Source organism: Pinus tabuliformis, chromosome 8 (assembly GCF_031772625.1).
Source record: "Pinus tabuliformis cultivar Carrire ecotype Pingquan chromosome 8, CPIR1, whole genome shotgun sequence".
NCBI classification, from domain to species: domain Eukaryota; kingdom Viridiplantae; phylum Streptophyta; class Pinopsida; order Pinales; family Pinaceae; genus Pinus; species Pinus tabuliformis.
Genome location: NC_142294.1, coordinates 1,771,596,951 through 1,771,741,129, shown reverse-complemented (window position 1 = coordinate 1,771,741,129; position 144,179 = coordinate 1,771,596,951).

Genomic DNA, 144,179 nt, shown 5'->3' with positions numbered 1-144,179 from the left:
CCAAAAGTTATTTAAAAAAATTAAATTAAATTATGACAGTGCGATATGTAACGATAAAATCACTGCATGTTGCACCAGTGCTTTATATAAAACATGGCACACCGGTAAAGAAAAGTAGTTTTTAAAAGAAATGGACAAGGCTGATAGAGTTTGGATTCCATTCAACAACTGGTCCACATGCTTTACAGGTGAAATGCCTTATACATAGTAATACACAAACCTATTAAATCTAGAAATACTAAAATGAAAATCCCTAATTGTAAAATGGTAGAGGGAGTTAAACCCTAAGGTGAAATTTTACAGTAACATAAGCAAGAAGAAGCAGGTGTTTAAGGTAAGTATTGAATTTTTATTTATTTATTATTTATTATTTTATTATATTTTTTTTGAATTTTAATTAAATCTAAATAGGAACATAGATTCTAAAAAAAATTATTAGTAAAATCAATACTAAAATTTCTATTATGCAAGGTTTTGAGTGAATCACCATACCTTTCAACTTATGATTGTATGAATAGTTGATCTGTTGTTCCAAAGTATTGTACTACTCCTCAGTGCTTCGATTATGTCTCTCTTGTAAATATCTCTTTTAAGTAAATCTAATAGAAATTGTAAAAAAAATTATTAGTAAAATCAACAGCAAAAATTAAACTTTTTACCATGCAGGGTTTTGAGTGAATCACCGTACCTTTCCACTTTTGATCTTATGAATAGTTCTATTGTTCCAAAGTATTATGTGGCTCCACAGTTCTCCCATTATGCATCTATTGCAAATATCTCTCTTGAAATTTTCCGAAAAATAACGAAATAGTGAATAAATTCTTACTATTTAAATGACTTTATAAAATTTCATTTCAAAAAATCAATTACCCATTATGCATCTATTGCAAATATCTCTCTTGAAATTTTCCGAAAAATAACGAAATAGTGAATAAATTCTTACTATTTAAATGACTTTATAAAATTTCATTTCAAAAAATCAATTACCGCTCATTTTTCAATTTGAAAAAAAACACGCGTTTTTTTTTCTCACTTTTTTCTGAACGTTGGCGGGTTTCATAGTAAAATGCACTAATGTGTTTATGAGTAATGCACACTACTTAAGAGAACTTATCGGTATGCTAATTATTACCGATATGATATAATTCTTTTTTTTTTTCTTTTTTTTTCGAAATCATGGAAACAAGCGTGGTTATTATTTTAATGTACCAATGTGATTATTAGTAAAACACATTGGTGCAATTAGTTTTAGAAGAGAACTAATATGATAAAATTTCTTTTTATTTTCAAAATCATGGAAACTGGTGTGTTTATTATGTTAACACATCGGTGGCATTATGATTTAAATGGATCGATGGGTTTAATTTTACAAGAACACTGATATGTTTTATAGGTTATATAAAATTTTATTTTTACATAAAATGGCATATTCATCTCAAATTATCCTTTATGATACATCTACATGAATTATAGTAGTTCATAGTATACATTTTCTGCTTTAAGTTGTCCAATTCTTGAAAAATAGTTTGAAAACTATATTTAAATTCAAATTGTGGTTATATAGTTCTTGAAATTAATTTTAGGTATGCACATGAAAATTTATTGTTAGTTTTTCTCAAATGCAGGGAGAAAAACTCATAATATCAAATGGCCAATTCTTCAAATTCCAGCTCATTCCCTATTGCTGAAAGTCCTTTGACGAGTTCTCCCTTTCCATCTCTAGTAAGTTCATATTTTATTTATATTTCGACTATCTAAAATGATTTTTTTTTTTTTTTATCGATGTCAATTTCAATAAAAATGTATCCAAGTTTTGAGGCTCCTGATTTAGAATTGAGTTCATATGCAAAAAATATTTCAACATTTCAAAAATGTCAAAATCTCATATGAGGAGCAACATACTGCAAATAGTTGGTAGATCAAAATGGACAACTGCTTCACCCTTCCAATTGGAACATGTCATCTTCTAGCTGCAATCCCAACGATGGTAATAATTGTTTGTGATAATGTGATTTCAACAAACCAATTCCATTGTGCTTACTAATATCATTGATGTAGTAATTTTCAACATTTTTTGAAATTAGGATTTTAGTGATGATGAGCGACACACCTACCATCTTCCAGAACACCCCACTACAATGTCAGATCGATAAAATGTTGTATTAATAGGAAAAATCAGAGAGGAAGCATGCAAGGAATGGTTGAATCAACCACCTATTCAATTCCCACTATGTCTAGATTCACCAATTAGGAATGATTACAACAATAGCAAGTCTTCATCATAAGTTGGCAATGAAGGCAATCAAATTGAGGTTGGTATGGATGATTACTTATGGGATATGAATACCATGGAGGCAATGCTTTTAGATTCATTCTATAATGATGAGTTAGGGTATGATGCTCATATCACTGATACATTATTCGAAAGCCTAAAATATGCTTCCACCAATCCTCTCTTTGGACTTGGCGACTAGTTAAAGTCTACCTAGTTGGGGACAACAATGTTACTGTACAACTTGAAAGCAAAGTTTGGCATGTCAAATGCATGTTTCTCGGAAATATTGAAGCAATTGACCATGATCAAGTCCCTTATATTTTGGGAAATCTTGTCACACAATAAACATTAAAAATGGTTGATTTCATGAACGATAAATATTGACATTATATATTTATATTGCCCACCAACTACAGATTATTCAAATATAAGGTTCTTCTAAGTGATATTGTCTTGCTTGATAGCTGCGAAGACACAAAGAAGTTGTTGCAAAATGTTGGGTGTTGAGTAGATATCATATCATCCATGTCTGAATGATTGTATTCTATATAGAGGAGAATATGTAGACAAAGAGATATGTTCTAAATGTGGGCATGGAGGATACCATAAATAAAAAAAATGGTAAATCACATGGTCCTCCTCATATGATATTGAGGCACATGCCTATAATCCCAAGGATTCAAAGTCTCTTTCGTTGCAAAGAATTAGCTATGTTGCAGGGATGACATGCCTCACACAGGAGTGAGTCAATAGTTATGTGAATCCCAATAGATTCAATACCCATGAAGCATCTAAAGGATGCATGGCCCAAAAAAATTAAGGATGAAATACAAAGTCTACCACTCAGCATAGCCATGGATGGCACCAACCCATATTCTGTCCAGAAAACAAACTATTTTGTTTGGCCTGTAATAGTGATCAATAAAAATAGCTTCCCATGGTTGTCCATGAAGAATGAACATATTATGTTGGCTATCATAGTCCCTAGTAGAAGACAAGTGAAGAATATGGATGTCTACTTAAAAACATCGGTATATGAATTTAAGGAGTTAGGGGAAGGGATACATGTATACGATGTATCAAGAACCATCGAAACAAAGAGGAGTTTTACATTGTATGACATATGTTCTTACACCATACATGATTATCTAGGATTAGGAGTTTTCTATAGTAAATTACATGTTTATTGATTTGTTTATATACGTAACAATATTGTTCCACAGATTAATTTAATTCGGTTCAATTTTTTTGATGTTCATGATTGCTAATGTGCCCTGTATTATACAATAATTTCACAGGTCTTGTAACAAAAGTGTATCATAGATGTAAATTTTGCGGACCTTCTCTCAAGGCTAGGTTGTCCAACCACCTATGAAAGCTAGTGTATGACTGCTCCAGGGTATTTCTCCTAGAAGAAGACCCTTACAAAAGAGAAACATTCGGTTTCAATGGTAAACCAGAGAGAAACCAAAGGCCTAAAATAATGACACCAACTAAATGGATTAGAGCATATGAGAGAGAGAAGGAGAAGGAGATTACAAAAATGTTTAATTCAAATGGGGAGCCTATGTTTGATGATCCAAGATTCTTTGACAACTATGTTGAGAGATTTCCCATTGGGAGGAAAAGGAAATCTATCTTTTCTGAGATCCCATACTGGGAGAATCTTAAGATTTCCCACTTACTAGATCCCATGCATATATTTAAAAATGTTTCATGTTCTTTATGGAGGCACATATCATCGAATGAAAATGCCACATTAGCTGTTAGAAGAGATCTTATTTATTCAAAAACTAAAAATTAACATTGGCCAATACAAGGAAGTAGAGGAGAGGCTTGTCCCTCTTGGTATTTCAAAGAAGGTGATGTCCCATGGATTTTAAAGAAAGATGATCTTTCTTGGAAAAGGAAGTTATAATGGGTGTGAGGGTGCCTTCTTTATATGGGTCTTCACTACAACTTTTCTTCACTGTGGAAGACCTTTTTTCAGGGTTGAAATCAAGACCATTTGAACTTTCTAAGACTATGTATGTCAAAAACATGATTTTACTATTTTTTATTACTTTTATGCAATGGGATAAAATATAATTATTTCTTGTATGTGTTTACTTTGCAGTGTCATTATCCTTTTCTCCTATGTGGGTGTGTGAACCATGACTCCCCCCAAGACCTATGACGTGCCATATCTAAATTATCCGCATTTGTACATTGGATCACATCAAAGGAGATTCATATGGCTATCATTCCACAGTGGTGTCAAGAGAGAATTGATATTGTTTATATGTTTGAGAAGGAACTATTGACGAGTTCATGGACTTTTAAGTTCATCTTATAATTCACCTAATAGATGAGGTTGAATTAGTTGGGGTGGTTTCTTGTCATTGGATGTTCTTCTTAGATAGGTACATGAAGAAATTCAAAGTTTTGTTCGACAAAGGGAAAAATATAAGGGGTCTACGAAAGAGGGGTACATATCATATGAGACTTTCTGTTATGCCCCTATACCACTAGTTTAACCCCTTATTGTTATTAGTACAACCCCCTTATTATATTGTTGTACCCATGTAGTCCCCATATTATTATTATTGTGCCCCATAAAAGCCCACTATTGTTATTATTGTGCCCTTACATTATTATTGTTATGTCGGCTCTGATTATATTATGACCCCTTAGACTCCTATATATAGAAAGGAGGCCTTGTCATTTGTATCATCCAAGAATTTTTCATTTGTGTAATGTAGAGGAGGTTTCCCCCTCGAAGAGGCTCATTTCTAAGGTGTTGATATATCTTTTCTATCTTTTTGTGAGCTGCTTTCATAACATTTGGTATTAGAGCTTTGGATTCTGGGTTTCGCTGCTCCAAATAGGTCATCGTGGCATTTTCACTATAAATTTTTTCTGCGATGTTGCAGAAGTGAAAAAAAAACCCATTTGAGATGAAATCGTGCTGAACCTCGAGTCTGAATTTCAAAGCTTTTCGTGCGATATTTGTGGAGATATGATCTGAGGAAGTTGGTCTTTCTGCAAACTCCTGAATTACATTCCAAATAGGTGACCTAGGGAAAATCATCATAACTTTTGTTTTGAGCATTAGATTGAAATTTCGTAAGAATTTATAAAAATAGGATGTGCTGTAGTTTCCTGTGTATATCTTTTAGATCCTGAGGTCAAAAAAGTGAGTCGTGGCACTTCATACAATTTCGCTCTTCTAAAAAGGTCTATAATCAGGTCACCGTGGGATATTTGGCATAACTCTTCCTTGGAGAATCCAATTTGGATCAGACTAGTGGGATTGGAAGGAGGACACAAAGGGCTACTGCAGGTCACGATTTTAGAACTAGAAGATCTGAAATTACAAAGTTATAGTTGTTTTAAGATCGAGCTCCTAAAATCAAGAAAAAGCGAGATGAGAAAGTTTGATGGCAAGGATCTAGTAAATTGGATACTACAAATGGAGAAATATTTTGATCTACATGGTGTACCACTGTTACAAAAGGTATGTAGTGCATCTAATTATTTAGAACTGAATCAATTTTTATGGTATAAAGGGCTTTGTTCTCGTAAAATACTTGTCACGTGGTCAATTTTCATGGAGGAAATGATAGCAAATTATGAGGATACAAAGAGAAACTCCTTCTTTAGCCAATTGATAAATCTCAAACAAAAGGGTTCAATGGAAGAGCACATTGAAGACTTTCAAAAATTGAATAGAAGGGTAAATTATATTCCAAAGAAGCAAAGGATTGATGTCTTCATAGGGACTTTAAAGGATAACATTCAACATGAGGTTCGTTTTTGGGAACCTAATTCATTGGAGGAGGCATTCGAGTTGGCAAGAAAAATTGAAAGCGAAATTATGAAAACAAGGAATCCCACCACTCATGACTATAATTATGGAAGTGTTTCTTCTCCTAGCTTTCCACAACCTACAAGGCTTACACCACAACAATTGGAAGAAAAAAGAGAAAAAGGGTTTTGTTACAATTGTGATAGAAAATGCACTAAAGGTCATAAGTGTGCTGAGAAGAAATTATTTTACATAGAGTATGAAAAGGAGGAAGAAAAGGATCAAGAAACATCAAAAGAAGAGGATATACGCCAGAACCCAACCCCAAAGAAAGAAGAAATGAATCCGAACATATCTTGTAAAGCATTGGAAAGAATTACCACTCAAGCTCTCAAGATAGAATGGCATATCAAGAAGGGAAAGGTTCAAGAAGTAAAATATCACATAGAGAAAGAAGAAATGAATCCAACCATATCTTATAATGCATTGGCTGGAATTACTACTCCTCAAACTATCAAGATAGAAGGACATATCAAGTAGAAAAATGTTCAAGAAGTGAAAGATCACATCGAGCATCAAGAAATGAATCCGACCATATCTTGTAAAGCATTGGAAGAAATTACCACTCCTCAAACTCTCAAGATAGAAGGAAATATCAAAAAGAAAAAGGTTCAAGCAGTGAAAGATCACATCGAGCATCAACAACAAGTTCTCCAACTTTTAAAGGATAATGCCACTTTGGCACAGAATCGAATGAAAAAGAAAGTAGATCAACATCGTAGTGAAAAATGTTTTGATTTAGGTGATTGGGTATTTTTACAGTTACATCTCAAGCAAGCTATTTATGAGAAGGAAATGTTGGCAATACTACATGCACTTAAAAAATGGCGACCTTACCCAATGGGAAGACACTTCAAGGTAAAAATGGATCATGATAGTCTTAAATACTTTTTAAAACAAATATTATCTTTAGAAGAACAAAAAAAAATGGGTCACAAATATGTTGGGTTATGACTTTGACATCATCTATAGAAAAGGGAAGAAAATTTTTGTTGCAGATGCACTCTCAAGAAAGGATGAGGATGTGGAAGCATTATTTTATGCTATTTCTATTATCCAACCAAATTGGATAAACAAAGCAAGGGATGAATGGAAGAAGGACAAAGAAATGTGGCCACTCATTCAAAAGTTGCAGAATATCCCAGTTCCGACAATATTGCCAGAACTTGAAAAGGAAGGAAAAATCATATTAGAACCTGAAGCATTTACAGAAACAAGAACCCGATAGCTACGAAATCGATCAATTTTAGAGTATCTCATCAAGGGGAAGAACTTACCCACCGGATATTCCACATGGGAGGACAAGAATTTTATACAGAGGCATCAAGAACTACTCAAGCGTTGAGGACAACACTTTTTGAAGGAGAGGGGCATGTTAGGCCGCTATACTACTAGTGTAACCCCTTATCGTTATTAGTACAACCCCCTTATTATATTGTTGTATCCATGTAGTCCCCATATTATTATTATTTTGCCCCATAAAAGCCCACTATTGTTATTATTGTGCCCTTACATTATTATTGTTATGTTGGCTCTGATTATATTATGACCCGTTAGACTCCTATATATAGAAAGGAGGCCATGTCATTTGTATCATCCAAGAATTTTTCATTTGTGTAATGTAAAGGCGGTTGCCCCATTGAAGAGGCTTATTTCTAAGGTATTGATCTATCTTTTCTATCTTTTTGTGAGCTGTTTCATGACACTTTCTATTGCCAGTGAGTATAACAAGTAGATCAACAACACACCAGGTGCAGTGATTTAGGACGATGAAAAGGATGAAGACAAAAGAGAAGTGGAGCTTCTCCAAACAAATGGAAGAAGACACATGATAAAGAGTAAGTGACTTATCATTTTTCAAATTTCTACACAGTAACTTTCACACTGGACTTAGTAATGCATCTTTTGCTCTCATATGTACTATATATGTTGGTTTGATCTCATCAACGAATTCAAAAATTGAAGCCATCAACAAATTCATTCTTTACAATTCAGAAGATACACAATCGTGGGCCGCATTATACGAACATAAGAGGAGGAAATGGGACATTGACATAAAATAACTTAGATGGTTGAATGGTAGAAGCATGCCTTATCCCAATCATTTAAAAGAAAATATGCCAATGACATGCCCTGAAAGTTGGGTTATTGATCAAGTCAGAGAGAAATACAGTGCATTTGATCATTACCCGTGTGCTGAGGAGGATGCACTAAACATAGGGATTGGGTGCAACAACCCGATAATAATATCTTTCTGTACATTTTTAACTTCAAAATACCTTTGAATTGTAACATCTATATTTTATATTTTAATTATGTTGAGGTTATTAGGCACATGACTTTGTGATTTTTTCACTTTTTTATAGGTACATTGGTTGCCATATATGTGGGCATATGCACATCATTTTCACATGGAGGATGTCGATGATGGCTGTATGACACAAGACTATGGAGTGGAAGTCAAGTTTGATCAATCTAATTGTGCTAGCCACTACATCAAAACCTAATAAAAGGGATGTTAGGTTACGTTAGAAAGATACAAGAGATCATTGAAGTGGAATTTTGTTCATTGCAATGTGTTATTTTTAGGTGCAAGTGGTAGGACACCTTTTATCATAATAATGTAAAGGAAGATTGTGATAGTGGGATGATATCTATATACTCTAGAAATATGTGGCATTAAGCTAGGGAGCCTTATGTTTACCCCAAACACTACAACGATGTATTGTTTTTAGCCAGATGTGTTGGATAGGGATTGGTGGTTCGTATTAAGAAACAATCCTAGATCAAAATATACTTTTGATAAAAATAGTGTTATCATGCCAAGTGAGGAAGATAATTAGGGTAATGACAATGAAGAGTGATATGCAATTGTGTTATTTCATCATTTATACTATTGTTTTATGTTTTCGTTTTATTGATTTCGCTAATTATATTGTTTTTTAATCATCTTTTTGGAATTTTATATAATTGGTAAGATTCACAAATGTTTTTACACGTTTTTTCCTAGTGGAAACATTTTTACACATGAAACTAAGTATTTCCAATTGTGTAATTTATAATTTAAAAATTAAAGTGTTTCTGATTGTGTAATTATAGTTTAATTATAATTTACAGTATATTTCTTCTATAGGATTTGGATAGACATCCGGATGGATCAAAAGATTGTAATTCGAAGAATGAGTTATCAATTTTGTACTCTTTTGTTGTACGTTTGTCACCGCAAACATATATTTCTAATATAAAACATTTTCTACTCTAGATAATATAAAAGTCCATTTTGAATCCTAAGGGTGAGAACTCCATTAAAAATGCTTATTTATAACTATATTTTTTAAGATACTCGTTATCTCCTTTCTCAAATAACATTGTGAGTATCAATCTAAAATAACTCACAAAGTGATAGAAAATGGAGAAATAAAAGCATATCTATGTTATATATGCGTACTAAAAGTCCTATTATAACGATCATAAAAAATTTTCAATATAGTAAAATAACTTCCCTAATTTTCACTACGCAACACATATCCATAAATATAAAAGTTCAACACATGGTGTACAATATCTATGATAGTAAGGATTCAAGGTGACTGTTGGTTGGTGAAATTGTAAATTCAATTCACAACATTTACTTGTCAAACCAGGGCCTCATAGACTTTGAGGCGTAGCACAATTAATGGCAAAGGTTCTCTACAAATTTTGTAAATCCTATCTCTATCCCAACCATTAAATTAATAAGGTTAAAAAATGCTTTAAATAAAATCCTTGACTTCTATTCTTGGACTATTCACACAATAACACCGGAAACACTTCTAGAAACTGGATCTTCACATAGAAGAATAATAAGAGACTCTTCAAAAATATCTCATATCAAATCAAAATAACTCAATATTTAATGGCATAATCAATTAAATGAAAACTTTGTTCTTGTACTACACAACCATTCGAAATACTCTTTTCTTGTACTAGAAAAAAACTTTGTTCTTTCACTCTCAAAAGAATCTGTTCCTGCACTATGTGAAAAACTAACTATTCTAGTGTGAAATAAAAACTTTGCTCAAATTAAAGATGCATTCTCAGACTCAACACACATTGTCTTGTAACTGGCAATCAAATCTTGACTTAGAATAAAAATTTGCATTAAACAAAAAGAAAATGTCTCACACATGTACACACAAGTTAAAAGAATACCTCACCAATCAGATTCAATCACTTAATGTACCTGTTTATTGGAAACCCTCTCTCAAAATCAATCTATGTTTATGTAATATTATGTTATAAGTTACCCAAAATAAGATTGATAATTAAATTACAGGGAAACTTCGTTCCTGCACTCAAAATCTCAAGGAAACTGAGTTGCTAACCCAAGCTTCACAAATGCTATGACACTGTGTATCATTCGGATCAGAGAACTTTACAAAGGAGAGAGTAAACCCACTCACCGATATGCAATTTCACATAGAGATCCTTATGTTTTTTAACACAATATCATAGTGGACGATCATACACCAAAATAAATATTCGATATGTGCTAATGAAACTTAAACATGCATATCTTGGTTGTGGACATAAGTCTTCAATGAAAAAATGGTCTTTTTTGTAACAACCCAATCTAAATGTCTTAACTTGTTATCCAATAAAAGGAATTGTTACAAAACTAAAATCTAGGGTTCAAACCTTGGTTCATGAAATAACTTTGAAAATGAAGGTTCACTTTTAGATCTGAATCACCACTTCTTCTCATACATGATTTCTGAACATCCCATTCAAGAAATAACTGTTTAAAAAAAATAGAAACAAGCTTAAGATCTAGACTATTCCCATTCCTCAAGGAAAAAAATACACAAGGTCCCTTGCTATTTCACATGCATCCAACACAAGCAATTGAAAAAATTCACAATATCTCACACCAACTTCAACACATAATACGCTACACTGTAAAATGATTTGAGGGAAAACAAGCTGGGTTGGCTGAGCCCTAGCCATACAGCTTGTTTCACTTTGAGAAAGGAAATTAACTTATGCGAGACAAATTAAACATCTACAAAAGAAAAAAATAATTTCATGTACTTAGAATTAAGCTCCTTTTATTGATCAAAAGGTCTATACTCAATACATTAATTGAAATAACAGATTACGCTCCAGAGGAGGTTATGGAAATACAAGGCTTCAAAGTATCGACACCAAAACATGTCCATAGTATCAGAAACCTATCTATTCCCACAACTAGGTATATATTCATTTTGCACAGGCTCTCGGCCATATTAAACTAGTTACAAAAATACATTTGGTTACCAACTAACTCCTAATAATAGAAACCTTGCATACTTCTATTTTAATCTAACCATTTACAGGAGGCTAATGAACAAAACTATGCTGAATACCAGGAGTAGAATCGCGTGGTTCGTTCCTTGAAAACTCACATCAAATCCTTAGTCAAACTATCAAAATCAGCGATATCCCTTCTTTAATGAAGGAACCAAGATAGTGCAAGAATCTCGGTATATAATCTTCCTGTACCACGATACTTCAAATTCGAAATTAGTGACAACCATTGCAACATATCTTTTAGGTAACAGTATGGTAATCTTCTAGTTAACATATTACTCAATTTGACCCTTTTAATATAGATAAGCAACATTTATCCATTATACTCAAAGAAACATAAGAAGGGTTAAAAATATGTGCATGGAGGCTTGTTTGATTTGTAAAATAGAGGTTAAGGAAAGGGCATTTGGGTAACAATTAGAAAAATTATAGGGCCTAACATTCTCCCAACCTAATCTTATTGTGTGTCCCCACACAACTTCTCATTGGCCTCTGCAAAAAACATAAAATTGAAATCCTGCCTCCTCATTTCTGGATTTGAATATTAATTCCCAAGCCTTTGACCTAGATCTTCTTAACTTGTCTTTTGAACCTCCTTGCATGGGTTTTCATGTAGGCCACTTGAATCCTCCATTTCTTAACCTACTCCTTTAATCCAACCACCTCTACAAGAAACTCTTCGTTCCTAGTTGTCAGTGTGGCATTCTGAGTTTTTATGCATCTATTCAACACCTCCAACTCTTGAACCTATTGTTTTAGCTTCTGATTTTCCTCTGTCTTCTTCTCACACAGCACATCAAGAACATAATCCTTAAATTATTTTTCTCTTTTCTCATATTTTTTTTTTTTTTTTTCGTGTTTCTTCATAGTTTCCATTACACATGCAAGAGGAGTAGAATACTCATTCTCTTATTTCTTCTATTCCTAAATTCCTCTGGGGACCACCTTATTCTTTTTAAATTTCCTTATCATAGACACTCGATGAATATCATCCTCATAATCTTCCCCTCGTCGCTCCTGACTGGTAACAAGGGTACCCATCGCTACCGCCCTTGGTAAAAGAGAAAGGTTTTCTTCATTAAGCCTGTGTTTCTTTGTGCAAACTGAAACCCTATCACTAACCATTCCATCATTTCCTTGAGGGATATCTAGTGGAGGATCTCTCAAAGAAGCACCATCTCATTCAGAGTCCCTAATAACTTCTACTTCAGGAAAACTAGAAGGTCCCGATGTCTTCCCAAGAGAAGAAACACGACATCTTTCCAATAACCCTCATTTTATTCTTCGGGGTGGTTATGGCATCACAACTTCAAATGTCATGATTTTCTTTGCTCTATGACTCTTTTCCTCCTATTGTTCTTCTTGCTGAGGCCGAGTAGTTCTGGATTCTTTAACCTTTTTATATTTTCGTCCTTGATGTTATTCCTTTGTCTCAAGTTTAGTACCCTTGAAGTCTTTAGCCTTATCATGATTTTCCCCTTGCTTATTTTTTATATTAATCACCTTCCTGACTCCTCCACTATGATATATTTTGAGGAATTTCTCCCAGGTAGAACCCTAGTTTTTCAATTCCTCACTGACTAAATTTTTTATCAACCCATAATGGCACAACTTGTAGCCTACCTGATTTTCTGAAGTTTTTTGGACACTCTTAGACATCTTGGCTAGGATCTTTAATAAGAAATATGGAAAATTAATTAACTTGTTGGAGTTGAAGTGCATCATGAGACGAATTTGATATAGGTAAGTCATGGAGTACCTACCTTCGCAAGCTAAGAACTTTTGTAAGATAAAAAAAAAAATGTTTCCATTTTTTAATCATTTCACTCTTTATCACCCTTTTCTTCTGTTGGAAAATCAGACAAGAAGTAAATATTTTCTCCATCTTGATAACTACTTTTTATGTTTCTTATTTTTATGATTCTTCACCCTAGAAAAATACAAGACCTTCCCTCCACATCAAGTCAGCCTCCAGTAGATTGACCTCTTCCCAACAACTTTGACTATGTAGTAGCTTGCAGCAGCTAACAACTTCCGACAGTAGTCCAACTTGGAAGACATCAATATCCCGATCCAGAGCACGAAACAGAGAGAGACCACCACCAAAATTTTATTTTTCCTTGACTCCTTGTTGGGCGCGAGATCCCCCAAGGCAAGTTTTGGGGCTTAGAGCCCAAGTTATGACTAAGTCCAATGTAAAGACTCCGCGATTTATGGGTGCAGAGCACGAATATTGTAATTGAGTCATAGGGTTGTCCACCCTTACTTTTGTAATGTAATGTCGGCTTGAAGGATCTACCCATAGTCCACGGACCATGGGATTGTATAAATAGAGTGAGGCTCTAAGTTGTAAAAGGGATCCAATAATGGAATATAATAGAATGGACAGGTGATTTGAATGGAATAGAAGTCTAAGTGTAAAGTCATGTATTTGGGTCATAGAGTAGGAGAAGGCTCTATGGCTAAGTGCGCAGAGGCCTAGTAGTCCATAGCTGAGTGCGCGGATCCCTGCAGTTGAGTGCGCAGGGTGAGTCAAGTTTGTAACTGATTGGAGAATTAATAAAGAGAAGTTTCTTATCATTCTCTGTATCTTTTCCTATTTTTTTCATTAAATTAAACTGGGTATGAATTGCAAGTTTACTGTTTATATGCTGCGCAAACTTATATGAATGTGTTGAATAAGTGAACATAAGATAAGTATCTGTTTATGTGAATTTAAATAAATTGTCTAAGGAAGATAAGTAAGATCCTCGGTATAACTTAGGGAAGTAGCACAGATCATTGCCTTAGCAGCACGAAAGCATTGCAGTCCCTAGTTAGGGCTGTGCGAAGATAATTGTAACCAATCGTGAAGATACCACAGGTCAGGAGAGAGTGCAAAGGGAACAACACGAAGATGAATCGTAGTTGGACTAAAGTTACACCTCAGACATCTCAAGGGTGTAGAAACTTGGTTCCAACATCCCCCCATACTGCTTTGGGTGAGACCTCAGTCCGCGCTCCGCGGGCTGTTTCTGAAAGGTCCAGTAGTACAGGGATTTGCTTTTCTAATTAACTCTAAACCTGGGTGAGGGCCCATCAATCCAACAAATGGTTCTGTTGCCAGATGGTCCCTGAGTTGGCCATCCCATCTAAGGCAACAAAACCATTTGTTGGCTTAATGGGGCTTGACCCGGGTTCGGAGTTAATTAGCCAAACAAATCCCTATACTACTAGCCCTTTCGGCAATAGCCCACGGAGCGCAGACTGAGGTCTCACCCGAAGCATTATGGGGGGATGCTGGAACCAAGTTTTCGAACCCTTGAGATGTCTGAGGTGTCACTTTAGTCCAACTGTGAATCTGCTTCACAGGTTCCTTGCGCTCTGTCCTGACTTGCAGTATCTTTGCGTTTGGTTACAATTATCTTCACGCAACCCTAGCTAGTGACTGTGGTGCTTTCGCGCTACTAATGCAACAATTTATGCTACTTCCCTAAGTTATACCATGGACCTTACTTATATTCCTTATAAGAGTTAGTTAACTTCGCATAAAGAGATACTTATCTTATGTTCACTTATTCAACACATTCATATAAGTTTGCGCAACATATAAACAGTAAACTTGCAATTCATAACCAATTTACTTTAATGCACAAAATAGAAAAGATACACAGAATGATAAGAAAATTCTCTTTATTAATTCTCCAATTGGTTACAGACTCAACTCACCCTGCGCACCCAGCTGCAGGGGTCCGCACACTTAGCTGTGGACTACTAGGCCTCTACGCACATAGCTGTAGAGCCTTCTACTACTCTATGACCCAAAGACATGACTTTACACTTAGACTTCTATTCCATCCAGATCATCTGTAGATTCTATTCTATTACTGGATCTCTTTTACAACTTAGAGCCTCACTCTACTTATACAATCCCATGGTCCGCGGGCCATGGGTAGATCCCTCAAGCTGACATTACATTACAAAAGTAAGTGCAGACAACCCTATGACTCAATTACAATCTTCATGTTCCGCACCCATAAATCGCAGAGTCTTTACATTGGACTTAGTCAAAACTTGGGCTCTACGCCCCAAAACCTGCCTTGGGGGATCCCACGCCCAACAACAGTTGCAATATTTTATTGGTATTTTGAAGTAATAAAAGGATTAATTACAAAATAAGATATTTTGGTAACTTATTAAAGGAAGGATTTGTTTTGTTCATTTATTAAAGGAAGCCTTAAGTAAATAATTTGTAAGTATCGTTGTACTTTATTTTAATTAAGGAAAAAATAATAAAGATGGCACATAGAGCTAGAGGATCTAGAGGAGCCATGGGTGCTGGAATTGGTCGAGGAAGACTAGCTTTCAACCAGGTCTTACTAGAATAAGTGAGACATATTTGAATAAGATTAGATGCATTAAAGACAACATACAAAAGATACGTCGATGTTGGTGATATCAGTGAAGTAGAAGAAATATCAGAAGGAGAAGTTGAAGAAGAAACTCCAAAAGAGAAAATATTCAAGATGATCGCGGGAATAAGTAGCAAAATGAGATTGGACATGCCTATGTATGAAGGAAATTTAAATCTTGAAGAATTGATCAACTAGATTAGTGCCATGGATAAATATTTCGACTATGAAAATGTAGCTGAAGAGAAGAAAGTTAAGTTCGCAATGACCAACTTAGAATAATATGTTGCACTATAGTGGGATAGCGTGCAAGATGAACAGAGAAATAAAAACAAAGGGAATATCACTAGTTGGGATCAGATGGTATCCAAGCTTGAAGGTAACTTTATTCCTTGAGAGTCTCAATTAAATATTTTCCGAGAGATGAAAAATCGCAAGAAGAAATTCATGTCTGTAAAAGAATATACATAAGAACTTTATAGATTAAATATAAGGTGTAGTCATGTGGAAGCAGAAGATGAAAAATTAGCTAGATATATTAATGGCCTAAGATTTGAAATAAAATGTGAATTCGATATTTTGTCTCTAAAAAATGTTGAAGAATCTTACCTGATAGCCCTCAAGATAAAAGAAAAATTGGCAAGGAAATAGAGTCAAAGAGGAAGAGGACGAAGTACAATAAGGAGCAGAGGAAAATCAAGCAGAGGATCATCAAGTAGAGGAAAATCAAGTAAAGGATTTTCTAGTGGAAGATTTTCCATTCAAAAAGAAGAAGGCAACAATTCACATCAGGTAGAATCATCATCAAGAGGATATTTCAGAGGATGACCATATCAAAGAGGTAGAGGTCGATCTTTTGGGGTAAGATGTTATACATGTAAAAAATTTGGCCATAAATCTAATGAATTTCCAGAAAGATCTTCTATTCATGGTAGCAAACACATAGCACAACCTGATACCGAAAGTGTACAATCCTCTACACATGAAAATGCACCTGAAACGGGTGAATATTTAATGATGAAAAGAACTTTATTAAAGTATCCTAAAGAAGTGAAGGAACTATTGTAGTGGCTACAAAACCCTCCAAAATTTTGGCTTGCATCCAAATTTTAGATCCTTCCTTAGTTTTTCCTTTCATGGTTGCAAACACTCGAGCTCACCCCATGAGCCCTTGTGAAGTCTTTTCACCTTTTTTCTTGTTTGACCAGTGGTCGCCTTTCAGCATGTTGATTTATTTGCCATGCTTGTGATATTATTATGGTGACTTTGAAGGTATGTCTTTGTGTGTTTAGGTTTTATTCGATATGTAAGCATCTGTCATACTCACACAAAGTTGTAAACATTGTTGTGCAAGTGTCATCACAGTTGTCCGAAGGCCTACACAAGTGTCATGTTTATCGCTCTCAAATCCAAGACAGTCTCATTGTGTGCATGTTTTGTATTGTTTTCATGGTGGTCTCTGTTGTCTCGTTGTCAAAGTATGTTAAGTGTATGATCACAATGTCCATCTGCAGAAGTTCACTTTGTTTCAACACTTAGACATTTTCCTAAAAATATGCCCGACCGAGCAACCCTCCTCCACGAGACCCTAAATGAACTACACTACGCAGTCTCAGCCCTTAGTGACCCTAATTTACTTCCCGAAACTACACAATTCTTGAGGCTATCCTCCAGGTTAGTTTCACTACACAATACCAGAGGTAAGCAGCTTGTCTGCCTCCTAGAATTACGCAAAAACTACCTCCCTATCCAACTGAACTACTCATTTCTCAAGCACAGTCATCAACCCTCCTCCTTTCCCACTGGAAGCCTAGATTGCTCTAACACCTAGGTCTTCATTATTCCCAAAACTTTCACATACATGCCCAGTTGGTCATCTTTTGCCTTGCTCTGTACTATTCCCAAAAATCGCGCAGAGCTACCTAGTTGACCTTTGCATCTCTTCGCCCTACCTCTAGAAATTACACAGACATGTATAGAAGTTACCCTACAGTCTTTTTCTGCATTGTTCCAAGAAATTGCACAGTCATGTTTAGCAGGTTTCCCTACAGTCCTACTTTGTCTTCTTCCTAGAAATTGTGCAGTAATGACTAGCAGTCCCTCTGCAACCCTTCTCTGTCCTCCATATTGAAACTACGCAGAAATGCCCAGCAGTCCCTCTGCATCCCCCCTCTGTCTTCCCTCAGAGAACTGTGCAGAGTTATCTCCCTTTCGAGTCCCACCTTGCAACTGACACTATTTACTTTCATTGCGTAATCCTGCCTCGTAGTGATCACTACATAGTTTTTCCTGATAGTGCATATTGTCCTCCCAAAATGCCTCATTCTAGCCTGAGTTGCACTCTGCATTGTCTCAATGAGTTTTCCTCCCTCCCTGTCATTAGGAACACGAGAACAATGCATCATGCTAGACTAGGAGGCTTTGTATTTGATGTCATCCCATCATGAGTGAATTGCAGGAACATGTAAACTCATAGATCATAGCAAGATGGAGAACGGGATGAAGAAGGACACATGTTACATTACGCACTCATCAAGCATACTCACCTCGCTTTTTGAAGATACAAGAATAACATTCTCATGTGGTGAACAACAAGAAATAAGGAAAATCTCTAAGATAATGGAAATCGGGCCATCGTACCAGATGGGACTCCTAAACCAAACAGTGTGAGGTCTAGTTAGGACTTCACACAGAGGAGATCCCTTAAATGTTAGAGGGTCCAGCACTGTCAACATTGCTGGCATTAGAAGGAGCGCCGCCAGAATTTTTTGGTTGAATGTCATACCAACACCACTTATCTATCATCTGGTCAAGGAAGTAACATGAACTCCCTCTCCCCTACGCACAACTCTAAAGTTGTTTATTCCTCACCTCCCAAACCCGAACAAGAAATTTCGTATCATCACATCCACATTGTCTATCCCATCACCTATCAGTTTCCCAAAGTTGTTGCAATAATTCTAGGAGTGCACACTCTTCCCTATTTGTAGAGGAACCAAAAGACTACTCCCATAGGAGTGGTAGTCTCATCTATGGAAGAAGAAATCCTCACCACTCTTGAAGAGCTGTCAGAAGCTATTGAAAATGAAGAGGAACCTCTAGTATTCCTAGAAGGAGAAGAAGATAATCTCTTACTCTTGGGCTCAGGTTCTGGTGGAGGAAGTAGAGGGCAAGGTAGTGGAGGAGGTGGTGTGGAGTCCAAGGACTATCTTACCTTGACATCCCTTTTTTCCTATGTTTCTCAACTTTATCCTATACTTATTACCTAAATAATGCAATATACACAATGTTTTGTTAAAGGTAAGAATTTACATGTCTTCTTGTTCATGTTTGTCTTTATACCTGATTGCTTTGTTAAAGTATGCATTCAACTGTAGAATTGGTCTATTTCTGCAGCTAATCCAGATTTATGTAGCTGCCTCCATTGTTCACAAGATTCAAAAGCTCCAGGAAAGCAAAGAAAGATACATATGGATAAGGAATAGTCCCCTCATGGATTCCTTCCTATTCCCTCAAACCAATTCATCAAGAAGGTCACATGATAACATGGTCAACCCCAAAGTCAACCACAAGATTATCACTAGGACAGAATCCGAGTTTCAACAAAATCTTATCGATTTGGTTTTCCAAATAGAAAATCGATTGTTTATTGATATAGTTTAATCGAAATAAAGATATTTAGGCTTGAAATTCTCATACTGTTATGCCGAAGAATTATTATAAAACTATGGCCGCTTTATGTTTTGGGTGCGCGCCGATTTATGTAATTTTTTAGAACAATTTGTTGAGATTCGTTTTGCAAGTAATAGACTTGGTTTTATGTTTGCTATATGCTGCATTGATTGGAGATTGTTGACTGATTCATGGAGGGCCCCTATGACCAGTAACAGGTCTTTAACCGATTGCACTTAGATCTCTTTCATTACTTAAATACTCTGTTTTGTGTGAAGAAATGCAATATGATGAGTTCACCATTGAATTGTTGTATGCATAAGCAATTTCCTTTGCTTTATACCTAGTTTAAATCTACCATTTGATTTGCTTTTTATCTGGTACAGTGTGGTTATTTTCATTTGCTTTCTATTTAGTGTAGCACAACTGTTTTATTTCATAGCATAGCTGTTGTTCAGAATGTATTGTTTGGATGAAATTGAATAAGTAAAAGAGTGAGATCCTTCTCCTTAGCAATTAAATTCAAACATTATTCATTTACAGTTTAATAGAATATATTCTCCTACACATAGTATATTAGATTTGGTTGCAGCATAAAAATTCAAGACAAAGTTCCAAAACAGTCTAACACAAGTAAACCTAGAATCACTTTCATATCATACATAAACTGATTCAATAGAGAATAACTCCTAAGAAATTAGAAGACAACTTTAGGGATTAAGACACTAATATAATTAACGATACCATATCCATACTAATTTTAAGTTTAGAGCCTAACAAGAACATAACGACATAAAAATAACTTCTAGCACATATATTGCACATGTGCTTCATCAGTATACCTGCGTTGGTCGATAATTTATGATTGACAATTTAATGACATTAAATTGGCCAAACAGGCGGAGGCAGAGACAAACCAATAGATTTAGGGGTTAAACTGTTATATTTAGAAGAAGAGGAGGAGGACGAAGAAGAGGACAACATGGTTAACCAAAATCTGGAATAGATGACATAGGGTCCATTGGCACTCTCGGGCGTCTTGCACAAGATTCCAAAGCACACAAAGAAGTTGTTAACAAAGTATGATCCTGACATAGAAGTGAAGGCAGAATATCATCTAAACACGTTCTATCTACATCTGCAAACACTCGAGGTACGTTATGATGATGTTGTACGTATACTGTTTCCATGTACCTTGGATGGCAGATAAGCTATATGGTACCGCAACCTTCCTGTGAATTCCATTCAGAACTAGGGTGCGTTCAAGAGAATTTTCCTTGAAACATTTGCTGAAGACAAAACCCCGACCATATTGCTAAAATATTTGGGTAGTTTCAATATGGAGCGGAAATAAAAAGTTAAAGATTTTAACCAAAGGTTTAACCGTATCTTGAACAAGTTCACAACAGACACCAAGCCTCATGACTCCATCACAGTGGACTACTAGACGTCTACACTGTTGACCAACATTACACAGTTCGTCAAGCGAGCTATGAAACCAACACTTTTGGAAAATTTCCAACAGGCAATTGTTGTGGAGAAAGACCTGCGCACTATTGAAGTCATTGTAGATGATGAATCAGCGAAGGACTCCAAACACATGGGTAGGAGGTCTCAAACTATTGTGAGTAAGGAAAAGGAAAAGGAAGTAAGGTAAATCATAAGCCTTACTCGTCTTGTCAAGTGCTTGACAACCAAATTTTCTGAACTCAAGTAGAGGATGAGCAAAAAAACCGTGAACAATAGGCCTCCGAGGTTTGCGTAGAAGAAGAACTCAACTTTAGGCACTCATAACAGTCACTCGACCAAAAATACGCAGGTCTCTAACCTTATGCTTAGCCTGGATGCAATCATGACAGATCATTATTGCAAGGTCCATGGCAAACGACATTCAGAGAAGACTTTCCCATGATGGAACCAAGGAATGAATGCTCTGGCTGCATAGTTGACCTATCAATTCGTAGTCAGTGATCAAGCTCGGCATGAGGATGAAGATGAAGAAGAATATGTTACATCTGATAAATATCCAAGTGCTGGGCATGTAATCAACATGTATCAATGTGATTGTACTACCCAACAAACGACTAGTGAGAAGGAGACTCTTAGCGACCATCTGGCCCCAAAGATAAACAATCGATATAGTTTGAGGATTCAAGGGGCCCCCACTGTTTTTTAGGTACCGAAAGAAAAAGTAAGACAATATGTGCCTAGAACAGTTGATCCAATGGTCAAATCAAAACATAAAACACAAAGAAATTCCTGTAAGACAACTACAACTAAAAGTACGTCTATGAGGAGCAAATACAAAATCATCCCACTGGATAACATGAACACAATTCTACCCTCGGACATCTGAGTGAGTCTTCTTGCTCTGGATTCTAGCATTGTTGAAGACATGAAAAAGACCCGTGTGAACATCTCTCTTTATGAGTTAACCATGTTCACGAGTCAGTGGGATATTCTTTTGTGCACACAAGGGAAAACCTCCATAGATAGTTTTGCCTCTTCTAGTAAGGGACCAAGCAAAGTCTCCCGACACACTCACATCCATGCTCAACATACTTTACATGGATGAAGCAAACTTTCTTTGCCCACCATTTTTTCTGTCATTTAGAATATTTAACTTCAATGTTCATAACTATTTGGTTGATTCTGGTGCGTCAGTCAATTTCATGTGACTCTCCATTGCTAAGAGGATCAATGCTCAATGGAGTAGCACAACTACACACATCATCCAACTTGATAGAACATGTGTACCTACCATTGGTGAAATTCAGGATGTCATCATCTAGTTATCGTCCAACAGATGAGTTCATCAATGCATTAACATTGTGATTGTGGACATCCTAGAAGCATATGGCTTATTGCTTAGTAGAGACTAGTCCAGCAAGCTGCAAGGATACTTTGCTATGGAATGGTCACACTTATGGCTTCTGCAAAAGGGCATAAACAACTAGATCTGGGTGTTTTTGGAAAGATACATGAAGCATAACATTATTCCCCTAGATGGTCAAAATGAACCGTTGACTTTCTCAGAACTTATGTTCGGGAATTTCTTTCTGGAAAGACAGCTGGGGTGTTATCATCCAAAACCAGCCCCGACCCCACCAAACACACAGTTGGGTCTGCTTCCTTGCCCAATTGGCAAAAATGAAACTTGTACCATAGATTGTAACAGTAACAACAATAGTGACAATAGTATTAGTGCAACAAGTGGTCCTTGTATAGATAATATGTGGACCCTATACCTTGGCGGATCCAAGGCACAGGAGGGCTCTCGAGCTGGTTGTGTTTAGACAGACCCGTTGCAAAGGAAACATTTATTATCAAGCCTCTTGGAGTTCGAGTGCATGAACAACATCGCCAAGTATGAAGAACTTTTTTTGGGCTTACAAAAAGCAATCAACCTCAACGTTGTTTTGCTTAAAGTGGTAGGTGATTCAAAGATCATGGTACGTTAGGTACGTAACACCATACACTATGTTTCACCCCATCTTAAGAGTTACCAACAAGAGGTATCACGACTTATCTCTAACTTCCAAGTTTTCAATATCATTTTTGTACCAAGAATGTGTAATGCAGTTGCAGATGCTCTGGAAAATGCAACTGCAAGGATGACACCGCTTAGGGATAGATTTTTTGTTGAAATTTTGTATAAGCCATACATCCCTAAAAAAATCACTAATTTACATGTTTTTGATGATGATCAACAAATATTGCATTTCACGGCCAATGGTGACATCTTGAAGGATGCAGCGATAGATGAAGATGAGCATGAGAAGGCTCTACAGAGCACAACTGATGACAATAAAGGCAGCCTCATCCACAAGGGTGTGGTATCACTTAAGAAGTTGTATGACCTGCAGAACTACTTTCAAGGGCTCGTGAATGCAAAAACCCATAGTTCCACAATTTTGTGTGAACAAATAAACCTGGGAACTGAAAAAGATACAAAATTTGTGAATCTCAGTACATGTTGCACACCAGAAGAGTGGCATGTCTTTTTCCACCTGTTTAGATAGTATCCTGATGTGTTCGTGTGGACGTACAATGACTTGAAAACATATGACACATGAATAATCCAACACTTTATTCCAATCAAAGAAGGGGCCAAGTCGTTCCATCAGAAGCTAAGAAAATTGCATCCATCGCTTGAGCCCCTCATACAGAAAGAATTGACTATGCTGTTGGATGCTCTGACTATTTACAAGGTTTGTCATTTTGCGTGGGTTTCAAACATAGTCCCTATCAAGAAGAAGTCAGAGGAGATCTGCCTGTGCCTTGATTTCCGAAATCTGAACCATGCCTTGGACAAAGATAACTACCCAGTTCCATCTATGTAGCGCATATTACAGACAATATCTGGAGCAGAGATATTCTCTTTGCTAGACGGTTTCTCAAGATACAATTAAGTTCAGGTAACAAATCCTGACATATTGAAAAAAACATTTTGTACCAAGTGGGGTATGTTTTCTTACCGTAGAATTTCATTTGGGTTGGTAAACACAGGTACTACATTTCAAAGCATAATGGACATCACTTTCCATGGGCTCATCGGACAGAGCATGGTGGTCTACCTCGATGATCTCACATTCTTCTCTAGGCAGTGGTCAGACCACTTGTGCCATCTTAAGAAAAATTTTGAGCGATGTCGAAAGTACAAGATATCCTTGAATCCTAAGAAGAGCGTCTTCGCATTGTCTGAGGGTAACCTCCTTGGGCACATCATTGCTAAGAGTGGGATTAAGGTAGATCCAGGCAGAGTCTGAACCATCACACAAATTTCTCATCCTGTGAACAAGAAAGCTATGCAGTCCTTCCTAGGGAAGATCAACTTCCTCAGAAAGTTCATCTCTGATTATGCGCAGATTGTCAAACCCATTTAAGAGATGACCAAGAAGGACGTAGTGTATAGTTGGGGAAAAAAGGAAAATGAAGTGTTTGTCTGGATTAAGCAAGCTATAGCAAAGGTGCCTGCACTGTATAGCCCAAACTTCAACAAAGATTTCTTGCTCTACATGTTTTCTTCTGACACTTCACTCGCTGTTGTGCTCACTCAGAAAGACAAGTTGAACAATGAATGACCCATCTCTTTCATGAGTGTGAGATTCCAAGGACCTTAACTGAACTATATTGCCATGGAAAAAAAAGCATATGTTATATAGAAGGAAGTTAAACATTTCAAACCCTACCTCTTGAAAAATTAATGCATTGCCTTTGTGCCACACCCAACATTCAGATCACTGCTTGTTCAGTAAGAGCTGGGTGAGAGGTAGGTGAACTAGATGAGTGGACTGTAAGAGTATGATCTTGACATAAAGCCACTTCACACCATAAAGGGCCATAGTATTTGCAGACTAGCAGCTGAAGCAATACATGCGCAAGAGGAAGAAGAAGAAATCACCTACTGGGAGCAAGAAGTTGAAATGTATAATGTTGAGTGACCCCCCCCCCACTTTGCACGGAAACTCTTGGTACAAAGATGTGCACCAATAACTTGAGCATGGCACCATGCCCCATCACTTCTCCATCTAGAAGAAGAGGGCATTTAGACTCAAAGCTCTTTCTTACTAGTTGGTGCATGGAGCACTTTACAGAAAACATCACAACAACGTTTTTCTGAGATGCCTCAATGCATAGGATTTGGAAAGCGTGTTACGTGATCTCCATGACGGACCAATTGGGGGTCACTTCGCAGGAAATACAACAATTCACAAGGTCATGTGGGTCCATTTTCATTGGCCTACATTATTCAAAGATGCACATGCCTATGACCACAAAGTGTTTGGTCTGTCAGAGATGTGCCGACAGAAAACAAAGGTCAACAGCCCCTCTGTAGCCTATTGTAGTGGACGAACCATTCCAATAGTGGGGCTTGAACATCATTGGGGAGATTTTCCCACATTCACCAAAGAATCATTTCTACATCTTAACTGCTACATATTACTTCACATGGTGGACAGAAGAAGTTCCCCTGAAAGAAGTGATTGACTAGGAAGTCATCAGCTTCCTAAGAAAAAACATCATCTCTAGGTTTGGAATTCATGTATCACTTTTTTTTGAAAATGAAACATATTTTTCTTCATTAAATAGTTCTGACTTTGCAATGATAATTGGTATTGTGTTAAAGCATTCAACTAACTACCACCTGAAGGGAAATGGTCTTGTTGAGTGTAAAAACAAAAATCGTATCCGCATCATAAAAAATACCATTTAATCTAAACAGAGAAACTATCATTCTGCTCTGGTGAATGCTTTATGGGATGACCGAGTCACACCCAAACTCTCTCTAATAACCTCCCCCTACTTCCTCGTATACCGGAAAGAAGCCATCCTCCTACTGAATATATACTTGCCTGCTCTTCGGTTGTGCCAAGAATCCCAAGGCAAGCTGTGTCTATTGGTTCAACGTAGCATGGAAACATTACACAAAGCTACAGGAAGAAAGGGTGAAAGCAAAAGAAAAGTTCACACTTCATTGGAACCGTATCAAGAGATGGTTCAACAAGAAGTCTACTAGGAACACCAGCCTCATTGTGGGTGACTTAGTCTTGAAGTGGGATAAACCCCATGAAGATAAAGGAAAACATACAAAGTTTCAGTCCCTGTGGATTGGCCCATTTACTGTTCATGAGAATTTTGGCCAACACACATATCATTTACAATCACTTGACGGGAAGATTGACACTCTCCCTGTTAGTGGCCAAGAATTGAAATGTTATTTTCAATTATCTGGGACCATGCCCCACACCATGTACATACTTATTTCATTATTTTTATGTTATTTTATTTTCTTTTCTACATTTGTTTGTTTTATTCTTTGCTTTGGTTATTTTCTTTCTTTGTTGTTATGTTGTTTGTTTTGTAAATAAGTGTTTTCCTGCAATGCGTTATGGCTTCTGAATGTGCATGTGGCTGAAGTTCAAAGAGTCTTGTGAGACTATAGCACTTAGCCATTCCTGTTTCCATCTTCTTTGTGCTTGATTGTAACTTTTGGCCGATGCAGTCTTGACAAAAAATATGATCCATCTATGAGGAAATTTTTGGTAAAACCACGAACCCATGTCCAGTTTGGGAAACTGCATCCCTATACTCAGTTTTTTTCTTTGTGTGTTCAAGCTTATCTAACTAGTAGAAATGGAGAAGGGGAAATCTAAACTAGCAAACCCGAATCAAAGATATTACATGATTATATAAAGGAAGAACCTCTTTTGCTCTCAATAAGTCACGATTCCTCTTCCGCCCCAAAAATAAATAAGTGCCTATGCACAGTCCTCTTACAAAAAAATAACAAAGGTGAAAGAAGAGAAAGGCTTCGTACACAGAGAGGTGAAGCAAGCAACTCCACCTGGGTACTGTCCAGGCTCACTGGTAGTGGAGCAATGTTTGTGCTTCTAGATAACTTCGTTTGGGTACTGTCTAGGCCTACTGGCAATAGAGAAACACCAAAGATGAAAAACTTGTACTCTGAAAATCTTAAGCTCGTGAGCCAAATTACCCTTCTCGCTTTGAAACACTGTGATCTAGCTGAACTATTTTACTATGTTAAATTGAGTTGGTACAAGGTGAACCATGTCTATCCATGGGGTAAGTGGGGAAGCCGAAGTGATCTGCACAATGAATCAATACTTCCCGAAAGGCCAAGGCCCTGCATTAAAAATGAACCAAAACAGAGAAGCTGGTATTCAACTAGTGTGTCGCCAAGTGTTGTAGTAGCTGCAACACCCTCCAAAATTTTGGTTTGCATCCAAATTTCAGAGCCTTCCTTGGTTTTTCCTTTGATGGTTGCAAACACTCGAGCTCACCCCATGAGCTCTTGTGAAGATTTTTCAACTTTTTTCCTGATTGACCAGCGGTCATCTTTCAACATGTTGATTTCTTTTCCATGCTTATGATCTACTTCTGGTGAGTTTGAAGTTCTGTCTTTGTATGTTTGGGTTATCTTCACTATGTAAACATCCGTCATACTCACACACAAATTTGTAAATGCTATCGTACAAGTGTAGTCACGGTCGTAGGAAGGTCTATCACAAGTGTCGCTCTCAACTCCAAGACAGTCTTACTGAGGGCATGTTTTGTATTGTTGTCATGTTGGTCTCTGTTATCTCGTCATCAAAGTATGTTAAGTGTATGATCACAATGCATGTCTGCACAAGTTCACTTGCTTTTAACACATCCATTTTCCTGAAAATCTACCCAATCGGACAATCCTCTTCCACCAGACCCCAACTAAGCTGCACTACGTAGTCTCAACCCTCAGTGAGTCTGCTTTGCTGCCCAAAACTATAGAGTGTTTGAGGTTTTCCTCTAGGTCAACTACACTGCACAATCCTAGAGGTGAGTAGCCTATTTTCCTCTCAGAATTTCATAGAAATGACCTCCCTGTCCAACTGAACTGCACATTTCTCAAGCATAGTCATCAACTCTCCTCCTTCCCTGCCGGAAGAATGCACTTCTTTGACATCTAGGTCTGCACTATTCCCTAAACTTGTGAAAACATGCTTAGTTGGTAATTTGTTGCCTTTCTCTACACTATTCCCAAAAATTGTGTGGATTTGCCTAGCTAACCATTGTTTCTTTACTCTACCCTGCCTCCAGAAATTGCGTAGACATGTATGGCAGTTTTGTTGTTTCCTGTCCTGCATTGTTCCCACAAATTGCACAGTCATGTTCAGCAAGTCACCCTATAGCCCTACTTTGTCTTCCTCTTGGAAATTGTGGAGTAATGACCAGCAGTCCCTCTAGAACCCTACTATGTCCTCCCTATGGAAACTATGCAAAACTTCCCAACAGTCCCTCTACAGCCCCACTTTATCTTCCCTCATAAAACTATACAGAGGTGTCTCCCTTCCGAGTCCCACCTATTATAGACATATTTGGGCACTGCAACCCCAAACTCATATGTCCATAAACTAAGGACTCCTCAAGTCCCTAAAAGTGTTGCTTCATACCCTAAAGGATCATGGTCAGCTGATTACATCATTTCCCAGAAGTTCCACCTGAAAAAATACTCAGAACTGGCCAAAACTAGACCATACAGGCTGCTCCATGGACAAGGTGCGATGCATACTGATTGCCCAACTGGCCAGGTGTGATGCATACTAAAATGGCCTTCTGTGGGGTGCAATGAGTGAGAATAGACAAATGGCAGAAACATTTTGCAAGGTGGATGATCATTGAATCTTCCAGAAACTTCTCTTGTGACACTTGCCTCTCTGAATTCGCCCAGGGATGAGTAAGAGATCATGAAATCTCCAAGTGGAACCAAGAACTATCAGTGGAATTAAACTAATCAAAAACCCAGAGCTGACTCACACCCTTGCAAGACATCTATATATGGATCACTCATCTGAGAGATCAGGAGGCTGGAATTTTGTATTTTGTAAGGAAGTGTTGTTGGTTTGGTGAGAAGAGACATTGTATTGTTGGGTGATTTGCTTATTCATGAGGTGAAGAGGGCTTCTACAATTGGGAGGATGATGCTGGATCAGACGGCTAGGTTGTAATCCTCTCTTACATTACTATTAATAAAGTTCTTTGAGTTTTCCTCCATATGATCTTGCATTTGTGAATCTTATTGTTTATGAATGCAATTGTATGGTCAATGTGTTTCTGATTCCGCATTGTTTATGATGTTTTATATAGAGATGCTTTGATAGTTTGCTGTTACTTTGCCTCTACAGGTACTCTTTGAAGCGGGACAAGGAGTGGCAAGTTATATCAAGGAAAAGAGAATTCAAGCTAGGATCAAAGCGAAAGATCCAGGTTGGTCCTCTATTCTTCTCTTCCATCTATCATACTTAAAGGAACTCTTGAAAAGCTTTCATTGTTTGCTTCTAAGATAGCTACTTGTCTTAGTGGGACTAGCAGTTCGAATCGACACTATTTTTCCCTGAAACAAAATGGTAACTCCGCTGGGGAACGAATAGTTTGTTTTTTTTGTTTATTGTTTGCTTTATAAACTACAGACGGAGCCTGAAGTTAGCCAGCGAGCCTTCAAAACGCCTTTTCTATGCAATTGTGAAGTAGATAAATGCTGATTCAATCAATCTCCGGGTTGGTTTATGAACTGAACATCTGACTTACAAAGCATCTTAAGTGCCCTTGTGGTAGCTCAGAACCTCATCAGATCCTACCCTTATGCTTCGTGTTTATTGTCCATCATTACTCAGCCTAAATCACTAAACTTAGCTGCAAGTTTTGAGCAAAAACCAAGCTTAGTTTCGCTCCCTGGCCTATCGCATTGTATGTAACTGTGCAACCTAGATGCATCACACCTCCCATGTGTTGTAGGTGAGATGCATCCCTGTTTCCCTGTGTTGCGGGTGCGATGATTGATTAAACTATGTTTTCTTATCTAAAATTTGGTTTTTCTCTCTGTTTTCAGCTTTATTCAGTAGTTTTACTGTTCATGATCAGTACCTTCTTACTGTAACCATCTTCCTTCACATTGTTTCAGCCTCCATTAGTTAGGAATTGTAAATGTTTTTGTGTATTTGTCGATCATTTTCAATCCTCCTTTGTCGAAAGTAGCCTAATCAAATTGTCGTTTTTGATGCAAGTGTCATAGTTGTAATTCTGAATCAAAATAAGAGTGTCGTAAAGTCTTCCTCTTCTAGATAGTTGATTGTAATTTTGTCATTGTACTTGATTTAGAGATTATTAGTATTTCAAGTGTCAAAAACAGTTTTAAATTCGAAATCGAAAGTGTCGTCTTAGTCTTCCTTTCGTTTTGAAAAGAAATTTTTTTAGTACTGTCGCTTTGAAAGAAAATAGTTCAGATCTGTACTTAGCATTCTTTTTGTCATTCACACATTAAGAAAGCGGAAAAACAAATACATACATGTGCATCTACATTTTGACTGCTTGTTTTGATTTAGGAAAGTGCATTTAGTGTGTGCTCTATGCTCTTTACTGAAAGAAAAATCGTTATCTTCTTTCCTTTGTAGCTAGGATTTTGATTGGTAAAAGAACATAAATGACTGTTTATCATTTTAGATTGCATATTTAGGAATTTCACATCTACATCATGCGGTGAACCTTGAAATACAAACTTCTAAGCAATATAAACCATAAAATAAACCTCAATGAACATAAAGACGCTTCGGAATCTAACGCAACATATCTAGAAGTCTATGCTAGAGACATGTTTTGGCGTCATAAAACCTGGTAACTATCGTTTTCATCGTAGGTTGGGTGATTCCTCCTCTTTGATATGACAAGTGCCAGTACGGACTTGTGCTTCCTGTATCGTCGTGTAAATATTGGGAGACCACAATAGGCTATTATCCTTTATCCTTAGGAATCCGTGTCTGCCACCCTATCGATCATAATGCATTGAACATGGCATTCAGGAAGATTGACTACCATACATAAGTCCTTGGTAATTTCTCTATCATATATCACCAAGGTGTATTTTGCTGTTTTACGATCGATTTGGTAAATCCTCTAGCTAGACTTCTAGAGCAGTCACTTTCGTTCCTTTTCGACTCCTTAAAAGAAAAGGTCCATCTGAGCACTTGTCACTTCAGGGTCATTAAAAATCGAAGGCGACTAGAGTCACCTTTAGATTTTTCTCGACTCTTAAAAATTGAAAAAGCAAGTTGTGTCCAAGTGCCTTTAAAATTTATTTTAAACGGAATAACATCCTTGTTCCTATGTTGATCTGAGGTTGAGATAATGGAGTCTACTAGTCAAGGAACCCCCCTTGAAGGGAATCCTAGTCCTTTCTCCTCTTGGGGATATATTGGTTCTCCATATATGGCTACATTGTCCCTTCTAGGAATCACAATCGGCTTGCCAGTATGGCTTTTCTCGACCTATTTTGTTCAAAACACCGCTATTCCTCAACAATCTAATCAACAACCAGATGATACTGAAGTTACCCCTTCGCCTTCTAATTCATTTGTTTCTCCTTCCCCTTCTTCCTCTTCGCTTGGTGAAACTAGTGATACTAAAAACCAAGTAACTGAGAAGAAAAAGAAAGGGAAGGAGAAGAAGAAGAAGCCAGTGAAACAAGGGAACACCAAAGCATTGCCTGGCGGAAATCCACACACTAAAGTTTCCAAACCAAAAACTCCATGCGCAATTTGCAAGCAGAACCATTACCATCGAGATTTCCCTTGCATCTCATGGATCTTAAGATAATAGTCTCCCCGGTTGCACCATTCGGTGTCATCAACCCCTGACAGTCAGGTTGACAGCACACCATCAACTAGTGAAAACGAAGTCAATCGATAGAAAGGAAAAGCTAGAGTTCCATGTAGGTTATGTGAAGGTGATCACACTCTTTACTGTTGTCCTTTTCTGGATGAGGCCAAAAGCATTTTGGATAACTTTCCTGCTTCACCACAGCAACTTCCACCCGGATACAAGAAACTCTTGCCAAGTCCTTCGCTAGTTGAAAACCCGATTGACATAACTCAATTGTTGATCGAATCACCTATCATTAAAGGTGAACCTTCTGAGTCCATATCAGATCAAATTCAACTGGTCAAGATGGCAGTTGACCTAGTCTTGCCTTCAGAAAATCCACCTTCAGATGATATAGTTTCCAAAGAGGATGAGAACGACATCGTTCCAATTCTTTTTGTCAATATAGAGTCTAATGAACTTAGGGGAAATCTGCCCATTCCTTCACCACAGGAAGAGACCTCCCCAGTTCATGAAACTTATACGAACATTTATTCGGTACCTCCTTTGAGTAGTCTGGTTGTTTTCTTTGACTGGAATCAACTAGTGAAACCTTGCCTTCCATCTAATGTACCATTCCGAATCATAGTACAGGTGTACAAAATAATCGTGTCTAGCACAATCATAGATGAAGGGGCTTCGGTGAGTATGAAGGGGCTTGGTTCACCATCGCTTTTGGCAAAAAAACAAAATTTGTCGGGCTTCAACAAAGGAACCAGTCGACTATTAGGGATCCTTCCAAATCTGCCTATAACTTTGAGAAATAAAACTGTTTATATAAACGTGATGGTAGTACAAGGTCCACTAGATTAAAATATACTCCTTGGACGTGATTATATATATAGCATGGAAGCCATTGTCTCCACATTCTTTCGAGTGATGTGTTTTCCACATGAAGGTAGACTGGTGTAACTTATCGACTAGCTTTCATTTCCTGGTTCAAACATAGCTATAAATAAACCATTCATCCCTAAATGGCCTCTTTGCATCAACAATGTCTCTTCCATCTTCATCCCATCCACCTAATTACCGCAAGTAGTTCAGTAAATGTGATGAAGATTAGGGGGCATGCACCCTAGTCTGCTTCGGCAGACGAACCCAGAGGAAAAGAGAGATTTTCTTGAAAGGTTATAATACTTGGACCGAATAACATTCCTGTATAGGTTATGTGATTAGTTTGACGCGATTATTTCCTTTGTATGATTGTGAATGGAAGCTCATAGCATTCGCCTTCGTACGTTATGTGATTGGAAGCTCACAGCAATCACCTTTGTCCATTTCGATGGACATCGCAAAGGAAGATTTTTTGTCGGTCGATAGAAACAATCCTGCCTAACCACAGGAACTTCCATTTGGTAACCTAGAAACTCTCCTTTTACTAAAAGACCTGGGGGCATGCAAGCCTTTGCATGCAAGTGAAAAGCGACCCTTTATTTTCTTAGTTTGTAGGTTATTAACCTTGTAACCTCGTAGCTCGGTCATTTCTAGCTTACATAAAAAGGTCATGAGCACATGTTATAGCAGTGATCAAGCTCATTAAAAAATAAATCTACCAAGAGACATTATCAAAAGACTAGTAAGAGCAATGTTCCCGCAAGGTTCAAGCTCATTAAAAAATCAACCCGCACTGAGCACATGTTGGCACAAGGTTCAAGCTCATTAAAAAATAACCCACCTCTGGTAAATAACCTTTTGTGATCGCTTTGCTATCTTCCCTTTTGAATTTTGGTTGTGTTCCTTCCATCACCTCCACTTCATTCGGCCGACCATACGCTTCCACTTGATTGTTTACCCTTTTGAGGAACATCTGCGACGAGGGATTCTGATTGCCACCCTCTTCACACTGCCATGTTTTTAGAAGTTCCAAATATACCCGGAACCAGCTGCTACCCAAAAACATCACTCGTTCCTAAAAAACGAGCCTCTTTTAAACTCTTTTTAGACTCGTTAAATATAAAAATATCGTTGAGCTATTAGCCTTACCAGTTCGTTAAATTAAGGGGAACGCTATCCCTCTCATATATTTTAATCTTTTTGGACTTGAGGGATTATTAAACAAAAATATCGAGTGCTTGTCTTTGTCGGCTCGTTAAAACTATTGAAAAGTCATCCCTTTCATATTATTTTACACTTTTTATGAATTAAGGGATTACGCTACGAAAAAGGACTATTGGAGTCTCCTTTTCGTTCATTTTCAGACTCTCTAAACAAGAAAAGGACTGAGTTATCTTTATCATTAAACTCGTTAAAACAATAGCGACAAACTTGTCCACCCAGACAAGAATGAGTCTCACTGACACTAGGCTTGCTAAACACAAAGTGAAAAGTTTTCCCGAAGGGAAAATTATAGACCAAGCATATGTTATCCTCCTCAAGCTTGTAAAAAATAAAGAGGTACTGATCAGCAATGACTGGGGAAAAATGGGAAGAAAACTTGAAGAACTCTATTGGTAGCAAGTCGCTCTTGAACATGACACTTTCACTCCATCACCATGGTTAAGTTGGGTGGGTTTCCATTCACTGTCACCATTGGTCCGCTGTGCCATCCATGGGGTTAACGCTACCAGTCCATATCAGTGTCACCAATATGTTCAAGAGAAGTCATTCAGAGAATTCACCATCCAGCAAATGCCTCATCCACTGCATTACATCCACGCTTCATTTTTCATGACTGCCATTCCTGAACCTCATATCATCAGATCGTTTTCACCTCCACAAAAAATCATTTGCTCCGTTTCGCATCGTAGATGTGGGATACATCAAGGCCCTCCTACGACAGGTCACTTCTTGTCGACATCAGCTCATTATCCAAGAAGTTGACTTAGAAACAACCCTTTCAGTACTTTGAAGCTTGCATGCCTCAATGGCAAGTTTCTCACTTCCGGCGACAGGTTTACATCAATGACCTTCGACCGAAAGACTTTGCGTGGTGTTCGACATCAACTCATATATTCACACCACGTGAATTGTACTGTAGTACCTTGAGGGTCATCATCATTATCGGTGATTCCTCTCACATCTGTTAACAGATTACATCACTGGCTAGTAATAAGGCGATGTCTTTCCATGTTCGAATTCAGAACATCTTTTCACATGGATCGACTTGTACATCGAGCGAAGATTGTACGAGTTTTGAAGACCCCGGATCTAGTTTCATCCATCCGGGCTGTGATATATTTAGGAAAATAAACACATCAATTGTACATAGAAGCTGCACAGATAGTCATTTAGCCAAGGAATATGACTCTTCATGCGAAGAATCACAAGTATGCAACAGTAGACGATTGTCTGTCATATGTACATGAAAATGAATTTATAAAGCTGAGAATGGGAATGCCCGCCTCAGCTAGATCATGAAAATAATATGATGATGATGTGATGTATTATATTTTATCTTATATAGGTCACCTTCCAGTTTGAATACCTCAGATCCTCATGAATAAAGCATTTCACCTGACATCATAAGATTTACAACCTCATGCTTTAGGGGGCATGTATTATAGACATATTTGGGCACTGCAACCCCAAACTCATATGTCCATAAACTAAGGACTCCTCAAGTCCCTAAAAGTGTTGCTTCATACCCTATATGATCATGGTCAGTTGATTACATCATTTCCCAGAAGTTCCACCTGAAAAACTACTTAGAACTGGCAAAAACTGGACCATATAGGCTGCTCGATGGACAAGGTGCGATGCATACTGTCTGCCTAACTAGCCAGGTGTGATGCATAGTAAAATGGCCTTTTGTGGGGTGCGATGAGTGAGAATAGACAAATGGTAGAGACAGTTTGCAAGGTGGATGATCATGGAATCTTCTAGAAACTTCTCTTGTGACACTTGCCTCTCTGAATTCGCCTAGGGATGAGTAAGAGATCATGAAATCTCCAAGTGGAACCAATAAATATTAGTGGAATGACACTAATCTAAATCCTAGAGCTGACTCACACCCTTGAAAGACATCTATATATGGATCACTCATCTAAGAGATCTGGAGATTGGAATTTTGTATTTTGTAAGGAAGTGTTGTTGGTTTGGTGAGAAGAGACATTGTATTGTTGGGTGATTTGCATGTTCATGAGGTGAAGAGGGCTTCTACAACTGGGAGGATGATGCTGGATCAGACAGTTGGGTTGTAATCCTCTCTTACATTACTATTAATAAAGTTATTTGATTTTTCCTCCATATGATCTTGTATTTGTGAATCTTATTGTTTATGAATGCAACTATATGGTCAATGTGTTTCTGATTCCGCATTGTTTATGATGTTTTAGATAGAGATGCTTCGACAGTTTGCTGTTATTTTGACTCTATAGGTACTCTTTGAAGTGGGACAAGTAGGAGAGGAGTGGAAAGTTCTATCAAGGAAAAGAGAAATCAAGCTAGGATCAAAGCGAAAGATCCAGGTTGGTCCTCTATTCTTTTCTTCTATCTATCATACTTAAAGGAACTCTTGAAAAGCTTTCATTGTTTGTTTCTAAGATAGCTACCCATTTAGTGGGACTAGCAGTTTGAATCGACACTAGTTTTCCCTGAAACACCACCCTGCAACTAACACTAGTGACTTTCACTGTGAAATATTACCTCCCATTGATCACTACAATTTTTTTCCCAACAGTGCTGGTTGTCCTCCCAGAATGCCTCATTTCAGCCTGAGTTGCGCTCTGCGTTGTCGCAGTGAGTTGTCCTCCCTCCCTATCGTCTGGAACACAAGAACAATGCGTCATGCTAGATTAGGATTTTTTTGAGTTGATGTCATCTCATCATGAGTGAATTGCAGGAATAGGTACACTAGTAGATCATGGTGGGACAACGAACTGGATGAAGAAGGAGCACACATGCTAGAAGACTAGCTTGCATCTAGATGGACGTACCAATCATATCAAACAATAAGAAAAATCAACACATGCATTGAACCATCAAGCAAATCCAATACCATCGAAGACCCCGCAGCACTATGCCATGCAGAGGATAAGATAAAGCACACCAAGAGTACATACATCACTCAGCAGCATAGCCACTTGACATGGACATAACGTTCATCCAGTACATTCCAGCAGTGTCATGTTGATTTGTGTCATGAGTTGTCTCAGCCACATCACCATTATGGGCCATATCCATTGTAACTTAATGTTATGTAAAGTGAATTCCAATAGATGCACACAAGAATTTGAAGAGTCATGTCAGTTGAAAATTCACGAGAATTTGAATAGTCACGAGGGTAGTCCAAGAGTCACAAGGATCAAGCATCACCCTTGGCTATATATACCCCTTCCATTGTATGAGCAAGCACTTTTCACCTTGGCTCCTCCCACATAGTCTTGAGAGTCTTTATTCTATTCTTTCAGGAGCAAAGAGTGGCTCCAATGTCCCACTATTGGGACTAGTGATGTATGGTGTACAAATGTGTCTTGGGACTTTTTCTTAATTCAGAAGCGAGTTTTAGGCCAGCCCATTTTCACGTATGTTTTGTAGATGTTTGTAAGACTACTCTTTAAACATTTGTAATGCATGTTTGCTTAACCTGTACTAAGATAGTTAAACTATTTCGGTTATTTTAGTACTTACATTATTGAAGATTTGTTGTATTTTTTATCCATGTTGTCTCATTCGTTTGAACTACTTCGTAGGACATTAGACAAACCATTCTTGTTTTATTGGTTATAATGACCGTCATCTTCGGGTGGACTACTTTGCTGGACGTTGTACGTGTTTTCCCTTTGCACTTTGGTTTTAATGATTCCCAAATCCATTGTGAACTACTCCGCTGGATGTTGGACAGGCACTTGTTGGTTCACGTGTGTCTCTCCCTGGGTGGTACTACTACCTCTCATCTAGAGGCTCACTTTTAACCTCTCCTTTACAGTAAGAGAACCGGGACACAAGTTATATTACGCACTCACCAGACATACTCACCTTGATTTTGAATATATAGGCATAATATAGGTACACTCACGTAAGTATGTGACTCCTACCGAGCCATCATACCGGATGTGACTCCTACACCAAACAATGTGAGGTCTAGTTGGGACTTCATACCGGGGATATCCCCCGAATGTTGGCGGGTCCAGCACCATCAAAAGGAACCTACACAAAGGAAAACATTGTTCAAAACTACCTTTAAATCAAGAGGAAAATGTTGTAAAGTCATTATTGATAGTGGGAGTATTGATAATCTAGTATCCACAGAAATGGTATAATAGTTGAATTTAAGGAAAACTAAATATCCTACTCCCTATAACATCTCATGGTTGCAAAAGGGACATCAGATATTAGTTAATGAGCAATGTGAAGTGGAATTTCAAATAGGATGCTAGAAGGATAAAGTTCTTCTTGATGTTATGCTTATGGATGTGTGTCATATTTTGCTTGGAAGACCATGGGAATATGATAGGAAAGAAATACACAATGGAAGGAGAAACACCTATACTTTTGGAAAGGATGTAGAAAAACATGTGCTCTTACCGTTGAAGAATGAAAACCCAACAGAAGAAGACCAATCCAAGGTAATGTTACTTAGTGGAAAAGAGTTCCTTCATGAAATCAAGCATGAGGAGATAAATTTTGATTTGATTTGTAAGCCATAAGTAGTCCACAAAAACACAAATTTGAATGATCTTCGAGAAGAAATTAAAAATATGTTGAATGAATTCATTGATATTGTAATGGATTACTTTCTTGATAAGTTTCCTCCCATTAGAACTATCATCCATCATATTGATCTCATTCTAGGTGCCAACCTTCCAAACAAAGAAGCCTACAGAATGACTCCAAAGGAGAATGAAGAGATTAAAAATCAAGTGTAGGAATTGTTGGATAAGGGTCTCATCTGAGAAAGCTTAAGTCTATGTGTTGTTCCAATAGTGTTAACTCCAAAGAATGATGGTGAATGGAGAACGTGTACAGATTCTCGAGCAATCAACAAAATCATAATTAGGTACAGGTTTCCATTACCTCGTATTGATGATCTTATAGATTTTCTAAGTGGTGCTACATATTTTTCTAAAATAGATTTAAAAAGTGGATATCATCATATCAGAATCAGAGAAGGTGACGAATGGAAAACAACATTCAAAACTAATAATGACTTATATGAATGGTTGATAATACCGTTCAGACTTACCAATGCTCCCAGTACCTTGATGAGGTTAGTGATTGAAGTCTTAAAACAATTCATTGGAAAAATTCTTATAGTTTATCTTGATGATATATTAATTTACAATCAATCAAAAGAAGAGCACCTAAGACATCCTAAGATGGTTTTGAAGAAGTTACAATAAGAGAAACTGTTAATCAATTTAGAGAAGTTTAGTTTCAAGAAAACTTAATTATTGTACTTGGGTTTTGTGATTTCAAAGGAAGGCTTAAAGATGGATCAGGAGAAAGTGAAGGTCATAATCAATTGGCAAACCCCAAGAATCATTTCAGAGGTAAGCATTTTTCATGGATTGGAAAGTTTCTACAGAAAACTTACAAAAAAAATCAGTGGTATATGTTCTCAAATTGTAGAAACTATTAAAGAAAGAAATCAACCATTCCATTGTACAGAAGAAACTAATAAAAGCTTCAAATTATTAAATAAAAAGATAACAAAACAATTTATTTTAGCATTTCCAGATTTCAATAAGTCATTCTAGCTTGAGACTGATGCGAGTTGAATTACAATAGGAGTTCTTTCAAGTCAAGAGGGAAAAGGAGTCGCCTACTACAATGAAAAAATCAATGAAGCCAACCAAAAATACTCTTTTTATGGTAAATAATTCTATGTCATCATACAAACTTTAAAAAAATGGAGACATTATCTTATGCCAAAAGAGTTAATCCTCTACACAGATAATCATGCTTTACAATATATCAACAATCAGACAAAATTGAGTCAAAGAGATGTTAAATGGATTGAATTACTACAAAATTTTACATTTATTATCAAGCATAAAAGTGGGCAGTCAAATAAAGTTGCAAATGAGTTAAGCAGGATCAATTTAATTTTGAAAGAATTATAAGTGAATGTCTTAGGATTTGATGAGTTAAAATATATGTATAAAGATGATCCAGATTTCAAAGAAGCTTATGCAGCTTGTGAAAATCCTTTAAGTAGAGATAGAACTCCATGGTTATATTACATGATACATGAGGGACTTATGTTCAAATGAAGACAATTATGCATTCCAAGATGTTCGATAAGAGCAAATCTGTTAAAACAAAAACATAGTGGAGGTTTAGTAGGTCATTTTGGGAAAGATAAAACTCTAGCACAGTTACAAGCATTTTATTATTGACCCCACAAGCAAGAAGATGTAAGAATATTTGTTGAAAGATGTAGGATATGTCCATATGCAAAAGGAAGAAGTCAGAACATTGGACTATATCAAACCTCAGGGATACCAAATCAACCGTGAGACTCTATAAGCATGGATTTTGTACTAGGATTTCTCAAAACACAAAGAGGAAGTGACTCAATATTTGTTGTTGTTGATAGATTCTCAAAAATGGAACACTTTATAACTTGTAAAAAGACAAATGATGCAACTAACATAGAAAACTTGTTCTTAAAAGAAATAGTTAGATTGCATGGATTACCTACAAGTATTGTTTCTGACAGAGACACCAGGTTTGTGGGTCATTTTTGGAGAACTCTATGGAAAATGTTAGGAACCAATCTCAGTTTTAGTTTAGCATGTCATTTCCATACTGATGGTCTAACAGAGGTGGTAAATAGAAGTCTATCTTGAGGAGTTTGGTAAGTGAACATCCCAAACAATGGGATCAGGTACTTGCTCAGGTAGAATTTTCATATAATGACTCACCTAATAGAAGCACAGGATTAAGTCCATTCCAAATTGTTTATGGAATGCATCCAAGAGGAATTTATGAATTAAGGAACATTGGAAAACAAAAATTTAGAAGTGCAGATGGTGAATATTTTGCAGCCAGTATGTAGGAAATACAGGACCGAGTCAAGCAGCAATTACAAGAAAGTAGCAACAAGTATAAACAAAGAGTAGATTCCAAAAGAAGACAATTGGATTTTGATGTTGGAGACTTGGTTATGGCACATCTTCAGAAAGAAAGATTTCCTAAAGGGGAATATAATAAGTTAAAATTGAAAAATATTAGACCATGCAAAATTTTGAGGAAATTTTCCTCGAATGCTTATGAAATAGAACTACCCAAAGGCTTTGGTATTTCACCAATATTTAATGTTTCAGATCTATACCCCTTTAAGGAACCAGTGAATGATCCTATAGATGAAATTTTTAGTGATAAAGTTCAATCGGAGAAACAACTACCTTCAGCACCAACAAAGTAGATTTAATCAATCATTGATAAAAAGGTGGCTAAAAAGACCAGGAATAAAGAGTATTTTCAATACTTGGTTAAATGGAAGAATCAACTAGTTGAAGATGATACTCGGATGAAAGCATCAAAGATTTCAAAATATGGTACCAGAATTGAAGAACTCTAAAGAAAAGCATATGAATGTATTTTTTCTTCCCCGGTAGTATGATGCAGGAGCATCTCATGTTTTGTAATTATGTATTTATTTAATTTAGAGAATCTAGAAAATTCTAGATTTTATGGATATTTCTAGAATTTGTTAGAAATTAGGTAGTTAGGATAGATTCCTAGAATTGAGAGGATTACTCTCAACTTCCTCCAAATTTGAAGGAAGGAGATTATCTTCGAGAAATTCTAGAGATTTCTTCCTCCAAAATAAATAGACATGTGATTCATTTGAATAGCCAAGTTTGGTGAGAAAATAAATTTAATAAATTATATGCTTGTGAGTGATTTTTTCTCATTTGTTCTCTATGTCAAGATCTTATCTATTTGGTAAAGAGTGGAATGACATGACTGCTTCTTGTCCAAAAACAACTTTGAACGACGTTGACCCTGTCACATGCTTATAAGTTATGTGATAAGCCCATAAGAACGCTAGAATTTTATCATACCATTCGTCCTTGTCTATGTTGCGTATTTCCAATAATCCTTTATGCAATGTTTTATTGAAAGATTCAACTGCACCATTTTCCTGGGGATGATATGCGATATTTTTTTCAATGTTTAATCATGAATTTTTCGTAAGTAATTCAGCTGTACTAGAAACAAAGCGTTTCCCTCTGTCGCTAATGAGGATGAGAGGAAAAATAATATGCGAAACTATATTTTCATATATAAATTTAGTTGCAACTTCTTTGGTGCGTGATACTACTGGTTTTTCTTCTTCCCATTTCGTTACATATTCAACTTCAATGATAATGTACTTCACACATGTTTGCTTTTCTCTCTTGGGAAATGGTCTAATAAATTCAATCCCCCATATTTCGAATGGTAAGGATGGAATTATAGAATTCAACAACATTTGATGTTTCGGAAGGGGTCGGCCCATCCTCTGGAATATGTCACATTTTTTAATTTATTGGCGATAATCGAAAAATATAGTTGGCCACCACAATCTTCCTTGCATTATTTTTTAGGAATTCATATCTCCTTGGAAGTCTCTAGATCCTCCTTTGTGGGCTTCGTCAATGATAGCTTCTCTTTCATGTTCTAGAACACACCTCCAGAGTACTTCACCAATTCCTAACTTATAGAGTTGGCCATTTATTAATGTGTATGGTGCTACTTTAATTGCTAAGATATTCTTCTTTTTTTCGTTTATTCCTTCTGGTGGTTTATTAGTGTGGAGAAGTTCTTGTATCTCATAAATTTTGGTGGGGACTACTTCAATTTTGAATAAGTGTGCATTAGGAAGATCATCGTCGATCTTCATTGCCTCTTCCTACGATTCTAGATGTAATAAATCATGAGGGCCGACATTTTGTTTTCCCAGCCAAACGATAATTTTAAATTCAAATTCCTTAAATAGTAGTAGTCATTGAAAAATATGCCCTTGATGCACAAATTTTTTAACAAGGTCTTTCATGGCTTGATGATCCTTGTAGAATATGAAAGGACTTTCCAAAAGGTAGTGCCTAAATTTTTGTAGATCGAATATGATTGCTAATGCTTCTTGTTTTGTCGTTGAGTAATTTCTTTCTTCTTTGTTTAATTTACGAATGGTGTAAGTATTTAGGTGATCTATTAGTCTTCATTGGGTTGCGCTAAGACTATGATGACTGCTACATTCGATGCATTGATGTGAACGTGAAACTACTTAGACCATGCTAGGAATTTAAGGATTGGAGCTTCAACTAATTTCTTCTTTAATAACTGAAATGATTCATTGCATTCATCAGACCAAATAAAGGGGATATCTTTTTTCAAAAGTTCAACAATTGGGAATGTTATGTCGGAGTAGTGTCTAGTAAATCTTCTATAATATCCTGTATGTCCTAGAAAAAATTTAATCTTCTTCTGGTTAACTGGGGGCTTCAAATCTAGGATTACCTTTATTTTTTCCATGTCTACTTTAATTCCATCTTTAGAGACGACGTGACCCAATAGTATTCCAATGGGAGTTGCAAAAATACATTTATTTATGTTAATGGATAATTGTATCTATCGACACCTTTCAATCATTAGCCTTAACCACTAGATATGGTGATTTAGTAGTGTATAGGTTGTCCAGTCATCGAAATAAAAGATATAGGCTTATAAATGTATTCTTGGAATGATTTAACGACAATTATTGAGAATAGACTTGGTGAATTCATTAACCTAGACAACACTACTCTATAGATGAATGAGCCAAATTTTGTAACAAATGTTGTTTTATATTTGTCTTCTTCAGCTATGGGTACTTGGTTGTACCCTAAAAATCCATCCGTAAAGGAATAACATTCATGTCCTGCTACTTCATTGATGATTTCGTTGGCAAAAGGGGTTGGAAATGGGTCAGTAACTATTAGTTTATTTAATCCACAATAATCAACACATATGTGAAGCCTTGTTAGGTCGTGCTTTTCTAGTTGGATGACCATGGGGCTTGCCCATTCTAATGTTTCTATTGGGTATATAATGTCAACAACAAGCATTCCTTCAATTTCTTTTTGTACAATAGGATTATATTTGTGAGCTAATTTATATAGTCTCTTCTTTATTGGATTGGCTGCTAGGATTAGATTAATATTCATTTCTCTCATTTCTTTAACTAATCATTTTAAATATTTGTAATCTCGATAAAATACATCTTGGTATTCTTTGATCAGGTAGAGAAACTCCGATATTTTCTTCTCCAACCAATAATCCCCTAGTTGAGCAATTTTTGGTCGATTGTCATTTCATATATCGACTTATTTTATCTTAATTTATGTGTCCATATAGTTGGGTGCCTTAGATTTGTCGAGTTGTCATTCCCCAACTTTTACTTCCTGGTATGTTAGTGAGAATTGTGGTTTGTCTGTTGTATCTACATATTTGTTTTTGACTTTGTATGCAAAGTGAATTTTCTAGTGGTTGCAAGGATGATTCTTATTCAAGGTAAAACCATGACCAGCAATAGGTGATTCTTCCATTTCTAACCCACTAGCCATCCTGTGTTCTATAGTAGAAGTTATATAATTACAAGTTAAATAATGTTTGGTTGAGTTCTGAAGATCGACTGGCTTTTTTAGTACGAGCTCTTTGATTTTCTGGACTCCATTTTTCAGTTATGTTTCCTTTGGTTGGAACTCGAAGTCTTTAATTAATGTTTCTTTCAATTCCTTCCATTGGAGTGATTGGCCCCTCACTTATTCTAATTTTTACCATTTGTTTGGAAGATCGGCTAGTGTGTTTGGGAACATATGTGGCCAACCAAATTCATCCTTGTATCTAATTCTTTTCCATTAAGACTCACATATTTTGATGTGCTTGATAGGGTCATGTCCAACACTGAATATTGGTATTTTTTCTTGTGCAGACAATTTTTTTCCTCCAAATCGCTCAATAAAATATGAAATTACAATCATCCAAGTCTGAAGTTGAGATTACTATGTATCCCACCAAGTCACTACTTGTCTAGTAAAATTTCATACTAGGCTTTGCATTTGTCCTTGCTCTCCAATTGATTTTGTTATTTGTTCCATGTGGTTAACAGGGGTTTCTCTTTTATTAAAATAAATGTGAGGAATCGAGCTAGATTTTATATCAACAGTAAGTAAAAAAGGTGATTCTCAAAAATTATTTTCTCGCATAATTGGCATGGCCTTGATGGAATAGTAAGGTCAGATTCTGGATGTTGGAATAGCTTGTATCGATAAACACTCCTCTGCCTTCAATTCATAATTTTTTATTTTCCATTCAAATAGTTAAGTATCTAAGTTTTGACCTATTGAGAGAGGAGATCTGGTTAATATTTCATCTGAAGCATTTAGTTCCACATTATCATGCCCATCATGCAATACTTTTTACAATTTCCTAATTTCGGCTTCTTCATCGGTAGACTCTACCTAAGGTTTTCCTTCACAAGGGTCCAAATGAATGATAATTTTTTTGTTGTTGCCTTTTAATTTGATTCGATACTTTTCTAGTGATATAGTTTCCTTCATTTTTCATCCCCAGGGGTGACTGACTAATCTTGGATAAGTAGGAATTCCACCGACTAAGTCAATGACTTGAAATTCGACTATCATCGGGATACCCATTATCGAAGTTTGAACTTGTTGTAATGTGCTTATTGGTTCAATGAACCTTTGGTCAGCCAATTTGAGATAATTGGTTGTTCTATGTAGACTTGGTCATCCCATGTTGATCCATGTGTCCCTTGGTAGGATATTTACTTGAGATATGAAATCAACAACCACTTGTTTAACCAAAAACACATTTATTTTGAGGTCAACTTACAGGTCATGATCATATACTTGGCTACAACGCAAAAGTTGTTTGATATTTTTCCCTCTTTCTCTATTTTCGTTACAATTTTTCAACATATTCAATAGTTAAACAAGTCTGGAAATAGAGTGTTCTTTCTTTAGAATATCGAGAAATTCTTCCAAGATTAAGTCCTTAGATACTCTTTGGTTTTCACTTTCTTTTGTAAAGAAGTCAACTGCCTAGGACATTGTTTGATTTTGTTGTTGTAGGTATTAATACTTTGTTGAATGTTTGATAGGTCAGATCAATTGATTATTATGGTCACTTTTATCCCTTCCATATCATGACTTTGTAACTACATGAAGGTTTTTGAATTTTTGACCGGAGAATCCACAGTGATAGAATTTTTACACCAACGTTTCGAATCCCAAATGGGATCCATCACCAGGGCGAGAGAGAATGGGATACATGAAGGTTTTTAGAGTTCAGATTCTCATGATTTGGAATGGTTTGTAGTGAATTAACAGATCTTTTATTCAAAAAAAAAATGATCTTGACACATTCTTCCAATGAGTGGCTACCTAGATTGTTGGTGTCCAGGTATGAACAATTTATTCACCCCCTTTCCTACATTAACTTATCAATCCGGGTGCGTATTATTTTCTAGGTAACATGCAAAGTATATGCAGGGGCAAGGTTACAATCTGTCATCGACCAAGGGTTCGCGATTATAAAACCAAAGCATTGTTGTAATAGAGATAAAACTAACTGCAGAACTTAAAAAAAGGAATTCACAGTAATCTAAAGAAATTTGTAACAACAACCAAGAAATACACACAACAATGAACAACACACATAACAGGAAAATACACAGCACATGATCAGAAGAGTAGGCCCAGCTCTCTGATCAGGGCTGCATTACTCATAGTGAAATATAGAACAAGAAAAAGGGTTGTACTTTATTAATCTGAGAAATGTTTATACAATATAGATCAAGGTCTGTCTAACCCCTCGTACAGGAATGACCCATCTTTTATACAGTACAAAGGGGAATAATATCTCTCCCTAAAGCCTGGAAACTATATGTCCAAAGATATATATCAGTTCAACATAGCACCCGCACTGAGAGAGAAAGAACAGAAATGATCCAAAACGAGTTGATAACAACTGCAAATTGGTTATGTTGTTTCATCATGGTCGATCAGCTGTTGGGAATCGCAGAACTACTGCGATATGCCATGAAGTCAACATCTGTGCTCCAGAATCTGCAGTCATAACATGTTTTAGTGGTTTGCATAGAAAAACCCTCATGACTCTACTTCATTAATTAAATATTCCAAGAGATGAAGAAAGGGGAATTACCTCAAAGTTTTAGCATAGTAAATATATGTGAATGAATACAAAAAGGATGAGAAGAGGAGTGGAAATGCAGGAAAAATATAGGCCGATTTGGTGCCCAACATAGACCACACATGTTGCAGGAGCATATGGTAGTTTTATCTTTTAAAGGAAATTCGGTTGTGATATGTCCTTATTTCCAACATGTATAGAAATAAAATCTCCCATATCCTCTACCCCGACCATGACCTTTGCTATTCTAGCCACTTTGTCGTCTACCATAACCTCCTTGGCCTCATCCTCTTCCGTTGAATGGAGGTGGTTCTGATAATTAGTTAGTGGCCTAAGTATGATATACAACTTGATAGTTAGGTTTTGTTTTTCCATTCAATGGACATTCCTAAGTGGAATGTGCATCGTCTTCACAAATTGTGCACCATTTCAGTTTTAAAATTATTGGGTTGTACTAGAAACTCTTGGTAGTATGGTTAGACGCAGTTTGGCATATGTCACAGTAGAAATCAGTTTTTATTATTCTAACATCTTGGTCAAAATACTATAAGAACTTACTTGTATCTTTAGTGCGTTCTTCGATGTGGTAGTTTGTGCAACATAATTGTAATAACCCTCGTTAAAATTTCATCTAAAAATATATAAGGCCAGGGCTAAGGGACATGTATTCCTAGCTGAATGGCGGGAAAAACATCCTAGTGGGTGTTAATTTCGGTTATTATGGCTAAAGGAAATTTGCAAAGGAAATGGAAAAGGATTTGGAAAGGAAAGAGGCAATTATCAGAATTTATTTATGAAAATAAGGGAAATTAGGAGAAAATGGTGGTGAAAGGTCACAGGTTGCATGTAAGGAGGAAAATGAAGAAAATAGAATCCTCGTTAATGAAAAGGCTTCTGAGGATCAGTGGAAAATCTTGGTTAGTTCAGTTTTGGAGATCTCTCTCTATTCTCTCTCTCTCTCTCATACTGTTAGGTCCCTATAATACTAGTGATTCCCCCATTACTATTCTTATTATATCCCTTATTGTTATTATTGTGCCCCTATTGTCCCCATATTGTTATTAGTGTGCCCCATAGAAACCAACTATTGTTATTGTTGTGCCCTTATGTTATTATTGTTATGTCAGCTTGATTATATTGTGACCCCTTAGACTCCTATATATAGAAGGGAGGTTTAGTCATTTGTATCATCCAAGAATTGTTCATTTGTGTAACGTAAAGGAGGTTTCCTCCTCAAAGAGGATGAATTATAAGGCGTTGATCTATATTTTCTATCTTTTTGTGAGATGGTTTCCTAACATTTGGTATCAGAGCTTTGGATTCTAGGGATTTGCTGCTCCAAACAGGTCATCGTGGAACTGTCGCTATAAATTTTTTTCTGCTATGTTTCAAAAGCTTAAAAAAAAAAACCCATTTGAGCCGAAATCGTTCTGAAATTCAGGTCCAAATTTCAGAGCTTGTCTCCCTATATTTTCATAGATATGGTTTGCAGAAGTTAGGGTTTTTGTAGACTCCCGAATTACATTCCAAACTGGTGACTTGGGGAAAATCATTGTAACTTTTGTTCTGAGCATCAGATTGAAAGTTCGTAAGAATTTAAATAAAGAGGACGGTCTGTAGTTTCTTTATATCAGTTTCAATTACTAAGGTTGAAACAGTGACACGTGGCACTTCCTACAAGTTCGCTCTACTGAACTAGTCTATAATCAGGCCACCATGGGAGATTTTGCATCTCTTCCTTGGAGAATCCAATCTTGATCAGAATTGTGGGGTTAGAAAGAGGACTCAAAGGGCTACTACAGGACGTGATTTCAGATATTCGAGATCCATAGTTACAGAGATACAACAGATTCAATATCGAGCTCTTACAAAGTGAAAAAAAAGGTGTGTAGTTTTTTTTAAATTTTTCATAAGATTGGTTTGAAAAATTAGTTTGAAGGAATTCAAAGGGAATAATGAAGAATCCAATCTTCCTTGGAGAATCCAATCTTGATTAGAATTGTGGGGTTAGAAAGAGGACTCAAAGGGCTACTGCAGGATGCGATTTCAGATATTCGAGATCCATAGTTACAGAGATACAACAGATTCAATATCGAGCTCTTACAAAGTGAAAAAAAAGGTGTGTAGTTTTTTTAAATTTTGCATAAGATTGGTTTGAAAAATTATTTTGAAGGAATTCAAAGGGAATAATGAAGAATTATTAGCATTAATTGATGCCACGAAGAAAGAAAATGGAAACACCTAGTAAGCAACCTGAAAGCTCTAGCATGACTCGTGAAGAAGAGGAAGAAATGCAACATGATATATCAAAATTACAAGACCAAGTACAACAAATTTCACTCTCACAAAAGGTAACTGAAGCCAAGATGAATGGCGTGGAAGCTAATATGAATGGCATGCAAGTTAAGATGGATGGCATGGAAGCTAAGATGGATGGCATGGAAGCTAATATGAATGGCATGCAAGTTAAGATGGATGGCGTGGAAGCTAAGATGAATGGCATGGATGCTAAGACGGAAGAATTGAAGATAAATTTGAATAAGTTGCTACAAGAAATGGTTACTAATGGTTAAAAGGTAGTAAAGGAAACTCATGATGAGAGCAAAAGAAATGTTAATCATGATTTCATAGACTCTAATGTTGGATTGAAGACCCACCATGTTCCAAAAATTGATATGAGTAAGTTTGATGGCAAGGATCCCAGAACATGGATACTACAAATGAAGCAATTTTTCGATCTCCATAATGTGAAAAACACACAAAAGGTACGTATTGCAACTTTATATTTGGAACCAGATCAGTTTGTATGGCATCGATGGCTTTTCTCTCGTAAATAAATTTTCACTTGGCAATTTTTACACAAGAAATGATAGCACATTATGAGGATACAAAAAGCAACACCTTTTTTACCCAATTGATAAATCTCAAACAAAAGGGTTCGATGATGGAGCACATTGAGGACTTCCCAAAATTGATCATAAGGGTAAAAGATATTCCAGAGGAGCATATGATTGATGTGTTCATAGGGACTTTGAAGGATGATATACAACATGAGGTTTGCCTTTGGGAACCTAATTCATTGGAGAAGGCATTTAGGTTAGCAAGAAAAATGGAAAGAAAAATTATGGCAACCAGGAATCCTACCACTCACAACTATAAAGATGGAAGTGTTGTTACTCCTAAACTTCCAGCCTTCCACAACCTACAAGGTTAACACCACAAAAATTGGAAGAAAAAAGAGTAAAAGGGCTTTGTTACAGTTGTGATATAAAATACACTAAATGTCATAAGTGTGCTGAGAAGAAATTATTCTACATAGATTGTGAAGAGGAGGAAGAAAAGGAACAAGAAATGTCAAAAGAAGAGGATATAGTCCAGGAAAAAACCCTAGATAAAGAAGAAATGAATCCGACCATATCTTGTAATGCATTGGCTGGAATTACCACTCCTCAAACTATCAAGATAGAAGGACATATCAAGAAGAAAAAGGTAATAGTGTTGATTGATTCAGGAAGTACCCATAATTTTATTCATTGTAAGATAGCCAAGGAATTGAATTGCTTCCTATATCCAACACCAGAGTGTCAAGTGACGGTTGCAAGTGGAGGAACCATAAATTGCTCTGGAAAGTGCCATAATATCAAGCTATCCATGGGAGAATATGTATTGAATAGCCCAATGCTTTCCATTCCAATGGACGGTGCTGATGTTGTACAAGGAGTCCAATGGCTACAATCCTTGGGTACAATAGCTTTTAACTTTCAAGAACTTTTCATGAAATTTGTGCAGAAGGAAAGGAAGTTGAATTAATGGGTATTGTAAGGAAAACGGGAAAGATAATTAGCTCTAGCGATATGACAAAGCTTCTAAAGAAGGAACAATGAGGCATGATTGAACAATTATGTTCACTAGAGGTTCCCACATCGAAATCATCTATTTCTCCAGATCTCCAAAAAGTCTTGGACAATCATTCCAAGGCATTTGAAACTCCCAAAGGCCTCCCACCTATTCGTGATCATGATCATGCTATTCATTTGTTTCCAAGAAGTGTTCCTCCAAACATCAGGCCATACAGATACCCCTATTCTCAAAAGAGTGAAATTGAACGTATGGTTGCAGAAATGCTAGAGGCTGGTATAATTCGACCTAGTCAAAGTTCTTTCTCTGCTCCAGTGGTATTGGTGCACAAGAAGGATGGATCATGGCACATGTGTCTGGATTATAGGGAGCTCAACAAGCTCACTATTAAAGATAAATTTCCCATTCCTATCATTGATGAATTATTGGATCAATTGCATGGATCAATTCACTTCACCAAGTTGGATCTTCATTCAGGATATCATCAAATCAGAATGAAGACTGAAGACACTTTGAAAACAACATTTAGAACTCATGAGGGTCATTATGAATTTTTGGTCATGCCTTTTGGCCTTACCAATGCACCTTCTACATTTCAAGGTTTGATGAATTCCATTTTCAAACCCTTCTTTAGAAAAGTTTTGTTAGAGTTTTTGATGATATACTAATCTACAGCAAGTCTTGGAAGGATCATGTTGAACATGTTGACAAGGTGCTCAAACTATTGAAGGAGAAACAATTATATGCAAAAAGCTCCAAATGTTTCTTTGGAGTATAAGAGGTGGAATATCTGGGTCATATCGTATCTCATGAAGGTGTTAAGGTAGACCCTCGCAAAATTAAAGCCATTAAGGAATGGAAAATCCCCACATCCATAAAGCATCTACGAGGATTTCTCGGGTTGACAGGGTATTATCTCAAGTTTGTTAATAATTATGGGAGAATAGCAGCACCTCTAACAACATTATTGAACAAAAGATGCATTTTCATGGATTCTAGAAGCAACAAAGGCCTTCGAATATCTTAAAGGGGCAATGTGCCAAGCACTGATCTTAGCTACGTCGGACTTCACAAAAACCTTTATTGTGGAATGTAATGCTTTAGGAAATGGAATTGGTGTTGTTTTAATGCAAGATGAAATACCCATTGCTTTTGAAAGTCGTCCAATCAAAGGAAAGTATTTACACAGCTACTTACGAGAAGGAAATGTTGGAACTACATGCACTTAAGAAATGGTGACCCTACCTAATGGGAAGACACTTCAAGGTAAAAACAGATCATGATAGGCTTAATTAATTTTTAGAACAAAGATTATCCTCTGAAGAGAAAAAAAAATAGGTCACAAAGATGTTGGGTTATGACTTTGAAATCGTCTACAAAAAAGGGGAGCAAAATGTTGTGGCAGATGCACTCTCAAGAAAGGATGAGGATGTGGAAGCATTGTTGTGCGCCATTTCTATTATCCAACCAGATTGGATAAACGAATAAAGGGATGAATGGAAGAATGACAAAGAAGTGTGGGCACTCATTCAAAATTTACAACAAGATCCTAGTATATCTAATATATTTAGCTAGAAAAATGATTCGTTATAGTACAAAGATCACTTATACCTATATAAGAATTCCCAAATCAAACAAAAGATTCTTATGGAATTTTACACTTCTCCCTTAGGAGGGCACTCAAGATTTTAAAGCTTACTACAGGGTTAAGAAAGAATTTTTTTTGGATGGCCTTAAATCAGATATTCAAAAGTTTATGGCGGAATGTTTGGTTTGCCAACAAAATAAAGTTGAAACAATTAAGACCCTGGGTCTATTACAACCTCTATCCATTCCAAGCCAACATTGGGAGGAGATTTCAATGGATTTTATCATAGGTTTACCCAAGTCTGAAGGAAAGAGTGTCATCATGGTGGTAGTTGATAGACTTACCAAGTATGCACACTTTTGTGCATTATCGCATCCATTTAAAGCTACTACAGTTTCTATTGCATTTATGGAAACAATTCAAAAGCTACATGGAAACCCAAAGATTATTGTAAGCGACAGAGATACCATTTTCACTGAAAATTTTTGGACAAAATTATTTTCTTGTCTCAGTAGTTAGTTAGCTCATAGCTCATCTTATCATCCTCAATCTGATGGGCAAATTGAGATAGTAAACAAATGTTTGGAAGGATATCTTCATTGCTTTGTATCTGATAAACAGACACAATGGGTCAAATGGTTGCCTCTAGTTGAATGGTGGTATAACACTTCCTTCCATACTGTAGCAAAAATGACCCCATTTATGGCACTTTATGGATATCATCCACCATCGATCACATCATATTTAAGAGAAAATTCTAAGGTTAAAGTAGTGGAACATCACATCGAGCATCAAAAACAAGTTCTCCAACTCTTAAAGGATAACCTCACGTTGGCACATAATAGAATCAAACAATAGGAAGATCAACATCACAACAAAAGAAGTTTTGATGTAGGTGACTGGGTATTCCTACAACTAAAACCATATAAACAAATGTCCCTCAAGCAAGCTAAGAAGGATAATAAATTATCACCAAAGTATTATGGTCCGTACAAGGTGTTGCAAAAGATTGGTACTATGGCATACAAATTGGAGCTTTCTGCAGCTTCCTGAGTGCACCCAGTTTTCCATGTTTCATGTTTAAAGAAGGTTATAGGTGACAAGCTCCCAGTTCAAACAACATTGCGGAAACTTGACGATGAAGGAAAAATCATATTGGAATCGGAAGCAGTCACAAAAAAAAGAACTCGACAGCTACGAATCAATCAATTTCGGAGTATCTCATCAAGTGGAAGAACTTATCCGCTAAAGATTCCACATGGGAGGATGAGGATTTTATACAGAAGCACCCAGAACTACTCAAGTGTTGAGGACAACGCTTTTCGGAAGGAGAGGGGCATGTTAGGTCCCTATAATACTAGTGATTCCTCCATTACTATTGTCATTGTATCCCTTATTGTTATTATTGTGCCCCTATTGTCCCCATATTGTTATTAGTGTGCCACATAGAAACCCACTATTGTTATTGTTGTGCCCTTATGTTATTACTGTTATGTCGGCTTGATTATATTGTAACCCCTTAGACTCCTATATATGGGAGGTTTAGTCATTTGTATCATCCAAGAATTGTTCATTTTTGTAATGTAAAGGAGGTTTCCCCCTCGAAGAGGTTGAATTCTAAGGCATTGATCTATCTTTTCTATCTATTTGTGAGCTGGTTTCCTAACACATACTCTTGGAAACTTAGAGTTTTCTTGCAGAAATCTTGGAGGGTGTGCCATACTTAGATTTTTGGAGAAAGAAGGCAAAGGAAGAGTAGGAAAGCACAAGAGGACATTGGGATCAACAACTAAAATGGTTTTTTCTTGCAGGTACCAAGTTTCATGTATGTTTTCCTCACTAGTTTTGGCATGCATGGCACATGCATGTGGTTTCTTGGTTAGGATCTGTCATTGGCATGGAGGATTGCCTGGATTATTAGTGGATTTGTCTAGCCTTGCCATTTCTTGGATAAACATGGTGTTGTGGGTTCATTTATTTATTATTCTGGTTGGTTCTCATTTTTCCTTTATCTTGGGTTGAGTTACTAGTTCCCAGAAGCCCTGGTTAGACAAACACTCTGGAAGCCCTGTAATAGCTTGGGTTGAGTTACTAGTCCTCGAAGCCTTGGTTGGAAAAATTCTCCAGAAGCCCTAGGTGGGAGGAGTTACTAGTCTTGGAAGCCTTGGTTGGAGAAATTATTTGGAATCCTGGAATAAGTTGTGGGTTGAGTTACTAGTCTTGGAAACCTTGGTTGGAACAAACAATATTAAGCCCCGGAAGGCTTGGGTAGAGACTACTCTGATGATGGTTTTGTGATGTGCAAACATGAGGTGGAACCATTGTTTCATGGGTTGATGTGGATGGCCTTTGAAAGCCCTGGATGGTTTTAGATTGATGTGTTCTATGAGATCCCACATTCATGATTGGAATATGGAACGAGGGTGAATGGTTGAAGAGAGATTTGGCTCAGCTATTCTATGGTTGGGCGAAACATGGTAGATAGATCCTGGGTTTGGATTTTGCATCATCAATATGGGGTTATTTCTCCTTGTATTTATATGAGTATTATATTGGGTTATATGTGGATCATATGGCTGTGATTTCCTTAGTATTTATGTTTTTGTTATGTTGGTTATGTATATGTTTTATGACAGTAGTTTTGTATGGCTCTCATCATGCTTTTACTTGTAAATGAATGAACAATGTATTTATAACCTAATCGATGAAATTGCAGCTAATGTGTTGAGGTATCAATGTTTTTTAGCAATTCTCATATGAGTATGAGACCCCTGTGCTAAGATTTATTGTTTACACCTGTAGTTTACATATTTGTGATATGTTTGACGAAATGAATTTCATGGATAGTAGGGTTCCAATCAAGGTCATGTTCAAGTATTTTCATTTTCATCATTGTTTCATTGTTATCTTTTTTTTTTTTTTCTGAAGGTGTCATTCAATTCTAGACAGTGACCTAGGCTCTAGGCCTAAAAAAGTGGCTCAAATCCCGGGGATACTGAAACAACACTGAGAAAAATAGTCCCTGGACATTGGAATTCCTGTCCATGAGAGTGTCTAGATCATCTTGGACATTGTCAGGTCCATAGCATGGGAATGTCCATAGGTCAAGAGGTCTAAAACCTCAATGGGACCCAGGGGTTGGTTACCAGAAGTGTTGGTATGGTTCTTAGGGGTCCTATAGCTAATGTGAAAGGTCTGTATGATGTGTTTCCATTGATTCCATTTCCTTAAGGTCACCTAGGAGGTTGAATCATATCATAGTAGACTCTCATCACATGTTTACCCTAGTTGGATGGTTACTTGGGTAGATGTGGGAGGAGGGTGTTACAGAGTGCTATCAGAGCATGGTTCACCCCTTAGACTAGATGGGCGATGTGTTGGTCATGCGTTCATGTCAATTACATATGTGTTCCTTATGCTTGTTTCATTTGCATGGTGTTGATCATGGTTGTAGTGATATTGCCATCTAAAGGTTGATGGTGTTGTTGTGGGATGTGTCGTCATGAGTGTATGGTTGTATATGCATTTGTTATGCATCTCAGTTTTTATATGTTGTTGTGCATGAATTCATTGTATACCATTAGATCATCATGATGTTGTTGCTAGGTTATGATGCTAATGTGTTGATTGAGATAGAGCAGGAGATGCAGATCATCAAAGTGAAGTTGCAGCATTGGACCTCAAGGCAATAACATGTTGTCACATAGGTTCATATGTTGGGCATACATGTATGTAGGTTAACAGTTGTTACATGCATTATGGTTTGCTGTATGCATTTCATTCTATTGATGTTATGGTTACATACATGATAGATGCTAGTTGATTAGCGTAGTCATAAGCACATGTGTCGAATAGCCATGAATGATAGTACCCTATGGTGCTATGCATTGCTATTGTTGTTTTAGGTTAGATAACTTGATCATTATGTTATATGTTGTTTATGAGCATGATATATAACTTGTTTTTGTCATATGCTAGTAACTTGATGATTAGGGTTATTACATTAAGATCTTGTTTGTAAAATATATCGTACTAATTTGGATTGATCTATACAAATCGTTAGGGTTATGACATTTAGGTATGAGTTAATATGTTTTGATATCATGTCATACTAATCTAGATTGACTATGCATATGTGCTTTCTGTGCATGAATGAAAATGGTTTATGATCTTATGATGTGAATATGTTAGTTAGTTATTGTTATGGATATCATGACCTTATTTCTGTTTGAGCTTATGTGTTGTGAAGTTATATTGTGCTAACTAGATTTATCGTGCAGAAAAGATAGCCTCCCCTAAGATTCATTAAGGTATGAACTTTCTTATGTCATCTACTTTGTGCTTGAATGTTTGATTATGTTGTTTGTTTGGTGTTTAAATGTTCGACTATGTTGTTTATTTGGTGTTTTGAGTATTTGGTGTCTACTATGTCGTCTATCTCTTGTTTGAATGTTTGATTACTTGAATGATATGAGTATGTGTTCAAATGATCTTGTTTTAAGATGATTGTACTGACACATATGTGTTGAGACAGTCTAAATGTACTTGAGTGTAGTAAGTGACAGTTGTAGCATTATGTTTGATGACTATGAGTTGACTATGGATTATGACATGATTGTTAGTCTTTGTAAAGGTTTATTTCAAATTGATAGATATGATTGTCTTGATATTTGGAACATGTGGTTGACATGTGTAAACAGTTGCAGGAGACATGCTTGGTATTAGCGTGACAAGGTAACAATTAATGTGTTGATATAACTAACCATTGGGTGATGAGATGGTACATAGTAAGCCTTGATTGCAACAAGGTAAAAAGGTAAAAGAAAGGATTTGGACAAGAAGTCCTTTGGCTACATTTGGAAACTCTAATTCCAAACGAATGAGTACTTTGCATACAAAAAGTCTTCTTAACCTTAATCTTGTCTAACATTATGTGGATATGTGTTAGATTCATGAACATGTATTTGGCATGTATTAACTAGTCTCTAGTTACATGTGGATCTATCGAGGGAATTGGAATCCATAAGAGATGGCGTGGATGTGTTTAGTTGCAAGCAACATGCCCGGCACAACAGGTAAGGTAATAAATGTATTGTTATGTTTACTTATGCACTGACAGTTATGTGTTGATGGTAGTATGATGCAAGGGATTGAATGGAAAAGAGGCTACCATGAGATCTCGAAGAAGGGTCAAGTTGATATTTCCCTTAGAAGCACTGGGAACCATGGGGATTGAGTCATGGAATCTGTTGTCGGTATTGTGATTTTGGTCTTTTGGTGAATTTTTGTGCTTTCTTGTGCTTTTTTTTTTATGTCCGGTGCAAGGCCTTGCCACTTTGTTTGTGGTGTCGTATTTTTATTGATTTTCGTGGTTTTATTTTTGGTTGTTTCTTGTCTTGCCTTTTGTGTTTTGATAACCTTGGGAATTGGTTGGGGAAGGAGGAAGTTAGTGGAGCTCAGAGAGAGATGAATGAAATCTAGTATGAAATGTAAGACTCAGATGAAGCCAGAGCATGTATAAGGGAAGTTGAAGGAAAAATTATGAGAGCCAGTTGGATTGGTTGGGTCCATTGGTGTAAATGGACAATGGTAGGAAATTCATGGGAAAGGTGATCAAGAAAGGTAAGGTTAATGGATTTGAGGTGTCATATGCCTTGTTTATGCTAGAAATTATTGTTCTTGATGTTGTGCATGTGTTGCACGTATAAAGGAAGTTATCTTAACTTTGATCTTATGATATCTAGTAATTACGTTGTGATAATGATTATGCTTATGTCTATATGTGTGTACATGTAAGTACATATGTATGTCATGTTTGATAGGGTCATAATGGATCATGATTATTTTATGCTAATATTTATATACATATATGCATGTATGTATGTCGTTGACTGACTAGATCATTATTATTTTATGTTGATGTTTATATGTATGTATGTGTATGTATGTATATCATTATCTAACAAGATCATGATTGTTTATGCTAATGTTTATATATATGTATGTATCTATGTATTTATGTCACTCTCCCATAGGGTCATCAGGGATTATTCTTGAGGAGGAATGATTGCTTATGCAAGTGAATGGCATGAAGAGGTTCTTGGTCTTACGAGGAATCCATTAGGAAGAGTAGCCCTGACAAACATATGAGGTCAGTATCATGTGGTTATGACTTCATATAATGTGATTATATTATGTCTATGTTATAGACAGGCTATAATGAGGGATACATCAACAAAATGAAAGGAGTGTGGTCCGCGGGATACTGGGATAAGCATGGATGGAGGAGAGACACTAAAAGCAGGGTTGCTTGGTAGAGGCTGTGTCGTTTTGGATGCGTGGTACTATTGTTGTGCGTATGTTGTATATGTTGTCCATGTTGCATTTGTGATGCTATGCGCATGCGATGTTGTGTATATATAGTGTGTGTACATGTTTTTTTATGCAATGTTATGTACAGGGTGGTACAGATAGTGTTGTGTGAATACTGCGTATGCAATGATGGGTATAGATGGTGCTATGTACATGTTGGATATGTGGTATGGTGTACATATTGTATTGTGCACGCGATGGATATGTCGTGTTGTGTACATGATTATACAAGTGGTGTTATGAGCATGTGGTTTCATGTACATATTGTACATACGGTGTTGTGTGTAGGTGGTGTTGTGTGCATGTCGTGCATATGGTGTTGTGTACATGTTGTACATATGGTACGTGTGTACATGTGGTAATGTGTGCATGTCGTACATGTTGTGTTGCGGGCATGCAGTACTATCTATGTGCATTGTGTAGTTATGGTATTGTGACATGTGTACTCATTGTGTTGTACTCTTTATAGTACATGTATTGTGTTGTGTTGTATGCCATGTATAGGTACATGTATTTTGTGGTCTGGAACATTGGGTATAGATGTATTGTGTTGTGTTTATGCTAGGTGTAGGTACATGTATTGTGTGGCATTGTAAATTGGGTATAGATGTATGTATTATGTTATACATTGGGTGTAGGTGTATATATGTGTTGTTTTGTACCTTAGTTTTAGGTGTATGTATCTGTTGTATTGTATCATGGGTGTAGGTGTATGTGTGGTATGTCAGGTGTAGGTGCATGTATTACATGGTGTTGTATGTCATGTGTGGTTGTATATGTGTGATGCACACTATGTGTATGTGCACATGGTTGAGGAGAAGGAACTGGGTGTTGGTCGGGTATGACAACTGATTCGGTGTGCGTACAGAATAAGGAAATAAGTAGAAGATAAGGATTGATTAAAGCATAAGTGTCAATGTTTTATTTCAGTTTTACTATGCATGTGATTTATGATGCTAGTCTATGATTATTACATGTGATCTATGATTCTGGTTTATGATGGTTACATGTGATTTATGGTTTTGATCTATGATGGTTGTGTTTTGAGCTAACTTGATGTGATATGTTTATACATGATGATTCGGTTAAAGATGATAGTTTGACTTTTTGTGATAGGAAGTAAACAAGATTGCAAGTGTACCTTATTGACGAGCTACCCATGAGGTATGATGTGAATTTATTTCAATTTATTTTAAATATAATGGAAATTATGTGCTCGGTACATGAAAGTATGAAATGACTGGTTGGGTGGCTGAAACTGACTGCAAGAATTGGAAATGCTAGCAAAAGGAATAGGAATAGGCAACAATATGCTGGTAAAGCATTCAAGAGAAGGAACATTGTGGGACATTGGTACCCAATAGTGTCAATTGATTTCCATGAGCATGCTATGACCCGTATGATGGTTTGAAGCATGGATATGCATTTCTTTTTGTATCTTCTGATGCAAGGAATCCTTGTAAAGGGATGTACTGCCTGGAATGGGGGTGCCAGCGGAACTTGGAAGGTGTGTGACTGCATGGGAGGGGGTGACCAGATTCCCGAGGGACTATGTAGCAGAGAAGGGAAGGTCGGGGATATATTTGTTTTGGTCATTAGCATTTCCAGATGGAATCAAATTCACATTGGGAGTGTGCCCTGGAACAATGGGTCGGTAACTATTCATTGAGAGGATAACTGGTGCAGGATTATAGTGTTGGACAATGGATGCGTTCTTTATTGTGACAATGGATTTGGGACTTCCTGAGAAAGAGGTGATTCCTGGTATTACTTTGAGGGTGGAGGTGTGAGCCTTTATATTCCCTTGTTGCAGATGCAGACATCATATCCTTTTATTTGTTGGTTGAGAAAATGTGCATATGTGTATATGTGTGTATTATTATAAATACTATATCAAGTTAGATTTATAAAGCTCCATGAACAATATGATTATTTGTTGGGTGAAGAAAATATGTATGTGTGTATATGTGGTTATTATTGTAAATACCATAACAAGTTGTGTTATAAAGCTCTAGTAAACAATATGTTTGTCATGTTTTAGCAAATGGTCATTGTAAATACTGCAATGAGTTATGTTACAAAGCTCCATGGGCAGTATGTTTTGATTTCAATGGTCTTGCTGGTTATAGGTGTCATTGAACAACGAGAATGGTGTTCCCGCAAGGAGGAGGGGTCTATAACAGCCCTGGTTAAAAATTCATGTAAAACTATATAAGGCCACGATCATGGGACACGTATTCCAAGCTAAATGGCAGGCAAAACATCCTAGTGGGTGTTGATTTCAGTTATTATGGCTAAAGGAAATTGGCAAAGGCAATGGCAAAGGCTTTGGAAAGGTAAGAGGCAATTATTGGCATTTATTTATGAAAATAATGGAACTTAGGAGAAAAGGGAGGTGAAAGGTCACAAGTTGCATGTGAGGAGGAAAATGAAGGAAAATAATGGAAAATGAAGAATAAAGAGGCATAAAAAGGCTTTTGAGGATCAGTGGGCAAGCTTATTTAGTGTAAGCTTGGTCAGTTCAGTTTTGGAGCTCTCTCTCTCATACTCTTGGACACTTAGAGTTTTCTTGGAGGAAGAGTAGGAAAGCGCAAGAGGACATCGGGATCAATAGCTACAATGGCTTTTTCTGGCAGGTACCGAGTTGCATGTATGTTTTCCTCACTAGTTTCGGCATGCATGGCACATACATGTGGTTCTTGGTTATGATTTGTCATTGGCATGGAGGATTGCATGGATTGACAATGGATTTGTCTAGCCTTGCCATTTCCTGGAAAACCATGGTGTTGTGGGTTCATTTCTTTATTTCTCTGGTTGGTTCTCATGTTTCCTTTAGCTTGGGTTGAGTTAGTATTTCCTGGAAGCCCTGGTTGGACAAACTCTCTAGAAGCCCTATAACAACTTGGGTTGAGTTACTAGCCCTAGAATCCTTGGTTGGAAAAATGCTCCGGAAGCCCTAGGTGGGAGGATTTAGTAGTCCTAGAAGCCATGGTTGGACGAACTCTCTGGAATCCCGTAATAAGGTATAGGTTGAGTTACTAGTCCAAGAAGCCTTGGTTTGAACAAACACTCCGGAGCCCCGAAAGGTTTGGGTAGAGACCAATCTGATGATGGTTTTGTGATGTCCTACCTTGAGGTGGAATCACTCTTTGATGGGTTGATGTGGATGGCCATTAGAAGCCTTCGATGGTTTTGGATTGATGTGTTCTATGAGATACCACATTCATGCTTGGAATATGGCACGAGGATGAATGAATGAAGAGGGATTTGGCTCAGCCATTCTACAGGCGGGTGGAACGTGGTAGTCCCATCCTTGATTTGGATCTTGCATCATCAATATGAAGTTATTTCTTCTTGTATTTCTATGAGTATTATACTGGTTTATATGTGGATTATATGGTTTTGATTTCCTTAGTATTTATGTTGCTATTTATTTGGTTATGTATATGTTTTATGACAGTAGTTTTGTATGGCTCTCATCATGTTTTTACTTGTAAATGAATGAACAATGTATCTATGACCTGATAGATGAAATTGGAGTTAATGTGGTTTGGCATCAATGCTTCTTAGAGATTCTTAGATGAGTATGAGATCCCTATTCTTAGATCTATTGTTTACACCCGTATTTTACATATTGGTGATATGTTTGTCGAAATGCATGTCTTGGCTTGTAGGGGTCAAGTCAAGGTATTTTTCAAGTATTTGTATTTTCATCATTGTTTCATTGTTATCTTTCTATTCTGAAGGTGTCATTCAATTCGAGGAAGTAACCTCGGCTCTGGGCCTGAGAAAGTGGCTCAAATCACGGGGACACTGGCACAACACTGAGAAAAATAGTCCTTGGATGTTAGCATGCCTTGTCATGATAGCTTCCAAATCCTTATGGACATTGTCTGGCCCATAGCATGGGAGATTATAGAGGTCAAGAGGTCTAAAACCTCAGTCGGACCCAGGGGTTGGTTACTAGAAGTTTTGGGATGGTTCTTAGGGGTCCTGTAGTTGATGTGGAAGGTCTGTATGATGTGTTTCCATTGATTACAGTTCCTTAAGGTCACCTAGGAGGTTGAATCATATCATAGTAGCCTCTCGTAACATGTTTACCCCGGTTGGCCAGTTAATTAGGTAGATGTGGGAGGAGGGTGTTACAATAACTAGTTCTAATGAAGTGATAATTGTAGTAAAGAATTTTGTTATTGGACTAAACTGTCTTCAATTTTTCTTTCGGCTGGTTAATGGATCGATTAGTTCTCATCATTTTATCCAATTCTTTGGGATAGTTTAAGAGATTCTTCATGTGTATTAATTTCATGCATTCGTAGTGGCCCACAAATTTTCTGAAGTAGTCTAGACAGGTACCATTGAACTACTCAATTTTCATGGAGAGTGTAGGGAATCTAATTTAATAGGTCTTTGAATCATTTATCATATTCACACATAGATTTGTTTGGTCTCTGTTTGATTTATTTTAGCTTTTTTGCAGCCAAATGTTTAACATATTACGCTTTAAAGAAGGTAGGGAAAGTTCCCTTGATTTCATCCTTTGTCTTATTTTATTTTTATGTTAAATTCATAAAGCATGTCAGGGCTTGTTTCCTTAATGTTGCGACAAACTACACCATTTGTGTGTCTTAATCATTGATTTCATTTGCGGCCTAGAACTTTTCACAAACGAGGCAATGCCTCTTTGGGTATTTTTCTCCCTTGTAAATGGGTATAAGATTTAGTCCCATCTTGGTCGACTGATGCAAAGTTGGGTGAAGTGATAATTATTGTTAGTTTCATTGTTGGAAATTGGTTCTCTATTTTCTTTTCTTATGATGATTTGATATAAGGATTCATCGGTATAACACTTGTCTATATATTCCATGAATCGACTTATTTGTGGTCTTGAATCTCCATCGACTGCTTCTCGACTTTGGTTTTATTTAGCAGATATGATTTGTGGCAAGGTGGTAAGATCATGAGGTTAGATAGTTGGAGAAGTATTTGGTCTAACTCATTATTATTATTCACTTGGTTCTAAATAGAATTTTCATTTTCTTGAATATTTCTCTGTTGGTTGTTGGTATACCATACTGAAGGTATTTCAGAGTAATTCCTCAATTGAAGAAATTCTCTTAAACTAGGACTCAACAAGGATCTCGTTGGAGAAATTTTTATTGTTGGACTAGAATCCTATATTTCCATAACACCTACTTTCCCTCTTGGAGTTATCAATATACCTTCATTCTCTGTCGAGTCAAGTTGAGCTATGTCTCTCAAATCTTTTGAGTCCCATGCATCTTCGCTCTCACGCTCCTACTTCCTCATTCTTTTATTCTGGTATTCTTGTTCTCTAATTTTTTCCTGTCGATATTATCTGAGATCCATTGCTAGTTTTTGAATTTCATTTGACTTCTTCTATTGACGGTCGGTATTTGGTCAGTTCTTTTCTTGTTGGACAACTTCTTCTCTTCCATTTTCTTCGGCTATAAAACTTCTGCATTTTCTTCTTTGATTATTTTATTTCCCATTTTATTCCTCACGTTCCACTACACCCCCTCCCCCCCATGTCAACCTGAATAGTGTCGGTTCATGAGGGAGTATCTGTGGACCATATCTATTTACTTAAAAAATAATCCCACACTTATTTTGTGTCTTTACACCGAGTGTCTAGAAACTTCTGCCACTTCACTTGATCCTTATTCCAGTCATTACTGGCTGAAATTTCTGGGGGTGGGAGATATTCAACGATGTGTCATATGCCCTTCTATAGACATGAAGTATGTTGTAGAGTTGGTATCATGAAGAAGAATCCATCATGTAGGTCATCGTAGAATTTGGTTCTTATATGTTCGACAGACGTTTGGTCTTCTAATGCTTGTTCTTCACAATAATCTTCTAGGATAGATTCAAGGGACTTATGTAAATTCATTCGAACTCTATTTGATAGTTTCAATAGAAGGCAGGAATCAAGTTGGTTTTAAGGTTTTTTCATGAGTAATGTTGTCAAGAAACTTTTTAATATCTATTGGAGTTCCTTTAATAAAATGTTCATGTGCTTCTGTGAAGAAATTAGCCATGTCTTCCGCAATCGACAGTTGATTCCTTCATGTGTAGTTTTTTAAATAGTTATTGATCTTGGCTTCCCACCATAACTGTATCTCATCTAGGGTTAACATCTAGTGTTTCATGTTATTATGGATTCAATTTATTTCTACCGGCAATATAACCAATGTGGTAATCTAGCGATTAATGTGCATTGTTACCAGTAGGTAGATACAAGTAAACATCCATAAATCAAGCAAAGATACAAGACACAACAATGGGGAGATAACCAAGTTGCATATGTGTATTATGTATTATATCAACAATCTCTATTACATTCATACCAACATGTATATGTAGACTGATAAGAAATTTACAAGATTCTAACTATCGGACTAACCACGTTGTTTAATCTATCATTTGTTATTTTTTTGTCGTATTACAATTCTATTTACAATGAGGCTATTCGGCTGGGCCAACTAGCCTTTTCTGTAATCGACTAGTCAATCAACCTGACTAGATCCTTCAACAAAAAGTGTTTGATAGTATTCAAAGGCTCCACCATTTAAAAGAATGAATGGACAATCAAAATGGAAAGAGCTCTTTGATATCTCTTCTTAGAGAAATCAATTGGGTCACTGTTTGGAGTGAAAAATTGACTCGTCCCCATCACATTTTCAACCTCGTGTTTCTTGGCTTATCCTCTATCACAAAGGTTGTGCACCTTGGAAAATAATCTCTTCAGATCATAGGGGTTGGGGACATGTTGATTAGAGTGTCAAGTGGGGGTATTCACATCAACTGCAATCTCTATCGCTCCCCCTAGAATCAACAATATGAAATCAAATATGGCACTCTAACGACCTCCCAAAAGTTAATATCTTTTATTGAGAATTAGTTCATGAGAAGATACTGACTGCAGAAAATTTGCAAAGCATGGCATCCTTGGCCCCTTGAGATGTGCTTTGTGTCTCAAATTTGAAATTGATTCATTACATCTTTGAGTGAAAATTTACAATCAAAGTATGGCAATCAACTTTCACTGGCTTAAATAATAGAATGAGAATGCCAGATTTGTGGAAAACCATGTTCTCTCAATGGAATACAATTAATGGAACCCTAAAATACCTACTAGTTTCCAAAAGAAAAGTTAGCATTGTCAAAGTGTTTTTGTTTCAAAATATGGTTTGCCTAGAATAGAGAAGTATTTCACCAGGAATTGAATAACCCCTTAGTAGCAATAAAATTAAAAGGCCTCATAGTGTAACACTTTTAACTCCAAATGCAAACAACTTACTGGAAATCAAATCTTGAGTGTGGATGAAGAAGAATGGTTTTGTCAATTCCATATAGCTCCTCAATTTACAGGCCTTAGTATGTCCAAACACAACACTAGACCAAACTGGCAGCTTCAACTAAGAACCCTTGATAAAAAATGGAATATTTTTCAACACTCTTATATTCTATATTTTGATGGAGCCTCAAAGGGGAATTTTGGGGTAGAAACTATAGGGGAGAGTCATCATGGACCCCAATGGAACAAGTCTACCTTCCTTCACATGGGGACTTGGTATCGTTTTCAATAACCAAGAAGAATTTTATTCCCTACTGCAAGGTTTGAAAATAGTTATGGCTCTAGTATCCAATCAATGATGGTGGTGGGAGACTCAAAGGTAGTTGTCAACCATACGGTTTCTATCTCCATGCCAGTTGATAATTATTTATCATATTTGTTTATCTGAGCCAAACAAGTGATTCTCAATTTCTTTTAATTCACATCCTACCGTGTCTTGTTAAAAAAAAACTATGAAGTGCATTGGTTTGTCAATATAGCTTCATCCTTAAAAAAGGGGTTGCTTATTGGTAATGGCACCATTAAAAAATACCACAGTCCTCAATTAGTATGTATGGCTACAAATACATGCATCAAGAATTGAAACCTTTACATGGCTCATAGGATTGGACTTGATACTCAACATCAGGCTAGTTATCAGAAGAGAGATAAGTATGCCATCTGCATGCTAAGGGCCATGAATCAACAAAAATTACTAGAGGCTAGTAATTTATCTGCTTAAGGTGGGGTTAGGGTCATTTTGCATGGAAAGTGTTGATGGGAAGCTAGGATCCCACCTCTATGTGGTTTGGTAAGAATTCATGCTAGTTTAATTTGGACTGTGTTTGGTTTGTTGTTTGTTGTTTGTTGTATTTTTTCAAATGAGCCCCCTCCTTGGAGTCACTCCAGCATTGGGGGACTCTCGAGGCCAAAGGTCTCCTTTAATATGAGTTTTAGTGGAATGGATGCTCCTTGGTCCTTCCCCCAGTGAGCTTGTAGTCTTCTAGTTTTCAATTGTATGTTGAGAAGCATCCTTTGTTCTGGAGCACAAGAATTACAAGCATTTTTTGGGGCTTGAGTGTGTGGAAATGTGAGTCACCTGGAATGTTTGTTTCATATATTCATTTATTAAGTTTTTGGTAAAGCAACATGTAATTAATTTGGAGAAACCTTTGGAGTGGTTTATTGTTATATTATCTATAGTAAGAGTAATCTTAAAATAGGTGTTCAAAACAAATGGAACATAGATTTCAATTGTGAAAATGAAACTGAGTTGACGATATTGGTCTTTGTATAGACTTGATGGATTGCAAAGAGCTTCAGAAAACTAGAAGAGTTCTCAGAAACCTTGAGGATCATATTTAATGCAATAGGAATTCTATATTTACAACCACTTAAAAACTAAATCAAAATAACCACCAGGTCAGTTCTCAAATAGGGAGAGTTGCAGAGAAAGAAAGTGGGAATTCCCACTACTTCCATCAACTCGAAAAGCTCAATTCCCTCAATGTTCAAACCATACTAGTTACAACATTAAAATTTTGGGAAAAGAGAAAAACCAATTTTCTTTGCTTTTATGGAGATGGTTGTTATAGCATCATTCAACACTCATGTAGTTATGATGCTCTGATATGGCCAATATGAAAGGACTATGCACCATAGGGTTTTCTCTGACTGTGACCTTGTCCTAGTCTATGACCAAGATAAGGATACCTTGGGGGCAGGGAATTTCAAACCTATGTGGTATGTGTTGAGAAATCTAGGGCATTGGTGTTATTTTATTTCTCTTCCATTAGTGACTCTTTTTTATTTCTTTTTACTTGCATAGATTAGGATCTTCTTCATGTGCGATCATTAGTGTTCTTCTTCATCAAACAGTAACCAATGCATGAACATAAATACACAAGAGACACAACATGTAGGCTATGAGCCAGGGCAAAAACCTCTCACTCTTTGAGAGGAAAACCTGCACAAATTCGTCTTCTAGAATTTCCAATTGACAAATACCAAGGCCAAGAAAAATACCCTTGAATGATTAACCACTTGAAGACCAGGACACTAGTCATCTTTTCTTCTTATTGTCTCCTACCTTTCTTCAACCTTCTTCGTTCTGAGATCATCTCATCAACGAACTGTAGATATACCAGTCATGGAACCAAAATTTGTCAGTGTATTTTCATCAAAATGTGACCTATGTATATCACCAAAACAGAGTGATACATCACCGAATAATAGTTCATAAACTAGACACAACTTCGTTGTCCCTTAATATCTTCTTAAACTTATCTGAGTTTCCTTCCTTTCTGTCATCTGAATCCAAGAATAATTGATTGTAATTATCATTAAAAAAAAAAAAGAGTAATCCAAATTCTAAACTTTTTTTTACTGAACTGAAATCTGAACTACTTGACTGTGATATCTTCAAACTTTTTGTCTGTGATCATCTGAAACATATTCTCTGTAATCTGGTGTGAGATCTTATCCGAATTGTCTTCTTCACTCTTATCCAAATTGAATACAATGATCTCCCATCGAATTCAAAGTATGATCAAAATTATGTGCTTTTGTAATGTGGATCCTTACACACCTATATATAGGGGTTTGTCATATATATAAGCCGGTAGGTCATATAGAGAAGGGATGTGTCTCATTAGGTGAGTTGACATGTGTTTTTCCATATATTTTGGAGGTCGACTTCAAGAGAGGATTGTGCTTGCCTTTTGGAGGGTTTTTAGACAATTTAATAGACTTCATATATACATGACACATTCTCAAGAAGATCTCTTCATACATGACTTTAATTATTTTGACTCTAATGATAAATCCTAAGGCTCTCAATGGGAGCCACTAATAAAATAAAATCTCTTCCTCATGAAACCCATGAAGCAAGGGATGCAAAAATAATTATATTTCCTTTATTACATCATTTACAAAAGTCACAATTACATGTCATTATGAAGACCAAACCCAACACTCCCTCTTAGATAGGGAGGTATTCATAATGGTACTAGGTCATTCTTAATCTGAAGAATTTCTCATAAGAAGAATTCAGATTTGTAACTCAATTGTATAGCATCAAATCAACCAGCATTGTTATATAACAAGGCCTTCACTAACAGCTCCATCTCTCCACAATATATTTAGCCCAATGCTAGCGAGACCAATGATTTATAGACATACTCATCATTTTCTCTTCCAAAACATACCTCACTCGGGTTCTATTAAGATATGATCCATAAGGACTATTATTTTCTTGGTATCATCAGTCCCTAAAAGAATATTGGTCCTCCGTGACTACTCTTACTGTTGGATGCCCTATCTCATCCTCAAAGAGAATAATATGCAAAATTATTACGTAATCCTCCATTATGTCTTCCCGGGTGAAGACTAGAATGACTTGTTTATCTATCCTTTTCCAAACCGGGAGAATTTATTCCATTAAAGGAATATTCTCATTCCTTTTCCCAAGTTTATTCCAAGTGAGAAAAATTATTTTTTCAGCTCCCTCTTAACTAGGAACCTATCATAGCTCCTCATGTGGAGATCCTAAAACAATCTACTGCATGAAGAGCTCCTTTCTTCGATGCCATGAATTTATTTAAGGAGTATTCAACTTTTGGGAACTTCTATATGTAGGGCATAGATCATCCATCACTTTATTCATGAGTTAGTCATGTCCCTAACTCATCAAAAAGTGATCCATCAGATTTTCCATCTAAATTTTCTTCATGTCATTATGCTTTCATGACATATTTCTCAAAAGTACATTACATCCTTCCATATGGTATGCTTGGAAGTCATTCACAGATCTTCCCTTTACTAGACCTACATAACCCCAACCAAATGTTAGTTAAAAAATAATCACTAAACACTTCAAATCATATTTACCTTTGTGATGATATTTCACCATGACATATTCCTGTAAGTATCAGCATCTTGCATGTAGATTGGCACATATCCCATAGATGTTCATTGTCAAGGGTCTCTATCTTTTTCTGACTTCCATAAGAGTCTTGACATCCTTCTAGGAGATCTTCTAGTCAAATCTTCTTGGACTTTTGATGTTGAATGCCTTCAACCTTCATTGCATATTATCATGATCTCTTCCTGCCTTTTCACACTCTTCATTCCTAGGAAATTTCAATCATATTTCCTCAATCGTAGTCAACCACCTCATACTTCATATGAGGAAATATTATGTTGATTTCATCTAGCATGACTCATTCCTTCCGACATTATTTCATATGAGGAGATTACTTTCCTTTGATCATGCTTCTTAAAATAGAAGAAGTGATCCCTTTTACCTGCAACCATACAACATGAATTTATAACATTAAATACAAGAATACATACCTCATTTTACCTTTAGGTCATCTAGGCTTCTTTCAGCAGCTTCCTTGATTGAAAAGATCTTCAACCCCTTGATTTTCTTCATCTCTCATGACATCATACCATCATCCCATGAACTCCACAATTTGGAGTTGATGAAACACTTGCCTCCTCTCTATATCGGTGAATCCTCCAATGAGGATTCCATCTCACATATCCTTATTCAACAAATGTTTCCCTTTTAAACTGATGTATGATGAGAATTTTCTTGGATGACTTCTTCATTTGATCTTCCAATGAGGTCACCAAGAACTATATCCTTCAAATTTGATTACCAAAGGTTTTGTTGCAGTGGTCCTTCATGTTTCCCTATGGTGATGTCACGAGATCTTACTTCTAATGCTTCTCTTCCTTGGATTTCCTTCTTTCATCTTCCTCAACTTCTTCGGTGAAATGGAATTCTTCTCTATTGTCCTTCTTAAGCTAAGGATAATGTTTCCCATAATTTTCATAGTCTTTTCATTGATAGCATTGAATCTCGACTATGCTCTTCTTTTAGAATTTTCCAAACTTCCTTTCCTTCTAGAAAATGCTTGAGTTCTGAACCTCCAACACTTTTGCCTTCAATTTGTCATCTTCTATCTTGCATAGAAATCACAAGTTGTTGAATGAGTTAACTTTCTTATCCCATGGATATTTGTTACCTTTATTATCATTTAGTGCATGATAGATCAATGATGATTATCTTCTTTCCTAGATCTTGAAGACGAGATCTTACGAAGATATCCTTCATCCTTTGATATCTTTACTTTTATGTAGATCAGATGTAATTCATGTGACCTTCTTTATCATACCTTCAGAGAATGAGTTTATCATATGAATCTCTATGATGTCTCCAATATTTCTATATGAGGGAACCTTTAATAATTATCCCTTTCCATGAATTCGGACGAGACCTTTTGATATGTTCAATGACTTCAACTTCCTAGAGGACTATTTCTATCCTCCTTCTTCATACAAGGAATTTTGATGACCCATCCAATTTATAGATCTCCTTGCAAACACAAAGTCATTTTACCAAATTGATTAAATAATGAAAGATACTTACTTGACAAGTGAAGATGAAGTCTTCATCTTGATCACTTTGATGATGGTTGAACAAGATGTATTAGAGCTACCTCTTGGATGCTCTTCTTTCCAATGAAAAAACATTTCTTCAATAGATAAGGTTGCTTATTTTGATGAGGATGATTTTCTTCTTCCTTGGATGAACTTCTTCAAGGGCGAGGAGAGAATCATTACTTGATTTATATCCTTGAAAATTATGACAATGCCTTGCCTTCAATATACTTCAACTTCTCTTGTAGTTTAGATCAAAAATGCTTCTAGGATTTTTAATTTCTCCAAGATGTTGTGATATTCATATTTAAAGGCCTACAAGCTATCTTACCTTGTAAAAACTTGATGAGGGTCTTTGTGGCCTTTTGATGATGACTATAGAAACAAAAGCTATTGCTATTGTAAATTTCTTCTCTCAATCTAGGGTTTGATTCTTCAATGTAGATCTTGATTTTTTGCTTTGATAGCCTTCAAATTGCTTTGATGCCTTTCCTTGAAACTTAATCCTTGAATGTCTCTTTGATTAAATGCCCTTCCTTTGAATTCAACAACTTAGCTTCGATACGATGTTGAGAAATCTAGGGCATTAGTGTTAGTTGATTTCTCTTCCATCAGTGACTGTTTGTGATTACTTTTTACTTTTTTAGATTAGGATCTTCTTCATGTTGGATCATTAGTGTTTTTATTCATCAAACAGTTACCAATTCATGCACATAAATAGAAAAGAGACATAGCATGTAGGCTATGATCCAAGGCCAAAACCTCTCACGCTTTGAGAGGACAACCTGCACAAATTATTCTTCTAGAAATTCCAATTGACAAATACCAAGACCAAGACCCTTGACCTATTAGCCACTCCAAGACCAACTCACTAGTCCTTTGTTCTTCTTCTTGGCTCCTCCTTTTCTTCGACCTTCTTCGCTCTAAGGTCATCTCTTCAATGAACTGTAGATATATTAGTCATGGCACAAAAGCTTGTCAATGTATTGTCATCAAAATGTGACCTCTGTAGCATCACCAAAACACAGTGATACATCACTGAATAATAGTTCCTTAACTAGACACAGCTTCATTGTCCCTTCATCTCTTCTTAAACTTTTCCAAGTTACCTTCCTTTCTGTGATCTGAATCCAAGCATAATTGGTTGTAATGACCATTCAAAAAAAATCAGAGTAATCTGAATTCTAAAATTTGTTTATTGAATTGAAACCTGAACTACTTGATTGTGATATCTTTGAACTTCCTGTTTGAGATCATATGAAACATATTATTTGTAAGTTGGTCTGAGATCTTATCCGAACTGTCTTATGCACTCTCATCTAGATTGAATAAAATGACTACCCATCGAATTTAGGTTATGATCGAACTTCTGTGCTTCTATAATGTGGATCCTTACATGCCTATATATAGTGGTTTGTCATACGTAAAATTCGACATGTCATATAGGGAAGGGATTTATCTCATTAGGTGAGCCGACATGTGTTTTTCCATACAGTTTGGAGGGCGACTTCAAGAGAGGATTGTGCTTGTTAATTGGAAGGTTGTTAGACACTTTAATAGACTTCATATATATATGACACATGATCAAGAAGAGTTCTTCATACATGACATTAATTCTTTTAACTCTAATGATAAATCCTAAGGCTCTCAAAGGGAGCCACTAATAAAATAAAATATCTTCCTCATGAAACCCATGAAGAAAGGCATGCAAAAATAATTCTATTTCCTTTATTACATCATTTACAAAAGTCACAATTACATGTCATCATGAATACCAAACCTAGTTACACTTTTCAACAATAAGGTCCATTTATCATTGGAAAGGTCTTGAAGAAAGGTGCATATGAATTGGTTGACTTTGATGGAAACATGTTGTCGGAGCCTAGAAATGGGCTCTATCTTGAGAAGTATTATGCCTAGGTTATTACCTAGAATTTTCTTTGTTTTGTAAATATTGTACATAGTTGTTTATTTCTATATATGGGTCTCGTTGTGATCTTGGTATTTTAATTTTTTTGGCATGTGTCGATGGGTGATCTGGTGTATATAAGATTCACCAATGGTGCTAGTAGATATACTAAGAACTTAGCTTCCGCCTCTTGGGTAATATATCATCCATCTGGTCAGTTGTTAGTCTCAAGAGGCATATGTATCGGTCTTGCATCCAATAATATGGCTGAATATAGTGTTGTCATTAATTTACTATATAAAGCAATATATTTTGGTATTGAATCATTAGTGGTTTATTTGGATTCACAGCTAGTGGTGTCTCAATTAAATAACATATATCTCGTGAGAGATCCTTTATTACGTCACCAACTTCTGAGAGTGAGGTTATTACAAAGATCATTTAATTTTATTACTTTTATTCATATTCCACGATCAGAAAATTCATTTGTTGATTTTATATGTAATCAATCACTAGATTGACACATTAATCATTCATCAAATTAAAATAAAAAAATATCATAAAATCATTTGTATATATGATCAAACCATCGAGAAATCATCTGTATATAGATAGGAATAATATGTCCAAAATACAAAATTTGGACAAATGTCCTAAAATTTTTGGGCTTAAGCCTGATCATGTCCATAAAATATCAGCCATCTAAAATCTAAGCCTGTGGGCCCCACCCTAGATGAGCATCACAAAAGAAGATGATGGAATTTTCCACCCGTCAAAATATCTATACCCAGTTTCATGGTACTCCTACCACTTGCCTTTGAATGGCTTCAGGGAGATCCTCTATGGTTGCCATGGGAACCTGGCGAGTCAAACTCTCCAAGTTCCTATGAACTGTATTTAGGACTCTCTCGGTCTCATTTGTTTCTCTCTCCGTGTCTCTGCCACGATGGCTATGCCTAGGTAGAATCTCAAGTCTCATTGGTAAAGAGAGCAGCTTCCAAACCAATTGTTGTTGACCCATAACCTATTGCCCCTGCACAAATACCGGCAGATTGAAATCGAAAGTGAGTAGAGATTAAGCGTTACACAAGATATTGGTAATCTTGTAATATTTTTTTTTCACAGAGAAAGAATTTTAACTTCTTAAAATTAGATTTAAAATCCAAAAAAATAATCAAATAACATAAAAATATAAAACATTATACCCACCTTGCCACACGTAGTGCCCTCAGGAAGGGCAAGATTTGGGTCCTCTTGATAGTCTATGCCTAAATATGGGTAGTAATCTATAGCTATGACTTGCTCCTGCCACCAAAGGAAGAACTCGTCATCGAATGCTGGTTGGGTGAATTTTCCCCTACCTAGTCGCCTGATGAGGTCTGCCCATATCGCCATCCTCAGATCCCTAGGACTATTGATGGTGGTAGACACTCTGGGTCAGAGTGCTGGTACTCTCCCAAAGAAAAAGGAACAAAGTATTCTACCATATCTGAAATTCTTCATTTTCCCTCGTCTCGCTAAATAAAGTTACTTCTTCATACAGGTCAAGAGCCTTGTACACCAACATACACCAACAAATACTTTCGAATGAAGGTACTGTACTTCCAAGAACATGGAAAGTCAAGAGGCTTGATGTAGAGTTTCCAAACCTATCACTTCGATAATGGTGAAGAGGATGATCCTGATTCACGGGATTCTCACATACTTGATCGGAATTAGGGAACGAACCTTGTTGGTCCTTGGTGTGCAGTAGATATCTATATAATCAAAGACATTTAGGCCTCCCTGGGCCCTCTCTTTTAGATCAACTGTATCCCATTTATGGAAGAGTAATATAATGAAGTAAATATCTTATACATCAATTTGGTAAGGCATTGGATCTATCATGAAAACCTCCTACTCTGGATCCTAGTAATGGATAAGAATTTCTAGCAACCAAATTTGGCTTTTCATAGTTGACATAATGAAAATTTTGAGCAATCCACATATTACTAATGCATCCAATGCCATTGGATCTCCTAAAACCTCATTGTCAACTTCACTATGCTCCCTCTCCTTCCAAACAATTGACATCCTACAAATTCAAGAAGATTCATCCATTAAAAATCAGGATTTTCAATTTTTTTGCACGTACGTGAATTATTTAAATAGAAGTCATGTGTACACATGTCTTTGCTTTCTATATGCGACTTTCAAAGTGCCAAACTACATACACGCATAGATAAATTTAAAATTAAAATTACTACGATGAAAATCGATTGAATCTATTAAAAAATGCATGAATTGGATGACAAGATGGATTTATAATTAGCTGGAAGACTTCGATTGACAAATTGATTGAGGAAACTGTTGAATAGTGTTGCCCAAATTTTTCTCCCAAATCTCAAGCTCTCAACATGTGTAAGTTAAAATGCGTTATGATGAGTTGAAATGTATTTTTATATTGAAATTTTAAAAACCCACTTTTATAAAGTTCATAATTTTTAATTTTTAATTTTTAATTATTTCATGAACTTTTCAATTTTTGGATTGAAGTGTTAGAGGAGGTTGTTTTTCAAGGTAAATGAATACTTTGTGACATTTTCTTAGCACTTCGACTCCACGATCGCGGACCTATCGTGGAAGGTATCATTTTTTTCACTGCCATACAGGTTAGGACATATCACTTTGTCCACTACATTAAGCATCTTAACCTCATACTGTGATATTTTTCCATAGGGTCAACCCCATTATGTTGCGGTGTTCAAAACACTTTCACTCGTCATCTTATAAAATTGTAACATAATGCTAGAGCCATTCCTTACATGGGATTCCTAGTTAGATCCTCGCTAGCATATGTTGCCCATGATGGAAGAATTTCTTAGGCCTGGGAGTCTGATGAAGGCTCATTTCTCTTCTTCTTCATTATTATTCTAGATTTATACCCTAGAGGCTCCCATGCGTTAAGTTGTGCCATTGCATTGCCTATTGACTACTTGTATCCTTTTGGCCTTAAGCCGACTTCATTTGGACTCATGTATAAGCCACTTTTCACCATGACCTTTATGCAAGTTTAAACCATGCATTCATTGGCCTTTGTGACTTGAAACATTTTATCCATGGAAAGGACATTCCTTTGAGTGTTGATGACCAGTTTCATGACCTTGCATTGAGCATAGGAATGTTCTAGTCCCAGGAGCTAGTGCATCTGCTTTTAAACACTCATTATTTCCACTCTACTATAGACATTATCTTATTCCTTATCAAGATTTAAATATGAAAAAGGGAAAATATATATATATTCCAAAAAATAACAGGAATAGGACATTTACTTCCATATTTGATGGCAACAAGAGTCAGTTATGTCACCCTTAAACGAAGCACTCAAAATAATCCTTTCCTCCATTGGGATGGGACTTAGTTCAACTTTAGGAGAGCCATAACCTTGTTCTTGAGTCATTCCTCATCCCATTGGTTATCTATTCCAATCATATCGAGAGTTTCTTAATGCCTCCTGCATGGAAAACTTATGCAAGTTTATGTTATGTTTCCATAGAGTCACATATGAGTTGTGATTTTGTTCAAGGGAAGTCAACCTACGTTGGCCATTCTATGGTGTTTCTTGCCTTATTTTTAGTCATCCATACCCGGTCTATCAAGTTATCTTTAGTATCACATGAGTTATTTGGTCCTTTGCTTGTGTTGGTTAAGAATGTCTCCATTGACTTCTTGCTGGCGGGTCTTCTCTTATCGGCTCCAACAATTTTCTCTGAGAGTAGGCCTAGAGATGCACCCTCACCCTATTTACATTATTGATAGGTATCCTTGTGCTCAACATCGATCAGTATCATGGGTCTTTCATTGAATGGTTTCCCTTGTGTTTGAAGTCAACTTACATTGTCACACATTGGAATTCTTGTAGTACCTTGGTTTCCATTTGACCCTATTGGTGGATTCCTTGCCTCTGTGTCATATTTCATTATTGGTTGGTTAGGGGTTTCTGTCATGTGCTAGCCACATCTTGTGTATGTCGTAAACGTACTACAAAATGGTTTCTTCATCTCTTTTCATCTGATCTCTTCCAAATTATTGGCCTACAGGTTACATTCGTGCTTGTTGATGTGGGATGCCTTAATACCTTCCTTCCAGTATATCTTTTCCCATTGAGTCTCACTCATTTTTCTGGGAACAAGATCTAGAGTCCTTTTTCAATACATTATGGTTTTTAGTCATCAAGGGCAGACTCCTTTGCTATAGATAGTGAGAATCTATCACTATCTCTTGATTGATAGATTCTCTTAAGTGTTCGACTTCAATGCATTTATTCACACTTGTTAGATTGTATTGGGATATCTTGACTCTCATCATCATTATTAGTGAGTTGTCTCTCATTTGTTAATGGTATACATCAATGACCGGTAATCAAATGATTTATCACATGGTCGACTTTAGCTCATTTATTCCCATAGTATAGAAATGTACCATCTGCGGTCGGTGAAGACCTCGGGTTGTGTCAACATCTTGGTTCACTTGTTAGCTCCTTCAGTTTTTTTCCAGTGTTACTAGCCACCCTTATATGTTGTAGTCCATCTTAGCAGTATTATATATGTTGACACCCAAGTTTTATGCAATACCACTATTCCACCTATATGAAATGGTATTATTATGAGGATCAGTTATGTAGCATCAATGATCACACATTCTTCGAGCATCATTGATAAGTTTTCATACTATATGTGATATTGATACATTGCTCCGTTGTGTTCCTTTGCGGCTAGATTAGATGATCCACTTTGTATTCTCTAGTCCGTTCATATACTTATGTATACATGATGGATCCACTTTGTACTTGATCAACAGACATGATTTACTATCTTTGAGCATGGGTGTGCCCGCCTCAGACATGATTCTTATTTCTGATTCCTCCTACAGGTATTTAGTGGGTTGGAATCTGATGATTTCCTGTCAGGTCCTCAAATGATCTCTCTTTGTACTTAATACATTTCGTCCATCATGTACCTCTTCTGACCTCATATATTAGGGGGCATCTATTATAGCATCATTGAACACTAATGTAGTTCTGATGCTATGATATGCCCTTGGGTAGCCCTTTCCCATTCAGACTTGATCATTTGTTAAAAAACAATATTTTTAATTCCATACGTGATTCTACCCTTTCAAAAGCACATACACACATGGGTACCATAATACAAAACCCACGTACATAATTTAAAATATGAAAAAAATAAAAATATATCGTACTTATCGGGTGGGGTTTCACCGAAAGCCTACCTACAGGAGCCCATGGACTAACTGATTCAACTGATTTCTAGTGGTATTTATACATTGCATGGGAAGGCCTAAATCATAGAAGGAGATAGGATATTGACATTATAGTCCTTTTGTCCCCAGATCAAGTCTGATTTTCCCTGTGTCTCATGTTGTCCCTTAAGAAACCAATTTCTTGGCTGTGTAGAAATTGTGCTTAAGACATTAATGTTTATTACTCATGTCACTTATTTGTATGATGTATCCTCAAGTGAAGGACCTGAAGGGCCTGACTTTTAACCCTTAATATTTAGCTAATATGAAAGTCTCAGAATGCCATATGGTTGCTGGATATAAATGTTGAGTGAAGAATTCTTTGAGAAGTTAGAGACAATATGTTGTTTTTCACAGAAACTATTATCTGTAACGCTTTGAGAAGTTAGAGACAATATGTTGTTTTTTCACAGAAACTATTATTTGTAACTTAGAAGAAATGTAGAAGTAGGAATTTTAAGTACAGGAGCGCTCTTTTAAGGAATTTTAACTTCATTCACATAAGTAAACAAAGACCTATAGCTTCATTACCATACTTAAAGAAAGGAAGACACATGATGACACATAACAGAGAAATTACAAAATCATACCCAACAATGTGTGGAAAACTCCTGATTCTTTCATTAATCATCAATTTTATCAAGAATACAATAGCATAGCCTCAAAGCTCTTCAAAATTCAAACATTTTTTCTATACTTTTGCCTCTTTTTATACATCATGGGATAGTTCGTAACCACCAAAACTGTCAAACTGCTTAACTATCTACTAACTATATAAAGTAAAAATCATTACAAAATATTACATTGGAGGGTAAAAGACACCTCATTCTTCTCGAGAAAACAAGATAACAAGAAGTAACAAAAATTAGAGTATGATTAGTGATTGTTGCTCGCTGTTCGAATATGTGGCTTGAGTACGTGGTCCTGCTAATTTAGGTGGAAGTTCTTTTGGGATTTCCTTTGGAGTTTCAGTCATCCACCTCTAATTTTAGTTATTTTTCCAAAACAACGGAATTGGTTGATTTATGTGGAATATGGAAAACCTTCAATTACCACGGAACCAAAGGAATTAAGACTCTGGTTCATAATCTTATCACGTCTTCCTTTTCCACAAACCTTTACCTTCCCCATGGAACCGAAAGGAAACAAAACTGCAGTTCATAGACTTCTCGGGTCTGAAATTTATAATAAAACCCATGCACTTTTTGACGCGATATCCGTCGGATCTCATCCCTTCTTGATGAGTAGCTGTGATCGATCTGGAGTTCAATGGATTAAATCACATTCCATAAACCATCACATCTATTTTATGGATTAAACCTTGTCCTTGTTAACCACGTGATTACCATCGGATCTGAATCCTTCAAGTGGATGGCCCCAATTAACTAAGGTTTTAACTCAGTTTTATAATTTCATGTGTCCGATTTTGGATTTATACTCTGTGCTTGTTAGCCTGTGATTAGCATTAGATCTATTGCCTGTTGATTGGATAGCTCAGAACTTCTCCTGGGTTTCTCATGTTCAAAAGCCATCAATAATATAAAACAAATCACTTTTTTCGGACTTCCACATTCTCTTTTAATTCTGTTAGAACATAATATTTGATCATCTTTTTTTTGTGCGATAAAATTGAAAATGAAATTTAAATGACAGTGGATGCTACAACACCTCCTACACTCCCAGTCATAGGAAACCCTTGTTTCCTTACAGATATTTTCATATTCCATTATATGAAATCCTTTTTCACATGCGTGAGAGGTGATATTTGAGGCTTGAGTTGGATGGATCTAGAGGAAGGTTTCATTGGTGCTGTGGTCGGATCAAGTTGTATTCTTCCACTACTATTTTCTGATATCAATAAAGAAGCTCTATCTTGTTCCTGATATGTTATGATCTCATGTTTTTATGATTCATGTCTAATATATCATGATTTATATGTTTATGCTTGATGATCTAACATGTTTATTATGCACACACTTTGAACTACTTTCTATGTATATGCTTCTCTGAATTGTGTTGTAGGTCTAATTACTTTGGAGGAAGCAGAGGGTTTGGATCCTATGGGATCGACATCAAATGTAGGACCTACGGGTACTTCTCTCAAACCCAACTTTAGTAGTTTACATAGTTTTCTTGCTTGAATGTATGCTTCTTGTTGATAGTCTACCTTCGATTTGTTGAGGTTGTCAACCCTTACCTTAGGGAAGTTTTTTCCCACCAACAATGGTCTAAAAGGTTTTGGTACACATATTATTACAATACAGTTTTCATTATCCGTAACTCATTTGGACAATCCGTATTTGGAGGAATGCTAATGATGAAAAAGCAATCAAGGAACAATGCAATTTTTAAGAGTGAAATTTTAAACCAAACTCCCACTACAAAGCACCCATTAATAAAATAGCCTAAAAAAACATGGACAATCCGTAAGGCTAGAGAACAATAGCGTTGAAATGATTAATTTGACGTTTATTGAACACACAAATTTTTCTGATAGACATATTTTAACGCTGTATGAGAACTACTAACAACAAAAGTTTCGATCACCTTAAGGATTTTGGTAATGCATACTATTGTAGCAACAAAAGACTTATTTCAACACTTACTCAACACAATTCTTGCCCCGAATGCAATATTTTGGAATGCATCAAAGAGTTTCTAGCAGCAAAAGTTTCTAAAACCCTAAGTACTTTCGCCAAACATGATATTACAACATGCATCTAATTTCTATAAGTTATCAAGTAACTCCTTCCTGTTATTATATTTATATTTTATTTTATCGTCATTAAATTAAAGTAAAATAACAAGAGACGTAAATGTCAAATATAACTACTTATAAATTCCAACACTAACTTTAATTTTAACATTAAAATTCAAGGTGGGAACTACATTCCAAAATGTTTTCTAGTGCATTTTTCAGACCTATCAGAGGCATTCTTCAACTTTTCAACATAATAGTTATCAATATTTAAGCATGTTTTTAAAACAAAACTCTATACTCGTGTCTCTTTCCCCCCTAACATTGCTATTTGTGGGATCCTAGGATTGAAACTTACAAAAGGAATAAGGTGCCAACTAATTGAAACCTATATGCTTCCCATTAGTGCCAACTAATTTAAAACATCAAATGGTAGAAATGGTAACAATGACTACTCAGTAAGCTTGTGAATCATGTTTTATTAATTAATGGTGTGCATTGGGAATATATATTATAGATCTTAAAGGATGGATAATAAATAACACAGGGAATGATCCCACGATCCATGACAAAAATGGATTATATTAGCACATACATATCTAGATATATCACCACACTAGTGCTAATATAACCACTAAGGAGTACAAAATTAGACATTCTTGGAAGTGGAATACCTCTTATCTGTCGATGTATATACATGAAATATGTCAATTAACGATGCCTTCCTTGGTAGTTATTGTTTTCCATCTAGACCCAGGTCTGATTGAGGTTGCATGTCTTAAATTCCACTATTTGTCTAATATTCATGCATATGAAAGCAACAACTTCACAAACATCCAAACTATAAAGTAAGGAAAATGGTTAGATTTTGAACAAGGAATTGGGGAATTTAAAATACACGAAGACACCCTACTCATTGTGATACCAAACTCTTCCAATAAAAGTCAATTATGCTCTTTGAGAAAACCAAGTCAAATATTTTGAGTTTGCCTTGATCTCACAGATCATATTGACTCATCAAGTTTGACTTGTGCATCTCACAACTCACACTTGATCATCGATCTATAAATACATTAGGAAAGCAGACAATAATTTTGCTTGTTTTTCTCAAAATCTCGCAACAAACAACCAACATACCTGTCAAAGATCTAGAACCTATGGAATTTTTTACTGAGTAGTATGATCTATATAACTGAAATGAGTTATTTTGAATATTGCATATATGGGCAAAGTAAACTTTCATATTAGCCATTTTTTTGAGTTATTTTTGGATTCAAAGTCCTATAACCTTACCTACTCTTTTTCACACAAAAGGAGTTTAGATTTGAGAACCCCATTTGTCACATGTAATGAATTTCAACCATGTGAAAGATTTGATAGACAAAACCCTTAGTCATTCTAAGGATTCCATATTCTACACAAATGAACTAGGGAATACACAACACAGGTAGGGCCTCACTTCTCTTAAAGGAAAATGTGAACTAATCCCCTCATCTATGATTGGAAGTTGTTATTTGGAGAATCTTTCTCATACCATTGTTAGCAATGGTGGGGAAGAATTGAGAAACTATAGATCCTCTAAAATATCTAAGATACACAAGATTGATCTACTGGAATAGGAGCACCCATTGTTAGAGTAAGTTTTTGAAATTGGAGGACTAGTGTAGTGATTGAAAAGCATTCACTGGGAAGGACAGGGAAATCTACTTGACCACACAGTTCCATCCAACTTGGAAAATCATGACAACACTAGTTAGCCATTTCTAAGGGAAATGGATGTAGCTCACCTAATTCTAATGTTTGCACAACAATTCTAATGCAAAACCAATTCTAAGGGCCCACAACAACCATGCTATACAAACATTGAGGGCCCACAACAACCATGCTATACAAACCTGCAACATCCAAAGGGACCGCAAGGCGTGAACCCTCGAAGCCGAAGTGACACAGTTCAACAAAGAATGAAACATACAACTTATATACGTCAAGCATTATAATGTGAAAAATTTCATTAGAGAACTTTTGAGGTCTAAAGTAGACCTCCTAAGAAAAATGTACAACCAAAATAAAATTTATAAGAACCAATAAGATTCAAGATGATGATGTCAACCATGGGGTATGATTCACCATTTTTTGGGTAAAAAAGTAGAAATATTAAAAAATAATAAAATAATAAACTACATTTTCAACTTATCCTCCTTAGCTTTTACTCAAATTTCGAGCACGAGTTCTATTTGTATGCAAAATTTAATTCGTCATCCAAGGAGTACCCATGTTGCATACTTTTGATGGACCCTTCTACACGAAAAATGAGAAAAACATGAAAAACGTGAAAGCGTTCAAGTTTTTCATGTATTTCTCATTTTTTGTGTACCAGGGTCCATCGAAAGTGTTATCACTCAGGTTGTCCCTGAATTTTAAGAAAGGGATACGGCCGAGGTAACCACAAACCAACTTTGGACTGCAGGTTCTAGCCAACCTACAATCAGAGAGGGCTCTCTCTTTTAGATTTAGCTTTTTTTGAAAGGATTTTAGGCTAGGTCTTGGGTCCAGAGGGTTTTTCGCTTTGTTTTGGTGGGAAAATTGACACTTTCAGGTAGAGAGGCAAAGCATAGTCTGAATGTTCCAAACCATTGGGCGTGGATTCGAGGAGGGGAACTGCTGGTGCATTTCCTTTATAACAGTGAGGGAACATGGAGCAAGATAGCTGAGCTTGAAGCAATTTTCGAGTTTAAAGGATGAAATGAATGCTAAAGAAAGAGAGGCAATTAAGAATCTCTCCAACAGATTAGCAGAGAAAGTAACAGGGCGCTACTTAGGGGCAGTTAAGAATCCCTAGATAATTGGCCAACACAGGTGAATTGGGGTAAACATGAGCCAGAAGGAATTCAATATTCATAACCAATTCATTCAGAGGAAAACATCAAGAAACAACATCAATTGAGCATAGAGAGCATTTCAACTAATTCTAGGCTATTCCTTTTTCCTGCTATTTAGATAATGGCAAACACATAAACAGAGATAAGAGGCACTTATTGCTTCAGGCCGCAGCACAAGAATTCCATCTTCAGTCTCCAAAGCATTTATCAACAACAGACAGTTCGCTCTCCAAGCTTTCGGCAATCTTTGATTACAGAAAAATTCAGGTATACACAGCGAGTCTCTAGTGAAGAATTCTCAATTTACCAACCCTTAAAACTATACCGAGGGTGGTATATATAGGGCAAAACTTTCTATCTACTGCTTTTATTACATCTTGACCTAATCAGGTCATAAAAATAATTTATTGACCTACTCCTATCTGAAATAAATGCATGAAAATTCTCAGGCTGCGCTGGGGGCGGCCGTAAAAAAAAAATGAATAAATGATGTACTCCTGGGTGCCTTGGTGCAATGTCTTCTGAAATAAATATGCATGGATTTCTGCTTCCTTGCTGTCTTGGTGCTTTGAATGCCTTAATGGTGATTTGAAGGCAAGGATGGGCTGATGCTTATTGATTTGACTTTCTGGGGGCTTCATCACTGTTCAAGTGCTTCGAGCCCCTAAACAAATCTTTGTTGATACTCTTTGGTGTCTTTTCTTCCACTGATACTCTTTGACAAAATCTGGACTGCTGATCTGATGTACTGCGGGTCTAATCACCAGTAAATGGCCGTTGTTCGGCCTCTGTATCATCTGGAATTGTCTTCTGCTCCTTTTGGTATGCTCTGTGAAGAAAACGGAACATTTTTGCGCCTTTTCGGGCTTCCTGGGGCCGCATGATGAGAAGATTCCCTAAAGATTCCCTGAAGATTCTCCATTTTGGCCCAAAAAATCCTGCTAGGCGCAAATCGCTCATCAAAAACTGCCTCAGAATTGGATTCCGGGGCTCCGAAGTGCGATTTTCGCGCCTTTACGCCCAAAAAGTGCTGATGACGTCAGCATGATGTGACATTGTACGGCGGGTGACGTCAGCAGGGCGACGTGGCGGGATGACGTCAGCATGACGTCATCACGTATGGACGATGACGTGGTAGGTACGGTGGCAGGGACACGTGGCAGTGACGTGGTAGGAGGCCACGCAGGCAGGTGACTCATCAGGTGACTGGACAAAGGGGTGACATAAGCAGGGACTGTGCAGGGGGTGACGTGGGATGTGACGTCACGGGTGGTAAGCGGTTTTTTGGTGCACCGCTTATGGGCAAAGGCGGTCTCGGGGGAGGGGGCTCCGCCACAGCCCAACGCTTGACGCGTGGCAGGAGTACGGCGGGAATACTGCCCATCTCCCGGACGCTAAAGCTCGGGCGCTTTGGAGATGGGACGGCCCGCCCACCGTTGATCTGCGGGGCGGGTGATCCAACGGTTGGCGGTCGGTGCGAGGTGATGGCGGGTTAGGGCGGGGAATATTCGCAGGAATATTCCCTTTTTAATATATGCGCGCGGTGGGTTATGACTTAGGGAAAGCGGGTTTGGGGTTTTTTTAAAACGGGCGCGATCAATATTTACAGTTGGGACTTAGGGTAAGGGGTAAAATATCGGTTAAAAGTGTGCGGGTTTAGGATTTTATGCACAAAGCTTTGGTTTGGGGACGAAATAGGGAGTTTTGAGGGTTTTAGAGGGGTTTTTGGGCTAGGGAAGCGGTTACTAGCTGACCTGATGTCAGACTAGCTCCTTAATGACTCGGATGGGCTAAAGACAGCCCCAGATGGACTGTGATTTCCCGGACTTATAGGAAATATGGCTATATTGCCAGGGAGGGGTATTTACATAGGGGAGTTTTATATACATGATTTTAATAGGGGAAGGGGAAAATTGTTAGGGAGTTATATAATAAAGTTAATAGTTAATATGGAGATGAAAAGAGGGCGCTAAGGTATGAGACCTTAGGCTTTGTTGGGGAAAAGAAGGCTCACAGATGATGAGTGAGCAGTCCTTGAGTGAAGCAGATCCTCACCTAGGCGAATGTCATGGAAATGATGAAACTGAGAGGCTCAAGCAGACCTTGACCCCTTGGGGGATGTTAGTAAGTGACTTGGGGGAAATGAGAAGAAGGGGAGGTTAGTGAGTTCTAGCTTGAGTACCTCCTTTGAATGCAAAACTGCCTGATAACTATGATCTGAAAAGACAAGACATTGTGAGATACAAAATTGATCATCAATTATCATTCTGCCACCAAAAAACTACCTACCCAGCCTACTGTCCTAACATTTTTTCTTCTTTTTGTTTTGGGTGCACTTAGACTTGCAGACCCATATTTGCAATTTTTTTTTTTATTTTTATTTTCTATCTAAATCTACACTTATTTCTGCCAGGGCCCAGATTAAACAGTTGGGTCCCTTAGTTTCTCTACCTATCTACAAATATGCCAAGATTAGACTGTTTGGACATATATCATTCTCTATATTCTACAACAGGAAATTGAAACCTAGGGAGACCAGGATTAAACTGTTTGGACCTCCCTTTGAGAAATTCTTCAAAATTGGAACAACTCATCAAAATGGAATGTAGCAGTGGCATTTGGATCAGCACACTTCATGGCTTTTTCTTTGGTCTCCTATGGAAATATGGAACACTGCAGCTTGCAAAGTATGACATATTTGGCATGTAAAAATGTCAATCATGAAAGATGATACCCTGTTGCAACAGGAGGCTAACAGTGGGTCCACTTGGGGATGGCTTTTCCTTGTGAAAAGTCAAGAACAGTAGGTCAGACTGCCTTGATCTTCTGTTTGTTGCTGTTAACTGTGAATTTCTTCTTTGTTCTGGCTGTTTTAGATACGAAACTTTGAACTATGAACCACTCCTCCTCAACAGAGCTTTCTGTGAGCTGCACAACAGCGCCTGCTTTCTTCTGTGCGCTTGATCTTTATGTACAATGCTTGAGCAACTATGCTGATATAAACTGAAAGTTCTTGCTCTGTTTTGATGCTTTTGAGATTGAAGAATTTTCATCGGCTGCGTCCTTTCCAAATTTACTGCTATTCCTTAACAATCGGCCTGTTTACAAAAATTTAAACTGAGTGCTGATATATACAAATAATATTGTACAAAGATATTTATAGAACTTGCATTGTTTCAATAACAAGGATCGTGATAATGTTTCAACATCCTGCCATTCACAGGGCCTTCTTCAACAATGCTGTTCTCCATAGATCTGAGAAAATAGGTGTTGTTTCCTTGAACAACAGAAATTACAAATGGACCTTTCCATAGAAAGTCAAACTTGGCATGTTTGCCCTTGTCTTCTCTTCTTGAGTCCCACTTCAAAACTTTGTCACCAATACTGAAATCTTCAGCTTTAGCTCTCTTATCAAACATCTTTTTGAGCTTTTCTTGTAAGATTTGTGCTCTGTCATAGACTTGTTCTCTGGTTTGCTGAAGGTGAATTGTCTGATTAATTCTTCTTTGAATGTCATTTGGTTCAGCCTGAATTTCCTGTAACAGCTTGATAGTAGGAATGCCCAGGGATGAAGGAAATCTAGCCTCCATGCCATATACCAGCTCATAAGGGCTCATTCCAATTGATCTTTTGCTTGAAAGTCTGTCTGCCCATAGGGCGTTCACCAGCTTTTTGTGCCAGTTTTTCTTGTTTTCTTCTAGCATTTTCTTTATGATGTTGATGAGGCTCTTGTTAGATGATTCAGCCAATCCATTACCTTGAGGGTAATATGTTGTAGAGTGGCCTAGGGTGATATGAAACTTATGGCAGAAACTGATCATCTTTTTGGACTTAAAGGCAGCGGCATTGTCAGTGATGATTTTCTCAGGGCAGCCAAATCTGGAAAGGATGTTGCATTCAAGGAATTGGATAATGATGGTATCATTGGCTTGTCTACAGGGAATGGCTTCAACCCACTTGGTGAAATAATCGGTGGCTGTTAGGATCCATTTGTGCTGGCCTGAGGAAGAGGGATGAATTTCTCCAATGAAGTCAAGACCCCATTGTTGAAAAGGTTTTTCGGTGGAGATGGGTTTAAGGGGCAGAGGCAACAATTTTCTCTTGCCTTCAAAAATTTGGCACTTGTGACATGTCGTGGAAAACTTTTTTACATCTGCAAAAAGAGTGGGCCAGTAGAAACCAGCCCTCAGGATTTTGTCTGCTGTGGACTTCCAGTAGAGATGTCCTCCACAATCACCTGCATGGAATTCTTTCATGACATTGTTAGTTTCATTCATGGTTAAACAATTTAACAATATAACTCCATGATTTCTCCAAAATAATGCACCAAATATAACACAAAATCTCAAAGCCTTCATTTTTAAAAATCTTTTCTTTGTTCTGGACAATCCTGGGGGAGCACACAGGTCTGGCATTGCAGAAATATTTCACTGATCTGTGGAGTCGCCAGCTCCGGTTCATTTTCCAGCTGGTTAATGTCTAAGGCCTGAAAGTTTGTTGCGAACATCAGCTTGGCTAAACCTTGTCCATTTATCAGCTTGGTTGGTTTTATTTCAATGTCATATTCAAGGATACTTGCAATCCACTTACCTCTTTTACCTTCTAATCCATCTTGAGTCAATATATCTTTAACAGCAGCGTGTGGGACATAGGCAGTCATGTGTGAATATAAAATGTACACTCTGAAATCCTTGATGGCCTTAACAAGTGCATAGGCCTGATTTTCCATTATTGGGTACTTCAGAGGGGCATCTCTTAAGGCTCGGCTGAAAAAAGCAATTGGCTTTTCAGCTCCCTGCTCATCCTTTTGCAACAGGACAGCAGTGATTGTGTGGTCTGATGCGAACGAAAATATGATAAAATCCTTGTCAAACTGTGGACTGGTTAGAACATGAGTTTGGGTTAATGCAGTTTTGATACTCTCGAATGCCTGCTTGGCCTCTAGGGACCATCTTACCTTGGCATCCTTCTTTAGCATGTTGCTTAACAGTCTTATTACTTCAGCTAAATTTGGAATCAATCTTCTCAAAAAGTTAATTTTACCAAGGAATGCTTGTAGCTCTTTTATGTTTCTCGGATGTGGAATTTGGAGGATGGCCTGTATTCTTTCAGGATCAATTCTGATCCCATCCTTTCATATAATGTGGCCAAGTAATTTTCCTTCTTCCAGGCTAAATAAGGACTTCTTTGGATTCAAGGAAATGCCATATTTCCTGCATGTCATGAAAACTTGTCTGAGATGCTTGAGATGTTCTTCATCAGATTTGGAAAATGGGGTTAAATCATCAAGGTACACAACTAGGAAGTCATGTAATTCTTTGGCGAATGCAATGTCCATTGCTCGTTGAAAGGTAGCACCAGCGTTTTTAAGTCCAAATGGCATATTTACATATTTAAATGTTCCCCAGGGTGTGGTAAAGGCAATTTTGTCTTGGTCGTCCTGGTGAACAAGTATCTGGTTAAAACCTGAAAAACCATCTAGCAGGAAAATTCTAGATGCTCCCACTACTCTCTGCAATATGTGGTCCATTTTGGGCAGGGGATAGTGGTCTTTTAAGGAGACTTGATTTAAATTTCTAAGATCTACACAAAGTCTGATTTCACTTGTCTTTTTTCTTGTAGGCACTAGGTTGGACACCCACTCAGGGAATCTGATAGGGGCTATAATGCCTGCTTCCCACATCCTTTTTACTTCTTTTCCAATCGGGGGAAGCAGCACAGGGTTGATTCTTCTCAATTTCTGTTTGAAGGGCTTCTGATTGGGCTTCAATGGGATCGTGTGCTGAATCACTGATGTATCATAGGATTTCAAATCCTCATAGCTCCAAGCAAATACATCTTGAAATTCTTTGAATAAGTCAATGTACTTGGGCTTTTGATCAGGTGGCAAATTTTTGGACAGTTTGATCATTTTTGGGTTCTCTGGTGTCCCAATGTTGTGTTCTTCAATTTCCGTGTTTATTGGTTGCAGTTTTGGTTTTCTGGGAACGTCATTAGAGTCAAACATGTCTTCTAGCGGAGTTAGTCCAGCAGGCAAAAAATTATCTCTCAAGTCAATGACCTCTGCCTCTGTTCTGTCTACTTCTTCTTCCTGTGTTTGTTTCAGCTGTTCAATGTTTTCATTGTCAAAAATAGTTGGCTTCAGAATCTGTTTGGCTGTTGCAGCGGTTAGAACTTGCTGACTTTCATTTCTCTGCTGTTCAGAATCTGTCATGGCATCCATGTCAATGTGAATATTTGAAAATACATGCTCGAGGGTAAGGAAATTATTAATATGGGCATCATTCTCGAATACTTGCCAATCTCTAACATTATTTGGGACGGTGGGCCTATGTTTTATTTCGGCTGTGAAGTGATGATTCGGGTTAAAAGGGAGCTTGCATGTACTCGCGAAGGTGGCTAGGCTGTGTGAATGGATGTTGTGATTTCTGGAAATCTTGTCAAGCTTGAATTCAGTGAATGCCTGGAGTATGTTAGTAGCAGCAGTTCTGTAGGCTCTCATTCTGTTGTCATTGGTAACAAAATTATCTTTCATCTGTTGTATAACTAGATCAGAGTCACCTAATATAGACACTTTTACAGCACCTAGAGTTTTCAGCAGTTTAAGACCTAACAACAGAGCCTCATACTCTGCCATGTTATTTGTGCATTTGAAATTCAGTCTATAGGCATGTCCTTCTGCATGATTATCATGTGTATTGTGAATCCAGACACCTGCCCCTGCTCCTAACTTGTTGACAGAACCATCAAACTCTAAGAACCATGTGATTTCTTGCTTGTTGACAATGCTAAGAGTGTCATCCGAATCAGGGTTGGGCAGATTTAAAATTTATGTTTGGGGAGGTTCTTGTAACATGCTAGTTGCATTTACTGTTTTGACAATTTCTTTATTTTGGGCAACCGTTTCTTCATTGATGTGCACTTGTTGCTCTAGAGCCAAAGGCTCCTTATTAGTGGGCAGATTTGAATCATCATTGAATAAAATGAAAGAATCCATATCGGAATGAATTGAATAAATGGGAAAATTTTCAAGCTTGCTTTCACTACTTACTACATATTTCATCAGCGTTTCTCTGTACAGTCTCTTTGGTTGCCCAAAGACTGAAATGGTAGCGTAGGAAAGGTCTAATTGAAGGGATCCTTGGAGCTTTGCCCCCCATGATCTCGAGAGGAGCATACCATACTTTGGTGGGATGTCAGCCACTACTACATCCATGAGGATGGTCTTGTTGGGATATTGGACTAAGGAGACACATAGATCTTTAATGAGGCCTAAACATTTCACTTGACTTGAGTCAAATGAGTATAAATCTTTGTAAGGTCTTGTGATGTCGAGATTCAGTTTTTCCATAACTGCTTTGGGCATAAGATTGTGAGATGCCCCTGAGTCAAACATAGCGTTGTGTAAAACTTTGTCATGTATATGCAGACTGACATAAAAGGGTGGGACAGGTCCTTGTGTTGACTTTCCATTAACTTCTGGTCCAAACAATAGTTCAGGGGAATCATCCAAAACATTTACATCATCTTTGTTTTCTGGGAGTTGAAGTGATCTTTGAATTTGTTGCCTATATACATCGTGTTTAGCCAATTCTGAAAGGGGAATGGCTATCTTGAGTTTTCCCATCTCTGTTTCTAAACCAAACGGCTTCTCCAATGGAGTCTTAGTATTGGCATTGGCAGTTTTTTCCTTTTCATTTGAATTTTCAGCGACTTGCTCTTGTTTATCAGTGCTATGGTAAATATTTGCTTGCGGTTTGGCAACTTCAGGAGTACTTTTTGGGATGCTGTTTAAATTTTCTTTTGAGAAAGGAGGAGGCAAAGGCTGATCTTTCGAAGGCTGTGTTTCTGTTACATCTTCTATAGTCACTTGATGTGGGTTTGGGACAGTCATATCAGCTGGTTCTGTTACAACAGCTTTGTTTTTAATCTTGTTGGGTTGTTTGCTTTCCTTTGTCTTGCTAGGCTCAGAGATGTCAATGGTCCTAGTTCTGAGCTTATACTGTTTGTGTACTTCATACACAGCAGTATCATAACCTTGTTTAAAATCAAAAGACTCACCAGATTTAGTCTGAAGTTGATTGCAGTCATGCTCATTTTGGTCTTCTTGTGTCAGGAAAGTTTGATGTTCACCCTTTAGATCCATTAAATTCATATGATCGTCTTCTATGGGTTGACTAGAAGTAGATCCTTCTACATAGTTATCTTGAAAAGGGGGTCTTATATCATGGTCTTGGTTAGACCTACCAGCATTTATGTTCTGCGTTTTTCTGAAATTTGGGTTTCTTATGGGATTAGACTGCTGTCCTTCCCATGATGCCTTTCTCTCCACATTTTCTACCCTCTCTCCTAGTCTTTGCAAGCCATTGATGATAGCATCAAGCTTCTGGTTGAAGGCTGAGGGTTCTTCCTTAAAGGTGGTTCTCTTTTCCATTCGGGCTCTATTTCTTTTGGCAATTAAGTTGGCTTCTACCGTGACAGCAACCTTTTGCACGTCTTCAAGGGTTTCAGGAGCTCTTTCTTTCAACTGATATGCCATATCAGGGTCAAAACCATCAGGAAATTTGTACAAGGCAAGGTCGGGTGGAGGCCTTAAATTCTGTGGTATCGCATTATATACATTGTTGAATCTTGCACAGTATTCTAAAACGGTCTCTTTAGGACCTCATTTAATTGTATCATATTCAGCTAGTATGTGCAAGGGATCTTTCTTTTTCTCCCATCTGTTGGTAAAGGATAGACAAAGCTCATCGGGAGTGGTTATGGAATTTGCAGTGAGTGATCTGAACCAAGTTCTCACATCACCTGTTAGACTCTGAACAAAAATTCTCATTCTCACGCTGTCATCATCTATTTCGTAGTTCTCAAAATAGTCTTGCATCTTTTTGGCATGCTGAATGGCTGTGAAAGGACCAGTGGAATCAAAATATGTAATTTTCGATTGGTAATCTTGGGGTAAAGCCGCAGCATTAGCAAGTAATTGCAGGGGTGCATATCTATTAGCCATATTGGCCGGTACAAGTGGAACAATGGGGATGAATGGAACAACGGGGATAACAGGGATAACAGTAGTGGTAATGGAAGTATGTGCAGTGAATGAAGGTGTGGAAGGAGTGCTATGAGATGTGGATGACGAACAAGGGGAAGCAGGGGTAGACCGGAATAAAACCTTGACAGGGGTTGGAACAGAGCTAGGGTAAGCTGTTTCAGGACTCAAATCAGCAAAATTTTCCTGTCTTTGTTGCTTCCTAAGGATTTTAGGGATTATGTTAGGGTTTTCAAAAACAGCTGGAGGATCTGGGTCTGGGTTTGACCTTGTATATCGTGAACTTTTCTTGGGAGCCAGCTTCCGCACTTGTTTTTTTTTTTTTTTTTTTTTGGTATATTTTTTTTTTTTTGGAATATTTTTTGTATTCACAAGGGCCAGATAAGATTTTGGAATGGCTGTGTATATCTTAAAACTAGCATGAATATTGACTGAAGCAGCTTTTATCTAAACCTGTTAATGTAAAACAAAAACAGTTTCAAAGGCTTCCTGGCTGACATTCAGGCTTCATCTGTAGTTTTAGGAAATATACAGCAATTAGAAAATCGATTTCTACAGGGGATTTTTAACCTTCTTCGTGAAACTTTGTAAAATTAACTGAGGAAAGTCCCCAGTGGAGTCGCCATTATGTTATCACTCAGGTTGTCCCTGAAGGTTAAGAAAGGGATACGGCCGAGGTAACCACAAACCAAATTTGGACTGCAGGTTCTAGCCAACCTGCAATCAAAGAGGGCTCTCTCTTTTAGATTTAGCTTTGTTTGAAAGGATTTTAGGCTAGGTCTTGGGTCCAGAGGGTTTTTTGTTTTGTTTTGGTGGGAAAATTGACACTTTTAGGTAGAGAGGCAGAGCATAGTCTGAATGTTTCAAACCATTGGGCGTGGAGTTGAGGAGGGGAACTGCTGGTGCGTTTCCTTAATAACAATGAGGGAACATGGAGCAAGATAGCTGAGCTTGAAGCAATTTTCAGGTTTAAAGGATGAAATGAATGCTAAAGAAAGAGAGGCAATTAAGAATCTCTCCAACAGATTAGCAGAGAAAGTAACAGGGCACTACCTAGGGGCAGTTAAGAATCCCTAGATAATTGGCCAACATAGGTGAATTGGGGTAAAAATGAGCCAGAAGGAATTCAATATTCATAACCAATTCATTCAGAGGAAAACATCAAGAAACAGCAGAAATTGAGCATAGAGTATTTAAAATAATTCTAGGCTATTCCTTTTTCCTGCTATTTAGATAATGGCAAACACATAAACAGAGATAAGAGACACTTATTGCTTCAGGCCGCAGCACAAGAATTCCATCTTCAGTCTCCAAAGCATTTATCAACAACAGACAGTTCGCTCTCCAAGCTTTCGGCAATCTTTGATTACAGAAAAATTCAGGTATACACAGCGAGTCTCTAGTGAAGAATTCTCAATTTACCAACCCTTAAAACTATACCGAGGGTGGTATACAAGGATAATTTTAGGGGCGAATCTTCGCCCTTTGGCGAAATTAAGGGGTTTTAAATTTTTAGTGGGCGAATATTTTGTATCATAGTACATTTTTACAAATCACCTCAAATAGCCCACCTTATTTTAAGGGAGAGGGTAAAAAAGGTAAATTTAGCCCTTGAAATTAGGACTTACAACCTTCCATTCGCCCATTTTCAAGAATAGGTTTTATTTAAGTGAATCCATTCGCCCATTTTCAAGAATAGGTTTTATTTAAGTGAATCCTATGGGCCAAATACCATATTTATAAAAGAGGTATGGTAAATTAATAAAAATATAAATAAATGAGAGGTATGGTAAATAAATAAAACATTTTTTATATTTACTCCATAAGTCACCTTATATACATGTAAGGGTGTAAACAAATAAAAATATAGGTAAAGTGGAGGTATGGTAAATAAATAAAACGTCTTTTTATACTTACTCAAAAGGTATGGTAAATAAATAAAAATATAAATAAACTAGACGTATCGTAAATAAATAAAACCTCTTTTTATATTTAATCCATAACCCTCGTTCTATTTATGAAGGCTCAAGAAAGAGGTTTTATTTAAGTGAATCCTATGGGCAAAATACCATATTTGTAAAAGAGGTATGGTAAATTAATAAAAATATAAATAAACGAGAGGTATGGTAAACAAATAAAACATTTTTTTATATTTACTCCATAAGTCACCTTATATTTACAAACACTCAAAAAATGGGTTATATTTAGGTGAAACCTATGGCCAAAATACTATGGGACAAATACCATGGACTAGATTGTTATTAATACCATGCAAAAAACCATTATTAACCCTAATATTAGAATCAATAAAAAAATGGCACATGGTATTGACGCATGGTATTCACCTGGAATGTAGCCTATTTAAATGGGGGAATTAAACCAGCATGTAGCCTATGCTAAGATTCACTAGGACTTTACAAAGTTTTATTATTTAGTGAAGGACTTGCCAAGATCTTACAAGATTTTATAATTGAGTAAAATATTCGCCATGCCTTGTGAGAGATTCGCCAAAAAATTATATATACATATTATATTATTGATAAAATCGCCTTCCATTTTTCCTATATACCATGGAGATTCGCCCATTTATTATATTTATAAATTTAGGGGGGGTTCTTAAAATTTTCCCTGGTGGTATATATAGGGAAAAACTTTCTATCTACTACTTTTATTACATCTTGACCTAATCAGGTCATAAAAATAATTTATTGACCTACTCCTATCTGAAATAAATGCATGAAAATTCTCAGGCTGCGCTGGGGGCGGCCGTAAAAAAAAAATGAATAAATGATGTAGTCCTAGGTGCCTTGGTGCAATGTCTTCTGAAATAAATATGCATGGGTTTCTGCTTCCTTGCTGTCCTGGTGCTTTGAATGCCTTAATGGTGATTTGAAGGCAAGGATGGGCTGATGCTTATTGATTTGACTTTCTGGGGGCTTCATCAATGTTCAGGTGCTTCGAGCTCCTAAACAAATCTTTGCTGATACTCTTTGGCGTCTTTTCTTCCACTGATACTCTTTGACAAAATCTGGACTACTGATCTGATGTACTGCGGGTCTAATCACCAGTAAATGGCCGCTGTTCGGCCTCTGTATCATCTGGAATTGTCTTCTGCTCCTTTTGGTATGCTCTGTGAAGAAGAAGGAACATTTGTGCGCCTTTTCAGGCTTCCTGGGGCCGCATGATGAGACGATTCCCTAAAGATTCCCTGAAGATTCTCCATTTTGGCCCAAAAAATCCTGCGATGCTGCCTCAGAATTGGATTCCGGGGCTCCGAAGTGCGATTTTCGCGCCTTTACGCCCAAAAAGTGCTGATGACGTCAGCATGATGTGACATTGTATGGCGGGTGACGTCAGAATGACGTCAGCAAGGGCGACGTGGTAGGATGACGTCAGCATGACGTCATCACGTACGGACGATGACATGGCAGGTACGGTGGCAGGGACACGTGGTAGTGACGTGGCAGGAGGCCACGCAGGCAGGTGACTCATCGGGTGACTGGACAAAGGGGTGACGTAAGCAGGGACTGTGCAGGAGGTGACGTGGGATGTGACGTCACGGGTGGTAAGCGGTTTTGTGGCGCACCGCTTATGGGCAAAGGCGGTCTCGGGGTAGGGGGCTCCGCCATAGCCCAATGCTTGACGTGTGGCGGGAGTACGGCGGGAATACCGCCCATCTCCCGGACGCTAAAGCTCGGGCGCTTTGGAGATGGGACGGCCCGCCCACTGTTGATCTGCGGGGCGGGCGATCCAACGGTTGGCGGTCGGTGCGAGGTGATGGCGGGTTAGGGCGGGGAATATTCGCAGGAATATTCCCTTTTTAATATATGCGCGCGGTGGGTTATGACTTAGGGAAAGCGGGTTTGGGGTTTTTTTAAAATGGGCGCGATCAATATTTATGGTTGGGACTTAGGGTAAGGGGTAAAATATGGGTTAAAAGTGCACGGGCTTAGGATTTTATGCACAAAGCTTTGGTTTGGGGACAAAATAGGGAGTTTTGAGGGTTTTAGAGGGGTTTTTGGGCTAGGGAAGCGGTTACTAGCTGACTTGATGTCAGACTAGCTCCTTAATGACTCGGATGGGCTAAAGACAACCCCAGATGGACTGTGATTTCCTGGACTTATAGGAAATATGGCTATATTTCCAGGGAGGGGTATTTACATAAGGGAGTTTTATATACATGATTTTAATAGGGGAAGGGGAAAATTGTTAGGGAGTTATATAATAAAGTTAATAGTTAATATGGAGATGAAAAGAGGGCGCTAAGGTATGAGACCTTAGGCTTTGTTGGGGAAAAGAAGGCTCACAGATGATGAGTGAGCAGTCCTTGAGTGAAGCAGATCCTCACCAAGGTGAATGTCATGGAAATGATGAAACTGAGAGGCTCAGGCAGACCTTGACCCCTTGGGGGATGTTAGTAAGTGACTTGGGGGAAATGAGAAGAAGGGGAGGTTAGTGAGTTCTAGCTTGAGTACCTCCTTTGAATGCAAAACTACCTGATAACTATGATTTGAAAAGATAAGACATTGTGAGATACAAAATTGATCATCAATTATCATTCTGCCACCAAACAGCTACCTACCCAACCTACTGTCCTAACATTTTTTCTTCTTTTTGTTTTGGGTGCACTTAGACGTGCAGACCCATATTTGCAATATTTTTTTTTTTTTTCTATCTAAATCTACACTTATTTCTGCCAGGGCCCAGATTAAACAGTTGGGTCCCTTAGTTTCTCTACCTATCTACAAATCTGCCAAGATTAGACTGTTTGGACAGATATCATTCTCTATATTCTACAACAGGAAATTGAAACCTAGGGAGACCAGGATTAGACTGTTTGGACCTCCCTTTGAGAAATTCTTCAAAATTGGAACAACTCATCAAAATGGAATGCAGCAGTGGCATTTGGATCAACACACTTCATGGCTTCTTCTTTGGTCTCCTCTGAAAATATGGAACACTGCAGCTTGCAAAGTATGACATATTTGGCATGTAAAAATGTCAATCATGAAAGATGATACCCTGTTGCAACAGGAGGCTAACAGAAAGTATGAAACATGGGTACTCCTTGGATGAGGAATCAAATTTGTTGTCCCACGAGTGTTCCCACATGAAATTTGAGTAAACCCATAGGGAGAAAAGTTGAAAATACGAGTTGAAAAAAATAGTTTTTTCATTTTTCCCTCTAAAATTTGATGATGTACTCTAATATTATTTTATTATTTCCACTATTATTTTATAATTTCCTTAGGAGACCCAATTTAGACCTCAAAATTCCCCTAATGTGACATAGATCAATTCTAGCATGTCACAAACTTATTGAAAAATATTACAAGTTAGACTTAAGTTCTACATAAAGAAACATTTTTAAAGTTGTTCATCAACTCATATACATGATTGTATACGAACTATTCATATCCATAACTCAAGTCATTCCTTAAAAGACTACTCTTAGCCACATTTGAATCCATTATCATGGAATGAGATGAATCCCAAGAATGAAGGATGAGTACAAACAAACTATCAACATAAAATAGGATAAATGAGACCACAAGAGTGTGCTTTAGAAAAAAAAGATAGTGATCATGTTTATGTTGATGTCGAGACCCATGTTCAAAACCTCTCAAGTGGATGCAGATAATGCTAGGTTCAAGTCAAGTCCCTATTGACTTTGACAACATTGATACACCCCTCATAATGTTTCATCTTAGCCAAAGAGATTATATAAGATGTATTTCTATAATAAAAAAACAAGAAAGTCACAATGAGTGTGCCCTAGGTGGAAATTTCAACTCATATCTTGAATATGGACGCTTGTCAAAGCTCCAATATACATTTATTGAAAAGACTTGTGGGATAATAAAATATAGGTCTTGATTCATTGATATATGCAATGGCTTTATGAACCTAATGTATCATTTGGTTTTCAATAAGCCTCCCCCTGACTCTTGGAGGAAACTCAACAAGCAATCAAACCTATTGGAATTTGGTTTATAGAGGAACAAGACACATTTATTTGTATTTATGGGATCACCAAGCCTCCTCATCTAGTATCAAAGTTCATTTGGATAGGGTTACCATCAGAAAAATCACATATCAAATTGCCATAGTTGGCGTGAACACTTCTTTGGGGAAAACCAACAGGTGACCTTGGCCATCATACTCAATCAGTCTTTGGGATAGATGTTGTAGAAAAACCCACATGACAAGTTGGAAACCAATGATATTAAAAAATTGAGGATTTACAAAGGAAAATTCTAGAGATATGATTCAAAAGAAATAGTTAAGAACCGCTCTAAGGAAATCAAGTTCCACTAACCATATATTCATGAAGAATCACCAAAAGAAGACAAATGTAGAGGATCTCAATCTTAAGAGGAAGAAAAGGAAATGATTTTAGAAAACCCAAAAATGTCAAATTACTTATATATGTAGGACTTAGAAGTCAAGAAACAAATACAACTCAATTAGGAGAATAGGGGTACCATAACCAGAGGTCGATCAATTGTTCACAATTATAAATCTTATGTGAGGTTGATCTCTACTTTCACAACACCCAAATATGTGATTTTGCACTTCATAACACTTTCGGTCTATTGTAATTTCCAGCTTATTATAGAAGCCAAGATTTAAGAGCTTCAATATACAGAGAGATCTTCAGGAACACTATGGATTACTTACACCTTCCCTTGCCTCGGAACTTGACTTACTTGGCCATAGGCTCTATTTCATGTCCTTCAACAATATCGATTTCCTCATATCAATTCGTTATTGTGCCTGATATCACTTTTATCTTGGGATATAGGGAATGATATGATGTAGGAAGTACGTTAACAAGTAAATCAAATTGTGAATCAAGTAAAGATACAAATTTAAACATGTCAATCAAATTACAAACCCATGGTGAATTAAACCTAGCCTCGATTTTGAGGAATGGTAGAGAGAGAAATAGCCCCTAACCAATGTCATTCCTAGAAATCGGGGTGATTGGAAGAAAATATGACCTGCAAACCAGTTGAATTAAGGCTTGGAATGCTTATCGGGCTTATTTTTTATGGGCTAAAATATAATAATTATTTATTTTTTTTTGGATAACTTTAAAAAAGGGGTTTAATATAAAAACAATCCGCCCCTCCAAAATATAAAACTCTTTAAATTTTTCCCAATGGATAGGATTTGCCCCTAAAATTTCAATAACACATACACCGAGACCTAGTGTACGACACAATACATATAAGTACAGAGAGTATAACACAATGAATACACATGCCATGATATAATGACTCTACAATACACATAAAAACGTACCACATAAACACAACACAACATGTATGACATGTACAAAATACCACATGTACAACATTTATATAACACCATGTGTACAACATTTACACAACACCACATGTACACAACACCACACATATAATATGTACACAACACCACATGTACACAACGCCACCCACACAATGTGTACACATCACCACATGTACACAACATTGCCTGCACAACGTGTACACAACACCATCTGCAGAACATGTACACAACACCACCTGCACAATGTGTACATAACACCACATGTACACAACACCACCTACACAGTGTGTACATAGCACCACATGCACAAAATACCACATGTACTACATGTACACAACACCGCACGCACACAACACCACATGTATGACATGTACATCACACCACATGTACACAGCACTGCATGTACAACATGTACACAAGACCATATATACACAACATTATATCTACAGCATGTACAGTGCACCACATGTACACAACATTGCATATACAACATGTACTTAACAATGGATATATGACATGTACACAACACCATTTTTACAAAAAACTACATATACAACATGTAAAAAACACCATATATACACAACACCACATATACAACATATGCACACTAGTAGTACTGCACATCCATAGACCACACTGTTTCTACCAGGAAACCTTGCCTCTAGTGTCTTTCCATTATCCATGCATGTCCTAGCATGCCACAGACTGCACTGCTTTCATTCAGCTGATGTATCCCTCAGCATAACCTATCCATAACATAAACATAGACATAGTATAAACACATAATATCAATTCATATCCACATGATATTGACCATGTAGTTCTATCATAGCTACTCTGCCACTTGATACCAAGAACCTATTCATGCCATACACTTGCATAAGAAATCATTCCTCCATAAGAATGATCCCTGACATCCCTGTCAAACAATGACATACATACATCCATATACACATATAAGCATTAGCATAAAGAAATCATGATCCTTGATGACCCTGTGAGACAAAAACATACATAGATAAATATATGCATATATAAACACTTTAGCATAATCATGATCACAACATAATTACCAGATTTGATAAGGCCAAGGTTAAGAGAACTCTCTTTATCCATGCACAATACACACAACATTGAGAACAACAGTTCCCAACTTAGCCAAGGCATCTAATGCCTCAAATATAGTTGCTTTACCTTTCGTATTACATTTCTCATGCTATCTTTCCACTGTCCATTTATCCCAATAGACCCAACTAGTCTAACTGATCAAGTGCTCAAAAATTTGCTCAAAATTCAAAGTTGTCAGGCCAATGTGGAACCTAGATGACCATGTAGTCCTCATCATCCTGAATCTGGTGCAAATCATTTCGCTCGAAACGAACCCCGTATGCTCCTAAAAACATGTTCTGTGCGTTTTCCTAAAAAGGGGAATTTAAAAAAAATGTAGATAGCCAAGTCAACAGTCCGTACTGCTGATGTGGCGCTGAATGGGCATGCCTACATGGCAAGGTGACTATGCATGTGATTATTTGACCTACGTCGTTTGGTGTGTTGCCAAGTGGAACGATGTTATTGGAGCTGATTTGGACGAGTTTGATTACTTGGTTGGTGGCCAACCACACGTGGACCAACCAAGGGCCACCAAAAATTTGGTTAAGGTCCGAGCACCAGCGGTTGGGGGTTGAACCCATGACCTCCAAGTCCAAAGTCCAAGCCATAGCCAATATGCCATACATTGGGGTTTAACATATTATGGTTTCCACATATATTTCAAGTTCACATGTTCCGAGATAAGGGCCAACCCTTGGGCGCATGCCACCCCACAGAACCAAGACGGAGCGGGAAGGGGCCAGCCCACACAGAGGCCATCCCTTAGGCGCGTGCCACCCTATACGACCATGGCTGATCAGAGTGGAGTCCCAGCCGACCAGGGCAGACTGTTTGCCTTAGCCCTGAGTACGTGGACCCCCATATGTCCAAAATTTTTGGATTTAAGGCCTTATAGGGCATTTAATCCATCAGACAATTTCACCTAGAATTAGGTGAAATTGGTGCTCAGTTAGCGGAATTGGAGGCAAATTTGTAGGATGGTACCATATTTTGGGGAAATTTAGGTGTGATTAGCAGGAATACTTTGGGAAGCCATAACTTCTTTAGCTTTTGACCAAATCAGGAGAGTCTAGACAAGCATTTTTGGGCATTCTAGAGCCATTGGAACATGTTTCAAAGTTATCTGAGCATTGTAAATTGATGTATTCACACTTTTGAGCATAATAGAGAGGGCCAAACCATTAGAAGCTGGACCAAGGAGACATAACCTAGGCGGGGTGAAATCCTTCATCATGTGTTGTTGTGATACTGTTTTGGTGATGTTCATGTTTGTTATAGGTTGTTGTTCAGTCATTTGTTTACGTTAATTTGTACAATAAATATATATAAAAATATTTAAAAACTCATGTTTAAACTTGCAATTAAACTCATGAATCCTTAAGCACTTTAACATATTCTGAAGAGGAATTTAGCACAACAAAACTAATTTTCCCATTTAGATCAAGTTTGGTATCAGAGCTCTTGGTTTTCTTTGTGCAAGGAGGATTTAATTGTTTGCAAGTGAATGTGATGCTTACAAGGCTGAAGCTTAAGAGAGGAGAATGAAAGTTGGTTGAAGGTCCTGAAGTTGGGTCAAGGAGAAGGAGTGCAAGGTTGCCACAATATCCACTACCAGTTCTACCTCAAATTGTAGTTGAACCTTTAGTGAGCATGTCAATTGAAGGAGATCCTGAAAATATGATAGAATAGGAGAAGGTATTTAGGAAGGCTTTCTATGACACGACAGAGATGGTGAAAGTCCTCTATGAAGAGAGGAATACAAGACTGTAGGGTGAAAGCTCCAAGCCTCCAAAAGGAGAAGGTTCTTGAGGAGGAGGAGGTAACGGAAATGGTGGTAAACCTCCACCCTCTCCACCATCATCCTCATCTTCATCTTCACAGGCATCTTCACCCTCTTGCACTAATAAAACCCTTACTCATACTCATCAACATACCTCAAAGGGAATTGGTAAAACACTCCTATTAAAACTTGATGTCAAATTTAAATTGCCCATGTATAATGGTGAAGTGAATGCAGAGAAGCTTGAAAATTGGGTTCATCAGTTGGATATCTATTGCAGAATTAAAAACCTTCAAGATGATGACATAAAGATTTCGCTAGCTTCCTTGAGACTGGAGGGTGCAAAACTAGTATGGTGGGAATCCAAAACACAAGAAGGGATTAAAAACATGGTAAGATCTCAATTTCTTGGTCTAATTTCATTGATGCAATTAAAAGACAATTTTACCCTCTAGAGTATATGCAAAAATCCATCATGAATTGGTAGAACTTTAGACAACTTAAATGTCAAAATGTGCAAGATTACACTCAAGAATTTAGAAAAAGGTCTCTAATGTTAGGTGTAGATTTGCAATCACAAGACACGTTGCTGAAGTATACAAGGGGTTTACAAAGTTACCTTAGGCATACTATCCTTATATTTAATCCCAATAATCTAGATGAGGTTTTTGTGCAAGCCACTCATCTTGAGGCAAGAGGGAAAAATACTCCAGAAGAGGGTAGTAAAAATCCATTCAGGGATAAAGGAAAAGAAAAGGGTTTAAAAGGGAAAGGAAAGAAAAATGCATCCATTAAGAATGAAGGACAGAAAATAACATGGAAGAATTTTTCCAAAGAGGGTCACGATGAATCTCATTGTTGGAAGCTTCATCCTGAGATGAAACAAAAGAAATTCAACAACAAGGGAAAACAAAAGATAGTTGCAACCACCCAACAATATTTGGGATCCGATCCGGAAGATGAAACTAAAATTACATCCATTATTATGAAAGGAAAATAATCCATTGCTAGCACTAGTACTTCAAATTTACCCAATGAAACTCCGAATGAATAAAAGAGTATAAAACTTTTTCACATAAGGGTAATATGAAAACATAACAAAATTGATACTCTTTTTTATAATGGCTCAAGCCAATCTCATATCTAAAAACATTTTCAAAAGTTTAAACTTGGAAACTACTCCACATCATAAGCCATATCCATTAGGATGGGTATGTGACAATGCACAATTGCAAGTAACTAGAAATTGTAGACTGAAATTCGCCATTATTGCAAATTTCATAAATGAAGTGAAACTTGATGTTGTGCCATTAGACATATGTGGTATAGTTTTGGGTAGCCAGTATCTCTATGATAGAAAATCTATCTTTCATAGACATGAAAACAAATAACATTTGTTCAAAGATGGAGTAGAATACATTTTAAGATCCCATAGAAAGAATCTAAATCTATCACTTGTAAATGCGGGGCAAATAAAAAGACTAGTGAATTCTAGCAAGAAATTTGTGCTTCTAATGATAAAACCCAAGAATGATATTAATAATGAAGCTTTTCAAAGGTTGTGACTCGAGATTGAAATCTGAATTGGTTGATGTTGTTAACCAATATCATGAGATGTTTCAGGAAGCAAAAGGATTGCCTCCCAAGAGGGGAATCCAACATGAGATACATTTGTACCAAGATAGTCCTCTTACTAACATTGGCATGTATATGACATTAGTGATGGAAAGTGAAAAAATTAAAAATAAAATTCAAGAATTGTTGGATAAATGGATCATGAGGCCAAGTTCTTCACTATGTGGGTCACCTATTGTTTTGGTGCCAAAGAAGGATGGAACATGGTGCATGTGTGTGGACTTCCATGCATTGAACAAGATTATGGCAAAGAACCGTTACCCACTACCTATGATAGATGATTTACGTGATCAATTGAAAGATGCAATGTATTTTACTAAGTTGGACTTAAGGAGTGGCTACCATCAAAATAGAATTTCTGAAGGGGACAATTGGAAGAGAACATTCAAGACAAAACAAGGTTTGTTTGAATGGTTAGTTATGCCTTTTGGTTTATGTAATGCTCCTGCTACCTTCATGCATGTCATGAATGATGTGTTGAGGCCATTTCTTGATGAGTTTGTTATAGTCTACTTAGATGACATCTTAATTTTTAGTAAATATCGTGATGAACATGTCATGCATGTGAGAAAAGTACTTGATGTCTTAAAGAAAGAAAAATTGTATTTAAATATGTCAAAGTGTGAGCATGGAAAAACTTATTTTGTTTACTTGGGTCATATTGTTGGAGGAGATGAGTTGAAAATACATCCCTCGAATGTTGATGTCATTTTAAATTGGCCAAGGCCCAAGATAGTTACTGAGGTAAGAATTTTTTTGGGAGAAGCCCAATATTGGAGGAAATTCATTGTTATTTGTTCTTCCATAGTAGCTCCTTTGCACGCATTGACTAGTGTTAAAAAGGTTTTTCAGTGGGGAGGAAAACAACAAAAGGCCTTTGATGCATTGAAGGAAAAGATTAGTTCAGCTCGAGTACTTGCACTTCCATACTTGAGACAATCATTTGAGATCCAAACTGATGCTAGTGACTACGCCATGCGTGTAGTGCTCATGCAACATGGTAAGCCTATCTATTTTCATTCAGAAAATTTGAATGGTGTAGTGATTAATTATCCTACATATGGTATGAAACCAGCTCAAGAAAAAGATAGAAAAGATAGATCAACGCCTTAGAATTCAGCCTCTTCGAGGGGGCAACCTCCTTTACATTACATAAATGAACAATTCTTGGATGATACAAATGACAAAACCTCCTTTCTATATATAGGAGTCTAAGGAGTCACAATATAACCCAGCCAACCTAACAATAATAATATAAAGCCACAAAAATAACAATAGAGGGATTCTATGGGGCACAGTAATAACAATATGGGGATAATAGGGGCACAACAATATTAATAAGGGGTACAATTACAATAGTAATGGGGTAATCACTAGTATTATAGGGACCCAACATGCCCCTCTCCTTCAAAAAAGTGTTGTCCTCAATGCTTGAGTAGTTCTGGATACTTCTGTATAAAATTCTCATCCTCCCATGTGGAATCTTCAGCGGATAAGTTCTTCCACTTGATAAGATACTCCAAAATTGATCGATTTCGTAGCTGTTGAGTTCTTGTTTCTGTGACTGCTTCCGATTCCAATATAATTTTTCCTTCCTCATCAAGTTCTAGCAATATTGTTTGAACTGGGAGCTTGTCGCCTATAACCTTCTTTAAACATGAAACATGGAAAACTGGGTGCAATCGAGAAGCTGCAGGAAGCTCCAATTTGTATGCCATAGTACCAATCTTTTGCAACACCTTGTATGGACCATAATACTTTGGTGATAATTTATTATCCTTCTTAGCTTTCTTGAGGGACATTTGCTTATATGGTTGTAGCCGTAGGAATACCCAATCACCTACATCAAAACTTCTTTCACTGCGATGTTGATCTCCTGTTGTTTCATTCTATTCTGTGCCAACACAGGTTATCCTTTAAGAGTTGGAGGACTTGTTGTTGATGTTCGATGTGATGTTCCACTGCCTGAACCTTAGAATTTTCTCTTAAATATGATGTGATGGATGGTGGCTGATACCCATAAAGTGCCATAAATGGGGTCATTTTTGTTGCTGTATGGAAGGAAGTGTTATACCACCATTCAGCCAGAGGCAACCATTTGACCCATTGTGTCTGTTTATCAGATACAAAGCAACGAAGATATCCTTCCAAACATTTGTTTACTATCTCAGTTTTCCCATCAGATTGAGGATGATAAGATGAGCTATGAGCTAACTGAGTACCAAGACAAGAAAATAATTCTGTCCAAAAAATTTCCAGTGAAAATGGGATCTTGTCACTTACAATAATCTTTGGGTTTCCATGTAGCTTTTGAATTGTTTCCATAAATGCAGTAGAAACTGTACTGGCTTTAAATGGATGTGATAATGCACAAAAGTGTGCATACTTGGTAAGTCTGTCAACTACCACCATGATGACACTCTTTCCCTCAGACTTGGGTAAACCTGTGATAAAATCCATTGAAACCTCCTCCCAACGTTGGCTTGGAATGGATAAAGGTTGTAATAGACCTGGTGTCTTAATTGTTTCAACTTTATTTTGTTGGCAAACCAAACATTCCGCCACAAACTTTTGAATATCTGATTTAAGGCCATCCCAAAAAAATTCCTTCTTAACCCTGTGGTAAGTTTTTAAAAATCCTGAGTGCCCTCCTAAGGGAGAAGTGTGCAATTCCATAAGAATCTTTTGTTTTAGCTGGGAATTCTTACAGAGGTATAAGCGATCTTTGTACCATAACGAATCATTTTTCCAGCTAAATGTATCAAACGTACTGGAATCTTGTTGTAACTTTCGAATAAGTGCCCACACTTCTTCGTCATTCTTCCATTCCTCCCTTGCTTCTTTATCCAATCTGGTTGGATAATAGAAATGGTGCACAACAATGCTTCCACATCCTCATCCTTTCTTGAGAGTGCATCTGCCACCACATTTTGCTTCCCTTTTTTGTAGATGATTTCAAAGTCATAACCCAACATCTTTGTGACCCACTTTTGTTGCTCTTCAGAGGATAATCTTTGTTCTAAAAAGTATTTAAGGCTATCATGATCTGTTTTTACCTTGAAGTGTCTTCCCATTAGGTAGGGTCGCCATTTCTTAAGTGCATGGAGTATTGCCAACATTTCCTTCTCATAAATAGCTTTGTGTAAAAACTTTCCCTTGATTGGACGACTTTCAAAAGCAATGGGTCTTTCATCTTGCATTAGAACAGCACCAATTCCATTTCCTGAAGCATCACATTCCACAATAAAGGTTTTTGTGAAGTTTGGTGTAGCTAAGACTGGTGCTTGGCACATTGCCTCTTTAAGATGTTCGAAGGCCTTTGTTGCTTCCGGAGTCCATGAAAATGCATCTTTCTTCAATAATGTTGTTAGAGGTGCTGCTATTCTCCCATAATTCTTAACAAACTTGCGATAATACCCTGTCAACACAAGAAATCCTCGCAGATGCTTTATGGATGTGGGGATTTTCCATTCCTTAATGGCTTTAATTTTGCTAGGGTCTACCTTAACTCCTTCATGAGATACAATATGACCCACATATTCCACCTCTTGGACTCCAAAGAAATAATTGAATCTTTTTGCATATAAATTTTTTTTCCTCCAATAGTTGTAGCACCTTGTCAACATGTTCAACATGATCCTTCCAAGACTTGTTGTAGATTAGTATATCATCAAAAAATACTAACACAAATTTTCTAAGGAATGGTTTGAAAATTGAATTCATCAAACCTTGAAATGTTGAAGGTGCATTGGTAAGGCCAAAAGGCATGACCAAAAATTCATAATGACCCTCATGAGTTCTAAATGTTGTTTTCGGAATGTCTTCAATCTTCATTCTGATTTGATGATATCCTGAACGAAGATCCAACTTGGTGAAGTAAATTGATCCATGCAATTCATCCAGTAATTCATCAATGACAGGAATGGGAAACTTATCTTTAATAGTGAGCTTGTTGAGCTCCCTATAATCCGGACACATGCGCCATGATCCATCCTTCTTGTGCACCAATACTACTGGAGCAGAGAAAGAACTTTGACTTGGTTGAATTATACCAGCCTCTAGCATTTCTGCAACCATACGTTCAATTTCACTCTTTTAAGCATAGGGATATCTGTACGGCCTGATGTTTGGAGGAACACTTCCTGGAATCAGATGAATAGCATGATCATGATCACGCATAGGTGGGAGACCTTTGGGAGTCTCAAATACCTTGGAATGATTGTCCAATGTGGAAACATCTAGCGACATTAATTGTGCAATTACACCTCTTTGTTCCTTTTTTAGAAGCTTTGTCATACCATTAGAGCTGATTATCTTTCCTGGTTTCCCTGCAATACCCCTTAATTCAACTTCCTTTCCTTCCGTAGAAAATTTGATGAAAATTTCTTGAAAATTAAAAGCTATTGTACCCAAGGATTGTAGCCATTGGACTCCTAGTACAACATCAACACCTCCCATTGGAATGGAAAGCATTGGGCTAGTCAATACATATTCTCCCATGGATAGCTTGATATTATGGCACTTTCCAGAGCAATTTATTGTTCCTCCATTTGCAACCATCACTTGACACTCTGGTGCTGGATATAAGAAGCAATTCAATTCTTTTGCTACCTTACAATGAATAAAATTGTGGGTACTTCCTGAATCAATCAACACTATTACCTTTTTCTTCTTGATTTGTCCTTCTATCTTGATGGTTTGAGGAGTGGTAATTCCCACCAATGCATTACAAGATATGGTCGGATTCATTTCTTCTTTATCTAGGCTTTGTTCTTGGATTATATCCTCTTCTTTTGACCCTTCTTGCTCCTTTTTTTCTTCCTCTTCACAATCTATGTAGAATAATTTCTTCTCAGCACACTTATGACCTTTAGTGTATTTGCTATCACAATTGTAACAAAGCCCTTTTGCTCTTTTTTCTTCCAATTGTTGTGGTGTCAACCTTATAGGTTGTGGAAGACTAGGGGCAACAACACTTCCGTCTTTATAGTTGTGAGTGGTATGCTTCCTGGTTGCCATAATTTTGCTTTCCATTTTTCTTGCTAACCTGAATGCCTTCTCTAATGAATCAGGTTCCCAAAGTCGAACATCATGTTGGATATTATCCTTTAAAGATCCTATGAACACATCAATCCTATGCTCCTCTGGAATATTTTTTACCCTTATGTTCAATTTTTGGAACTCCTCAATGTGCTCCATTATTGAACCCTTTTGTTTGAGACTTATCAATTGGCTAAAGAAAGTGTTGCTTTTTGTATCCTCATAATGTGGTATCAATTCTTCTGTAAAAATTGCCCAAGTGATCAATTGTTTACGAGAGCAAAGCCATTGATACCATACAAACTGATTTGGTTCCAAATATAAAGTTGCAATACGTACCTTTTGTGTGTTTTGCACATTATTGAGATCGAAAAATTGCTCCATCTGTAATATCCATGTTGCGGGATCCTTGCCATCAAACTTCCTCATATTGATTTTTGGAATATGGTGGGTCTTCGATCCAACATTAGAGTCTATGAAATCATGATTAACATTTCTTTTGTTCTCATCATGAGTTTCCTTTACTACCCTTTCACCATTAGTAAACATTTCTTGTAGAAATTTTGTCAAATCTGTCTTCAAATCTTCCATGCCTGTCTTCAAATCTTCCATGTTTGTCTTCAAATCTATCTTCAAATCATCCATATTAGCTTCCATGTCAATCATCTTAGCTTCTACACCTTTCTTTAAACAATCCATCTTAGCTTCTACACCTTTCTTTAAACCATCCATCTTAGCTTCTACATCTTTCTTTAAACCATCCATCTTAGATTATGTTCCTTTTTGTGCAAGGGACAGTTGTTGCACTTGGTCTTGTAATTTTGATATATCATGTTGCATTTCTTCCTCTTTTTCCTAAGTCATGCTAGAGCTTTCAGGTTCCTTACTACGTGTTTGCATTTTCTTTCCTCGAGGCATCAGTTACCGATAATAATGCTCTACTATGCCCTTTGAATTCCTTCAAAATAAATTTTCAAACCAAGCTTAAGAAAAAAATTAAGAAAATCTACACACCTTTTTTCACTTTGTAGGAGCTGCATATTGCCTCTGATGTATCTCTGTACTTTCCAATCATCTAGTTCTTAATTTGTGATCTATAGTAGCCCTCTGTGTCCTCTTTCCAATGCCACAAGTCTGACCTAAATTGGATTCTCCAAGGAACAGTTATGTGAAATCTCCCACAGTGACTTGATTATAGAATATTTCAGTAGAGAGAAATTGTATGACGTGCCACGACTCACTGTTTCGACCTTTGGATCTGAAAAATGCATACAAGAAACTATAGTCCGTCCTCTTTCTGTACCTTCTTACGAAATTTCAATCTGATCCCCAGAGAGAAAGTTATGATGATTTTCCCTAGGTCACCTGTTTGGAATGTAATTCAGGAGTCTTCAAAAAGACCAACTTCCTCAGATCATATCTCCGTAAATATAGCACGAAAAGCTCTGAAATTTGGATCCAAGGTTCAGTGCGAGTTCTTCTCAAATGGGTTTTTTTTGCAACTTTTGAAACATCGTAGAAAAAAACGTATAGCGAAAATTCCACGATGACCTGTTTGGAGCAGCGAAACCCTAGAATCCAAAGCCTCTGATACCAAATGGTATGAAACCAGCTCAAGAAAAAGATAGAAAAGATAGATCAACGCCTTAGAATTCAGCCTCTTCAAGGGGGAAACCTCCTTTACATTACATAAATGAACAATTCTTGGATGATACAAATGACAAAACCTCCTTTCTATATATAGGAGTGTAAGGAGTCACAATATAACCCAGCCGACCTAACAATAATAATATAAAGCCACAAAAATAACAATAGCGGGATTCTATGAGGCACAGTAATAACAATATGGGGATAATATGAGCACAACAATATTAATAAGGGGTACAATTACAATAGTAATGGGGTAATCACTAGTATTATAGGGACCCAACAACATATCACAAGGAATTGTGTGCATTGGTGCAAAGTGTGAAAAAGTGGAAACACTACTTGATGCATAAGGAAATAATCATTCACACTGATCATCAACCATTTCAATACTTGCAATCTCAATCTAAGTTGCAGCAATCAAGTCACTTCTGATGGATGGGTTTTCTTCAACAATTCCACTTGGTAGTAAGGTATAAGAAAGGTATCTACGATAAAGTTGCTGATATGATTCTAGGCCTATTATTAGTGCAGCTACTTTACTCAAGCATAATTCTATTTTGCATGAAAATTATATTGAGCAGTATGCATTAGACAATGACTTTCAGGATGTTTATGCAAGCTTGAGTCAAGGTAACTAAGTAGAGGAATTGGATTATCATTTGCATGATAACTTGTTGTACCATCCTGGTAAGCTTTGTATTCCATAGGGAGAAAGATTCAACATCATAAGGGAGGCACATACTTCCCTTATTGTTGGTCATTTTGATGTAAGTAAGATAGTGGCCCATCTACACAGGTATTGTTACTGGCCTCGTATGCTTGAAAGTGTGTCATGTTTTATTAAAGAATATTCATTATGTGCAGTCAGTAAGCCCAGCAATAGGAAGTTAGGATTGTACACACCACTTCTGGTACCTTCACGACCATGGGATAGTGTTTCTATGGATTTTTTAGGAGGTCTTTGATTGTCAAAAAGAGGTAATGATTATTTGTATGTAGTTGTGGATAGGTTCAGAAAAATGTGTATTTTGATGCCATGTAAAAAGAAAATTATAGCTTAAAAAACTACTCAGTTATTCTTTTAGAATGTATGGGTGCATTTTGGATTACCCACATCCATTGTTAGTGATCGATATTCTCACTTTGTTGGGAAACTTTGTTTAAGCTTGTGGGGATTCATGGACACGAAATTGAAAAAGAGTACATAATTTCATTCACAAATAGATGGTCAAACCGAGGTGGTGAAAAGAACAATGATACATATTCTTTGTGGTTATGGTAACAAGCATCATAATTTGTGGGATGAACGTTTGCACTACATTCAAAATTCTTACAATCGAACCAAGCACTCTTCAACTCAAACTTTGCCTTTTGAAGCATGTTTGGGATACTTGCATAAGTCTCCTTTGGATTTCATTTTTGGAAAGGATGTTGCTATTGATGGTCATAGTGACGTAGACAAAGCAAGAAGGTTCAGTAAACAAATTGGTACACCAAAGAGTTCAATAACAGCTAGAAAAGAGCCAAGGTAGGTACAATTCAAGGCACGACAAGCATCGAATAGATCACAAGTTCCAAGTCAGTGATGAATTTTGGCTTCACATTAGCAAAGAGAGGCTCCAAGGAGAGCTAAAAAGTTGAAACCAACTAGATATGGTCCATTTAGAATTATGGAAAAGAATCGTAACAATGCCTTCAGGTTGGATTTTCCTTCATATATGCAAATTTATGTTGTTGTTAATGTTAATAATTTAAGGTTGCATGAGCCTCCTTTGATTGAAGATCAAGGAGAGAATGTTCAAATTCCTTCCATTGAAGGTTTTTCTCCTGAATACCTTGATGAACTATAGCAACACACCATTCTTGATAGAAGAACAAGGTCTTCAAAATGAGGGAATGTGGATTACCTTCGTGTGGGGCTCAAAGGAACAAATTGTTCCATGGCCAAATGGATCGAGATTGGAAAGGTGATAGAATTGTACCCTCACCTGTTAGACAACTGAAAGTGATCTTTTGGGGTCCAAAAGCTTCAAGTGGGGATGAATGATCAGGTGCTCAAAATATAAAGTCGTTGGATCGGTGTGGAACCTCAACGAACACGTAGTGCTCGTCGTCCTGAATCCGATGAAACTCATTTCGCATGAAATGGACTCCATATGCTCCCAAAAATATGTAATGTTCGTTTTCCTAAATAGGCAATTTAAAAAAAAATGCAGACATCCCAGTCAAGAGTCTATATTGTTGACGTGAGGCTGAATGGGCATGCCTACGTGGTAGGGTGATTGTGCATGTGACTGTTTGACCTCCAGCGAATGGTGTGTTTCCAAGTGGCACGATGTTATTGGAGCTTATTTGGACAAGTTTTATTGGTTGGTTGGTTGACAATCACAGGTTTCCATGTGGCCTAGTGTGGGGCCACCACGTGGCAGCTCGAGGGCCACCAAAAATTGGGTGAAGGTCCAAGCAACAGCAGATAGGGTCCGAACCCATGACCTCCAAGTCCAAAGTCCAAGCCATAGCCAATACACGATACATTGGTGCTTAAAATATTATGGTTGCCACATATACTTCAAGTTCATGTGTTGCACGTTCTACGATAAGGGCCAGCCATGGGGGAAAACCCTAGGGTGCGTGCCACGCCACAAAACCACAGTGAAGTGGGAAGGGGCAAGCCCTTGGGCGCTGTTGTGGCCAGCAACAACCCCCCTTCTTATTTAGTGTTATTCCTAATGCGAAATAAGTGGGGACCCTTAGTTAAAAAATAAAAAATAAAATAAAAAAATAAAATAAATAAATAAATAAATAAATTCAAAAATCAAAGTAGTGGTTAAATTTCCTTTTCAAATAAAACTTACCATCATAAGCTTAGGAAACCTCCCTTTGAAAACCTAAAAAATCTAAGTTTTATGATAAGGTAAGATAAAATCTTTCCTTAGGAAAATCGCATCGCAAAAAGATAGTGGGATGCCTCCTTACAAGCCGAAGTTCCAATATAGCGAGATCACAATACACGATAGTATCGCATCGCACCCAGCAAATACAACTTACATGAAACACTTTAAAATTTGCCGATATGTGATATCGCTGATCGCAAGATCGCATTTCGCAGAAAATAGGTTAACAAAGATTGTCATACATAACACTCCTGCGTTTTGCAATTTTGCGATACAGTGATAAAGCGATAATGCGACGTCATGAGCGATCAACGTTGCGATGTTGCGATGTTGCAATGTTGCGATTTGCGATGTTGCGAAGAAAATCGCAAAATCGCTTCATCGCATATCTTTCGAGTACGTTATTCAAGAGAAGTATTTTCCATAAGCTGACACATGGTTATGCACTTTAATGCTAATAAATGAGGTAGTTGCCAGTTATAATGGAATATGGGTTCATGCTTATCGAAAGAATCATTTCACGTAAGGTGATATACTTGATGTGTCTGCGGCATTTAAAACTTTCCCATCACCCTTCCTTGTCATTCATTTTTACTTCACTTGTGAATTGCAGGAACGGAGTATAGAGGCCAATACAAAGAAATACGCAGGTTGAAATGGGAAAGAAAAGCAAAGCTCCGAGCTCTGAGGAAAAGGAAATGGCGCCCTTGTATACAGACACAGCCTGTAATAGAGACGCAGGAATTGCTACGTGGGAAGGCATGTATAATCTGCTTGAAGAGGAGAATCCCAGAGTAATGGAAGTTACTGCTACTGCGGGCTCAAATGGTTCTTCAGAAGCATCCATCACAGAGCTGGCTTGCTCATTCTTACACCGGATAGCAGCAAGGCCCAAAATTCTCCCATACACCGACATGGTCAAAGGGATACTGGACAGCGTTGATATCAGAAACAAACAGTTTAAAATTCAGGGTCAAGAGCTTTCGGAAGTATTATTTTTACAAATTTTGAACCTTATATCTGCTAAAAGGAAAAAGCGCAAAAGGCGAAAAACGCATCAAGGAAACCCGGATAAAAAAACGGAGGCAGTTTCCGATGCGCTAATCACGCATTGCTGAGAAAAATTGCTCGAAAAGGCAAGCTGCTAATTTCCCAGTCACCTGCAAGCTCCGGAAACTACAAGAAAGTAACGATACAGGCAGATTGGAAACAGAGAGCTCAAGAAAAGACAAAAGAAATCCAAAGGTTAACCAAGTTTAACTGGGATTATTACTGGGCATACTTGATAAAGCTACATAACCAGTGGATGACTGTTAAGTGTATCATCAATTCGGCTGAAAAAATGGCGCCAGCTCTTGTCGATTATGTTTTCTCAGCTCAGCTAAAAGCGGAAGTCATCCAGCCGACTCTTCTCAAACAGATGCTGCATGCGTGCGATTTCAAGGACCAAATACAGAAGTAGTTTAATTTTAGATTCAATTTTAGCTTTAATTTTGTTTTATTTTCCTGAAAAGAGGGTAGTCATTTAAACCGCATCCTACATTTCTGTAATAATTTATTTTAAGAATTAGTTAGTAGTATTTAAACCCTTCTCATGCATTTAGAGAATGGTCTTAAAATTTATCAAAAATGTATCCCTTGAACATGCACTTCTGTACCCTCTGAGGAGGTTTTGATGAATGAATGGAACATGATTTATTGATGTTTGCATTTGATATCTGCTACTGATGTTGCACTTTTGTACTCTTAGTAGATATTTGATCAAGGAGAGATAAATCGTTATCACTTGAAGCTCATGAGTAGGACTAGTTATAAATGGTATTTCTATCTCTTAACTATTTCTGCCTTGTGTTAAAGTGATTTCCAATTCAGTTATTTATATATTAATGTATGAATGCCTGAGTTATCATTTGGCACTTTTGTATGGTGATAGCTATTTATTTATGCTTAGTGTATGAATAGCTCATTATGCGATATGTTTTGCACAACTGTTTCGTCTAACTTTTTATACGAAGTGGTTCATCTTTATTGAATTCTTTTCTCATGGCAGCTAAATGATCTTTATTACCAGTTGTTGTCTAAAATCATTTTAGATCGCATTGAAGAAAGATTACACCCCAGGTTAGTGTAGATTTACATATTTCTATCATTAGAATATAATTTCCTTATTATTAGATTAGAATTAGAGTAGAAGTATTCCATTTATAAATTGTTAGAAATAGAAATATCAATCTTTCTCACACACACACAAATTGGGAAACTAGTCCCATATCCCCAGTCGGACCCGCTATACCAAATGGAAAAGGAGCTGCCAACCAAGGTCCAGACCGGGCGGGTAGACCTGATTTTCGGGGCTTCAACAAGTGCATGCCACCTTATATGACCATGGTGGAGTAGAGTGGGGGCCCGACCAATGGGGGCAAGCCATTGCACTTAGCCCTGGGCACATGGCCCCCCATATGTCCAAAAAATTTGGATTTAAGGCCTTATAGGGAATTTAATCCATCTGACAATTTCGCCGAGAACTAGGTGAAATCGGTGCTTGGTTAGCAGAATTGGAGGCGAAATTGTATGATGGTGCAGGATTTTGGCGAAATTAAGAGGCGATTAGCAGAAATACATGGGGAAGCCATAACTTGTTCAGTTTTTTACCAAATCAGGAGAAGAAAGAGGCTAGACAGGCATTTTTGGGCATTATGGAGCCATTGGAACAGGTTTCAGAGCTATATAAGCATTTTGAATTGATGTATTCACACTTTTTATCATAATAGAGAGGGTCAAGCCATTGGAAGCTAGACCAAGGAGATGTAGCCCATGCGGGGTGAACTCCTTCATCATGTTTTGTAGTGATACTATTTTGGTGATGTTCATGTCTATTATATACTATTGTTGAGTCATTTTTTTATGTTAACTTGTACATAAAAACATTCAAAAACTCATGTTTAAACTTGCAATTAACCTCATGAATCCTTAATCACTTTAACATATTCTAAAGAGGGATTTAGCACAACAAAACTAATTTCCCCATTCAGGTCACCAACTGGTTGTCATATTCTTGCCTTCAACTTCTGTTTACAGATGCACCATGTTTCATCTGAGTCTTACATTTAACTATCCTCAAGCTCCATTAACTTTACTCTTTCCCAACCAATTCCCAAGCCCCTCAAACCATAAAAAGGAAACAATAAGAAAAAAAACAAGGAGAAATCTATGAAAAATCAATAGTGATATGACATCAAAAACAAGGTGCCATGGTTATGCACCATACATAAACAAAACCACCAAGTCAAACACAAAAAAAATCACAAAATATCGAAATCAAAAAACTTTCAACATATACCATGACTCAATCCCCATGGGTTCCTAATGCCTCCAAGGGAAAGCTCAACCTAAGCCTTCTTGAATATTTCATGGCAGTCTCTTTGTCATGTGATTCCCTACATCATACTGCCATAAACACATAATTGTCAGTGCATCATAGATATAAAATATACCAGTTACCTTACCTCTGTAGGTTTTAACCCTATACAAAAATTACCTACAAATTAATTCTTCAAAAACAAAAAACAAATACATAGATATTTTCCCCTATATCCCAAAACCGGAACTACTAGATTGATTTTTCATTGTATTCCTTTCAATGTTACAACAAATATATATACATGTTGAAGCATTCATAAACCCCAATCCATTAACCTTGGATTAGAACATATTAATCATAGTTCCCTTGACTAGATCTACAAAATACCATGGGCAGAAAACCATCATGCCCAAAACCCTGTGTGAAACCCATGCACAAAACCATAGGTAGGTCCACCCACCTAATATAGGATCCAAAAAGAATTTTCCCGGGGCACTGCGCTAGACCCTGTGCACGTGGGGCTAGTCATGGAAATAATATAACACACACCCAACAACCTCCTTATGCCATGCACACTGCCTTGTAACTGGACACGTATGTATATCATCCCTCATGGGATTCCACCTGCTTGATGAATCTAGACAAAACTAAAAACGAACTATTATACCTATCAAATACATGTTCATGAATGTAGAACACATCGACATAATGTCAGACAAAATCAAGGTTAAGAAGACTTCTTGTGTTCATGAAAAATTCTCGTTCATTTGGAATTGTGGTTCCAAAACATAGCCAAAGGAATTCTCAGCCAATTCCTTTCTTTTAACTTTTCCTTTCTGTAACTGAGTCTTATCCTGTGTTATCACATCACCTGACTATTAGATATATAAAAAAATCAATTATTACCTTGTCATGCTAATACCAAGCATGTTGCCCTGCAATTTTTCACATATTCATAAGATCAAGACATCATTTCTATTAATTTGAAGTCATCCTTTACTAAGACTAACAATCATGTCATAATAAAAAATGAATTCATAGTCATCACTCATAATACTACAAATATCACCCACTTACACTCGAGTTCATATCAAGTGTCTTAGCACATATTGTGTTAGTACAACCATCTTAAAACAATATCATTCCTTCATGCGATCTTATAGACACATACTCATATCATGCAAATAATCAAACATTCAAACAACCTATAAACATACCATGTTAGATAAACCAAATAGACGACATAATCAAAGTCATACCTCAATGTATCTCAGACGAGGTTATCACATATGCACAAGAAAATCCATATTAGTATGACACAATATCACAAATATATTGGCTCATACCTAAATATCATAATCATAATCATTTGCACAGGACAATCCAGATTAGCACGATACATATAACATAAATATCTTAGCTACAATGACCATACTCATCATGCATATCACCACAATGCATATAAGAAGAAGCTAACTATCATGCATGACTAACCGACACATAAGAATATGACTGCATTGATTAACTAGCATCTATCATGCATGTAACCAGAACAACAATAGAATGACATGCATCCATATAACTAAAATGCTTATAAAAACCATTAACCAACATACCTACATTCCAAACATACAATACATGCATGATGATCTTGTCTTACCCTGAGGTCCATTGTTACAACCTCGCTCTAGTAATCTGCATCTACTGCTCCATGTTAGCCAACATATCAACATCATAACATATAAACAACATCATGATGAAAAAAACTTCATACAATGACCTCATGCATGAAAACCATAACCATGAAAATGCATGCATAACTACTGTTGGCTTAAGGGGGCCTGACCGAGGTTCAGTGTTAGTTAGCCAAACAAATCCCTACACTACTGGCCCTCTCAGCATCAGCCCGCAGAGCGCAAACTGAAATCTCACCTGAAGCATTATGGGGGGATGCTGGAACCAAGTTTCTGCACCCTTCAGATGGTTGTGATGTCAGTTTATTCCGGCTATACCTACCTTCGTGCAGGTTTCTTAGCCCTCTGTTCCACCCTTCAATACCTTCACGAGAGGGCACAATCGGCTTTCGCATAGCCCTAACCTGCAACTCAGGGACTTTCGCGCTACTAGGGTAGCGAACTGCAATATCTCCCAAACTAGGCTAAGTGTCTTACTTATCTTATTAACCAATATTAGTTAGCTCGCGTAAACAGATGTTCTTACTTGTGTTCACTTAAGCAATACATTTACATACATCCGCGCATCCTATAAGCATTATAAGTGAAATTCATACCCAACATAAGAAGATGCGTAAACAGGAAATAAAGATGCAGAAATTTTAGAATACTTCTCTTATTGATAATTCCAAACGATTACAAACTCGACCCACCCTACGCACTCAGCTGCAGACTTCTAGGCCTCTGTGCACTCAACTGTAGAGACTCTCCCTATGCTACGACCCAAGACTTAGACTTCTACTTCAGAGCTATCTCTCATACATGATATCTTCATTGATGATTGATTATTATTAATTGATCCTTCTAACTACTTAGAGCTCAACTCTATTTATACAATCCCATGGTGTGCGGACCATGGGTAGATATTTTACAGCCGACATTACATTACCAAAATAAGGGCGGACAACCCTATGACTCTTTAACACCTACATGCTCCACGACCACAAAATGCGGCATCTTTACACTTGGATTACAAAATTAGACCAAAATATGGGCTTTTAGCCCCAAAACTTCCCTTTTGGGATCTCATGCCAAAAATGCCCCCAACACAAAAATCGTGACTCACCCTCGAGTCACTCTACAAGTGTGGAGATCTTAGCGCGAAGACCTCCCATCTCTGTTTGGATAACCGCAACCTTGGCAGCGCACTGAGCGGACACCTGCTGGACTTGTTCCACTCACTCCTCGGTGACTGCCGTTGAACTGCTGCCCTAAATCTTATGCTCAGTGGCTTGTAGTGTCACGATCTTCCCTTCAATGGAAGCTGCGATCATATATGCTTCAACTACTCATGGTTGTAGGCGTGCTTTTAGAACCACTTCTTTGTGTCGAGCGGCATCAACCTGTTCCTTAAGCGCCTTTTCCTCCTGCATCGGTGCGAGCCTCTGTGTAAGGTCGACTGTCTGTGCAGTCTCTTTGACATCGTCATATTTTTGTTGTAGCTCGCGCGCCTCTGTCTCCAGGCGCTCTACATTTGGGTCCTGCTACAGAGTGATCAAGACGTCGAATAACTGTTCAAAAATTTGCATGCAGTCTGCTACTGCATCGTCAACCGTCGCTATCATTTTTGTAACCGTGGTGTGTTGGAATATAATCCTAACATCTACATTTATTTTTTAGCCTAAGTATCATTGACTTAGCCACATGCACTAAAAAGCATGTTCACACTTGGTTTTTGGTAAACTAGCTCGGTGGACCAACTTTCCCTGGTTTTTTTCCTTTAAAGGCTTAATATTATGGAAATATTGGTCCAACCACTTTCCTAAACCATTTAGACATGTAAGTGCATGTTCACACCTAACCACACCTCATCCACTTTAGTTATTTGAGGATTGGCACCCCACATGAAGATTCCCCCTTAAATCAAGGGATTTGGTCCCCCGGACAATTTTAGCATGTTTTAAAGTTGCCTTCCTTGGGAAATGCACCCCTCCTCATGCTTTCCTCATGGCTGATAGTTGGCATAGGTTGTCTTGAGTCATTGTTACTATTTTAGGCCTCCCTTTAGCTTTTCTTATCCTTTTCTAGTTTTTTACTAGTTCTTTCCTAGTTTTCTAGATTCGACAATTTCTATATAACCACCTCCCTTTGGGATTAGAGATTTGGTTGATCATGTATTACTATAGTTCATTAATTTAATACATTTATTTTATGGAGCAAATTCTTTCCCTCCTCTATTGAATATCATCAAATTACTTGTGTTTAACTTAACTAGAATTCTAGATCTATCGGAGTTTCTGTAGGAATTCTACATGGTATTAGAGCTATTTTGAATCTAGTGGTTTGTACATTGTTTCATTTGTAGGTATAGATCATCAGGAGGCATAGAAATCATAAATGGATAATCTCTCTCAGCCCACAAAACTTGTTCTAAATCCTTTCAATTACTTCGAATGGGAGACAAATATTACTCTGCTCCTCCGAAGCAAAGGGCTTTATAGGGTAACAATGGGAACGGAGACTGAACTGACTTTTGCAGCGGAGAAGATCAAGTATTTCAATAAATTAGATGAATAAATTGGGCTGATATGCCTATCAATTTTGAGAGAACTCCTCTTTCATGTCAGCGGAGCCACTACTCTCGATGCGGTCTAGACCACAGTGGAAGGACTATTTGGCAACCAGGATGAAATGAGAGTGCATCAACTGGAGAATGAACTCATATCCCTCATTCCAACTGATTTTAGCAACCTGCAAGAATACTTCACCAAGTTTCAATCCCTCCTCGTTGAACTTGATGCATGTGAATTCAAGAAAGAGGAGGATCAACTCATCCTTTCGATTCTCTCGAAATTAGGCCCTGAATATTCCGTATTTGTATCGTCTTTTAAAGCATCTAAATTGACTAAGGAAAAATGGAAAATGCCTCCATTGAATGAATTCATTGCAACATTGACTCAAGAGCAAGCTAAGTTAGTCCAAATGGGTTCCATCAATGTTGGAAATAATACTGAGAGGGGGAGGGGGGGGGGGGGGGGGGGGGGGGGTGTGAATCAATATTAGCAAGTCGATAAATTTTCATTTCCATAATCAGATTTATATACGCTACTTTAGTTAAGGGAACTCGCATGTACACACAACTGTGTTTAAGGCAACTAGCATATATCAAACAAACTTATGATTCAGTTAATTCATCGTATGTTGATATTTAATTAGTGCATCAGAACTTCATTAACCATATAAACAGTAACCAGGTGTAGAAAAATAGAACAAACCATCACACATAAGAAACACACATGAACACCAAGGTTTAAGGTGGAAACCCAATGCGGAACAAAAACCACCTGCTGATGTCTTCTTTTAATATAATAAAAACCTGTTTACAATCTTGTAATGGCGCAGACGCATACCAGTACACAGGTTTCTACCTGCAGAAGGCTACAACCTTCTCTCATTCTTAAGCTTCTACTGGAAGGGCGCTACAACCCCTTAGCTCTTGTACTAGCTAATATGTTTACTAATATGTAGGCGCTAGCCTACAGAAGGCTACGACCTTCTTACTTCCTCCAGGGACCTCGTTTCATAAATTTTCATACTGGATACTCTTGGAACACAACATCACACTTTGCAGGCCACGTTTCATCCAATTTTCATACTGGACCCATCAACAACATTGAAGCTCAAAATCAATCTCAACTGCACTACACTTATCAAATACATCTGCATCAACCAATCACTGAAACTCAAACATCACTTTCTGAATCAATCAAACTTAATCAATCACTGACCCAACTGAATCATCCATTCTTTTAATCAACTTCAACCAATCATCTGCAACAGATAGATCACTGTAACCAGTACACAGATCTGAGTTCAAATCACTACATTATCATTCAGAATTAGTTGTAATCTTAAAACCATGCTTCAGAGTGTATACGCTATTTGGCAGAAGCCAACCTGCGTGTATACACAGCTTCCCTGAAGCAAACCAGTGTATAGATCTGCAAATACTTTGTTGCACTTCCAGACTTCAGACATAATCACACATAGAGTATAAAACATGTGTTATTGATCAGATCTAGCCCATCCATTATCAGATCCTATTTCATCCATCAACACTAAAGTTAATCACAATCAACCAATCTGAATATGCAGAATACTGTCACCAGAAAATAGTAACCAGAACACAATGTAGAACCTTGAACACTGCAACAACAAACAGAACCCTTATAGATCATACTTTAGAAGATATACGCTACATCCATCAGCCAAACAAGTGTGTATACACCCTTTTACCAAGGGTAACTAGCATACAGATCTGCAAATTCCATTCTGTGATGTATACGCTACGTCTGTATGCTGAACCAGCTTGTATACATTGTTTTACCAAAGCCAACCAGTGTACAGATCTAGAAATGCTAACTTAAAGCATCACAACTATTTCAGACTTCATTCATACCCAGATCATCACATTTACATAATAAAAACATGCGTCAGTATTCAAATCTAGAATGTTCAAGATCAAACGACATAATGATAATACATTTAAGTTTTCATGATCCCTGGTCCATCAACCTTCATCCGCCATATAGGTGTATCCTTGGTTCAGATCAGAAACCCATAACCTGTATACTTGATCTCAGACTTCATCAGATATTTGATACTTTCACATCTTGGCCTAATGATATTCTTCTCCTTTTATAGTCTTAGGCCTTTCTCAATACCATGGACCAAAACCACTTAGGACCAATAACTTGGACCAAATACCTGGTGTCAATACCTCAGACCAGATACCTTGGACCAATACCATGGATCAAAATACTATGGACCAAATAGTTCGGACCAAAAATTTAGTTTTCCAAGGTATACACACTTTTCCTTCTGTGAAAGTGCGTGTGTACATATATGCGACTTGTATGCAGTGAACCTGCATGTATACACAGCTTGGTCAATGGTGAACATGCATATACCTCTCTTTCTTCATTCTATGAAGACTGGTCTATAATTCTTTGTTATTTACGTACTATACTGTGATCTTTCATTTGAGTGAGTTGCCTTTTGAATTGATTCCTTGAAGCCGCCCTGCATTTCTTCACTATTGTCATGCATTTTGTCACATCTGATATCTCTTCTATAGATTCATCTAGTTACCATATACAAGTGAGTTGTTCTAGTACAAGTGGGTTGCCATCAAGTACAACACATACATCATAATGCCAACAATCTCCCCCTTTGGACTTGATGGAAACTATGTTGGTGTTGATTACGCAAGCTGTAGAAACTATTAGAGATAACAAGCAACACCAAAATACTCTCCCCCTTTGACATCAAGGGCAAAGGGTGGACCAGGATATTCTCCCCCTTTGATATCAAGAGAAAAGGGTTGACCAAAAAGAAGACTTCCATATCTGAACAACTGAATATAAACATTGATCAAGCTCCCCCTAAGCACATGCTAAATTTTCTGATTAAATTCCCCCTTTGTTCATGTTGAGATGTATTGTATCATCCATTCTCCCCCTAAGCACATGCAAAGTCTGCAAATATTTTCAAGAAAAAATAACATGACTCTATAACTCAACTATGTGAGTTTGACCTTCCTATCACCAATGACTCATACATACATTGATTCTCCCAACCAAGTGGGTATATACCAAACTTGACTCATCTACCCAACCAAGTGGGGATATACGAATTGTTTATACATGACTGAAATATTACATCATCCTTCCCATGCATAGTTGTGGTACAAATTACATCATATGACCAAAAGGGACTCATCAAAAGATTACAACAGACAGAGACAAATTAATACATCATGAGCCTTGATATGACCTTTACATCGAATGATATACATGACAGAGACCAAATATCCAAACAAGACCATGATAGTCATCAGCAACTATCATACACCATGTATGATTTTCTCCATAATCATCTGTCAACAGTGTCCAGACCAGCAACCTGTCAGTGTAAATATCATTGACTTGTGAAAAAGTATGCCTGCATATAAATATCAACTCATCCTCTTGATTTCATCAAGATCAACTTGCTTCGTTTCCTTCCATGAATCAACTCAGCATATGTCATATCTCTAAGCAGTAATAAAATCATTCACATCATATCATATGTATGTGAGGACACCATAATCATCATTTATGACCATAACATCATCATCAAGAACTGCATGATCTTTCCACAAGAACCTTCAATATATCAATCATGTATCATCACTAGGGAACATCCCACTTCTGATAGGCATCAACCATGATAATCAACATATGTGAGTATCAACCTATCATCATAAGGTAAGAACTCATCATCATTATGTGACTAAGCCATGTCTTCGAATATCCATGTTTTCATGAGACCTGTAATAACACCATTCTCTTGGCCAACCAACAATATTTGTCAATATGCAACTTAAGTAATCATCCATGTATCTAGCATAGCAATATGTATCTAGAAAACCATGAGCTCATGGTCATTTGTCAAGATGTTTTGATATCATCAACAACAACAATCATCAACTATGTGAGAGCCAAGATCTATAGGAATCCTGCACCATTATGCATCTTTGAAGGCATGATGAGAGCAGCATAGAAGAAATGAGTGGCTTATCATCAATTAATGAAGTTGTGTACTCAATCTTTGTACTTCTCCTTGTCCTTATGAAGATCACCATGTAAGCAACATATATGGATTGTATACATCATCAAAAAATCATCCACAATCATCCATAAATATGATCTGAATAATAACTATGTAACCCCAATTAATACAAGTATCATTTGAGATTTCATCATGGGAAACTTATAACGATCACATAGCAAGATGTATCAATTTAAACACTTTAGCCACATAATCATCACCATCATTGAAAATACTTCTAAACATAATGTCAACAATGCTTTTTTAGAAGCATAGAATGTTATCCCCCTGAACCTGTTCCGCCTGTTCACTGTCAGATCTATTCATTGCATATATTAGTAAGAAGTATCAAGGCATCATCATCAATCAGATATACATCAAGTTATCAACAACTTGTGAGGATCAAAAACACTTCTATATTACATCCATAGACAGTGGTCATCTATCATCATGACAGAAAAGATAACTAATAATTGTCTCAACCATATCAAATCAGTTTTTCTGAGTCTGTCCCACTTCATTTTTCTCAAACCACATATACGCGACTGTGCAACTTTGAACTTGCATATATAAGTGACTTGTCTTCATGAAACTTGCGTATGAGATTTAGAACATTGAAGTTTCACACTTTTAGCTCCCCCTGAATTTGTTATGTCTGTACACTGTGCCATGCCACATTTTTCTGACTGTACTTCCTTCTTCTTCCATATCTTCGAGTGTGATGATGTTTTCTCCTTTTGGTATGGTGCCCGAAATTTTGTCCTGCATTCCTTTTCTATATGTCCAAACTTATTACATGCATAACATCTTATATGTTTCATATTTCTTCAATGGTATTCAATGGCTTTGTGACCAAACATATTGCAAGAAAAACAATATCCCTTAAAGTACATGGAAGCTGATGCTTTTTCTATGTGATGGTCTTGAACCATTCTACTTCTGCATCTTGCTGCAACATGTCCAAGATTATGACATATAAAACATTCAACATTATTCATTTGAGGAAATAACCAACTATCACTTCCACATTTAGGAGTAAAAGATTTTCTTTGAAGAATTTCTTTCCTTGGTTGTTGATGGGATTGACCTCTCATCTCCTTGTTGAGCATTTCAGGTTTTACATTAGAGTTCCTTGCCTTAGCTTGTGAGCTAGATTCACCTTCAACAAATTCATGGAAACCAAGACCAGATTTGATGGCAGGAGACCTTTGACTACTAAGAATATCATCCAAAATCTTAGTACTATCTTGAAATTGTAAAAGCTTATCCTTTTCTTCTAATTTACCTTTTAGTATATTTACCTCAACCTGATATTGCTCTTCCTTTTCAAGATACTGCTTCTTCATGATTTCTTCAGCTTTTCTTCCTTCTTCCACTTTTTGCCTTAGTTCGAGAACTTCCTTTTCTTGTTCTTCAAGAGCTTGGAGTAGTTCTTCATTCTACTTATTTGATTTTTCAAGATCTTCTTTTAGAGAGAGGATCTTAGCTTCAAGACTTTCATAATAACTGGATCTATCTTTGAGTTTCTTGATTGTTGTGCTCCTTTTATTTACTTCATTTCTTTATGATGTTACTTCTTCCTACAGCTTTTGACATCGATCTTCCTTTTCCTTGTTTCCTTCCTCTAGTTGAGCTTTTAGATTGGTAGCTTCTTCTTTGAAGGCACATTCCATTTTCTCCAATAGATCTTGTTGATCTCTAATTTTGTCTGTAAGCCTTTTAAATTCTGCCTCTATTTGATATCTTTCTTTCTCACCCATAAGAGAAAATTCAGTTGTTTCACTATCACTAAATGGATGGAGAAATGTATCACCAGAGGATAACAAATTCATACCTGATAGTTCTTTTTCTTGTTCATCTTCATCCTAAGGTGATTCTCAATCTGAAGAGTTGCTTCCACATAATCCCCAATCGATTCTCCCATTGTCATAGTTCCTTTGAGATGTCTTCTTCTTTTGAGGCGCTTTATTCTTTAGCTTCTTTCCCATTGTTCTACGGATCTCCTTCAAGCGATCAAGCTTCTACCAAAGTACCTGCTTTGATAGCAATTGTTGGAAATAATACTGGGGGGGGGGGGGGGTGAATCAATATTAGCAAGTCAATAATTTTGCATTTCCATAATTAGATTTATATATGCTACTTCAGTTAAGGGAACTCGCGTGTACACACAAATGTGTTTAAGGAAACTAGCATATATCCAGCAAACATATGATTCAATTAATTCATCATATGTTGATCTTTAATCAGTGCATCAAAACTTCATTATCCATATAAACAGTAACCAGGTGCAGAAAAACAAAACAGACCATCACACATAAGAAACACACATGAACACCAAGGTTTAAGGTGGAAACCCAATGCGGGACAAAAGCCACCTGCTACTATCTTCTTTTAATATAAGAAAAACCTATTTAAAATTTTGTAATGGCGTAGACTCATATTAGTACGCAAGCTTCTACCTACAGAAGGCTACGACCTTCTCTCATTATCCAGCTTCTACTGTGTTATAGACATTTTTCAGCACTGCAACCCCAAGCATGAAATGTCCATAAACCAAGGGCTCCTAAGTCCCTAAAAGTGTTGCTCCAACCCCTAAAGGAACAAGGTCAACTGATTACAGCTTCTCCCAGAAGTTCTCCATGAAAAACTGCTCAGAACTGGTCAAAACAGGATCATTTCACCTGCTCCATAGGCAAAGTGCGTTACATCTCACCTAAGTACACTCTGTGGGTGTTTTTCATTTCAAAAATCCCTTCTATGGGGTGCGATGGGCGAGAAGTGACAAATGGCAGTGTTAATCCACGAGGTGGAGAAGCATGGAATCTTCTAGAAACTTCTCCTATGACACTTGCCATTCTGAATTCGACCAAGGATGAGTAAGAGATCATCAATCTCCAAGTGGAAACAAGAACTCTCAGAGGGAAGACACTAATCAAATCACAAGCTGACTCATCTCCCTTACAAATATCTATATATGGATCCCTCATCCCAGAGATCCAGGGGCTAGAATTTTGCATCTTGTAAGGAATTGTTGTTGGTTTCTTGAGGCAACATCATAATGTTGGGTGATCTAAGCTTTGCATGAGGTGAAGAAGGGCTTACTTGCTGAGAGGATGATGCTGGGTCAGAACAACTGGTTGTAACTCTCTTGGCTCTTTCTTGATTATCAATAAAGCTGTTGGTCAGGTAAATCCCCTCTGCGGACAGAGGCGATCCCACTAGCCTAAAACAGAACTAGCCACAATCAAACCACGCTGCTACGCAAGTTCCTAGTTATGCATCAAAGGTGAATTAAGAAGACCAACCTGGAGTCCAACGCTATGATTGAAGCAGAGTTGATATTCCCGCTCCCTCGCTCCAGCAGATCATAAACGAACACCTACACATGCAAAGGAAGAGACAGATACCAACATAACATCTACCAAGGCACAACTATATTTCAGTCAGAAAGGAAATAAATCAACACATCACCATAATAGACAATGAGATTGGAACTATAATAGCAGTCGCTCATTAATTAATAATAAACAGGAAAAGTTACAACCATGGTTCTGACGTTGAACCTCTCCTGGCTGGGCGAGTAACTATATGTGTCTTGCACTGCATCTCCTCTCCGGCAGCATAACCTCTCTAGCATTCACTAGCATTCCTCCAAGAACTCAAGAACTCAACATCTAGCACTCCATGACTAATGACTATCACTGTCACTAGCTTGTCCAATGCATAAGGACAAGCTTATATAGATGAAGAAGGGAGGAGGATACGATGAACCGGGACACCTATTGTGGATTAACATTATCCCCAAAAGCCATTAAAGATGGAGATAGGATAGAGCTCGACATAAGACTGATTTTTTATCCTCAAAAAGCTCCATGTAATGAAGGAAACAACAGTCGGGCGTGCGTTAAGGCAAAAAGCATGACCAAACTTGGTTGGCGCGACTGTTGCTCTAAGACAGAGCGCCAATGGTCACGCCCGCTTTTGAGGATCTCCATGATTGGCGCGGGTAAGATACTGTGGACTTGCGCCAATGGAAAAAGAGCACTTTTCAGGGATAATCTGTAGGAGGTGTCTTCAGGGAACATGAATTACATACTCAGGGGAACATAATGCAAGTGTTTTTAGACTTTGTCACTTCTTATAACTCCCGGGATGAGTCCTCCAAGGTACGACAAGAGGAGTAATAGGGATGGTGACAAATTACTGTGTAACAGATGCCCCCTAAAGCATGAAGTCCGAGAGGTGGAGAGGGGTGAAATGCTTTACAAGAACACACAAGAACACATAAGAACACATATAGTTACTGCCGCCGAGGATCTGTATTAAGAGACACGACTGATAGTTCAATCACATGATGTACGTGGTATGGTCGCAGCCATCCATAAGAGAGTACATAAATAATCTAGATCCATAGTATGGACGCAGCCATCTGGTTAGGATCAATGAATTGACTCAGGTATGGTCGCAGCCATCCAGTGAATGAGTCAAGTATCAAGAATCACGCCTGGATTACAACAGACACAATCCAGGGTCTTGCGCTCCATCTCGACCCGAACAAGAGTACAAGTTCAAACATGTGAATATATGAGCTGAAGTCGAACATGCATGAACATCGTCTGATTACCAGTCAATAGTGGAAACTGTTAACAGATGCGAGAGGTACCACCAATAATGACAATGGCCCTCAAGGTACTATAGGTACAATCTATGGCGTGTGAATCAATGATCTGAAGTCGAACACCCGTAGAATCATTCGATCGGAGGCCAATGATGAAAACCTCACATCGAACACGAAGAACCTGCCATTGAGGCATGCAGGCTCCAAGGCACCGGAAAGGAGTCTCTAGATCAACTTCCTGGATAATGAGTTGAAGTCGACAGGAAGTGACCTTGATCGAAGGTGGGCCATAATGTTTCCCACATCATCGACACGAGACAGAGAGATAATGTTGTGAATCAAGATTGTGCGAATTATCAGAGGGAGGTTGTTTCTTTGCAGAGGTTAACTTCTCTTGAACATATCGGCGTCACATTAACGGAATTGGCAGTATTTGACATCAATGTATCAAAGGTCATGATGACGAGGCAATGAGTGGATGAGAGGTCAAATAAGGTACCCAAGTCCATGGAAGAAAGTGAAAGATATGAGATGAGATATCCCTACCCTGGACACGAAAGCAGAAAAGTGCCATGTTCAAGAGCGACATACTGTCGTCACGGTAATAATTATGGTTCAAAAATTTTCTTTTCCCCCCGCCATTTCTGGCGAGTACCCCAGTTATTTTTAACAAGCTTGATGGGGATAGCATATGCTTGTGTTGTGACAAAATCCGATGTCATTAAGTTTTAACGAGTCTGACAAAGGAATAACTCGGCGTCTTTTCATGTTTAGAGAGTTTGAAAAGACAGCAGAAAAGGAAACTCCAGGGATGTCCTTTTTCGTAAAGTTGTGTCTCTCGGGCCTGAAAAAGTATAAAATAATACCTGAAAGAACCGCCCGATCATTACGATCGAGGAGTACTTTTCATAATTAGTGATTTCGACCTAAAAAAGTAAAAAAGTGGTCAAAACCACGTCGTTTCGTAACCATTAACGAGTTTGGAACGACAAAAACCCGGTAATCTTTTTATGTTTTAACGGTCGACAAAAAGAACTTAAAACGACCGCCCCTTATTACCATTTAACGAGTCAAGAGGAGCGACTTGGCAATCTTTTCCTCTTTAAATGGTCAGAAAAGAGCTGAAAGCGGACCTCCATTTTTATTTTCTTTAACGAGTCAAAAAGGAAAAATACTCGGCAATCTTTTCACATTTTACGAGTCAGAAAAGAGCGTAAAGGCGACTCGCCCTGAAGGAGTGAGTGGTATAAAGGATAGCAACTGGTTCCGATAATGGTGGAACTTACTCGAAACATGTAAAGGTTAAGAGGCTGGCTAATAAAACCACTCATCGTTGCGGTTCCTCAGGAAAGGAAAACAACCATGTGAAAGCATATGACCGGCCAAAGAGATGGTGGCAATGGAATGAAACAACCAAGGCTCATCTAGCAGAATTTAGCAGATGAATGGCAATCACGAAATGTAAATCAAGTATGGGTTCATTTTTACACAAGCTTGAAACATGGAGAACTCTGCTTGGATTCGGTTTCATGTTTACACAAGCTTGAAACGAAAAACTATGCTTGTTATAAGTTTGCATGCCTCCTTGTTATACTAATGCAAATCGAGGTACATGCCCCCAAGATTCATTGCATTCAACGAAGTGGATGGAATGAAGGTTCACTCTCGAGATCTAGGAAAGACTCAACTTGGATTTTACGAGATCTTAATCAAAAGACTCGATTTGGAAAGGGAGTTGTTTCATGAGGTTGACGCTGTAAAAGAACTATCCTCATAACCCTAGTTTCATTCTTTAACGAGGTCGCCACAAGATCAAAACTATCCTCGGACACAAGTCATTTCATTATTTTAACGAGGTTGATACATTGGCAAAACTATCCTCGATCTTATGTTTATTTTTTAACGATCATGAACTATGCGCTAAAACTGCTCGGATCTTGCGTTTATTTTTTAACGAGCATGAACTGTGTGCTAAAACTGCTCGATTATCCAGTCATATGATAAGAATGTCTCACGTAAGATTCCATTTTTTATGGAGCTTGCGCCTTACAAAGCTATGCCCCGAATCCTTTCTTTATGCAAGTTCGGAAACGACTAATCCTACGAGTTTAAAGGGTTAGACCTACAGGTTTAAAGGGAGGACCTAAAAATTTAAAAAAATAAATAGCCGCCCCTTGCTTGCACTCAAAAAGGTTTGCATGCCCCCAGGCATAAAATAGAGTTTCGAGGTCTCCCTCTATTCGAGCTGACAAAACATTTGTTTTATCAGGAAGGGTTGCCTTTTATTCGAGCTGACAAAACATCTGGTTTATCAAGAAAGGCACTACCTCTTACAGGTTACCCAAAGATTGTTCTGTTGCAAACAGCACACTTCTTTGGCGATGTTTACCGAGATAAACAAAGGTGAGTGACCCTGTTCCGTCAAACACATAACTTTGACAAAAGAATCTTATTCTAGAACAACCCCTCTTCCAATCACGGATGGGGTACGGACTAGTCATATTCTCCCACAGAAACCTACTCTATACCCAAAGTTTTCTCTGCCCGAAGCAGACCAGGATGCATGCCCCCTGGGTTCCAGTTACATCCTTCCGAATTACTCGCGCTCATCGGGAAGAAGGACTGGGGGTGGAGACATTTCTTGCAGTGATAATATCATCTGAGGATGGAACTTCTGAAGGCAAACTGGGGCAACTATCATCTGGACCTTTGGAAAGACCAGGTCAACTGTCATCTGGACCTTTGGACTTTCATCTGGTTTGGATTCAGGTGGTTCATCTTTGATGACAAACGTTCCTGGAACAAAGTGGTGTGTAGACGACGAGGGTAAATCAACAGTGTTTCCGACCAGGGACTGGTCTGGAACAGGGAGATGATCTGCAGTTGCAAAAAGACGCTGATATCCAGCGGGTAGTTTGGGTAAGGGAGCCGACAGACTTGCCAAAAGATGGGAGGCTTCATCCATAAGTGGACAAAGGCAAAGGAGATGATTACCTTCACAAAGTTGACAAGGGAAACGAACCTTCCCTTTTCTCTTACCAACTGACAAGGTATCGTCGATTGGCGACGACAAGGAGTGAGTCGGGTCACGGGACCATATATCTAGGATCCTGGGAATACCAGGACAATCAGAAAGAAAGTGGTCCTCCTTGCATAATGGACAAGGAGACTTAGCCTTCCGCGGAGGAGCAGAAGGTGGTTCCACTTCAGATATTTTCGTGGTAGATGCGACCTTTCCCTTAGGAGACTTCTTCTTTTTGGTCTTCTTCTTCTTTTTCTTAGCCACCTGGTTACTGAAATCCAAGGTTTCACTAGGCGAAGTAGAAGATGAGGACGCAGCAATGGGCGAAGAAGGGAAGGGGTCCACCTTAGAATCAACATGGTGTTGTTCGGGTGGAGGAGGTGGTGGCGGAACAGGAGTCATCACACTTGAGACCATCGAGTTTGAAAACAACCATACGGGTAAACCAATGGTCAACCCAGGCAAAGACAATGTTGCGATATACTGAACACCGACATTTCCAACAGAAGGAAATGGACGAGGGTTCCCATCAGGAGGAACACCTTGGCCGGTGGGCACCGGGAAGGCTGCCATTGAACGAGAAATAATCCTACTCAAGCTAATGCAAACAAAATCTAATTGGGTAGATGTTATCGTGGCCAATAAATTTTAAGACATTGAACTTAACCTTTTCATTTTTTAAGAGTCGAGAAAAGGATAAAAGATGACTCTAGTCTCCTTCGAATATTTAATGAGCACGAAGTGACAAGACGCTCACATGCACCTTTTCGTTTAAGGAGTCCGAAAAGGATCAAAAGTGACTGCTCTGGAATTCTAGGTAGAGGGTGTGCCAAACTTTTCGCAAAACCACAGAATACTTTTTAGGGTACGGGTGGTCAATCTTCGTGAATGTTGTGTTCACTGCATTGCGAATCGTAGGGCGGCTGACACGGCTTCCTATGGATAAAGGCTTTATTCCTATAGGGGTCTCCCAATATATACGCGACGGTACGTGGGAGCACAGTCCGTATTGGCACCTATCGTTTCACCGTGGAGGAATCACCCAACCACTCGACGATAAACCACCAGGTTTAAAGACGCCGGAACACGTCTCTAACCTAGACCTCTAGAGTATTTGCGTTATGTTCCAATGCGTTGTTATGTTCATTGAGTTTATTTTAAAGTTTATCTTCGATTATGTTTCAGTTTTTTGGTCCTACCGTATGTGATATCTCAAAAACTTCTTAAATGCAAACTATATGCCAAAATTATATCATTTGATTCGATGAATTCTATCTACAGGAGGGTTGAGATCTTTACACAAACGAAGTGATCACTCAACAAACAACAAAGATCCTAATGCAGCTAATAACAAGAAATGAAATTTTCCTTTTTCTTTTTAATAGCAACAAATAACAATAAACGCTAACTAATATGATGCAAAAGATTTTTTGTTTTTCTTTCCTTTAAGATGGCATGATGCATTTAAACAAATCTTAAGAGATATGCACAATCCAAGTTCACTCAATGAAATAGAACCAATTCTGAAACACCAAAATGAACCATGCAAGCAAGGAAAAAACACAAAGACTTTCACTGAACCATGTAATCTAAGTTCGAATGAAGTCAAGTGAAATCCAAAGAGGCTAGAAGTGAAGCACTCAGAGTATAGAAGATCAAGCTTTAACAAATCACTGGATAGGTGCAGAACACAACCAACAAGCTGACTGGATAATCAAGAGACCGAAACTTCCCACAGAAGGCTAGACATGCAAAGTCACTAGATGTTCTAGGGCTGAGACGAAAATCAATAGAAATAAGCAAACAGCTGAAGGATAAAGGCTAAGACCAGTCAAGCAGAGGTTCAACACACTCCCAGAGGCTATAAGAGATATAAAAAGAGACTGAAAGAGCTTTCCACCCACACACAGGCAAAATTTACAGGGCTGACGCGACTGTCAGCCTGCAACTTGCGCTACCACAGGATTGGCGCGAGTTGCCTTTGAGCAACATGCGCCAACTGGCGTGACTGTCAGAGTAATAACCGCGCCAATTAAGCTTGCCGGCTAGAAAAATAAATGATACGACCTCAGGACAGGTTGACAGTGCTCAGATGGGTCAAACAGTAAAGAATAAACTCAAAACTGACTCAGGAAGCTCATTCACTCAAGCAAGCAGAAGAAAATTAACATGCAAGACAAATTCCAAATAGCTTCTCCCCAGCGGAGTCGCCAAATTGTTGGTCAGGTAAATCCCCTCTGTGGACAGAGGCGATCCCACTAGCCTAAAACAGAACTAGCCACAATCAAACCACGCTGCTACGCAAGTTCCTAGTTATGCATAAAAGGTGAATTAAGAAGACCAACCTGGAGTCCAACGCTATGATTGAAGCAGAGTTGATATTCCCGCTCCCTCGCTCCAGCAGATCATAAACGAACACCTGCACATGCAAAGGAAGAGACAGATACCAACTTAACATCTACCAAGGCACAACTATATTTCAGTTAGAAAGGAAATAAATCAACACATCACCATAATAGACAATGAGATTGGAACTATAATAGCAGTCGCTCATTAATTAATAATAAACAGGAAAAGTTACAACCATGGTTCTGACATTGAACCTCTCCTGGCTGGGCGAGTAACTATATGTGTCTTGCACTGCATCTCCTCTCCGGCAGCATAACCTCTCTAGCATTCACTAGCATTCCTCCAAGAACTCAAGAACTCAACATCTAGCACTCCATGACTAATGACTATCACTGTCACTAGCTTGTCCAATGCATAAGGACAAGCTTATATAGATGAAGAAGGGAGGAGGATATGATGAACCGAGACACCTATTGTGGATTAACATTATCCCCAAAAGCCATTAAATATGGAGTTAGGATAGAGCTCGACATAAGACTGATTTTTTATCCTCAAAAAGCTCCATGTAATGAAGGAAACAACAGTCGGGCGTGCGTTAAGGCAAAAAGCATGACCAAACTTGGTTGGCGAGACTGTTGCTCTAAGACAGAGCGCCAATGGTCGCGCCCTCTTTTGAGGATCTCCATGATTGGCGCGGGTAAGATACTGTGGACTTGCGCCAATGGAAAAAGAGCACTTTTCAGGGATAATCTGTAGGAGGTGTCTTCAGGGAACATGAATTACATACTCAGGGGAACATAATGCAAGTGTTTTTAGACTTTGTCACTTCTTATAACTCTCGGGATGAGTCCTCCAAGGTACGACAAGAGGAGTAATAGGGATGGTGACAAATTACTGTGTAACAAAAGCTATTCACGTTTTCCTCCATACTCTTGTGTCATTTATGTTTCATGCATTTGTATGGTCAATTTACATCTGATCCTAGATTGTTTATGATAGTAGATCTATGTTCTTGTATAATGTTATGCTGCTTTGATTCTATAGGTACTCTGTGAAGCTGGGTGTACAAGGAAGCAAGTAGCAAAGGACTATAAGAAGAGAGAGGAATCGAATTAGGAACCATGCGCAAGACAGAGGTTGGTCTCCTTTATTCTTCTCTCATCTATCTTTCATAAAGGAAAATGAAAGTAGTTTTACTTTGTTTGTTTCTAAGGTAGCTACCACACCTTAGTGGGATTAGCAGTTCTGCATAGACACTTTTCCCTGTAACAAAATGGCGACTCCGCTGGGGAACGACTAGGTTTTTTGTTTATCTACATTTTTGTTTACTTTATAAACTTACAGACGGAGCCTGAAGTCGAGCCAGGTAGCTTTCGAACTGCATTTGTTATGCAAATGCAAAGTAGATAAATGTCGCTTCTGTCAATCTCCGAGTTTTGTTTATGAATTAAACAACTGATTTACAAACTCTCTTATTGCCCTTGTGGTGGCTCTAGTAACCTCCTTAGATCTACCCCTGTTGTTGATTTACTGATTACCACTTGCTCGGCCAAAATCCCTGAACTGAACTGCAAACTGTGACCCGAGACCCAAGCAAAGTCTTGTCTTTGGCCTTGCGCAGTCTCTGTTCTGTGAATCTGAAATTCAGCGCACTTCCCGAGTGTAGTAGGTGCGCTGCATTTCAAATTCACTGTGTTACAGGTGCACTGATCAGACTAGGCATTGTTCCTGAATGTTGGTTTCTGTGTTCACTCTTTTCAGATCTATTCAAGAATTTTGCTGCCTATAGTCAGTATACCTCTGTTTGAAACCCCTTTCCTTGCTGATCTTCCGCTTCCATTGTGCAAAGAACTGTAAATTTTTTTGTGTATTTGTTAAGTCATTTTCAGTTCTCCTTTGCAGAAAGTAACGTAATTGTACTGTCGTTTCTTGATTTGAAAGTGTCGCAAATGTCATTTTCAGTCATAGAAGAGAGTTTGATTGCTCTTGATAGTCGATTACCTTGTTACTATTGTATTTGATCTGAATTTGTAGTTTTTCTAGTGTCGAAAGAAAGTTGTCATTTCCAAATCACAAAGTGTTGTCATTGTCTTCATTTTTTATTTTGAAAGGAAACCTGTTAGTAATTGTCGCTTGAAAAGTAATTCAGATTTGTGCATTAGCTTTCTTTTTATCATTCACATATTAAGAAGGCTGAAAACAAATACATGCATGTGCATTTTCATTTAGATTGTTTGATTGGTTTGATTTAGGACAGTGCATATAGTGTGTGCTCTTTGCTCTTTGTTGAAAGAATTCTGCCTTTCTTTCCTTAGTAGCTAGGATTTTCATTGCACAAAGAAGATAAAAGACTGTTTATCATCTTGGATTGCATTTTAGGAATTGTACATCTACATCATGTGGTGAACCTGAAAGGAAAATTTCTTAAGCAAGATCAACTATAAAATAAATTTAATGAATCTAACAACGCTTTGGAACCTAACGCACAACATCTAGAAGTCTAGGCTAGAGATGTATTCCAGCGTCGTAAAGCCTGGTAACTATTGTTCTCACTGTTGGTTGGGTGATTCCTCCACTTTGAGACGATAAGTGCCAGTACGGACTTGTGCTCCCACGTACTGTCGAGTATATTTTGGGAGACCACAATAAGCATAATCCTTTATCCATAGGAAGTCGTGTCTGTCGCCCTATTGATCGCAATGCACTGAACATAGCATTCGGGAAGATTGACTGCCATACCGTAAAAAGTATTATGTAGTTTTGCGATTGGTTTGGTAATCCCTCTACCTAGATTTCTAGATCAGTCCCTTTCATTCCTTTTCAGACTCCTTAATGGAAAAGGTCCATCTGAGAACTTGTCACTTTAGGCTCATTAAAAATCGAAGGCGACTAGAGTCATCTTTTGTTTTTTCTCGACTCTTTAAAATTGAAAAAACAAGTTGTGTCAAAAGCGTCTAAAATTTATTTTAAACGGAATAATCATCACCTTTCCTACGTTGGTCTTAGGTTGAGAGAATGGAGTCCACCAACCAAGGGATTCCCCTTGGAGGAAATCCTAGTCCCTTCTCCTCTTGGGGAGATGTTGGTGCACCCCACATGGCCACATTGTCGCTTCCAGGATTGACAATCGGCTTGCCCGTATGGCTCTTCTCAACCTCTGTCGTTCAGAACACTACAATTCCTGAATAATCGAGTCAGTAATTAGACGATTCCAGAGTTATCCCCCAACCCTCTACTTCCTCCAAATCTTCCTCTCCTCCTTCCTCTTCGCTTGATGGGGCTGGTAAAGCCAAAAATCAAGTATCTGAGAATAAGAAGGAAAAGAAGAAGAAAGAGAAGAAGAAGAAGGAGCCAAAGGCGAAAAGGGACAACCAAGCGTCGTCTAGCGAAAATCCACACACTGCACCGACCAGGCCTAAATCGCCATGTGTCATTTGCAAAGGAGACCATTATCATAGAGATTGTCCTTGCATCCCTCGGATTTTAAGGGCACTGGTCTCCTCATTTGCACAATCCAGTGTCGTCAACCTCTGATGATCATGTTGAAAACACACTGTTGACTAGTAAAAGTGAAGCCCCAGGACAAAAAGGAAAATATAGATTTCCTTGTAAACTGTGCGAAGGCGATCATGCTGTCCATCGTTGTCCCTTCTTAAACGAGGCTAAAAGAGTTTTGGACGATTGTCCGGTTTCACCGTTACGACTTCCTCCTAGATATAAAAAACTCTTGTCGAGTCTGTCACTAGTTGAAAAACTGGCTGACCCACCCAGGTGTTCCGAAGCATCTATACTTGAAGACGAACCATCTGAACCCATACCAGAAGAAAGTCAAAAGGTCGAGACGGCAGTTGACCCGGTCTTGCCTTTAGAGGTTCCATCTTCAGATGATACAGTCACCGAAGAGAACAAGGATGACACCGTCCAGATTCTTTTCGTAAGCACAGACTCCGATGAACATGGGAGAAATTTACCCATTCCTTTACCGCAGGAAGAAAGTTCGTTAGAGTCATACCCGACCATCTATTCGGTCCCACCTCCAAGCAACCTAGTTGTTTCCTTTGACTGGAATCAACTAGGCAGACCCCGTTTACCGGCTAGTGTACCATTTCGAATCATTGCTCAAATATATAGAATGGTTATGGCCGGTACCATCATAGATGAAGGGGCTTCTGTGACTATCCTTTCCTCGACTGCTTGGAAAGTGCTTTGTTCGCCATCGCTTTTGCCTGAAATGAGAAATCTAACAGGCTTTGACAAAGGAACCAGTCGACTGTTAGGGATCCTTCCCAATGTGCCCATAACATTGAGAGGGAAAACCGTTCATATGAACGTAATGGTAGTCCAAGGACCATTGTATTATAATATACTCCTTGGATGAGACTATATTTATTGCATGGGAGTCATTGTCTCATCACTCTTTAGAGTAATGTGTTTTCCGCACGAAGGAAGAATGGTCAAGCTCGTAGACCAGCTTTCATTTCCTAGATCACACATAGCAAATAGTCATATACCATCCCTGAATGGTCTTTTCACACAAGGAATGTCTCATCAATCCCCAGTCTGTCCACCTGATGAGCGCGAGTGATTCGGAGGACATGACTAAAACCCAGGGGGCATGCACCCTGGTCTGCTTCGGCAGGAAAACTTCGGGTATAGGGTAGGTTTCTGTGAGAGATATATGACTAGTCTGTACTCCCGTCCGTGATTGGAAAAGGGGGTTAGACTAGAATAAGATTCCCTCGTCAAAGTTATGTGAGTGGAGGCGTCTGCACCACTCGCCTTTGTCTATTTCGGTAGGCATCGCCGAAGAAGTGTTTTGTTTGCGGTCCAGATAAAACAATCTTTGGTAACCTGAAAGAGGTAGACCTTTCCTTATAAAACAAATTTTTTGTCGGTAGAATAAAAGGTGACCTTGAAGCTTTATTTTATACCTGGGGGCATGGAAACCTTTTGGCGTGCAAGCGAAAAGCGACCATTTATTTTTTTAAATTTGTAGGTCCTCTAACCCTTTAAACTTGTAGGATTGGTCGTTTCCTAACTTGCATAAAGAAAGGATGTGGGGCAAAGATTTAAAAAATTGTCGTTTTCATATATGAGACATTCTTATTATACGACTGGATTAATCGAGTAGTTTTAACACGGACTTCATGCTCGTTAAAAAATAAACATAAGCAGTGAGCAAATGTTTCCCCCAGAGTTTAAGCTCAATAAAAAATGAACCAATTTCCGATAAATAACCATCGTGAATGTAGTACTTCAGCCTTTAAAGCCTTGGTCGTGTTCCCATCATCACCTCCACTCTGTATCGGCTGATCATTCACCTCCATTTGATTGTTTACCCCTTTTGAGGAACAGCTGCGAAGAGTGATCCCACTAGCCATCCTTGTAACACTGTCGTGATTGGAAAATTCCAAACCTTACCTGGAATCAGCTGCTACCCAATTTTATCATTCGTTCCTCAAAGACGAGTCTCCTTTAAGCTCTTTTCAACTGACTCATAAAATATGAAAAGATTTCCGAGCCATTGGCCTCTCCAGCTCGTTAAAGGGACCGGAAGTGCTATCCCTCCTTTAGATTTTAATCTTTTTGGACCTGAGGGATTATTACACAAAAAGATCGAGCGCTTGTTTTTTTCGTCTCGTTAAAAGTATCGAAAATTCATCCCTTCTGTATTGTTTTATACTTTTTCGGACTTAAGGGATTAGATGACAAAAAAGGATTTTGGAGTTTCCTTTACTTCCCTTTTCAGACTCTCTAAAATTGAAAAGGACCGAGTTATCCTTGTCATTAACCTCGTTAAAACCTAATAGAGACAAACTTGTCCATAGCAGACAAGAACGAGTTTCACTATCGCTAGGCTCGTTAAAACATAGCGATGGGTTTGCCTGAAGGGAAAATTATAGAACAAGCATATGTTATCCTCCTCAAGCTTGAAAAAAATAAAGAGGTACTGGTCAGCAATGACTAGGGAAAATTGGGAAGAAAACTTGAAGAAACTTTGTTGGTATCAAGTCGCTCTTGAACATGACACTTTCACTCCGCATCCAAGTCAGGTTGGGTTGTTTCATTCACCGTCACATCACCATGGTCCCATCACACCATCCACATTTGGGGTTAATGCTACCAATCCATCACGTCAGTGTCGCCGATATGTTCAAGAGAAGTCACTCAGAGAATTCACCTGTGTCTCACCCGCTGCAATACATTTATGCTCCATTCTTTCATGACTACCACCCCAAACCTTATATCACCAGATCGTTTTCACCTCCATTAAAATCATTTTCTCCATTCCGTGCCATTGATGTGGGATTCATTAAGGCCCTCCTATGACGGATCGTTTCTTGTCGACATCAACTCATTATCTAAGAAGTCGATCTAGGGACACCCCTGTCAGTACTTTGAAGCTTGCATGCCTCAATGGCAGGTTCCTCACTTCCGGCGACAGGTTTACATCAATGGCCTTCGACCGAAAGATTTTGCGTGGTGTTCGATGCCAAGTCCTTTATTCACACCACGTGAATTGTACTGCAGTACCTTGAGGGTCATTATCATTATCGGTGATTCCTCTCGTGCCTGTTAACAACTTACATCATTGGCTGGCAATCAGGCGATGTCTTTCCATGTTCAACTCCAGAACATCTCTCACATGGATCGACTTGTAATTTGAGTGAAGATCAAACGAGATTGAAGACCTCGGATCTAGTTTCATCCATCCGGGCTACGATATATATTAAGGGAAATAAAGACGTCAAATGTACATCATTGCTGCACAGATAATCATCCAATCAAAGGGATGATAGCTCTACCAGAATCATCAGTCTACACTCAAGCAATTGTCTGTCCTATGTACATGAAAATGAATTTATAAAGCTGAGCATGGGAATGCCCGCCTCAGCTAGATCATGAAAATATTATGAATATAATGTATTGTATTGTATCTTATTATAGGTCTCCTCCCAGCTTGAAAGAACTTCGGACCCTCATGATAAAGCATTTCACCCGACATCAAAAAAGATTAACGACCTCATGCTTTAGGGGGCAACTGTTATAGACATTTTTGGGCACTGCAACCCCAAGCATGAAATGTCCATAAACCAAGGGCTCCTAAGTCCCTAAAAGTGTTGCTCCAACCCCTAAAGGAACAAGGTCAACTGATTACAGCTTCTCCCAGAAATTCTCCATGAAAAACTGCTCAGAACTGGTCAAAACAGGATCAATTCACCTGCTCCATAGGCAAAGTGCATTGCATCTCACCTAAGTACACTCTATGGGTGAGTTGCATTTCAAAAAGCCCTTCTATGGGGTGCGATGGGCGAGAAGTGACAAATGGCAGTGTCAATTCGCGAGGTGGAGAAGCATGGAATCTTCCAGAAACTTCTCCTGTGACACTTGCCATTCTGAATTCAACCAAGGATGAGTAAGAGATCATCAATCTCCAAGTGGAAACAAGAACTCTCAGAGGGAAGACACTAATCAAATCACAAGATGACTCATCTCCCTTACAGATATCTATATATGGATCCCTCATCCCAGAGATACAGGGGCTGGAATTTTGCATCTTGTAAGGAATTGTTGTTGGTTTCTTGAGGCAACATCATAGTGTTGGGTGATCTAAGCTTTGCGTGAGGTGAAGAAGGGCTTACTTACTAAGAGGATGATGCTGGGTCAGAACAATTGGTTGTAACTCTCTTGGCTCTTTCTTGATTATCAATAAAGTTATTCAAGTTTTCCTCCATACTCTTGTGTCATTTATGTTTCATGCATTTGTTTGGTCAATTTACATCTGATCCTAGATTGTTTATGATAGTATATCTATGTTCTTGTATAGTGT